Source organism: Stegodyphus dumicola, chromosome 5, assembly GCF_044657685.1.
Source record: "Stegodyphus dumicola isolate Sdum_Otavi_A_Nest chromosome 5, ASM4465768v1".
Classification (NCBI taxonomy): Eukaryota; Metazoa; Arthropoda; class Arachnida; order Araneae; family Eresidae; genus Stegodyphus; species Stegodyphus dumicola.
Window position 1 is genome coordinate 225,575,717 of NC_140772.1, and position 144,179 is coordinate 225,719,895.

Consider the following 144,179-nt stretch of genomic DNA (forward strand, 5'->3'; position numbering starts at 1 on the left):
AGTTAATTTATATTCAAAATTCAGAAATAAAGTTAACCCATTTAATAATCTTTACAGATTAAATAAATCATCTTTTTGATACATGTAAAGAATTTTTAGTTTGACTGTTGGGAAACTGTTAAACGGAAATTTTATTTTTTAAACTAAATTATTTCCTTGCCACAGAATAAATAAATATGAAAATATGAATAAGTACGTTTGTAACACGAAAATGTCGCAGACTTATTTATATATTTAATATTTAATTGTAAAAATTATGCTGTTTACATTGTTAACAAATCTCTGGATCATTAGAAAGGTAATTCAAGAAGCTCTTTTGAAATTCTTATCTTTCTGCTCCCGCATTAAAAAAAAAAAAAAAAAAAAATCTGAAAGGGCTCAAAGTTTAAGATGGTTTATCAGTGGAGATTATCAATACCGATGGCCCAGGTAAAATAGCGAAACATTTTACAGGATCCTGACCCCGGAAAATTATATACCTTTTATATGTATGAAAAGTGAAGAAATATATCATGTAATTATATAAAATTATTTAGTGTTTTTAATTAGAAATAGCGTGAATTAAATGCATTCAAAAGTAAATATATGTATTTATATATTGTTAAGAACTGTGTGTATTCGTTTTAAATCTTTCTTAATCAATAATAGATTAGATCTGAAAGATAAATATCTTACATTTTACGAAATGGCAAGAGACTTGATTATGATTAATCACTAAATAGCCATTACTGAGGAAGCTCCTGACTCGCTTTGTTCTTGCGCTTCGTTAGAAGGCTCTCTCGATATCTGCTATTTAGTTAGGCCTTCCGATTCCACCGGATGCTCTCTTCCGAAAGCCATGATTACAATCTTCCCAAGCCGCCCAACCGATATAATGATTAGCGTCGCTAAGGCCCAGGTTCGAATCCCGGAGGAGGCATGGATGTTAGTAAATGTATAGTGTCCGTGCGGCAGGGGCCCACTCTAAATATGCGGCGAGCCGAAAGTCCTCTCGAGAGGTTGGCTGTAGAGGAAAAGGGATGGGTGACCTTCCGACCCGTCCCCCCCCGGGGTGCTCTTTATCAAAATTGGGGACGGAACTGGGAAAAGTCGTACTGTCACCTGTAAGGTGCTCAAGGCTGTTGCCAACGGCAGGCGTATCTTGTGTTCCTTGCTACGAGGAATTTCGTGCGCTTGGGCTGACTATAGGTCAGACAGATGAGCATTAGTCAACAACAACAACAATCTTCCCACAGGTAGTTGTTTCAATCTATTACTCTTTTGTTGGCACATCCAGCCGTTCTTTCCCCATTCAATAGATGTTAATTAGGTATAAGTGAACCGGAATGCGCTCATAAATGTGATTTTACAGACCTCGAATTAAGTTTTTTTTAAATGCGAGCAACAAAATTCAGCAATAACAGTTAATTTATATCCTTGTTCATAAAAATAAAAAGTAGCTTTTCGAGAATTGATCGGATCAACGAAAGCATAGATGTTATGAGTATGTTGCGACATAGTGCTTATTTATAATTGGGGCTAAATCGTGCTGTTTGGCTACAGTTTCACGTTCGACGGGATAATACGTAATGAAGGAAAATAAGTATTTATATTATATTTAAAATGAATAATTCGACTTTGATGTCATAATTTAATTTTCTTTTATGTTATTTCTATAATATAAACAAACCCAAATTCATTTTGATCTGCATATATGAAGATTTATTTTGATCTACATAAAATTTTGAAGTTCTGCAAATGAAACGCTTTTAAACAACTCATTCTCGTTTATGGCTTGATACAAATAAATTAACAGCTTGATATAAACATTAAATAAAAAATTACAAAATATTAAGAAAATTAGGTGGACCACACGCTATACAGGCATCACATGTCTAAGGATAATAGAAATAGCTTAATATGCGCCGCATCAATTAAATTAGAATTTTATTTCAGTGAGTCTGTATTTTTCCAAGAAAATCTGTTAAGAGTTCTACGTAAAATACCACTTCCGGTTAATCATATTTTATAGTCAAAATCTAATATGTTATTTTCAATCATGGTTGTATATGCATATACGAATTTAAAATACTAAATTTGAGATATTTGGATTATATAATTCCTTCTGAACCACCAATGGAACCCCCAAGCCCAGATTACTTCGCTCGGTCACGTGAGTAGCTTCACCTCCTGCCATGTCTGCATGTAAATACGTAATGAACTTATAAGGTATTTCTCCCGCCTCTTAGCATGCTCTCGTGGAGGAATAGCCAGTACACTCGACGCGTATTCGAGAGATCCGTGGTTCCAGTCCCGGCGAAGGCACTGCTCATTTTTCATCTCTTCTGCTTCGAAATAACCTAATGTCTCTACAGTGGCGCCCGAACTAAAAAAAGGTGGTGGATGATGATTCTCCACCACCAGGATTTGGCAAATGGGTCCCCTAATCCCCCTTTAATAGGGGGTAGTATATAAGGTATTTCTCCCGCCTTCTTAGCATACCCTCGTGGTGTAATGGCCAGCACACTCGGCGCGTATTCGAGAGGCGATTCGAGTCCTGATGAGGGCAATGCTCATTTTTCATCCCTCCTGCTTTGAAATAGCTACAAACTTAAGAAACGTACTCCTTTCCTTGGTACTTTTGATCCCAGCGAAGATACCGCTAGAGGTCAACAATTTTTTTAGACTCAACAAAAACTAAAATAGTACTCAAGATCCATGATATTGCCACGCGCAGCACCTCGGTATCTTAAAAATCTCTGGAAAAATGGTGAGAAAAGTTTCGGAGATCACTCGTACCAACTCTTCAGGGCGAGAAAAACTTCACTTAATTTTTTCAAGACAAAAAGTATACATTTAAACCAAGCCATAATATTCACAAGTTAAAACAGCATATTAGCCGCTGGGAGTGGAATTCGGACGGAATAGCTTCGAAAGAACAAGTCTGACTGCTATACCAAAACTTATTATGAAATACCGAACAAACAAACAAGTTTTCTTTTCTCGGCACCTTCAGGATTACATCTTTGTTTTGTAGTCACGTCGGGAAGGCTAATGTTTTAAGGTCAAAGTATTAAATTATAGAGATTATTTATAATTGATTGGATGAAGAAATTCATAACAAAATATAAACAGTGATATTAGCTCGTATACAGTTTTCTAATAAATTCCGTAATATACTTATAGTAGCTCTCTCTCCTAACTTTTTTTTAAACAGTTAATCGCTACTGGTAATAGACAGGAATAAATGTGCATGTTTCTCAAAACAAATAAAACAAAATTATTTTAAAAAACCCTTTTTCCATTTATAACTGAAAATAAAATATAATGTTATCCAAATTAAAATCAAATAGCTAGTGTATACAAATTACAAATGAATCTACTTTTGATATTAACAATAGTTTATATAAGTTAAATACTTTGCTTAACAATCTGATTTGATTTCATCTCAACTTACAGCTAAAGAAAGCGTAATCTATCTCGGGAAACTGAACTATCACTATTGAGATTTGTTGTTGGTGTGTTATCACAGGAGAAAAATTTGAAATTCTCCAATAAATGCGTCGATTAAAAAGTAACAGGAAGCCAGCTTTAATGCTGAGGTTGCAGTTGATATAAGTTTCAATCAGTATTCATGCTCTCTTTTCAATACTTTTGCGTTTTGATTCTTAGTTTATTTCAGTAATTTTAGACAGAAAGGGCATAAAAGAAAATAATTAAATTCAAGAGCAATATCACAAAACAATTTAAAAAGAGCATATCCTTTAGAATTTCTGATACACAGTCTCGCGCGCTGGAGATAGAAACGGTTTTTTAATTTATTTTTTCCGTACAGTGTAGCCACTGCTCGCTTTGAAATCGTTGAGTTTGTTAATCGAAAATTCGTTAAAGTTCTACAAAATATAAAATAGAAACAAAATAAATTCCTAATTTGCGCTTCCAAATGCCCATATTCGAGGGGAGGACTACGTTATTCAAAATTTAATGTCTCTAGGTACCGTTGTTTTTCCACAGTGCGAGAAACATACGCACATTCATGCAGATGCTTCATTATTTAATTTCTTTAAATATAATGCAAGGCTCTAATATTTGGTGGCAACAATTTGAAAAGTCAAACGTTATTTATAGTGAACCAAAGCAAAATGCTAAAACGAAATTAACAGCCCTTCTGGGCTAAAAAGAGCGTGATAACGAAGAAAGCTAAAAGATTATCTAATTAGGAAAGATAAAACTAAACGGAAGAAATTGGGACATGGTAGATTATAAATATAAACTATCATAAACGTTATTTCGCTGTTTATCATTAAAAAATAACTCTTCAATAACCCTCAAAAATAACACAAATGGAGTGTTCAAGTAATAGAACTTAAGAATTTGATTACAAAGAAAACATTAGTTCTATTGAAAGTGAGCTATGTGATTTACTAAGCTAACAGCTACTTTGCTTTCCTTTGTTTAAGAAAGGAAGCATATTAAATATTTTAAGATGCCATCACAGCTCTGTTTTGAATATTTTGTTGTAAAACTTGATGACAAATTATTATCAGTCACTGAATTGTAACAAGTCTTCATATGCCTATAGGACAGTTGTCTTGAACTGATACTGCATGCAGGCTGAAAGCACGATCTGAAAGTAGCCGGACAGATTTTTTTTTTTTTTTGAAGGAATTTAAAAAAAAAAAAAAAAAAAAAAAGAGAGAGAGAGAGAGAGAGAGAATGAACATATATATCTAATTTTCCTTACCTCTGGCCAGTATTTAGTTAAAGTTTTGATTAAACTTGTAGAACTTCAGTTTTAAATAATGCAGTCTAGTAAAAAAGGTTTCTTACAATAATTCTCTATTATTTCAATTTGTGTTTTAAAAAAAAAATTCAAAATTTTCTAATTTAAATTAAAATGTTTATTTGAACTTTTAATTTTACTAAAAATTTTTTTTTTTCAAATTTTTACATCTTTAGTAGTTTGCAGCACCTACTCTCACAAACAATAGCAGTTCACAATTTTTACTTTTTTACACATTTTAACAATGCTTCAAAGTTAGTAACATTTTTGCACACAAAACAAGCATTTTACATTATTAACATTTACAGCATATGTTTTTACAATAGCTCTCACAGGTAACAGCTTAACACTCAACTTTACATTGTATTAGCGCCCTCTATTTATACAATTAGCAGTAACAAACTACTCAACTTCACCTAGTTTAGCAAATGCTAGTCCACACTCAGGAATTCAAATATGTAGTTCTAGGTAAGTTAAATTAAAACTTGCTATTTACTAGCTTTTTTATTAGTATTATCTTTATATTTTGATAGATTGTATATAGTTTATTTTAGGTTTACATGCAGAATTCGTGTAAGGGAAGTTTTCAATAGGCAAGAGTTTCTAAATTACTTTGGTTTTCTGCTCTTAATTGACATTTAATTAATATTTTAATTCCTAGATTCGTGTAAGGGAAGTTTTCAATAGGCAAGAGTTTCTAAATTACTTTGGTTTTCTGCTCTTAATTGACATTTAATTAATATTTTAATTCCTAGTCATTTTTACTTGCTAAATTTCTCAAAATTCCTACTAATTTAAATTTCTTTTTTAGTAATTCACAACATTTAGTTTTACGTTTGGATTTGAATTTTACTTTTAACCTTGCCTATATGGATGACAAAACATGAACTGAGTAATTGAACAGTTAGGTTTTAGGCAACTTCCCCTTGATAAGTCTGTCTCCTGCCTGCTTAACAATTATTCACTTATACAATTTAATTTGGTCTTAAAAATTTTTTTGAGATTAATTTTTTGGAATATTATATATGTTTTCATGGTTTTAGGATATGTGCACTTAATTTACATATGCTATGAGAATTTAAATGATATTATAAATTAGTTCACAGCAATAATTAATTTCATTTTTTTCTTTCTGCAAATAAAATTTCTTAATTCAATTTTAAATTTATAGTAGCTTTATACGAAAAAATAATCACTTACAAGATCAAAGGTAAAAGGGAAGCCCCATTAAGTTAATTAGGTTTATTATTATCAACGAAAAATTGTGGTGCAGATATTATTTGAAGGTATGTGCTTGAGGCTGTAATGGTTTAAAACAATACAGCTATCACGGTTATGATTACATCGAATAAATTTCAAATTTTCAAATGGTAAAATCCACATTTTTCCTGTGCAAATTGATCACATTGAAAAGGGGTTGGAACGATACACATATGACGGAAATTGCGGGCGTAAAATATTTGCAAAGAAGAGCTTTCTAAAGGGACCGTTGATAAAACAAAGAGAGAAGTTGCAGTGATACACTTTGCATAATTCACAGGCAGAGACAGTAGAAGCACCAGTGACGACAGAACATCAAAGTATTGTTAGTGGAAAACTTTTAAGAAGCATTGTGGAAAGACTGCACTCAGGTGTTCGAACGTGCTAACAACATGACACTGATAAGGGAAAAAAGGTCAAATCATAAAGCTGCTTTATCTGAACGGAGAAAATGTTACCAAAGAAGTACAAGTTTATCGACAAAATCATAAGACGAGGCAATTTTTCTTAAAAACTATATGTTGATTTGGTAAGAAAATTTTAAGAAACTCGATGCACATATGATAATTCGCGATCCGGACGACCATGTATTCCTATTGAAATTGTTGCGAGAGTGCATAATATGATTACTGCAGGTCCATTGCATACTGCATAAATTTTGCCCGCAGTTTGGATGCATCGAAAACCACAGTCATCATCTTCTGCACTGTGGTCTAAGGATCTTTCTTTGTGGATTCCAGTTCGTCTAGATGTTGAAACCTGGGAACGAATAACAGCATGTTGACTTTGCAAATCCTCATCGGATATGATGAAGATAGCAGGTGCCCGCTGCTAATATTATGGATGGATGAGAGCAGATTACTCCTAAAACCCAAGAACAGCGTTCACTGAGCTTTTTAAAATCCTCATGATGTAGCACCAGCGCCTTTACACGAAGCTAAAATGGTTGTTATGGTGCAGCATTGCAAGCACATTCATTCTCGGTCCGTACTTCTTAGAAGAGATTCCTTCCACAGATACGAAAACATGCTGCATCACAAGTGCTTGGTATGCAGTGCAGGATTACTTAATTTCAGAATGCGTATTTCCAAACCCTACCTATTCTTGGAATTTTTGACTTCACGAAAAAATCGACTAGTTTCACCTGTAGAATTCTTGCTCTAATGAGTTGAATGACGATCAGGGCTTACTTTCTAAAATTAGAAATGCCAACAAAAAAGCAAAACAACAGTAAAAAAAAAAAAAGAGAGAGAGAGAGAGCTTTCCGATTTTATTTTATGCCCAAAAGGGGCATTTTTATTTTTTTTTAACATTTTGTGTGTTAACTTTATATATCAAATATCATGCTCTTCGCCCTTAAACCATAAAATTCAATTTAACAGCAATATCGCAAATTATTTAAAAGAGTATACCTTAAGAATTTCCGATACACAGTCTTGCACGCTGGAGATAAAAATGATTTTTTTCCTGTACAGTGTTGCCATTGCTCGCTTTGAAATCCTTGAGTTTGTTAATCATAAATTCTTTAAAGTTTACACAGTATGAAATAGATAATGAGGCAAATCACAAATTTAGGCTTTCAGATGCCCACATTCGAGTTTAGGACTACGTTATTGAAAATTTGATGTTTCTAATTACCGTTGTTTTATTACAATGCGAGAAACATACATACATCGATGCAGATTCTTCATTATTTAATGTTTTTAAATATAACACATGGCGATCATATTTGGTGGCTATAATTAAAAAAGTGATTCGCCATTTCTAGAGAATCAACACAAAATGCCAAAATGAAATTAATAGCACTTCTGGGCAAATTGCCCCTTTGGGCTAATAACAAAAAACTAAAATAATTAAGTCATTAAATTAAAAGAAATGTAAAGAGATAAATAGAAATTTTCTAAATTATTAAATTAATTATAAATACTTAAATAAATTATCGGAATGGACTCCGACTGGAATTACAATTCCACTCAGAAGCTAAGAAGTACCTCAGCCGATCTCTGAATTGACAATTGACGTCCTGTTTATATATAATGTACTGTTTCAAGGGATGACAGATACAAAAACCTCTTTTTTTTTTTTTTTTTTTTTTTTTTTTAGCACACCAATGAAAAATGATGAAACGTTTAAAGCCTCATTAAGGAGAATTCTAGAAACAGTATCATGATAGGGAAGGAAATTTTAATAGAAAAGTTTTGCTTTAAAAATAAAGAGCGAAGAGCTTAGAAATGAATGAAGCTTGAAAATAAATTAATAGCTTTGAAAATAAAGAGAAAAATGGAATACAATGTATTTCCATTTTTTTTCTCATGCTAAATAATTTTCATACAGGGCTCTATTACAAACTGCTCTGTATTCAGCCACATGTCATGGCAAAAGCTTGTGAACAGTATGCTTTTAACTTTTTTAAATTGCAATTTTGGTTTATTATTTTATTTATTGTTATTACAGATGTTTTAAAAGACTCTGGAATTCATTTCTGAGGAGGATTTAAAAAAAAAATATGTATCTTTTTCGGGCATTCCTTTTGAAGCTTCTTTCTATGTAGGAGTGACTGATGGTTTCCCCTATCTGATTGATGTTGCTTATCTGGCATTTAGAAATTTTAATACTATGCATTGCCTTGCTTTGACTCTAATTTATTTTTAATTTTAGATGCTTTAAGTTTATTTATTTAATATGTTGGAGCTATAACTTATTTATATTAGCTCATGGTATACTTTATGGAACACAAGGAAATGGCATTAGCATTAACAACAGCAACAACAACCACAAAAAAGTTTAGTTTACATACAATAATAATTTGTATTCCCTTGCTTTCATTTACATTTTGCATGGAAGCTTTAAAAGAAAATAATTCTTTAATGGGACTGCACCCCTAAAAGGATTGTGTGCTTTGCTGCATTCACGTGCATTCTATTTTATAATATTCAAGTTCTAAGCAAATAGTGGGACACAAAGAGTAGCATGCAAGCTTCCATTTCTTACACAGACTTTACTTCCATGGTCTGACACATTATCATTCTGAGCAGTTCTATTAGCAGCAGATGAGTTTCAAAATCTTTCTATTCTGCAGTTAAGTATTTTCTTTTTACAATCCCATTAATTTCTTCTATTTGCCTGTATTACAACCTTTTAAAATATCAGTTAAGAAGCAAAGGAACAAATTTTAAGAAGAAAGGAACACTAAGGACATAAAAATTGATATATTAATAAATAATAAATTAAAACATCATAATAAAAATTTATATATTATAGCTTTGAACATCAAATGACTACCCTTAATTTACAAACTTGAATGAACTGAAATCAAAAGCTACAGTTTTATCTGTCTGCAAATAACAACGTAAACAATTGTGTTATCAGAATATAAATTATTGGATAATAAGATAATTAAAATTTATGCCAAACATAAACATAATATATGAAGTGTTTAAATTTTTTGATCAAACGGCATTTTACATTTGTATAGAATTAAAATTATAAAATATAAGATACATAGTCAATTAACAAATACAAAAAATTCACAGCAATTATACATAAATATTTTTATGTTCTTGATAACAGTTAATAATAGCAATATACAGTTTGTTAGGAAATTAACATTTATCTCTTAATAAAATAGGGTAAACTTAACAATAAAAAGCACCCAAAATCATAAACAACTCTGAAATTATTAAAAAATCAACAATCACAATAAAAGAACCAAAGGATAGTCTTTTGACATTTAACCCATTCATTCATGAAATTTGATGATGAAATGAAGATTTTATTTTAAAAAAGATGCAAGAATATATAAAATAAAAATAAAAATTATTTTATTTTATTTTTCCCATTACATGGTACTGTATATTATTAACTAGAAGAAATTGAAATAATTTTTAAGCATTTGGGGGCATAATATGCAAATAAATTCCATTTTCTTACATTTATTATTAAGATATAATATATAATTTTATTTAGGTGAGAGAATGCTAATAATCAAAAGATTAAATTTAGGTATATTAAATAAATTAGTTTTTCTTTTAAATTAAAAAAAAATCTGATTCTAATAATGAGTGCTTTAATATAAAGCAAAGCATTTGCTTTAAAATTAATAATGTATAAATGACTAGAAATTGTATTTAAAATTCATCAAAACTCATAATTTATTAGCAAAATTATTTCAAATATTAGAATTAACATAACATTTACTACAAGATTCATATACAAAATTATATATATATACACTATATATATAGAGAGAGATGAACTTTAAAGATCAACAATATATATATTACAATTTAACAATTAAACAGGGTAGATATCTAAATATATTATGAAAGATCCAAAGTTGAAATAATATGTCAAAGATCTTATAGTAGAAACTCTTTTTCTAATGACAGGAACACATATTTAATTCCAGATAATTTTGAGCTCTTCTAGTAATGTGAATCCAGAGGCATCTATAGCTATATGTGTCTAAAAAAACATTAAAAATAAAAATTATTATAATATGGAAAATAAAAGTCTTTAATAATTTATTCCTACTGAAATTTAAACATTTCACCTAATACTTTAGAAAATAGTAATACTATAAGAAAAAGATGAAACAGCATTAAAATAATTACTGCTATTGTTCATAAAAATAAAAAAAAAAAAAAGAGAGAGAGAGAGAGAGAAACAAAAAATGCATTTTGTTTTATACATAGCAATTTTAATTACAAGGGTTGGAAAAAATCAAGTATTAACAAAAGATATGCTATATTTAATAATAAAAAGTAGGACCTGTTTGCATGCAATACTGGTTAAATACAAACACAAAATGCTAACAATATTAATGTCTACTTTGGGCTATTCTTTAACTAGTCCTAATTCTCTGATAGAAACAAGTAGTGAGAATCTACTCTTATTCTTGCTGTAAAAAAGTGCTCCCCACAGGTTAAATAGTGTTACAATCTAATAACTGAGGTGACTAGTAGACTAGACTTCATTTTCATGTTCCTGAAACCAATATTGGACATACTGAACAAAATAGCTTGTTGCCGATCATCTTGGAAATTAAAACCATCAGTTGAAATCAAAGCCTTGGATAAAATTGCTTTTCATAATCTTCAAATACTTACACAAGATGCATTTTTCTACCTGACTTGGATTCTTTATATTTACAGTAATATATAAAACAATGCATCGTTCTGCTGTTTTATATTTTCTGGTCACAATGCAATGAAGTATTTTCTGTCACTTGCATCTAGTTTTAGTTTCCTGATACAATTGCTTCTATCTGCAGAAATTTGGTTGGTATTTCCATGCTGAAATGTACTTATGGATATATTAGGCCTTAATACACCATTAGTTGAATAAAGCATATAATGGCCTGCTTCAGAGTCAGGACATGGATGTAAGTGAGGCATATTATTCACCTCAGGTGAACAGCTGGAAAAAGTGCTAAATTAGCAAGGAAATATTTGAAATATGTGTATTTTAAAAAAGAAGTTATAATTTTAACATGATTTTAGAACATTACAGTTAGTTACATTAGTAAAACATTTTAATGGGCGACATTTTAAAAGGATTATGTTCTTGATATTGCTTTCAATTTCCATTTTATTATATGGCCAACTGTCTGATTCCCATTAATCATTTCTCATAGGCCTCCCAGGTGGTATAGTGGTTAGGGAAGCCTGACTGCAATACTGAAAAGCCCGGGTTCGAAGCCTGGAGAAGGTATGGATGTAAAACTGTCTGTCCCTTCATAGAAGATAACAGTGGCTGCCTGTTAGGTGCCTCCACAATAAAATGACCACCACTTCTGGCCTTAAGAGTGGCCAATGCTGTTATAGGCAAGTGCCTGCCACAGGGGGGAGGAGCATTTCTCATAGCCAAAGGATAGCAACCTCCGAATTTGTGTTTGACATAGCATAGTGTCAGCATATTAAGCAATAAAATTATTTAAACATGAATTAGCTGATTTGTTTTATTCTCTTCCTGCTATAATTTTTCATTAATATACATTTTTATTTTGTGGTTTTCATCAATTCCAAGAAAGACATTAAAACAATTTTGTACTATAAACAATCTAGGTGAATTAATGAAGAACTAATGATATTATTATTCACAGAAGTGTTGCAGTTTTACAATACGATTAAAAAACTAAAACATCAAGCTTCTTGGTCAGAACTAAGGCAATGACATTGATTTACATTTATAGAATAAGCTACAAGACTGAACTTGCCCAAGAAATGCCATGCCATTGGCAGCAGATGTTCTGCATTATCTCCCAATACTACTTATGTAGCTACTGTATGAGATACTATCTGAATAGTAGCTTATATAGTAGTTTCCATTGTAAGGAATTCAACTAAAATTCGGACTATTTCAGTTTCAGTTTCACCTTAACAAGCTTTCTAAAGTCCAAGAACTGAATCTGGAAAATGCTGTGACTGTCTAGAGTTTGTTTTAGCAGACCGTATGCACAAATTTCACGGAAATTCTATCAGCAAATAAAACAAAAATGTCTAAAAATAAAATACACTATACTAATTCGGAAGTCAAACAACAAAAATCAGCGTTATATTTTCAAATTTTCACAGGACTAGTTTCGATGGTTTTACCGAGCCACCATCCTCAGCTGCAAAAACGCAAATGAACGAGATAGGTCATAAAAATTCTGTTGTCATTCCCTTCTTTCCATCAATTAACTATAAAGTTGCACATATTTTGGAGAAATTTAACTTTTGAATCATTTATTCTCTCATCAATAAAATTCCAGAGTTCCATACTCAAGGACCCCATTCCAGATATGAATTCCTGGGGTATTTATAGGATTCCTTGACAGAGTGGTTTAATTTACATTGGCCAAACTAAGAGATCCTTAAAATTTCGCATCAAGGAACATGAGGCATATGTTAGGAAAAAGGAAACACAGAAGTCTTCTGTTGCCCAACATTGTTGGTCCGAAAATCACACTTTCAATTTTTCTGCTGCCAAAATTATTCAAAAAATATCTTCCATTCGAGAACTGGATTTTCTAGAGGCATTTCACATTCAAAAAACTCTTTCTGTTCTAGTTGACAATCCTAATTCCAATCCATCTTTGCCTTCGGCCTTTAAAGAAATTATGTTTTAGTTCTGGTTTCAGCAACAGATGGCGCCACTAGCTTATTTTCTGTCCAGGCTTTCTTATCTAGTCTAACCATTATATCCTATCTTGTTCATTTGCGTTTTTGCAGCTGAGGATGGTGGTTCGGTAAAACCATCGAAACTAGTCCTGTGAAAATTTGAGAATATAACGACGATTTTTTGGTTTGACTTCTGAATTAGTATTTGTTCGGCGTGTTATTGTGTCTTAAAATTCACCATATTAATAGTTTTTTGCTCCTTTTTCATATACACAGAGGTGTTTGTGGGACCCCAAAAAATCCCCTGAAACTTTTACGGACTTACTACCGACATTTTGGAGTTTCGAGAAGGGGGGGGAGAGAAATGAAATGATGATTTATTTTAATGGCAAGGGATTCACAGATTTTGAAAAAAATTTCTCTTTTACTGCAGTTTTTCATATCAAAATAGATGTCATCAAACAAATCTTCTAAGTATCTATCAAAACATGAAGCAAATTTTTTTGCACAGTTATTAGCTGTGTGACATGTGTCACCATCAATATCTAATAAGTGGGGTGCTTTGTTTGATCGTAGTCTGGTTTCAAAACCCTTTTTTTTTTCCACGCATGGTGTTACATGAGTCCATTAATACACTAATTAAGTTTGCCCATGGAATATTATTATCTTCAATAGTATTAACAACTGCTTTAACAACAGCTTCTGAATTGCAAGATTCCATATGATATTTTCCTTAATAGTCTTTGCGAGCCCATATTTCATCTTATAACATGCAGTAGTCCTGGACATTTCCAACGAGTTTAGTGCCGTCTGATCGCGGCTTAACTGTTTGCAGAGTTCAATTAAATTGGGAGCTACATTGAAAGAAAGAGAATTCTCGGCGATAAACGAAGTTATTAATACCTCTTGGCGTGCTTTTCTTGTCACTATATCCAATGGCCGAGCATCAGTCTCCAGTAAGTCATCAGTATTTTTTGAATTAGCATAATTACTTAAAGTCATTGAATGTCTAATGCACTTTGAATATTTTATGTGCGTCACAGTTTTAGAATGATTTGTGAAAGCCTTGAATTCTTCCCCACCATACTTCAGCAGTGAGTTACAAAAAACACAATATGCTTGTCCAGCAACATTTATTTTCTTGCACCATGTGCCGATGGTATCCCCATTACGATCTCTCCGTTCAATCCAATTCCACCTAAATGCATTCTGGACACCTTCTTCTAATTGTATAATATCACTATTTATATCGAGAAATTTCATAGTGAAATTCTCTTGCGTACATAAATAAAAAAATATTTCAATAAACGAAACGAAAAATTTACACGTGCATCAATAAATGAAACGAAAATTTTACACAGCGGAGAAAAAAATGTTGAGAAGCGATCAATGACAAATAGCTAATACGGCGAAAAATCCCCTTTCTCTACTTATTGGCGCCATGCCAGGAGAGATAAGACCTTTGAAGCCAGAGTCACGTGATCGCACATCTGGTCGAACGAAGTCTCTCCCTTTTTTTTTCTGCCGCGCCTACTTGCCGAAAAGAATCCAGAAGAGAATGTCCGAGAACCGGGGAATGAGTCATAATTCGCAATAAGGAAAGAACAAAAAAATAAGTTTTTCCCCCCTTTTCACGCATTATCACTGCCTTTGGAGAAAGAAAGGAAAAGTTTTCACCACACACACTGACCTTGCGTTTTCTGCTTTCAAAGCAAACAAAATTACCCAGATCAAAATAAATAATTCATTATTATTCCTACTTCCTTTTAAACGACGATGATCGAAGTTCAAAATCCCCGGAATTCCGGGGTTTCCCCAGAGCACAAACATCCCTGTATACGGTTTTCCTTGCTCTATTTTTTTGTCATAAAATATGCTTCTGAATGGGACATATACATCAAGTTTGTCCTGTTATATCCCACACAGGTTTCAACTTACCTCAGAACTGGTTTCATTTATAGACATGCATGGAAAAGTTACAATTATTTCAAGATGGATTAAACAAATTGGCACATTAATTTAATTTTCTGTCAAAACTGGAATGTAAAGAGATAAAATAAGACTTGTCTTCTCTTTTTCCGAGCTGTTCTTGAATTTCTTAGCAACAAAGAAATAAAAATCAAGGTTCATAACTGAGTTTTTGCTGTGTCAAAACTATGACAAACTCATCTGGCTGATTCTGAGGAAAATAATGCTAGAAATTGCAAAAATACTGACTTTTACCAGTTTTAATAATACAAGGGGGAAAAGAATCATCAAAATTGGTAAACACCAGTAATAAATAAAAATTGTTTGAAAATGGTAACTATACGAAAAAAAATTCTTTATTAATATTTTTATTAAATCAGAAATATTAAATTGGCATAATTTATTTATGATTTAAGGAATAATCATAAATAACTCAAGTCATTAGGTAATCAATATGATCAATTGGCAGTACTATATATTCAAAGGTTCTGTTTAGCAAAACTTCTGTACAAATTATTCACATTAAGTGTTCCTGTGAAATATTTTGTAAAAAACAATCACACTTTCACACACATAAAAAAGTAAAGCACTGAAGCAGTTAATGTTAATTAACCCACTGAATTTAAAAAAAAAAAAAAAAAAAAAGTTTTTTATCCAAGTAAACATATGTCATAAATAAGGTAAATTTAGCATTTGAGATTTTTTTGAAACAGTTTACAAGCCAAAGGCTGAGACCCAGCCGTAGTTAATGGTGGGATACATATGTTCCACATGTAGCAATCTCCAACATTCAGAAGATTCTAAGTACTTTTTAACCCACCGTAATTTTTCAACTTGTAATGGAACACATATGACCCGTTAGTAGTCAAAGAGTTAACATGGAAAAATTTTAATACATCCAGGTTCATCTGCCCCCGTCCCTCCCCTCCCCTCCAAAAAAACTTACCAAATAATATTAAATAAATCTTAAATCCTAAAATAGCACTTAAAGAAAGACTACAATAGAGAAATACCAAATACAATATACTTCATATTGAAAGACCTTAAAAGTGATGGCAGTGAAGATTTCATGTCATATTCAGCCATCAGAAATTTCATAGTGCGAGAGGCACAGTCAATAAGTAATGTATAAGAGGACAGGCATCATGTATTAATATCTTATCATTTTATCTTCATTTATATCAGTCAGAGCACTGCAAAACTACTCAGCATGCTTTCCCATAGTTCAAGTTATATTTCTGTACAATCACTGCATAACATAACCACTGAATATTTTTGCTTTTGTCTTACCCATCCCACATCTAGACATGAAAATAATCTTCAGACTTTTTTTTTTTTTTTCATTATGTGAGAGAAAAATATTAATTCAAGTCTCACGTAAAAATGATATGGTATAAAGCAAACACTCAAACAACAAGAATTACCAAAGTTTTAATTAACCCGTTTTTTTTTAATTCTTTTCAGTGTTTTATCTAGAATATTCAGCTTCAGTCCTGTACTTGGTTAATGTCCAGGATCTGCTAATTATTTTAATATTTTATTGCAGTAATTCTTCAAGAAATAAATATATTATTAAATATTTATGCCATAAAATGTACTTTCTAATTTACATTCACAACAAAACCAACATTCATATCAATGCTTGAAATTACTGAAGGCCCTTCAGTAAAAGTCCTTTAAAATAAAACTTACCTTCGTGACATTACATGACGTAGGCTGGTCATTAATAGTTACATTTTTGACATCATCACCTACACCATATATTCTAATTTCTTTCAAATTCATAGCATCATTATATCCTTTGTTAACCACACTAGAGATGAAAACATTCTGTAAAAGTAAATTACACCTTGAAGTTCATAACAGAATTGGAATTTCAGTATAACTATATCCATACAATCAAATATGAAAATTCATTCCTTTCATTTCCATTTTACTGAAGACTTCAGAATCAATAAATCATATTAAAAATTTTTTTGCTACTCTCTGATTATCTGCTCAACCCTTTTGCAAAGCCTCAAATCACAGGTGACAATTTTTTTCAAACATAACACGTTAAAACATTTTCTTTTTCATTAGCATGTAAATTCTACAATGGCATTATGATTCATTACAAGAAAAAGGAAAAAAAAAAAAAACTCCACACACTAATCACAATAAGTAGAGACCATAAATATGATCCTCAAATTTAAAACTGTTTAACTGCATGCACAAAAATTAGTCGATTGCCAGGTAAATACATTTATGTAAAATTCTGGTTTGCCTACTTTGACAACATTGTGTGCTTTGCCATGTTGCCAAAGTAGGTGCTTTGCTCTGTGATTCTTGTCAGGTGTGGAAGGATAATCAGAATTATATATATAAAACCCATACTCCTACCTTACAGCCTACACATTTAAAATATAAAAATGCCAGAAAATTTAAACTTTCTTTTCTGTCCCACTTATTTTTTAAACAAATTTTAACTTTTAATTATAGTAAGTAGTTACTTTTTAGTAAGTTTTATAGTAACTTTTAAGTAATAACTTATTTGCAGTTACTGCTTTATTCTATACTAATTATAGCCATTGAGCATTTATAGCTTTGCAAAGTATATAAAAAATTATGGAAACCTATATTTTTAAGATAAGAAATGAAAATCAAAGCAGTAGATAGGACCATTGAATTTAATTTTCTAAAAATCTTCCATTCAATTTTAATTTGTATACACACAATTTCTTAAAAACTACAAAACAAAATGCTTTTTTTTTGGGGGAGGGGGATAATGTAACACTTATCACTTATTTCCCAATTTTATATTTATCTGAATTTCCTTAAAAAAGCTAAATGATTTGACAGGCCCCTGAAAGATTTCTGATAATTCCATATACAAAATTATTTTTAAAAATATCAAATTAGGTCTTACTTTAAAGCTAATATGAATGTCTAGGGAAACACAATACTAAAAAATCACAATAATAAACATATCTTTTTAACTCTGATATTTTGATCATTTCTGCCAGTTTTTCATGACCCAAAACATCACAAAAATATTAAAATACATTCTGCAGTTAATGCCTTTTATAATGCTTTGATTCAATTGTTTAATGGAACTTTAGAAATGACATGATGCACCATGAAAATTTTTAAAATATGACACTATCAGTCAATTTATCCAGTTTCTTTAGCATATATAACTAGAAGTAGTTAAGGTGATTTGTGTATTGAATTTAAAAATAAAATGATGGATATACAAACGAAAATACGCTAAGCCCAAGAAGTATTTTATAGTACTAAGGCTACAATGCAGTAAAAGGTTGCCTGAACAGAAGGCCTAAAATAAAATGAAAAGTTAAAACTGAATCTAGTGTACAGTAGGGAAGAGATAGCAGAAAGATATTTACCCAAAATATACAAAATTGTTTTCTTCTTACTAAAAATTCATTGTAATGATAATTTTAATTTATAGGAATCCTAACATGCCTCAGAGAGTTTCATGACAGTACAATACGGTAGATTTTAAAAAAAGTGCTGCTGTGTAAAATTCATGTTTTCAAATAATTTAAGCTGATATGTTTTAAACTTATTTTTAACGAAAGCAGCATAGAAAAGTAACGTAAATGTTCACATCCCTCCCCCATTTTTAAGTACATCTAGAAAGTTATTTCTTTCATTTTAATAGATGCACTTTTCAAAATTTATTAGAATATTAAAAAAAATGCATAAAAGTGTACAGATGTGCATATTTAAAAGAGTAAATATAAGCCTCTGCTAATATACACATCCAACGAATGGTTATAAATGTATGCAAATCACTCAAGATATTGTGATGTAATATAATTTACTAATACTTTCAAAGTATTTGAAAGTTCTTGCCTAATACTTTCAAAGGCACTCAAGTACTAGATTCCATAAATTACTTATAATACAATCAAAAGGCGTTAATTCGGACACCCATAATCCGGAATGATCTATAATCCGGATCTCAAAGCTAAAAACTTTCTGCGCATGCGCCGCGTTGACACATGCGCATAGGCGTTTGCGCGTAAGACCTTTACAACTGCGCATAGGCGTGTGCACAAGCGCAGAATACGTTTTCGCGTGCGCATTTAATGTATAACGGAGGGTATAAGCTAAAATTATCTAATTATCTATTTCAGTTAATGTTGATGATTGCGTTGCTCCTTAATCTTCGAACTGGATGCGATTTATTATTTTTTGCAGACTGTAAGAGCAATTTCATAAAAGTAAACTTGAACGTTCAATTATGTCAAATAGAATTTCCGATGCTGGAGCTCCCAAAGGATCTACAAAACGAAAGTATGTTTCGATGTCCGTCAAACAAAAAGTGGAATTGCTGCATAAAATGGATAAAGACATGAAGAAAGTGACAGAGAGGTTAGTGAAAACGAAAAAATTTCGATTGACAAGTTAGTCGGTATTCTCGGCACAGCAATTACAGGACTTGAACTTTGTAACTGAACAAAAAATTATGTCTGTTTATAGAATTAAAGAGAAAGTATTATCATATAAAATGAAGCAACTTAAACAACTTACACTGAAAGAAATGTTTAATAAAATAAACAAATAAATATTAAGCTTTTTTTTTTGTAAATTTTGATACCCTTTAGATCATAATTGTTCTTTATTTCATAAATTACGGTTTCATATTTTTAATTTTAGAATTTCTTCATGCCATCTTACGAGATTTAAACTGATGATCTATAATCCGGAAAAATCGATAATCCGGAATCGCCGAAGTCCCGACGAGTCCGGATTAACGACTTTTAACTGTATCAGGTTAGTAAAAAATGTATGTAATTATGAATATTTTTCAAATTCTTTTTTAAAATTTTTTGTCCTAGAGAATATTATTTGCATTTTACCAAAATGATTTTCTATTTAACTTTTCTAATTGGCATTTTTTGAGTTAAAGATTTGGCATTTTTAGCATAATCATCTGTCATTATTTTGTTTTGACTAGAGTTCAGAATTAATAATTTATTTTGGAAATGGCTCTTAAAATTGATAGACAACTCAAAGATTACATAAATGCACTTCCCATAGAAATATATTTGTACCAACAAATTGTAAAGCAGCGGAAAAAAACATGTTGTTGCATTTCAAAGAAAGGTATTTTTAATATATTTAATTTGAAAGGAAAAAAACAAATCCAGCTGAAAACAGAAATAAACAAATGACTGCAAAACCATACCCTAAGTCTGTCTGAATATGTTAAATATCAACAAACTGTTTTTCCTGATGATATATTGCATAAAAACTAAAAATATCTTCTGGCACTGTAAGTAAAATCACTGATAAAGGTTGAGACATTTATATTTAAGTTATACTAATGGAATCTTATTTTAGTTTACTTCTTTCTTTTCTGCCTGTTTTTGCCATGAGTTTTGTTAATTTCAGAATTTATGCAGATTTGAGTGACAAGCATTTCTGCTATAAAATTTATAAAATTTAGAGATTTATGGATAAAAGCATAAAAGTTAAGCCTGTATTCTGCCATCCAGCCAATTGAAGAAAACTGCCTGTTGATTGATGACAACAATGCTGGTCTTACTGGGAACACTGATTAGATATTGAGGTTAGATCATGTTTTGGTAAGTGTTTGCTTGAAATTCTTTTATGGTCTAGGCAATCTTGTAAGCTTTAGTCAAATGAAGTTTAATTTGCTGCATTTTAAAACTTTTGTGAAATGAAGCTTGGAGTTTTAAACTAGGTCCAGGTTGGCTGGTAAATTTGCATTTGTATAAGTAACTGACTTTGCCCATAAAGTAGCTGGACAAATTAAAAGGCCAAATGATAAAAAAGTGTATGTTTAGAAACAGTGACACATCAGCTCTAGTTAAAGCTAGTTTAAACTGGTTATTTTGTCTTTTGCATATCACAATGTTGAAGTCAATTTCATTTATTATGAAGATGTTCTACAAAAAAATTTGCTTCGATTAGGCAAAACCAAAATGCTAGAGATGATTCTAACAGTATATGGCAATGCATTGTTATCAACAACGCAAATGTATGAGTGGTACAACCACTTGGGCACAAAAGTGTGGAACGTGAACCAAAGATAGGATATCCTTGAACTTCAAAGAATGAGGAAAATGTGAAGAAAATTAATTCTTTGGTAAAAGCTGATAGACACGTAACAACTCAATAACTTTCAGACATGCTTAGGATTAGCAAAGAAAGGTTTAGGTTACTTTTAGTTGAAAATTTGAAAATGAAGAAAAGTTTGTGCCTCGGATTTTAACAGATCAGCAAAAAGGAGACAGAAAAGCTTGCTGTGACTATTGTGCATCACGAAAACAATTTCTTAAAGTATATAGTAGCGGGAGATGAAACCTGGTGTCTACTGTATGACCCCAAAACATAAAGATAAAGTGCACAGTAAAAAAGACTTGTCCTCTCCCATATTTAAAAAAGTGTTGTTCATAAAATTCAAGACTAAGGTGATGCTGATTACATTTTTTTTTATTAGAAAGGACTTATTCCCCATGGATTTGTCCTTGAAAATCAATCAACTAATCAGTATTTTTACAAGGAGCTGCTTTTCGATTAAGAAACCGGATAAATTAGGAAGGAACTTTTTGATTTTGAGCAATGGTTACTTTTACATCATAATGCTAGGCCCCATATAGCATTGTCTGTACAATACCTTGCTAAATACTCAGCTTCAATGATAAACCATCCATATTCTCCCGACTTATCCCCGATTTTTTTCCTTTTTCTGAAGCTTAAGCTGTCCATGAATATACAGGAGTAACAGAAAGATGTCCCTAAATGACTTTCATCAGTGAATTCCCTAAATGACTTTCATTGACAATATTTTAATGTACAGCTATAGGAGGACTATTTCAGTGATTTCCAGAAAAACTGTCAGGAGGATCTGTTAATTTAACAGTGTACAGATGAATGTTGTCATATAATTATGACTCTTTATTCTCACCTTTTTACTTTTATTTATCAATCTATATTTTAGTCGTTTATGGATTCTTCAGCATATAAAAGTTTTGTTACAAGTTTCCTTTCAGTAATTTTATTAATTTACAACACCAATTTTTCCAGTTTTCTGCTGTTTGACATGAAAGCAAAACTACTTTCTGCATTTCCATTTGTTACAATTTGTAACAGCAGCACTATTATGATACAGGAATAAAAGTAAATGTGTTTTGATTTAATGCACTCACAAAATTTCTTTTATTAACATTCAATACAAAGAAAATTTATAAAAAGTACTGTGCTATGGTGATACTGTTATTTTTGTTTAAAAAAATTCAACCACAGCTACAACAAAATTATAGTTTACAGCAAGTGCAGAGGAAATTACTCTTTACTCTAATTATTCTTTACAGCCCTAAATGGAAAAGATATGTAATGATCTATATATATAATCTTATAAAATGGAATATAAAACTTATATGTTATATGCAGTGAAGTATACATTATTTTTTCGTAACAGACAGATTTACAATATAACTTAGATTACTGAGTGAGCTCTCTGTACAGCTGTAAAAACTGACAACACTTTAAAATTATTATCAATCACAGAATCCTTCCCCATGTATCACTAATAATTATTTCAAATTTGATTTCTTTTTTGGTACTTTTTTTTTTTCATTACACAGTTGAAGAATATAATTGCTACAACAAGACTTGCAAACTTTAGTACTTATTATAAATTGCTTGATAATTATTATTAAAAATTCATCTTTCATATTACATTTATTGTTCTTAATTATAGACCTTACCAATTAGTATGAAATAAAATAATAAATAAAACTTTACAACTCACATTTTGAGCAGATAGTTGAATGAGATTAAAAGCATCATTTTTATATGTATCTGAAAGCAAGAAAATAAACAACTACAGTATATAATTATTAATCAAAATTTTAATAAATCAATACATTGTAGTATGTTTAATGTATAAAAAATCCTTGGATTATTAATGAATGAACATATAGCATCCCACACTTGCAAATGGGTCTTCAAGAGTTCCCATACAGTAATTTATAATTAAATTAAAAATTCAAGCCCTAATGTCTCCCCACGTGTTAAGAAACCTACATTACTTTCACAGTCACTTTCAAATTTGATTTTGTAAATCTATATTTATCTTTATGACCATGCTTTGAAAGGAAATCAGTTTCCAACCTTCAAGCACCACAGCTATCCTTATTTTTCGATTAATGCTAACCTTCTGCCTTACCTAAAAAACCTGAAGACGATATAGGAAAATGACTCATAATTACCAGCATTTCAAAATAAAAAAAAAGCAAAGTTTTTAATTTTATGAAGTTGCCTTAATTTTTATCATTCTGTGCACATACAAATGATCATGAAAAAAACTTATTACATTTAATGTTGTCATTTATATCAACTTTTCATATTTATATTTATATCTACCTGAATTATGGTAAATTTATATAAAAGTAATCTGCTTACAGAAAGAAGGCTATAAAGCATCTACTGATTTGAAGTAGTTTAATAAATTAGCTGGCTTAAAATGAAAGTATAGGAAGTTAATAACCAACAACTATGTCTGTCTCTTTTTTAATCACTTTTATGAAATGGCGATACTTTCTGATTACCAGCATCATCACCAAAAATATTATGAAAGGTGACTTTGGAGAGCATTTCTGAACTTACTGCCAACTTATTTTTCACAAGTTAATGTGCAAAAGGGTCCATCCATTTTCAAAATAATGAAACACTAAGAATTCCTTCCTCCTAAGCTACTGTTCTCCACATGTACACAGCTATCTATTTTCGTTTAGAAAGACATCAGAAAATTGCAACTTTTAGAAACTCGGAAATGGACAACTTCAGCATTAAACACTGTCAAAACAGATATGTACTATATTCACCGTCTTTCTTCCCATGTACATGGCAATCTGTGTTTGTTAAAAAATAATAATAATAATAATAATAATAATAATATCAGAGAATTTCACAACTTAAGCATTGTGCACTGGCCAAAACACACATTTGCAGACCTGGGTTGCCACATATATATTTTTTGACAACATTGTGGGTTGCTGCATTACTATTTCAGCGACAAACTTAGCTTTCATGAACAGTTTTTGTAATGTTTTTGCAGGATGCAGATAATCAGAAGGAGGTGGAATTAGTACATTCAAAAAGTATATCACACGCTGAAAAAACTATTTTTAAACTTTTTTTAAATTTTATTTTAGAGAAGGTGAAGAATGAGAAGTAATATGCATTTACTTATAATTTAAAGTTAAAAGGAGAGTGGGATTAGAAAAAAAACAATCTGATATCAAAATGTTTGAGAAAATAAATTATGTGAGGTTAACTGGGACCATATCAATAAATTTTGAGATTGCATCATGGCTCAGATTTAAAGCAAGTCCTTACAACTGTGTTTGTCAAGAATTTAATAAATGTGTTTGCAAAGAAATAAAATTAAAATGTGCAATACAACTTTAAATTTCCTGCAACAAATCCTGATATTAGACATAAATCCTGATTTTGGATGCAGATATTAACAATAACTTTATATAGTATGTTAGCAGTTACTATAATGGAGCAAAATATTACCGTAATAGCAGTTTTGTTAATATATTTTTTATGATTTGGGAGTTAGATATATATATACGAACAAAGTTTCAATTCAGATACAAAGCATATGAAGATTTAAATGTGAATATTTAGAATTACAGTGAAACCTTTCATGGCATTTTAGATTATGGAAAAGCACACTAGGGCTACCTGCCTAACAAGAGGAATGCTTTCCTGGAGAATTTCTTAACGGAAACTAGCTCATATTCCTGTTGCACATCAGAAGAAACATGAAAACTTCTATGTAGCCAGTCTGTTTTCCAGGATTTGAACCAACATTGAACTATCAATGTTGAACAATAAATGTAAAAAATTGATCCCCAATTTTATTCAAATCAAATCTAATCAAAAACCTTCGAGTCGCGTTTCAAGAATTCTGTTAAATTGCAAACTTGCCTTACTTCGGTCCGTGATAAGGGATACACGTCAACAATTGTCCAAAATTGAACATGAACTCTATAAGCTTCATCTGGAACTCGCTAAAACATATCCAAAATTCACTGCCCTTGAACAAAAGTCTTGGTCTAGAACGGAGAATGCAGTTAACCGTCATAAAAACACCCTTGCAGTTAAATTCGAAAAACTTCTTTTACAGTCTTCCAGTCCAAGTAGTTCAAAAAATCTTCCCATTGTAAACATCAAGCCAATAGTTAATATTTCTAATGTTAGTCTTTCAGAAGAACAAGAGAGAATTCTAAAATATAATTTTAACTTCTCACAAACCTGTAAACCCTCGATTCCAATGATTTTGGCTCCTATCGAAAAAGCTTTCAAGTTCAGTAAAGTTTCAGATTCACAGAAAGAAATGATTAGGCATCTTATCGCTCATAATGTGAAATTCAATAATAAACCTTTGAAACCAAATCTAACTGCGAGAGAAAGAGCTACAATGCGCGAAATTCATTCTAACCCGGATATTGTCATTTCAAAGGCCGACAAAGGTGGCCAGATAGTCGTCATGGATAAGAACACTTACATCGATGGTGTCACTAAACTCTTAAACGAAGGACCATATAATCCGATCCCTAAAGATCCTTCACCTTCGGACTTATCCAAAATAAAAACTGCGATCAAATCTTCGCAAATCATTTCAAGCAACTTAAAACATTCGCTTATCCCATCTGTTGCGAATTGTGCCAGATTATATGCTCTTCCCAAAATTCATAAAAGTGGTATTCCTTTCCGCCCTATTGTATCAAATTTAGGTACTGCCTCGTATCCTTTAGCTAAATATTTAGTTTCTAGATTTTCCACTCTATTAGACAATAACATTTACACCATAAAAAATTCAATAGAGTTTGTAAAAAAGGTTAAAAACATTTCTCCTCGTAATTTACTCATGGTTTCTTTTGATGTAAAATCATTATTCACCAATGTCCCAGTGGAGGGTGCATTAAGATGTCTAGAAACCAGACTTCGCGAATTTCATTTCTCTTGCATCGAAATTGATGAGCTAATTTCTCTCACTCAACTCTGTTTGAAACAAACACATTTTGTTTTCCAAAATAAATATTACAAGCAAACTGAGGGATTAGCCATGGGAAGCCCCCTCAGTCCCATCCTGGCTGATATCTACATGCATTATTATGAATCAAAATTGTTTGAAACTTTAAACTTCCCGGCATGGTTCCGCTACGTAGACGATACTTTTACCCTGTTTGAAGGTAATAAAGATGATTTAAATAAAGTTCTTTCAACAATGAATTCTATTGATCCTGCTATTCAGTTCACTTTTGAACTTGAGACTTGCAATTCTCTTCCGTTTCTCGACATTCTGGTCACACGTAACACATCCAACTTCAGTACTACAGTTTACCGTAAACCTTCATCGGTTTGCCTTCCACCACACTTTAAATCATGTCATCCGACTAAACAAAAGTTAGCTTCATTTTATTCCTATGTTTTCCGTGCTCTTCAAGTTTGCTCCTCCAAACTAGCCCTTGATGAAGAACTAAATTATTTAAAAGCAATAGCTATTGACAGGGGCTTTTCACCCAACATTATTAATCAAGCAGTTAAAAAATTCTCATCTCAACACACTAAAAGCCACACTCTTATTTTAGGAGATTATAAAAATTCTGTTGTCATTCCCTTCTTTCCATCAATTAGCTATAAAGTTGCACATATTTTGCAGAAATTTAACTTTCGGGTTGTTTACTCTCCCATCAATAAAATTCCAACTTCTATACTCAAGGACCCCATTCCGGATATGAATTCCTGGGGTATTTATAGGATTCCTTGCCAGTGTGGTTTAATTTACATTGGCCAAACTAAGAGAGCCTTAAAATTTCGCGTCAAAGAACATGAGGCATATGTTAGAAAAAAGGAAACACAGAAGTCTTCTGTTGCTCAACATTGTTGGTCCGAAAATCACACTTTCAATTTTTCTGCTGCCAAAATTATTCAAAAAACATCTTCCATTGGAGAACTGGATTTTCTAGAGGCATTTCACATTCATAAAAATCTTTCTGTTCTAGTTAACGATCCTAATTCCAATCCAAATTTGCCTTCGGCTTTTAGAGAAATTATGTTTTAGTTTTGGTTTCGCCAACAGATGGCGCCACTTGCTTATTCTTGTCCAGGCTTTCTTATCTTATCTAATCATTATTTCCTATCTTGTTCATTTGCGGTTTTACAGCTGAAGATGATGGTTCGGTAAAACCATCGAAACTAGTCCTGTGAAAATTTTGTAGGTATAACGCTGATTTTTGTTGTTTGACTTCTGAATTAGTATCAATGTTCTTATCCTCTCGGCCATAGGTGGGCCCTATGAATTCATAGGCATACGCTATTAATAAATGCGGGTGCTAAATTATATTCATCTGACCTAGAAGATGACTAGTATTTCTGAGAACATAATTAAATAACTGTATTTAACATCATTAATTATCGTATCCTCTGAAATAACCATCTCCAGAAAATATTAGATTCATCTTGCATTGAGGGTATTGACCTTAAAAAGATTTTACTGTACAAAATTGTCAATACTTTACATGATACAATACATGAATTTTTACAACAAAAGAATGATTTCATTTACCTAATGAATCACCATCATCCCAGTACAGTTCTCCAAATGCTTCATTCTTTTCATCCAATGCAACAAATAAATCAAATGCATTTTTACGGCTATAAATTTATAAAAACATTTTTAAAAACCAGAATTTCAAAAATTAAATAAATGTTAAATTCAAAGTAATGAAAATCCGAAAATCCATGTATTTTTCTTAAACAAAAAATTAAGGAAATAGGTTCTTAAAATTTAATTATATCACACACACACACACACACACACACACACACACACAAAAAAAAAAAAAAAAAAAAAAAAAAAAAGATTATATCTTTAAATTTAAGAATGTTCCTAACAAAATTATCTGATGGTAAGAACTTTCAGGAACCCCCCCTTTCCATTAGAGTAATTTTTAAGGAAAAATGCAGACTGCAACATAAGGTTAGATCTCAGATAATTTCGATTAGAGTAATACACTAATTTACTATTATTTTTAATTAGAACATCATAACATTAACAATAAATACATAAATAAAAATAAAATTTAAGTTTATTTAATAGTACTTGTTTAAGGTCTCAAGGTATGCAATACATGCCTATAAATCTGTAATTGTGAAAAAGAAATTATTGTTTTTTTAATTCAGTTGTATAATAAAATCCTTATTAATTATTTCCAGCATACAGCTTTGCAGTGAATCACGAATTTTATTAGAAATAGAAATTTAAATTAACATGAATTGCATGATCAATGAATTATTCCAATGCATGAATTGCATTGAAATAATGCCTTCTCTGTTTCTGCCTCAGCATTTTGTCCAAGTATCAGCATCGTTAATAAAATAATGTTTTTCACACAGGCAAATAAAAAGAAAAAGCTTTTCCCTCCTTTCCTTCCACAACATGAAACAGTGGATGAATTGTCCTCTTTCTGCATGCAGTCTCCTTATTGCAGCAGCTGAATTTGGAATAATTTATTATTACAATTTAGGTATTATTATTATTATTATTAATATGCAAAAGTGAGTTTACTGCTTGAAAGTTTAGATTGTCTAATTTAAAATGGGTTTATCCTTATTTTTGGGCTTCTTTCAAAAAAGTTCCATATTATAAAGTATTAAACCTGTTATATTAAGTGTGGCATCCTTGTTAGAAATTTGAAGCATGACTGTGCATGAAACAGAAGGGTGTTGAAAGAGTTAAATTCAACTGATTTTTAGATTGTTTTCTGAAAAATAAAAATTAATTTAAAATGATAAAACTTAAAAGCATGTACAATAAATACAAAGATAAAAACATGAGACATATTTCAAACAACATAATGGAAGAAGAAAATAGCTAGTTAATAGTTTATGACAGTGTTTCTCAAACTATGGACTGCAAACCACAAGTGGTCTTTGAAGCCTACCCTTGTGGTCTTCTTACATTTACAAAAATGCTGCGCTATTTGTAAAAGAAAGTAACAAAATTTTACAACATACCTTGCTGATATCATGTGGGGCAGAGTATACTGGCATATCTTTACGATGTATTCTCAAAACTAAATAACTAAATGTCTGTCTACAAGGTAACTTCTTGATTGTTCTCACTTGCCATGAGAAATTAAAAGAAAGGAATTTGGTTTGCAAGTTTATTGTATACAGTTGAGTTTGCGAGTTTATTGTATACAGAGAAATTGTATACCATTTTCCGACCTTAGAATTCTTCTTTAAAGAAGAAAATTATATCATTATTGCAAAAGAATTTTGTAATGATTTATGTTCACATTTCAAAACTCTGGGGTTAGAGTTTGAAATTTATTTTTTAAGTGGCCAAATATAATGAATTTTCATGCATTCTTGATCCTTTCCATTGCAATTTTGTAAATAATAAGCTGTCATTGAATGAAAGAGAACAGTTGGTTGAACTCCATAAACGAACTTAAAATGAAATTCCAAGTAACAGGTATGGTTAATTTCTGGACCTCATTACCAGTAAAAACAGATAAATTGAAAAATTTCATTCTAAAACTTACAATTCATTTCCTTCTATGCATCTGTGGAAAAAGAGGCTTTCATTAACTCAAATAAAAACGAGGACCCAAATCGATTAAATGTATGTGCCAATCTCAGACTTACCAGCATACATTCAAAATAGAACAGCTGTGCAAGAATTGACAAGTTCATCCATGCATTAATGTGAGTACCAACATTTCTTTCATTTTTAATTAATAAGATAAAGATCACTCAAACTCCAGTAGCCTTGAATTATAAGAAACAAATATAACTTTTCTTTCATTAACTTAACCGATTAATACCGCAATAAAATTAAACGGAATTTTATTCATCATTTGAAATATTTAAGTGTACTGGTAGTAACAGATGTTAAAAAATTTATTTAGAAAGGAACATGAATAAGGTAGTCTGCAAAACATTCCAATTTATAAAAGCTGTCTTCACTTGAAAAAAATTTGGGAAACGTCAGTTTATGATGCTAAAGAAAGGTTTTCTTTTCCCATGGTCAGTTGTAAATTATGAATTTTACAATTTCAGTGTTGTTAATATCTATTTTAAGACATAAAGAAATTCATTTTGATTAAAGCTTGAATTCAGCCAAAGTGTGGTTCCAGTATTTCTCAATTTTTTTAGTGAAATCGTAATTCTAGCCAGAGTGCGTTGGCGCTTCAAATAAGACAAACTGTCGTACAACAGAATTGCAATATTAGAAGAAAATGGCATTAATGCCACATTTCATTTAGCAATTAGTAAAACAAATATTGGTAATAGATATAAAATGAATGACTCAATTTCCCTTGGAAGACCAAAATAGATGGGAAAACTTAGAGGAATTATTATCAGCTATATTAATTTGATCAGAATGTCTTTAAATAGAATGCAAACAAACAAACAAACAAAAAAAGATCAAAACATCTTTACTAAAATTTGTAAAATACAAAAAACCTAAAACATAGTGAATTTCTGGTCCCATTGGTTAGAACAACGCTGAAGTTGGTGAACCAACTAACTTAATTTACTATACTACTATGAGACATTAGGCTTAACTTTTAAAATGCAGATAATTCTACAACTATTTCATGCAGATCAACTAAAGGCATAAACACCTTAACCTCTCGAAGCCGGCTGGTACAGCAGTTGTACAAGGAGAATGACTTTCTCAGACGCCGGCATCGGTACAACTGTCGTACCATCCATGCCCTCCCCATTTTAGAGAATCGCCTATCTGTAGATCTTTGGGTGGTCCATTGTCGCTGCTCAGAGTAGCCGCTGGCTACGCATTATTTCCCTCTTCTTATCAGTTTAGCTACATTTTGGCAAAAACCGCAGGTTTCGTCTTGCACCAATATACTTGAAAATTAAATAGAGGCCATCTCTTTCTCAATCTGTCTCATAATTTTAATACTAATTTTTTTAGTACTGACTTTTGCTATGATTAAAACGTCAGCGATTTTGCAAGCTCTTTAAGCTTACCATATTTAATGTTTTTTAATCGTAACAAATAAGAATAGATTAATATTTTAGATTTAATGCCCTTCTAGAAAATAGGTAAAACCGCTTTTATTGTTTACTTCCTTTTCATACTTATGAATAATAATATTTTATTTTGACATATTTTTGTGGAGTGCATAAAACCCTTAAGAACTGTTAACTCTTTCAAAGTGCTTCTATTATGCAGGCAATTTTGTCTGATTTATCAGGAGATAAATAAGAGACAATTGTATGCATAATAGTTTTTGTAATTTTTATTCATTCAGTGATTACTTTCAATGATTTTCATTGATTGTAAATTAAATAAAATCAATTTATCTTTAGACCCTCTTTTAGGATGAGATCTGCCAAAAAGTATTTAAATATCAGTAAAGCTCACGTTACTTCTAAATTGAATCAAAACATCAGTTACATTTTATAAAATTTCGGCCAGTTTTATTTGCTGAAATTCTTATACTACTCAAGAGATAAAGGGAATTCAGACAAGTTGATAAAAAATATCTTTAAAAAAGGTTGTTATTTTGTCTGTAATAAAGTGTATGTCAACTTACTATTAAATGTATGAAAATTAGGATTGGATTACGGAAAAGCACACGAACGCTATCTGCTTAAGGGGATGGATGCTTTCGTGTAAACCTTTTTACGAGAAAATTGCTCACATTTACGTTCCTGGTGGAAAACTCCACATGTAATCAACCCGTTCTTCGGTATTGATTGGATTAATTTTGTTCGCTTACTGAATTACATCAAAGCACACAACAATTACCTGTATAAGGGGAGTTATGCCTTCGCAGAGGACTTTCTAAGAGAAGCTGGCTTGCATTTACATTACACAAAAACTGTGAATCCAACTATTTATCCGGGATTCAAACCCAGGCGAGCTACAAGTGTTCAACCACCTTTACCGCTCTACTAAAGAGCCCGTAAAAATATTGATAAAGGAAAAGTATTGAAATAACCGGTTTAATTTACTAACCTATATTTCTCAATCGGCAGTATATAAATTACGCATATGAGGGGGATTATTTGTGAATAAATAAACTGTATTGGACTTTTATCCACTATGTCATATTACAATGGAATTATTGCATTTCAAAGTTATTTCTCATGAATTAATTTTGCTCTTCATGATTTTTGATATTTTCAAAGAGAAAATTCCACACTTTAAATAAAAATATACACGAGAAGATACTTTATGCAAAATTTGGCGTAAACGGTTTTCTTAATTTTGCTTTGAAAATATTGCAGTGTAATCGTTTTCATTACTGGAAGAAATATAAAAAACAAATTTACTACATGGTATCTACACCGAATATTTCCTTATTCTTTTGAAAACGTGAAAGATTACTCTTTCTAAAATAAATTAGAAAATATATTATGTGCAAATAGAATATTCGTTGAAAATGAAATAGACTTCAACTTTTGGATATAACGATAGTTTTAGACGAAATTTCTACCTATGGAAAGAAACTGACGTATAATTAATTCTTCATGAACATTTAAAACTGTTCTCAAAATTCTTTTGATGATTGCATGTACAAGTCACGGATTTTTTTTCTCTGCTAACATAAACAAAAGCCAAATTTACAAAGAAAAATTCTCATTAAAGATATACCTTCTTTGCCTGATAGTCCGATGTAATATTTGTTTAAGTTAAATGATTAAACGCAACCAATGCATCTCGGATTTTGATTTTTATATTATAATAACAAAATTATCGAAAAAAGCAGATTTAAATCTCTGTTATTGTTATGTAAAGCTTTATTATTGCTGTAAGTTCATCTCAAAATCTAATTGTATTGAATCTCATTCTAATCCTCTAATGGTAATAAATATTATTATTATTATTTCATTAAATTAGTCATTACCATTATTTTATTAATGAAAATATGTTATTAAAAATCGCATTCCAGCCTGCAGACTTACAAATCTAGTCCGTATTTGCTATATTTTGTTAAATTTTGTTCTCGCTTTCTAATTTCTAATACGAAAATACGCGAATATAAATGAAGAGTGAAAACAAAGTTAAAAAATTTACAAATTATTTACGATATTGATTAGAAATAGTGAGTGAAATATAAACATTGCATACATTTTGTTCTAAATAAAGTGTGCACTGGATATGCATCCAGTACTGCATATTTATTTATGCACTATTTATTTAGAACTTCGTTTAAATGAAAGCAAAATAATCATCGAAAAAATTGCAAATCTAGCAACCCCTCTACTATGGGACGTAAGCGTCCGACAAACATGTAAATTTTACTTCATCCACGGAGGGGAACTAACTACTTTTCTCATTAGGAAAATGTCAAAGAGGGGGCAAAACTGTTTCGGATCGCGCCGGTCTGAAGGCTATATTATGAGAATTTCGGCCCGGTTTTAGAAGTTTAAGTGGAATATAATTCAATCACTTTTAATGGAAAATAAAAATTGCACAATTTAGCAACATATAAGAAAAAAGAAACAGAGCTTATCCAGGTAGGTAAGATGGTGTGTGAGTGTGTGTGTGTGTATATATATATATAAAACTCAAAACACAGTAGACAAAGCTTTCTTAAAAGATTTCTAAAACAAAGTTTAAAAAACTGAGAGATGATCTGCGCAATGGCTGCAGATTCGAAATAATAAAATAATTAAAAGAATAGGAAATAGTCGGAGCTTAAATGCAAGTTTACAATTTCTTTCCTACGAAGGTCCTAACCATTTTGTATCTCGAAGAAAGTCATACCCAAAGGTAGTACAAGTAAAAATTACAAATATTAATACAATACTGAAAGCATAATAAAATAAAAAATTAAAAATAAAGTGTCCTTCATAGGAAAAAAATTGTAAACTTGCATTTGAGCTCCGACTATTTCCTACTTTTTTAATAATTATATATATGTGCGTATGTAATAAAAGCTCTTAGTAACATTGGGCAGCCAAAGCAGATTAACTTTTTGTCTTTATTTTAAAAAAACATGTTGCAGCCACAAACAACTTGGCACAATATTTGTACCTATTTTGAAACGTTTACATTTTTTACAGCTTTGCAGGAAGAAGAGAGAAGCAAGCAGCAGTCAGCTAAGTTTAAATGTAGTTGTATTCAGGATGAAATTGTAATTCAGAAGTTTATTCAAAAGTTTTTAATTCATTATTTTTGGTACTTTCAGATGGTAATATACATATGCACAAACACTAATGAGCTTGTAGCAATCAAGGAGGCGCTCGCTGTATACCTGGTGTTGAAACTAAATAACGTTTGCATAATCCGAGTTCAGAAAACAAAACATTTATTTTACATATTTTAAAGAAATAACGTTCTGAAACAACATGTTTCATCTACACAATCAATCGACGCTCTCACCAGAGCATTACGCCATCAAACTTGGCACACATCCAAAAGTTCAAATTGAAGAATTACAGAAGCGTTGTTGCCACACAAGAAAAGACATATAGTTACAACTTCACACAATAATAAAACAAAAACACACTTTTGAAAAATAGACAATAATAATAAAAAATAGTAATAATAAAATTCTTAACAATATTTTCTCGATTATGCAACATCCTCCCCCCTTTTTGAGTCAGTGGCAAACGACTCAAAAACATATGTTATCCTATTAAAAAGGTCTAGTACATTAGGCTTCTTAACAAGCCGTCCTGACGACGTAAATTTCTGTTTTATATGCTGTACGTCAGTCTGATCGTTTTTCTTATCGTCGTTAACGTTAGGCTCTTCAACTAAATAATTTTCACTTAGTTGTACCTCTAGTGGATAAATACGCTGAACGGGCCTTATGAAAATCCCATTCTGAGTTTTTAGTTTAACTGTTCGAACTTTGCCATCCCGACCAGGAATTTTCTCTATAATTTTACCCAAAGGCCAATACAAGCGTTTTTTGAAATCATCGCCTATTAAGACTATCTCCCCAATTTTAGGCAACCGGGTTACTTTATTTTGTGGTTGTTTCATTATTAATTGCCCCAAATATTCTTTTCGGAAACGGTTCCTTAAATCTTTAAGAAGTTTTGTGCGGTATTTAATTCTTCTCAAAAAATGCTGAGAGTCAATTTTATCTATATCTGCTACATTCGAAGTACAATTTTCAATTAAAAACATTGACGGAGTTAAAGGGATAGCATCTTCAGAGTTCTCCGAAATATATGTTAAAGGTCGAGAATTAATTACCGACTCACAATCGCAAATTAAGGTTTCCAGTTCTTCATAAGATAAAACCGATTTTCCCAAAGAACGTCTTAAAAGTTCTTTAACCATGCGAACTAGCCGTTCCCACCAACCTCCCCACCAGGAGGCTGTTGGTGGATTGAATTTCCATACTATTCTCTTTATTTTTGCCTCATTCTCTATTATGTCCCAGTTAAGTTTAGACATTTCGTTATACGTTCCTCGGAAGTTAGTCCCATTGTCAGAATAAATGGTTCGTGGTCTGCCACGTCTGGCTATGAATCGTCTTAAAGCCAAAAGAAAAGATTCTGTTGATAACGAAGTCACCAGTTCTAGATGGATTGCTCTGTACACAGCGCATGTGAAGAGTGCCATCCAAACCTTCTTACCGTTTTTCAAAAACAATGGGCCAGCTAAATCTACTCCCAAAATTTCAAAAGCCCTATAATCTCCTACGCGATCTTCAGGAAGAGGAGTCACTTCGCAAGACATCGGTTTCGCTTTATATCGTTGACATATTACACACCCTTTTAACACATTACGCACAGTTTTACGTTGTTTTAGTATCCAGAATCTTTTTCTTAAAATAGATTGAAGCATTTGAGTTCCAGCATGACAATGTTTCTTATGAACTGACTCAATTAACAATGTAGTAAAGATACATTTACTCGGTAACAAAATTGGTGTTAAAAATTCAGAATTGTCTTTGCGTTCCAATATTCTAGTTTTAACTCTTATAATTTTTTCATTATCAATGAATACATCAAGTGGATTAAGAGCTCCGATGTCAGGGAAATTTGAGCTTTGAACCAACCGAATCAAAACTTTTTCGGAATTTATGATTTCAGCAACAGTTAGTTTAGATTCTTTACACAAATTTGACTTCTTCCTACAGTTAGAAATAAAACGTAACACCCAACCGGTTACACGAATCATTTTTTCATAATCAGAAACTCTTTCTGCATACCAAGGAGTGGTATCCTCTGAAAAGTTAACATTAATAAGTTTTACCTTCCTCTTTTCCAAGTCAGCTTCGCTCGGCTGACAAACAATATTGGTAGGCCAAAATTCAGGGCTTTCTCTTAGCCAGAAAGGTCCCTTAAACCACTCCGAGTTAATCATTTGTTTAGCAGAGCAACCTCGAGATAACACATCTGCTGGGTTCATATTACCAGGCACATGCCTCCATGATTCAGGTTTTGTCAACTTAGTAATTTCTTTAACACGATTGCTTACAAAGTTTGACCAATTACCAGGATTTCTGATCCACCATAATGCGACTGTGGAATCACACCATAAAGTTACATTTATATCAAAATCATTAAGAGCTTTACAAACAGAATATAATAATCGGGATCCAATGCAACAGGACATTAATTCCAATCTAGGAATCGTCAAATTCTTAATAGGAGCTACTCTAGATTTTGCTCTTAAGAGAGTAATTTTTACACTGCATGAATCAACACTTCTCGCGAAAATACATCCTGCATAAGCATATTTGCAGGCATCGACAAATACATGCAATTCAACTGTTGCAAAGGTTCCAATGAATCGGGGTATTGCCACATTTTTCAACAAAAGTATATCAGATAACCACACAAAAAATTTACTTACAAAATCATGAGGCAATACCTCGTCCCAAGAAAATTTCAACTTCCATGTTTCTTGTAACAAAAGTTTTGGAAGCAAAGTTATTGGTGCAAGTATTCCAATTGGATCAAAAATTGATTGTACAATAGACAGAATCAGTCTCTTAGTTACCTTAGTATCACAAGTTATCATATTTACATTTATATTACACCTTAAAGTATCATTGTCTAAATTCCACAATATTCCTAAAAGAGGTGTGTCCCCAGAATGTTTTGTAATATATTTGGAAGCAACATTGCTCTCCCATCCCCTTAAATTAAATCTGCCTCTCGACATAAGACTTTTAGCCTTTTGAATTAAATCCTCTTGTTCCTCAATATTGTAAACACCCGTAATACAATTATCTACATAGAACGAAATTTTTAATTTGTCAGCCACATCTAAAAAGTCAGATGGACAATTATTCAAGAGATATTTAATAGACGCACCTAGTAGATAAGGGCTGCAGGAAACCCCAAAAACTACTCTGCAGTGCCTATACACTATTTCTCCCTCATCACTTGGATAGAAAAATCGCAAGTAATCTCTATCCTTCGGAGAAATTCCTAACTGCAAGAATGCTTTCTCTATGTCTGCACTCAGACCAATAGGAAAAAATCTAATTCTGTCTAAAATATCAGGGACTAATTCTATTAAATTAGGTCCTTTCAATAAACACTGATTCAAAGATGGTTTTCCCTTTTCACAAGATGAAGCATCAAAAACGGGTCTTACCTTAGTGCTTTCACTATTCATCTTAATAACCGGTCTGTGTGGTAAAAAGTGGCATTTATTGTTTAATTCCTTTTCCGGAACCTTTTCTATAATATTTAAATTTTCCCACTCTCTAAACACTTCTTGATATTCCTTCAAAGAATTATTTTCTTTTGCCCTCTTTATCATTTTTTGATGACGTGTCAAAGCAATGCTTTTATTATCTGATAAATTGGTAGATTCGCATTTCCAGAGTAATTCTAATTCATATCTACCATCGGGCCGAATAGATAATTTATTCTGAAAATCAATCTCGTAGTCGCAATGAAGATTTTTCGTTTTACTATTTTCCGTCGGGTCGGAAATACCCAAAACTTCAAGCTCCCATAAAGATTTCAAAGAAGCATTATTTACATGTAAGGAAAGACTTATTAGGGCATTATCCCTGACAGTATCATTTTCTTTACCCATAACCGTCCAACCCAGTTTTGTTTTGACTGCAATTAAACCAGAGGGTAATTCTAGGTATTCGTCAGTTAACAGTTTACCAATGACATCTGCACCTATCAATAAATCAATTTCACTTTCCTCGCAAAATGTGTCACTGACCTCAATTTTCCTGCTTTTCAATTCCTCTATAATCTCAGCATTTTTGATTGTTGGAACAAATCCACATATCTTTTTTTCAGAAAAAGCTTCAAAACAACACCTAAAAGTGTTATCTAAACTGCTTATGTCAATAGCAAAAACAGAATGGGTTACAGGCGCAGTTTCCCTCCCCCCAAACAAACCATGAATTACTTTCTCCTGTCGAATAGGATCAGCCTTCATTCGCTTCATAATTTTCTCCCCAACGTATGATCGTTGGGATCCCGAATCCAAGAGAATTCTAATTTTTCTCTCTCGATCTTTAACTTTAATTAGAACACATAAAGTTTGCAAATAAACTTTCTCGCTCTTACTGTTATTAGAAAGGGAAACATCCAACTTAGAGTCATTTTGTTTTACAGAACTAACATTCTGAGGACACATAAATTTTATATGATCACAACTGCAAATGGGGCATTTAATATTGGCTTTACATTGGTTTTTTAAATGGCCAATTCTTAAACATGAAAAACAAACACCTTTCTTTTGTACAAGTTGCCTCTTTTCATTTAAGCTCATATTTTCAGCTTTAAAACACTTAGCACTCATATGAGGCTTACCACAAAATATACAAACATTTTGCTTACCTTTACTGGTTTCATTTGTACTTACCAGCGCGGCAGCTGTTGCTAAATCTGAATTACCTGAAATAACATTTTTATTAAGACGCTTAACAGAATGAGTAAATCCTGATTGTGCTAATCTAATCATTTCTTCCGATTCTACTTCATGCCTTAAAAAACACATTAGTTTTTCAAGCGTTCTTTCAGAACTCTTTTCCTGTGTCTGTTCAGAAGTTCGACTCCGCTCCCAGGCACGCAGAGTATTCTCAGGTAGGCATGACTCCACTAAAGGTCCCAAGAAATCAGCAAACTTTTCCTTGGTGCGTCCTAAGCTTTCCAGCGCTCGTAATTTACTTTCTATACTATCATAAAGTACTCCTAAGTCCGACGCCGTTCTGCCTGTTGTAGCATTCTTTGTAACAAGCCCAAGCAAATCTCTTACATAGATCTGCACCAGAAGGTCTTCTCTACCAAATCTTTCTTTCAGCTGCTCGATAGCTTTAGGATAATTCGCGGCGGTAACAGGAAAACTGTTCAAAAGTTGAGCTGCCTTTGAGCCAGGTACTGCACTTTGCACTAAGTACAAAAATTTATCTTCCGGCACAATATCCGCATCTTCATGAATTTTGGAGAATTGGCTCCAAAAGCCTAAAAATTCTCTTGCATCTCCAGAAAATTTTTTCAGTTCAAGTTTAGGAAGTTTGAACTTCCTGTTTTTATTTTCTTTAGGATCCGAAATCGAAACTGAAGCAATATCTGTAGTAACATTCATCGAATTCAATTGTCCAATTTTATTCTGAAGTTTCACCTTTAAAGCTATAAAGGAATCTCTGTATCCTTCAGCCGTATTAAATTCATTCTCGAAATCCGCTTCCTTGGTTTGTTCTAAAACACTGCTTTGAGTACTGTCCAAGCGTTCAAATTTGTCAATTAGTTGCCCCAACAACACTTGCAATCTCTCAGGATCCGTACAAGTAGGCAATTCTTCTTCCACAATCTTCGTAGTTAACGTAAACGAAGTACGTTCACTTTTACGTTTTGCCTTTAACAACTCCATTTTAACAAAACGCCTAAATCAAAACTACTCGAAATCACACAAACGTCCTGTCAAACGGACGCCAAACTTTTATGTTGAAACTAAATAACGTTTGCATAATCCGAGTTCAGAAAACAAAACATTTATTTTACATATTTTAAAGAAATAACGTTCTGAAACAACATGTTTCATCTACACAATCAATCGACGCTCTCACCAGAGCATTACGCCATCAAACTTGGCACACATCCAAAAGTTCAAATTGAAGAATTACAGAAGCGTTGTTGCCACACAAGAAAAGACATATAGTTACAACTTCACACAATAATAAAACAAAAACACACTTTTGAAAAATAGACAATAATAATAAAAAATAGTAATAATAAAATTCTTAACAATATTTTCTCGATTATGCAACACCTGGCTACTTGCAAGCCATATACTCCACAGAGGGTTTGATTATCTTTTAAGATTCCAAATCAGCCTTGAAAGCTATTAAAAATGGAAATGCTAACATCACCTCAGCTATTAATTTCCTACTAGAGTGGTTGCACAGCAGGGAAAAATCCTGTGAGCTACAAGCAATTTCTGCACATGTAAACATTGAGGAAAATAAGTGTGCTAACTCTTTGGCAAAAGAAATCAGAGACCTTGAACAATATCTCCATCACACTCAATGACACAAATCCAGTAGCCAGATATAGACTTCCAACTCATACTTTTAAGAAGACACTTACCATAGGCTTCAATTGCCCTCAAAACATAACATCCACAACAACTAGATTAAGAACAAATCACTATAAGAACATGAAAATTCATCAGGACAAATCAAGATCATAGATTAACTGTAAAAACTGCCTGAAGTCGAGCTCACATCAAGACATATTTTTGAATGCTCAGCTTTCGCCGAAAATATATTAAAACTCAGAATGTTATCGCTCATTGATCCACTGCAGAAAATCATGTACGGACCTATGACACCAGAACTAGTGGCCACAGTCATCCAGACTTTTGGGGAGGTTGGAATCGTGTTTTAAATCATATCATCTTCGCACTGTTAATCCATGGACATGAGAACAACAACAGCTAGTTTTGGTTCTCCATACATTTTATTGGACAATCAATACTGTTGTAAAATTATTATTGACTGTATGAGTTTCAATTCCGTTTACATCATCAGTGTTATGTAAAAGTCGTAGGATACAGCTTAGTCTTGAAATGATGCAACAAAGAAAAAGATTATTATTTTTAGAAAAGAGGGGGGGAATACCAAATTAAACATTAAAGAGCTATTGCTAATTTAAATTATACTTTACCTTTTACATATTCCTAAAATATAAAATATGAAATAAAATTATTAAACTTAATTGAAATCATTTGGCAAGAGATCTTCAGATTCACAAATTTTAGTAAAACACATCTCTATTTGAAAGGATATTCTTTACTGTGTCATTCTGTTGCATGTTACACAACATTTTTCCTTAAAATTTCTCTGCACTATGACATCTGTAGTCTAATCACTGCTCACAACTAACACAATGACTTTCCCATTATAAACAGGATCGAAATGAATACATATTGCTTTTTCGTGCTTGCTGTTGCCTGAGTAACCCACGTGTCTTGCTTTGCCATCTTCTTCATTATCTAAAATGCAAACAGTGCATATTGAAATTCTGGGGCGTATTTAGCCCCCCTAATGTTGTATTAGTTTTTAACCAGAAGTATATTTCTAAATTGTTATTCCTGTTAAATATAAAAATGATGTTTTAATCAAAAAGTAAATTGCAATTTTCGCACCAGTTCTAATAACAGTCTTCTTGGCCATCATTCAAGCACAATTTGGGTTTCATCTTCCTCTCCAAAACTTACATCATTACAGAGATCATCACATATATGTATATTTTGCAGTGTGGTGCTGATTCACTGGCTGGAGACAGATTAGTTTGCTTTGCTCTGAGCACAAAGGGACATGGGTAAAAAATACTTTTGATGAAATTTTAAATGTAAATGCATTCATCATTTGTAATTTTATAGTCTGATTTTTGAATTTTTTATTTCAGATTATTATTATATTCATTTTGGCTAAATACCTTGATTTAAAACTGTTCTGTACTATTCAAGTTTAGTCGCTGAAAATATACCTTTTTAATTAAATATTAAAAAATTAAAGAATGAGTAATATAATACAGGCTTTTGTTATAAAACTGTAAAAATATGAAGCAAAATAACATTCATATAAAACATTAAAAACTAACTTAAGCTTATTGTGATTTTATAAGATACCTGAAGCAGATTTGTTTTTGAAATGACTTTCAGCTTTCACATTGCAAGAATGTGAATAAGCTATTGATTTTTTTTTTAATCTAAGTAATATACATTAAGGACCAGCATGCGCAGATCAAAGGGCAGTCACGGAACGAACCCCCTGGAAATGAAATGTCGCCACTGGTCCACACGCATTTCAGAAGTCAAGCCTACTTTTACACAAAAAATTCATATAAAATCAGCATTTTAATATAACAACCTAAATTTTTGAAGTTACATACTTAATTATTAACATGTATTACTATAAAGAATATCACATTAATAGAAATAAATGAAACACATGAAATACTAAAATTATAACTATAAGCATGAGAAAAATACAATACACATAAAAACAAAATTACAAATACAAAATGTAAAAGAAAATTAGACAATAACTATCTGTAGGTAATTAAATTCCTTCTGATGTGCATGGAATAATTCAAAACGAGAATCGACACACAGGACAATGACGGCTTTTTTCTCAAGTAAGATGCATCATGCATCGGGAAAGCTGATACCTTTTTCCTTTTGTAATAATGCTTGTAAAGTTACTTTTCCCTTAACCAACAAAGTCTATGTAAAGTTTTAAAATACATACACTTGGTGCAGCTGACTTCAATAAAGAGCTAATAGTTTTTTATTTATGCGATATACATACATAGGTACAGACATCACGAAAAAATCCCTTCTGAATCCATTTTGGAAACAAGAGTCCTTTATTCTGCCCGTATGGACAGATTTTACAAAAGTCCAAATGATGATGCCAAAATGATACCCAAAATTTTTCATGATTAAAATACTTCCTTTGCTTCATACAAGGGAGTAAAAACATTACACTTGCTTTGTCATTCCTCTGGACAGTATAATAGGTGACAGACTGATTACTAATCTGAACTGCAGGGTGAGGGTTTGAATTCTGTGTAAGGCTTGGTTATATATGTGCCCTTCCACTTTCTCATAACCCTAATATCAGATGACTCCTTATGGTACAATGTTTTTTGCTGACAATGCACCTCCTGTACAATGTTTTTGGTGAAAAGACAGCTAAATGACTGATTGATTCCACTAATCCCAATAAATGCATAAGAAGTAAATATATTTTCGGTAAATATATTTATCCCCCCCATTTGGGGGGGATGAATGAGACAGAGAAAAAGAAAATATATTTTATCCTCCATATAATGTCTTATTATTGTCAATTTACTTACGCTACATTTGTTTAATTATTTCACTTAATTTTTATCTTATAATTCATTACTCAGTTATTATTAACTTTATTTATTAATAAGTTTACATAATAAGTTTATATTTCATTTAAATATCCATTCTTTATTGCTTTATTTAATATTATATTTACTTATACTTGTTCCCGTTTTGTCACTTTCTGTAGAGTTCCAACACTTCAGAATTTCAGAAATCAAGCCCTGGGTGTAATATTAAAACAAGTGTAGAGCTCTTCAAATATAAGCTAGAAACAAAAAATCTCCAGTAAAATAAGCTAATGAAACTACCTGCAAAACTGAATATAAAGATGTGATAACAAAATATTGAATTGAATGATAAATTATGTATGTGCATTCAATAAACAAGAGCTGCCTTCATAAGCATGGCTTGATCAACTGGCTGATTCCACAAAAAGATAAAATTACGTAAAACTGATAAATTTAAGTAAGAACAGAAAATGCAGGAACAATTTAGAATGGATATTTTTCATTGCTTAGAGTGATTTTATAAATTGCAGTTAAAAAATCATATCAGTACCATATAAAAAAAGTGATTTTTCAATTTATATCAATCAAAAAGTACAATCGCAAGCCACAAAAACACAACACACAAGGGAAACAAAAATAAAAGCCTTGCCCCCCCCCCACTCTAAACAGAATGTGCAGTGAAAAATGTTTAATCAGTTACTTGCTTTGTGAGACCATAATTATGTTCAAGAAAATATGCAAAAAGCTTAATTTTAATAATAATCCAAATTTAGAAGCTTTCTGAATGCAGAGAAATTTCCTTCTTATTCTTTGCAATAAGATAAATTAATAACTGATTAATATAATTTATTTACTGAATTACCCTTGGAAATATAATATAGTTTGATATGCAAATCCAAGCAAAATTGAATAACAGTTCTAGCATATAAATTGTTTGCAAACTTTAGTGGAAAAAATTTCAGCTTCAGACCTTAAGCATGATGAAATAAAAATTTTTATTACACGCATTTCATTATTTTAAATGCTATATGTAACAGTTAAAAATATATTAATGCATAAAAACTGTAGCCAACTTTTAAATACATCTAACTTCTATTCATTAATGTAATTTTTTTTTTTTTTTTAATTTTGGTGTTCAGCAGCATGCTTTTTATGAAAATTCAGGTACACCTCTGCATTTGTTTTAGAATTCTTACTTGTTTTAACCATTTTATACATATTTAATGACTGCAACAAGACATAGCATTAAAGCAAAAATATATTAATATTCTTATGCACAGACATATTATTTATTTTAGAAATTTTTATTGTATTTAAAATGTTTTTCTTGAGTTTTCTTTCCTCCATAGAACTTTACAAGCTAATCAGAAAGCACTATTTCTGCAACATTTATCTGCATATGCTAATTATGTAGCACTACAGTACATAGTGCAGAATCAGTATGACTTGTGTTTACAGAATGTTTGTAAATTTTAAAGCATATTTAGAATCAAAATTTTTATGTTGTTCTATTAACTCACTTCTATTAATTATTTCATTTAACATTTACTTGCATCAAATTCTCGAATACCTGAACACTCCTCACAGTAACAGTAATAAAATTCCTTTGTGTTAAAAAAAGAATAGGGTAACTCAACTGGCCCTGTAAAAAGAAAACACTAAGGAGAGAGGTCCTAATTTTCTATAACTAAGCATGCAAAAAAAAACTCGATGAGACACAAAAACATATTTATGTTTTTAAAACAGAAAAGCATACATTACCTTGCTGTTGTAGTTTCACTAGGCTCTTGCAAAGGTAAGATATGGCCACCTCTAACAACTAAATTTATACTTGTTATTGCGGCATCCAAAGTAAAAGTTGATCCTTTACTATCATATTTTTCCCCAGTAGAAAAATCATACCATATGCCTCTTGGAAAATAAGGTTCAATTTTGGTAACGTTCTGTAAAAATTATTTATTTCTAAATACATGGCCATAAGTAAAAGTATCAAAAACCATCATATAATATTCCACTACATAAAACAAGAAAGCATTCAAACATAAGGAAATACCGGATATAGGGCAGGCAATATAAGCAAAGCTGATCCCCAAAGAAACTGGTCATCTATAGCATATGTTTTCTTGTCATCTGGAAATCTAAAAAAAAAAAAAAAAAAAAAAAAAAAAAAAAAAAGAAAGAAAGAAAGAAAGAAAGTCATGATTTTATGAAAAAAAAAAATGTAAGGTTGAAAAGTTGCCAACACTTAAATATGAAAAACTAGGAGGTTCTCGTGCAAAAACCAGGAGTTTTCTGCATTGTGTAGTGAAGCTATTTCAAAAGAACTTCAAATTGTTTTAAATTCACTTCTAAGGATTTAGGTTAGTGGACTATTTATAATATTAATCTGACACAAAATATATTAATAGTTAGTTAGATAATCTAGATTTTATGTTCTTTAGCTTGTGAGGTTTATATATTTATTTTTAACTAATTGTTCATTTTAAGTTTTAACTTTCCTATTACTCTCTTTTCACCCACACTTTTCATGCCAGAATGTAAATGAGATAGTGAACATTTATTCAGATTAAGGTAGAAAGACGTCTCGCCAGTTTACTACAAGGTTTACCACAAACCAGAGCCTTTCCCGAACATTAAAAGTATTCTGTGAGCTGTTAGGCTAAACTACCACACCTTGAAATTGCTATTTGTTACATATTTCTGTTAAGCCAGAAATGCTTGACTTATGTAAACTCAAGTTGAGTCAAATTGTTAGGTTGTGTTCGAATAAAAGGGCCTTCTGATTTCTGTTTTGTTTCACGAGGCTTGAGGGTAACTCTTCAGTAGTCCTTTTAAACTCTATAGTTTATGTTCCCAAAGAGACATAGACTTTACAAGCTAATTTCATTAGTAATTTTTTTTGCACTTTTTTATGGGGAAAATCTGGAGTAGGAAAAATATTTATAAATTATATTTTAATATGATGAAATTAAAATTAATAATTAATGTGTATACTATTGTGTGCATAAATACAACAATACATCAAATACTGATGTTAAAGAAAATTAAATACAAATGTTAACTGATTAAACACTCACTGAATCTTCTACAAATGTCTACAGTTGAAGAAGACAGTTCAGATTAAATGAAATTTAATAAGAAAAACTATGCTGAAAATCATCACTACATGTTGGGAAATGGGATTGATACAATTTAAGTTTCATTACTTCAATAAAATTCATTTATTGCTGAAAAAAATTCCCTTAGCAAAGCCTAAAAATTAAAAACCCACAGATTTGGTGATTTAATGGAAGGATGTGATGAAAAAGTGGAGTTTCTCAGTAAAACCAGGAGTTGGCAGCTAAGATGTTATAACATAAACCGTTAATTTAGTGATTAACGAAATATCAGCCTTTAAAAGGTTAATACGGATGAATTTTTAAAACAATTTTTTTGGGGAAAAGGGATAATAAAATGTATACATCTTTTTAACTTCTTTATTTTTGTCACTGCAAACAGAATAATGCATTCATATTTAGTAAACAAGATTACATTTTTCTGTCTACATAGCATGAATAAAAAGTTTTAAGACTGATTCTTTTGTTCAGAACCAGATGACTTCATACTATTTTCTATTATTCTTTTAGATTGATTTAAATTTTTGACAGCACTTTACGAATGATTAAAAAATATTTCTATAAAGACTTATGTGACATCTTTAGAATTGTAAATGTAGCATTTTTTTCCATTCTTATCTGAAAAATTATCACACAATTCACTTTTAATTGTTGAATTTGCTATAAATAATATTTTAACAAGGACAGAAAATCTTCAAGTTGACAATAATAAACATCATGAAAATATTTCTTTTGAGGTGTTAATAAATTTATTGCAATGAAATAACATTTGAAAATTATGCTTATAAATGTGGATACAGAGATAATGGACACGTGTTAAACATTATTACATTATCAAGTTCCTAGATTTACAGTTGAAAGAGATGATTAACAAATATGTTCTTTGTTTCAAAATATTTCTTTTTACCCTTGATTGATGCATGTGGGAAATGGTATGTTGGGAATGTGATTATCAAATGATTATTGTGATAAAATGAGAGATGATGAATGTGAAAAATAATTTCATTTAATACCCAAAATTGCACACAATAAATGCAATACAATCATCACTATTAAAATGATAGATTGAGGTTCTATATATATATTTCTCTGGTAAATTTCAAAATTATTGCTGTTACAATATTAAAATTTTTTTTTTATTTCATGATTCATAAATGAGTCAAAATAGTTGATAATCAGTTCCGGAAATTGCAGTTTAAACATCTCCTTTCTCCCAGTGAACTTCAAATTATTTGCAGACTCTTTTTGTTGATTTCATTGCATACAATATTAAGTCATATATCAATCATTGACTTAGCTCTTGAAATACTTCCCTTGAGGGCTGTATTTTAACTTAACATTTAGAATATGTCTCTGAATATGACAAAGAATGAATGTGCTTTATGGGAAGGAGTAACAAAATGACCTATCCTAGAAGAAATTGTTGTGAAATCGTCCTAGAAAATCCCCAGAATTGTTGGTAGCAGCATTTAAGTAGATGTAGAAATCAAATTTTTGTATGCTCATTTTCTCCTTATTTTAAAATCATTTTTATATATGCTGTATAATGCACACCTATAACTTTTGATCTCATTTTTTTTATTAAAAGCGCATGCTCTATGCTAACATATGGTTTATATATATATGTGTGTGTGTGTAAGATATAAGAAAATACTGTAGCTGCTTTAAAAAATAATTGACAACCTCAAAATTAACATTCTAAATTTGGTGCTCTCTCCCTAAATTCACCTGTTCTCCCAAATTACATAAACACTGCTTAAAAAAAAAAAAAAAAAAAAAAAAAAAAAAAAAAAACACCACCTAAAGCTAATATTGACCAATCATAGCTTAGAATATTCTCTGCACGTATGAAGTATAAATTCTGAGCCACAAGGACTATGCTTCTCTTGTTTCCCAGCCTTCTGCCATGCAAACATAAGCACTGCTTATGCTTCCCTACCTGAAATGACATTGTAGCTTTTTATCTGCATATGTAAAAATTATTTGTATTCAACTATGTTCAAAAAGTAATTTGTCTGCCAAAGAAATAATTTTTGATGCACCTAAAAATAAAGACGATAAATCACTGAAATTAGTTTTGTCAACATCTTATTCCTACCTTATCCACCCAGCCATGTCTACAGCCAGAAGTTAAAAGTACCAGATTCATGACTGCGTACTTAGTATATTAAATAGATATGGGAAATACAGAACATCACATTTATGATGTTTGCAATTTTAGTCGGACACAAACAGTTAATCTCAACAATGTTAAATAAACTATTTATTACTTACTCAAAAAACAAAGGACGGATTACAGTATCTCCAAAAATATGACTTTGGTAGAAAAGTGTATATAAATATGGCAGTAAATAATATCGAATACGTAATGAATCTTTAGCAGTTTTTAAGACTGTTTCACCCATTGCAGCTGGATCTTGCTCCTAAAAGAACACAAAAAATTCAATATGCTTTTTAAACAGAATTTTTTTGGATTAAGATAATCTACATATCACAAACGCCAAAAGCTCTGTAAGTGAATGAATGGAATTATATTAATTAAATGGATCAGTTATAATGAAAAGCTAATACACAGCACATATGTATTTTCCTTAAATTCTCAAGTTTTCAATAGCTATTCAATAAATTTTCAAAAGTAAGGTACTAAAAACTATTTGCTTGATTTTAGGCACATTTTATCTTACAGTTGCTGATTATGCAAATTCAGTTTTAGGAGGAAAAAAATATTTAGAACATAAATTGCTTCAATGAAATATAAAATAAAATCATCAAAACCAATTGCTCAGATCACAGATTACATAATCCTCTGAAATTTGCATCAGACAATGTAAATATTGATATTAAAATTACAGCATTGAAATACAGAGCAGGACCTACAAGTTTCTGTTGAGATTTTCTTCCGAAGTAATTAAAACCAATATGGCAAAAACTATTTTCTGCTGTAACAGTTGTAGTAAGTGCCAAAAATTAATGACATAACTAAAATTGAAAAACGTTACTGCAGGTAATAGGCTGAAATGGATGATATTTATTTGAATGTTACATAACAGTAATTAATATCTTGTAGAATAGGGTATTGGTGGTTTCACAGTATTTGGTTTCCAAATGCTATGAAACCAGTGGTTTGACTGGTCCTACCAAAGAACTTTGAAATATTTCTAAACAGGTAGTTTTAATAACAGATAATTTTAATAAACATACAGTTTTTATTTAAAATATTTCTAAACAGATTTCTAAATACATTCCATGTTTACTACATATTTTTGTAGAAATATGATGAGATAAATAAAAGAAATTGAATATATTTATTCTTTTTCCATTATTAGGATTATATGCTGATTAAAATAATTATTTTTAAATATGTATAGAAATTCAAATATGTATAATGCTTTATTTAATAAATGCAATTTAATAGAATTCTGTACTATTCTATTAAAATATTTTTCATAATGAAAAATTGCATATAAATTTAATTTCGGTTAATCTTTGGATTAAGGTAACTTGGCGATTTTTTGGCGAAAATTTGGCGACCAACTCTGCTACAGCAACCTTCTACTTTTTTTTTTCGGCTCCATTTTGTCTTCACGAAGTAAAGACATGTTTCTTTTCTTTTTATTTACTCAACACTTTTTCCAACAATCTGCTAGCCGAATTACACTTATGCTAGAAATTTTATGGAACAAAACTGCTTAACCATGACAAATATTAACTGCAAAATTGGGAAAAAGTGCAGAATCGCAAACTCCTTGCCGCGTTTTTCAGAATTGCACATGCACAGTAACCATGTACAGTCAACTTATTTTTACTTAAAAAAACATCCCAGAATTGCACAAAAATGACATTGGGCACACTTTTGACTTTATCCATGTACACTGCTTTTTTCTCATAAATTAGAAAAATTTGCACGAAAATGCAGGAAAATTTTGTGAATCTTTAAACTCGGTAAAAAGCACACATATGAAATTACCTGATCGCGAAAAAGTATATACCCTTTCCAAGGATGAACATTTCCACGTATAAAATAAATAAAATATCCCAAAACTTTTCCCTCTAAATTATCTATTATAAATGTCACCACCAAATTTATAACGCAAACATTAAAAATGGTTGCAAATACTTAGTGTCAAATATTTAAATTATTTTCATGCACATTTACTTCTACTGAAACATACTCCAAATTGCTACAAACATATAATTCACAAAATAACTATCATTTAATTAAAATATAATTAAACCATGTACACATCGACTTATTTTTACTTAAAAAAAAATCCCAGAATTGCGAAAAAATGGTATTGCGCACACTCTTCACCATATCCATGTACACTCCTTTTTTCTCATAAATTAGAAAATTTTCACGAAAATGCATGACAATTTTCTGAATCTTTAAGCCCGTTAAAAAGAACATATATGAAATTACCTAATAACGAAAAACTATATACCCTTTCCAAATATGAACATTTCCACGTATAAAATAAATAAAATATCCAAAAACTTTTCCCTCTAAATTATCTATTATAAACGTCACCACCGAATTTATAACGCAAACATTAAAAATGGTTCCAAATACTTAGTGTTAAATATTTAAATTCTTTCCATGCACATTTACTTCTACTCAAAACGTATTCCAAAATACTACAAACATATAACTCACAAAATCATGATCATTAAATTAAAATATAATTAAATTAAAAACACTACTTAAAATATAAATAAGCACATACATTAAATTAATAAAAATTAGCTTACAATCCTAATTACTTCAAACTAATTCATTGCTAATAACAATTTTACAATAATACCATATTAATTTATTTATTCCTTACGTTTATTTATTCCTTACATTTATTTATTCCTTACATGCATAAAAATAATATCCTCAAATGATTAAAAATACTAACTTACATAATCTTCTTCAGAATCTTGATTGCATGGCAGATAAACTTTTCTTATAGATTCAATAATCCAGTAGTCAACTGGCAGTCTATTCACCCAGTAATAAGAAATTAATAAAATTTCACCCATACTCAAACGACTTTCAGCAAACCACATACCCTTCCTTACACTCCGTTTCACAAAATGTCCATTTTCACCAGATTTCTTGCACCGCCCTTCAGACTTATCTGTAATATCCTTCCTTTCACACAATCTCATTTCATTCCCACATGTTGGACATTCATACTTATCCGCAATTAATCCTACACCATTCAAGCAATTCTTTTGGATTATCAGATAAACGCAATAAAATTTTAAAATTCACTTTAGATAGCTCCATGGGATCCAAAAATTAATCAACACTCTTTCACACAACACACAATGAAGCTAAATACAAAATGGTACAAATTACTGCAGATATTTTTCCAAATTTTCCCCCTTTTCCGATTAAAGAACTGTAATTCGTCCATAAATGTCACATGACATATCTCATGATCTCTCATTTCCCTCACACAAAATAATGCGTAATTGGAACTGAGTACTTCTCACATTATTTCCAAAGTCCTAGGTAGTAATCTTTATCGCCTACCAAAATGTCGCCAAACTACCTGCTACCATATTCCAAAGATTAGCCTTAATTTCTGTATTTATTTGAAAAATTAAATTTTTTAATCAGCATGATTACATGCTGATTGAAGAAATATTTTTACTGTTACTAATTAATATAATATTTGATATGTTACCATTAGTTTTTGTCAGTCATTACAATTTTTCACAATTTTAAGTGGTTACAACAGTTTCTGAAACTGGCAAGAAAAAAACTATTTTATGCCATTAAAAAGGCAGCCCTTAAAGGTAAACAACCAGTTCTCAGTGTTTGCAAAGTAAAGGTGCAGCTTCAGTTTTCTCGAATTATAGATTTGAAGTAAAGTGAAACTTTATGGCATATGCAAACAAAACAGCTTTAACTCAATCATAACTAGGCTAATAGAAAATTAAGACTACTGTATTCAGCTATTCCAAGATCACTAATTTTCCCAACATTTTTTTTTTTTTTTTTTCTAAAATTTTCTGCAACAGAAAAATTATATTAAAACACTTGTACTCTTTTAATAATATTGATTAATAACTTGAGGTACGTACTTTAAATATGGGAAGGGAAAAGACTTAAGAACATTATAAAAATTTAAAGCAATAGTAGTTATAAGACTTTTTGATAACTCGTTGAAGCAGTTATTTAAATCATTGTCTCAACATTCTCACATCAAAATTATGAAACAAGTCAGATTTATAATATAATAGTTTAAATTATCTAAAAAGCAAGCTCACAAGCAGCTGAGTGGTAAAATCTCTGAACACTGGTAGCTCAATCTAAGTTTGTAACCTCGCAAACAGCCTAGCTGCATGGGTGTCTTCACGGTTTTCCTTGTGTGTATTCCCTTAGATAACCCTCCATGAAGGCATCCTTGCCTTTAGGGAGATAGCCTTTGTGTGCTCTGCGATAACAATAACCCTCCATAAAGGCATCCCTGCCCTTAGGGAGATAGCCTTTGTGTGCTCTGCAGTAATTAAACAAATTAAAACCTAACCAGTCTAAAAAGCAAATATACTTTTATTCAAAAGAGAAAATACTTCTCATTGAAAATTTTTTTCATTCTATGGGGAAATTTGAGAATCTTAAAATTCAGTAGAAATGCTCAGCTTTGGACAATTTCTGTGATTCGTAAAAGCAGATCCCATTTAACTAAAAGTGCTAATTTTCATTATGAGGGTAATGATATTTTCAAATGGGTTTTATATTCTAAAGAGTGAGTCATTCTAAATTCTTTCCCTATCGTTCTTAAACTATCTGGATTTTTATTTTGCATCATAGTTTCAAATGCATTTGATTGTTCCCCTCCATTAATGTAAAGCAAATAAACTAGTGTTATAAATAAAACCTCATTGGATCTTACTATACAATTCTGAGATCTAGAATTATTGGAACTTCAATGATTCTGAACTTTAGACCATGAGCTTAAATTTAGTAAGATGGGATTAGTAAGAACATAGTAAGACACAGCAACATTGGGCCTTTACTTATTGTTTAAGTCAGACAGAAAAATGCTATCCCCGTTCAACCACTCAAGCACTGAAGGATGTGATCCTGGTCAACACCAGTATAATGTCAATCAATGTGTATTGTCATTGGCTATTGCGAGTCTCTCTAGGCAGCAGGTGCTCAAAAATAACATACAGGAATCTCAGTTAATTGGAAGAAAAATCGAATCTATGACAGATTGTGAATAGGACTTTCTTTTTGTAGAGTTTTATATTATCCATTCCTATGTTTTGTAAAGGCTTTGGGGGTTATGTTTTTTTTGGGTGGGAGGTGCTGGTGGTCTGGATATAAGATCATTGTGGATATTTTGGACATTCAGATTTCAGACTTTGCACTGTAGTTATGTGCTTTGATAAGTTGCACAAAAAGTTTTATTACAGTACAAAATCTTTAACTAAATATAATTAAGTTTCTAAATATATAGCATACTGAACTTTTGAATCATTTTATTATATACTTATTTTATTGTTTTATATGTTTTATTTACACATTTCCCTCATTTTGCATGTCACTATACTATAATTTTGATGTCTTATATATTAAAAAAATGTCTTTAATTTACATTTAAATTCATGTAATATCTATTATATGTTAAAAGTTAGTTTCCTTTTTTCCCTGAGCATATGGCATTACTACTGTATTGATGGTTGAAAGAAAAGAGAGACATCAGTACTCTTACATGTGTTAAGCTGTTTCCATTTGGCTCTGTCATTCTCACATATGCAAACTTCATCGAGAATTTTGACTAAGAAAGGGAAACATGAAAAACTGAATAAAGAGAAGGCCCACAGCAAGTACTGATGATGTTAAACTGTGAGCAATAAAATTATCCCTCATTACTATCAAAAAGTCATTTATCAACATTAATGACCTAGAAGCCATTCTGGATGATTAATAAAAAAAGTGCAAGTTTGCCACATACATGTTTATGTTTACAAAAAGTACCTTAGAATTTCTAATTAATAGACTTTTTGATAACTCCCTCTATTTAACAGAGTTCTGTTCATACAGAGAAAGTTGTTCTGTGTGTCTGTCCCTCAATAGGAATTCACTTGGCATATTAAGATAAAAACAAAAAGCTCCATATTTTTAGATTTTTGAGTTTCATTCATTTCAGATATATTGATTAAATTAAAACTTTGCATTAAAATTTCTCTTCAGATTTTAATGCAGTTTTAATTCATTTTTGACACAAGATTCGTGTGAATCTTGTGTCAAAAACGAGAAATAAACAAATATTGTATAACCAATCATATTCAGGAACCTGATCATAAATTGGACTTTTGATCTACAAAATTATTCATAAAGCTTACTCCGTTGTTGACTCGTATTTCTTTGAAGCTTTTCATGTTCATTGGCCTTCTTGAGATAGCGAAATTAATTCCAATCTAGCCCTTCTTAATTCTTTTAGAAGTCAAATATCTTTGTTTTTCATGATGTAATACTATTTTCCTTGAAAGATGGCATGTGCATTTCATGGTTGCTTTTCTCCATACATTGCTTTGATATAAAGATGGCTGTTTAGCATATTTTACTCCAAAAGAAGAGGCATCTGTGTTTAAACATCCTCAAAACTGATAGATTTTTATTCAAATTTACACCAAAGTAAGGTTGCTATTTTACTGAGTTAGAAATTAGAGTAGTTTTTCAAGCTTGTCTATGATTTGTAAGTTTTTCAAAAGTGAAATAGCATTATACAGAAATTAATATTCTTAATATCTTTTATTAAATTTAATAGCAAAAAAAAAAAACAAACTTCATAAAACATATACAGTCAAAAGTCTTTAATCCAGATGTCCATAATCCGGAATGTTCTATAATCCGGACCTCAAAGCTACAAACTTTCTGCGCATGCGTTAACGCATACGCATAATACCTTTACGCATGTGCATAATATGTTTACGCATGCACCTTTAATGTATAACGGACGGTATAAGCTAAGCTAAAATTATCTAATTATCTATTTCAGTTAATGTTGCAGATTGCATTGTTCCTTAATCTTCTAATTGGATCCAGCTTATTATTTTTTGCAGACTGTTAGAGCAATTTTATAAAAGTAAGCTTGAACTTTCAATTATGCCAAAAAGAATTTCCGATACTGGAGCTGCCAAGGATCTACAAAGCGAAAGCATGTTCCGATGTCAATCAAACAAAAAGTGGAATTGCTGCAAAAAATGGATAAAGGCATATCCTTTGATTCTCTAATCATTCTGAAATCTGTTTATCAATTTCACGCTGCTCTACGTGGGGGGGGGGGAGGGACGACGCGGCACGCAATGAACTGGAAGTTGATCTGTCAGCACTATCCTTATCTTCAGAGCACATGTTTTTATTTTATTCGGCTTATAATTCCTTACTAAATGTAGTATTTAATTTCGATGTACTCCGTCTTTGATATGATTTAAATCAAATTCCTCGTCATTATAAATATCATGAATACACATCAAATAGTTTTCTGGTTGCAATTTTCTAATTTCAACTATGCGTAATGTATGCTTTACGCATGCGCGTGTTGAAAGAAATGTTTAATAAAGTAAACAAATAAATATAAAGGTTTTTTTTTGTTAATTTTGATACCCTTTAGTTCATAATTGCTCTTTATTTCATAAATTATGGTTTCATATTTTTAATTTTATAACTTCTGCATGCCATTCATGCCATTTTACCAGATTTAAACTGATGATCTATAATCCGGAATTGCCGAAGTCCCGACGAATCCGGATTAAAGACTTTTGACTGTATTACACACAGACAGATCAACTGCATAGGAGTAGAACCTTATTTAACAACTGAATAATTAAGGGGCAGCATTATGGAATATAAATGAATTACAATATTTTTTTAATATTTCATAAAATGCTTGTCATAAATATTGTACCAAGCACACAAAACTTCTAAACAATATCTCTCACATAGACAAAATAAATGCATTAAAAATGGCATTTTTGCATAATAATCAGCAGGAAGATAACACATTTGCAAATATTTCGATTTTCAGGTGATTACAGAATAATTTGCCAAAGAAAGAAAAAAAATGTGATAAAAAAAGCACTATATATATATAAATATATATATATATATAATTCAGTATGAGAAAACATAATGCAAAAGAATTAATTTTTGTTATATTTTATTGTTTTAATTTCAATGTGTAGAACATACACTTTTACTTTTTAAACTGTTTTATATATTAGCCATACAATAAATTATGAATTAAGAAATAAATAAAGAATTCTTAATTGTAAAAAATTTATTTCACTGCGACATTAAAAAAGTTTAAAAGTTATATTCAAGTCAAATAATTTTTTTATATTCATAAATCCAAAATTGTTGCAGCCTTCTATTTTATGAGTTTCGAAGTAAAAGATAACTATAGTATCTTGGATATATAGTGTTTTGTTATATTACTTATCATTAAAATATTAAAAATTTAATATAAACGGGCATCACATATAATCAAATAAGAAATAATACTTATGTACAATTGTATCAAAATCATTATGGTTCCTGGAAAATGGGTAAAAGGCTCCAAGTGCATGCCAACGAGCACAGAGTTCTTCTGTAGTGTTGAGACGAAACCCACAAATATCTGATCCAATCATAGACATCCCATAAAGGTTAAATATCAGCATTGCTTGGAGGGAGGAAGAAAATATTATTTACTTTATATAAGCAACAAATCACACAAATTACAGTTTTATAATGATTTTTCAGAAAAGAAATGATAATGCATAAAATAGAGGAATGATACATTTTTCACATTTTTACTATTATTATCTTTAATATTAATCATAATATAATAAAATTTAAATAAATTGCATGCATATGTTGAATAAATTCCATTTTATGCATGTTATAAATAAATCCATCTTTATAAATACGCAGTCTTTGAAAAGGTAGCCACTAGAAGGAAATTAAAAGTCATAGAAATGACTATATATATTATAATTAAGTTATATTAAATACTAAAATTATAACCTTCCAAAGTATTACAAAAATGCAATAGAAAAAGTTGAGAACCAGTAAAAACAAATTTTAGAACAAAAGCAAAAATGTCAAAGCCAAATGGGCAAATTATTAGAACAATAACACTAAAATATTTTTGCTCTCATCAGTGGTTCGACAAAAATAACTCAATTTCATGTTCTAATTAATAATCGCCAAATCAATATTTCTGACACTATGCAATTTTTAAACCACAAACACAAGTTGCAAACAATTGCTTACTGCCATTCCCCTATGCCGATCTGGACAACTAAAAAAATAAAGCACATTCTTAATGTGGAGTATAAGTAAACTCCAAAAATAATTTATTAATACTCCGTATAGTGAGAAGTTGTTTAACAGGGTTTGTACACATTTTTGAACACAGAAATTAAGTACTTTTAAGGACCATTAATGAAAAAAATTAAGGACCCATGAGCAAATGGAAACTGAATAATTTAAATTTAAAATATTATCTATGCCTGAATTTCACTTTTGTAATACTATACTATCCTAAAAATAAAATAGATCTGTAAGTAGGTTGCATTATTATTAAACATAAATGAATTAACATAACTATTAATATGTTTGAGAATAAATAAACTTTATGGAATTTATCAAATAGCATTATATATTTTACACTTTTAATATAGATATTTGAAAGAAGATAAGTGACATTTTATTTTCATTTTACTAACAGTTAGCTTTATGTTGATTTTTTTTAATGTCTCATTTTATCACATACTTTCTCAGTCTAAAGGTTTAACAAATAGCAGGTTGACTTTATGTCAAGCAGCATAGGTTAAAATGAGAAGTAAAATCAAAATTAGCATGATTCATAACAAAAGACAGGCTGCTGTCACCACTGCTGATTGCCTAGAGTGAGATCAGCTGATCAGAACAAACCTGAAAGGCCTGATGTAGGCATGGTTGGGAAGTTCTGAAAGTTAGTTGGGCTCTGTCTGACACAGTTAGTGTCATAGCTTTGTGTAGAGTTCCAGGGCTTGTAATCCAGTTAATATACTTTAAGGTTCCAATAAGCAACTAAAGCACCGGAGGTGATGAAATGATCTGTATTATTTTAAGTCTCACTTTGGTCTGAATATGCAAACCAATGTTCTCACTAGTTTCTGCGTGCTTTATCTTCTAACTTTTCAACCTCTTCACAATGTACATAGGAGGGTTTACTTGATCTGGTAAAAGTTAAAGAGTCCAAAACTCCCCGACAGACAGCAAATTATTGCATGTCTGAAAGTAACTACAAAGTCAGACAAAGGTTTAAATAAGCCTCTTACTTAAAAAGAACTTAGAACATAAAGGCATGTTGTGATGCTAACAAAATCAATTACAGTTAGCGGTAATGTAATTAAAGACTATACAATTTAATTTTAATTTAAGCTGGCTCAGTAACTCATAACAAATTCTAATTGTCATAAACAAATTCTAATGTCGGAATCGCTAATGCAAAGAATAACAATTACAAATGATCAAAACTGGCAGGAACTAACACAGTGGTTTTTAAACACACTCTGTCTTACACCCCAAAAACCTCAGTTTAAAAACTGTGATTTGCATTTTAAACTAAGTGATTTGCATTCTGGTGAGGAAATAGAAATGGGAAATTATAGTAAAGGCTGAAATTATAAACTGTGTAATTTACATAATAATAACTGTACGTATCTTTGAAGAATAATTTGCTTTCACTTCATGTATTCAGTTTGTTTCTTCAACATGTTTCCTTTTCATTTTAGAATTTTTGGATTTAATTAAAGATTTCTGTTATTCTAAAAAAAAACTAAATGCATTTAGAATGTATAGAAAAAGCTGCTAATTTCTATTTCTTTAGTAATATGAACATTCAGAAGAAATATGAAATACACTCACTTCCAAAAGATTTAAAATTTGCACCAAGATTTAAAATGCAAAAAAATCAAGAAATACTCCTTTGATTGACACAAAATTCGGCAGGAAAGTAGCATATCTATTTATGCATAAAACAAAATCAATAATTATATACAGAAATGAAAACAATATTAAAATTTTGTAAGTTATCCGATAATGGCATACTGGAGACTTAAACAGAATTATGTATAAAGTGAAAAAAGAAACAGCATAAAATGGAAAAAAAAAAGGACATTAATGGGGTTTGTGATGCCCCCTCATCTGTATACAAAGTTTACACCTTGTGACCATGCTTTCAATTAGGTGGTCAACCACTGCAGAATTAAGCAATCACTATTCTTCTTGTAGAGCAGTTTCCAGCTCAACAAGGGTGGTTGGAGGTGGGAAACGTGAAGATACAGCACGGCCGAGAGCATCCCAAAGATTTTCAATGGGATTAAGGTCGGCCCAATATGCTGGCCATGCCATACGTGCAATACCTTCACTCTCCAGATAGTCATCGACGATATCAGCTCTATGGGTACGTGCTTTATCGTCCATTAAAGCAAAAGTAGGGCCAACTGCTACAGTGTACAATCTCACAATGGGGTTCTAGGACTTTATCTCGATACCGGACAGCCGTTAAAAAGCCCCGTTTAAAGGTGTGCAGTTTGGTGTGGTATCCTAATGAAATCCCTGCCCACACCATAACGCTTCCGCCTTTGAATGCGTGATGTTTTGGGACTGATTGCATGTTCGTTCCCCCCCCATATCCTTATACGCTTGTCATCTGGCTCCAGAGCAAATCTTGACTCATCAGTAAACATGACATTGCCCCAGTCAGACACATTCCAATTGGCATGTTCCCGGCACCACTGTAATCGTGCCCCTCTTGACTGGACGGATAGAGGAACACCAACTCGAGGTACCCGGGTGTACTATCCACTCATATGTAATCTTCGGTGTACAGTAGCTGCAGATATCGCCTTATCAATGGACACTGTAACCATACATGTCACACGCGTGGAGGTAGCTCTGCGATTCCGCTCGGCTACAATAGCAATATATCGACCTTCTGCGGGGGTTGTAACCCTTGGGCAACTGGCTACAGGTCTTCGGACAACTGTCTGTGTGGTTTGGAATTATTTCCATAAACGTGAAATTACAGAATGATGAACGCCGAAAAAAAGAGCAACATCTGTGATCGACTGTCCTGCTTCAATGGGCCCCACAACACACCAGCGCTCAGAATCTCCCATTTGTCTTCTGGAAGTCATAGAAACAGGTATGTCTTGAAAACAAATTGTACAAAAGTTTTAAACACCTTCTATCAGCACTTACAATCAACTTCTGTAACACTATGTCTATGTCTTATCACTTAGTAAGAGGCAATCGACCATTAATGGCCTTTAACAATATATTATACTTGACTTTTAAATGCTTGAGGAATCGAGTAAGTTGTATCCAATAATATGGAAGTACTTGTGCACATGCTGTACTAGAACTCAGAGATTACTAGCAACGGAGGCTCCTGTGCCGCCGTCCGTAGAATAAGTAAACTTTGAACAAATGAGGCGTCGTGTGGCGCCATCTATTAGTAGGGAAGAAAAGCATTTCAGTTGGTTGCGCTATCTCTTGCAGGATGTATTGTAAGGCATTTTTAAAATTTAATTTTTAAAATTTCATAAAAATTATTCTTCTGATAAGCAATAATTGGAAAGTGAAATGATGAAAAACACAATTTGCTGTACATTGAAATGTTTCACAAACGTAAAAACCATTTACATACAAAATCTACCTGCTTTGGCAGGAACAAAGTCCATAGTGCATTGTAATTTGATAAGTAAATCTATAAGTAAAGAAAATGAAGTAAAATCTTGGCTAAATAAGAAGAAAACGAAAATATATACATTACCACCAACTATTATGGTGAATAGTGCGAGGCCTCTTGTGGCGTTGTTCAATTGTGAAATCATAATTTTCTAGTTTTTTGATGATATTCTTAGGATGACTGTCACACTTCATAAAAAAGTTATGAGAAGCTTTTAGAATTTCAGAATCCGTGGGTTTAATTTTTAAGTCATTGTGAAGAGTGCTGTTTCATACGAACCAAGGTGCATTTGTAATTATTCAGATGGCCTTGTTTTGAATTCTTTGCATTTTTTTGCAATGAGTTCTTGCAGTTGCAGCCCACGCTGGGGAAGCATACAGTAAAATCGGGCGGATAGCTTGTAGACAAATAACTCTTTTTGTAGTGAGACTAAGTTTAGAATTTCTCCCTATGAGTACATAGATACTGCCTATTGCTTGGTTGGCTTTTTTACAGATATTTTCGATATGGTTTTTGAAGGTTAGTTTTTGATCGAGATAAATGCCTAAATATTTAACACAGTTTTAATTTGGGATGGAGATATTATTAATTGTGATATTGTTAAGATGTCTTCTGGAAGGTTTTTTTTTTGGGGGGGGAATAAATTGTAGTGGATTTGTTTCCATTGATTTTAATTTTCTGAACGTTAAACCATGGGAAGATATAGTCTATTGTATTTTGGAGGTTTTGGATGGCTCTTTACAGATTGATGGATTTGCTGAGAATTGCAGTATCATCTGCATAGCATTGCATCATTACACTGATATTAGATAGCTCGTTCTTAATACGAACTTAAAAAGTTCTGTTTTCCAAAAAACTTGAAATTAGTAGGATTAATCAAGGTGGTAATTTGTTTCCGATAAGTTTGATAAGGAGGCCTGGGTGCCAAACCTTATCAAATGCTTTTTCAATATCAATGAAGATGCCAGCAACAGTTTCTTTTTTATTAAAGGCTTCAGTAATTCTTGTAACTTGTTGGGTGGTGCTAAATCCATGCCTAAAACCCAAATTGATGTTCCTTAATCATATTATTGTCTTCAGCGAATTTAGTGAGCCTACTGATGACTAATCTTTCAAACAGCTTGTCAAAAGCTGAAAGTAAACTGATGGCTCTGTAATCTGAAGTTGGAGATCCATTTTCCCCAGGTTTCTTCAAGATAATGATTATCATATGCTTGAATTGTTTAGGAAGAAATCCTATACGCAGGCAAGCATTAAAAATGTAATATAGTTGCAGGATGGCTTTTCTTGGTAAATTTTGCAGGGTTTTATTAGTAATTTCGTCATAACCGGGAGCTTTTCTTGGCTTTAATTTTCGAATTAATTCTGTAATCTCTCTGGGTGTGGTAGGTGGGTTGGTCTGATTCTTGAAACTTTCTAACTGCTGAGTCATGTGATCAATGACTGCCGAATCATTAGCATTAACAAAATGATTGACAGTGAATTGATTTTCATATGATTTGGCAAAAGCGTTTGCAATATCTTTTGGATTAATTAGAACTTAATTATTGTAATTAATAGGTTTTATTTCATCTTTATTTCTTCTAATAGCTTTAGAAATTTTCTACACGGAGTAACTGATATGTGATAGGCTGTTAACGAAGTTGTTCCAGCTGTCGCCTTTATATACTTTGATGAGTTTTTTAACTGTTCTGTTAGCTTGATTGAAATTTTGTTTATCGATGGGGTCTAAAGTTATATGATAAATTTTTCGAAGCCTGTTCTGTTCTTTAATTTTGTTAAGGATGTACGCAGGGAGAGTGAATTTTTCTGGATGAATGGCCGATTTAGATTTATTGAGTGCTTCATGCATGCTATGGGTGAATTTGTCAATTGTGTCTTCAATATCTTGGGGAAAGTTTAGCTTTCGAGTAATAACTGTGTTCTCTTGCATAATATAACTGAAGTCTTCCCAGTTGATCTTGCTATTTACAGGTGGTAATCTGTAGCTTAACCCGTAAAAGGTAAAACGCACAGAAGAGTGACCAGAGGATAAAACATTATCAGTGAAAAGATACGGTTGCTGGTTAATATAGGCGGTAATAAGAATATCCAGTGTGTCTTCGCAGCCATAAGCTGAAGAGATAAAAGTAGGATCATCAGGTGCATGAATGTTCATATCCTTAAATTGGCAATAATTATATAGAGTAATGCCGTCCGGGTTATTAGTTCTGGAGTTCCAGATGGTATTTTTGTAGTTGAAGTCTCCAGCTATTAGTGCAGGTAATCCTAAGTTAACTATTGCATCCAGGTCTTGGGTATTGAGATGTGACTGCAGAGGTTTATAAGCAGAAACTATTAAATAATTGCAGTTGCTGCAGGGTAAGATACAAGCACCAGCCTCTATGCTATTGAAAGCAGGGAGAGAGTATGCATAACTTTTTAGAGAGCTTTTTATGGCAATTGCCTTTCCACCGCCTCTGTTGTGAAGTCTGTCAGCTCTATAAATATCGTAATTAGGAATTTTTAGTTTATGTGTACAGCAAAAATGCGTTTCATTAAGCATAACTATGTCTAAATTATTATTAGAAACATAATCTCCGAGTTCTAGCAGTTGTTTTTAAATTCCGTTGCAATTGTAGAACATAAATTTTGCATAAGAAATCTGTTTTAAATTATTGGTATATTTATTTCGGTTGTAATTAATCATGTTCGTGATTAATGAAAAGCCTTACAGCCTCGAGGGAGATGTTCAATCTGCTTGAAGAACCTTTTGCTCTTTTACTTTGTAGATACATATCGTGTAAATTTATGATGAAATCTTTGAATTCGTCAAAACTTTCTTCTTTAACTTCATTATTCTTAAAATTATTATTAGTATTTTTAGTAAAAATATTTTTTTGTTGTTTAGAGAGGCTGTGGCAGAGGGTTGATTGGTTTGAGGAGTCGTACTATTTCCTGATTTGTTGTCAGTAACTATAGTGCGATTTTGGTAAATTTTTATAATTAAATCTTGTTTTTTGTTGGTATTAGAATTTTTAAATTTATTATCATCGATCCCTGGCCTCTTGGGACATTCCTCGCTGCATGCAGGGTGAGATCCATGACATAGGATACATGTAGGAACAAAATCTTTCTCAAGTCTGTTGGGCATTCTTTAGATTTGTGAGATTCAAGACATCTCATGCACCTTGGCGGGTTATGGCAGGCTCTTTGAGAGTGACCGTACCTCTGGCAGTTAAAACACTGCGTAGGTCCCGGTCTACTCTTATAATCTCTTATTCTGACAAACATATCCCTAATTTTCCTGACATGAAATATCTTTTTACTTTCATCTGTCCTGGGCGCTTCAGCGTAGAAAACGAGGAATACAGTGGTGCCATCTCTGGTTCGCTGTAGTTGTCTAACTTTAATAACTGGAATTTATTGTGATTTGAGATCTTCTTTTACTTCATCTGCTCTTATGTCATCAGATAATCCTTTTATTATGGCGCGAACACATTTATCAGAATTTAACAAATAAGTGTGGAATGGTATAGTTTCTTTTTTAAGGTAATCCTGTATTTTCCTGTAATCGTCTGACTCGTAAACTTTTAAGACTAAATTGTCCTCTTCTTTTTTGGCATCTACTTTTTCTACTTGTAAAACTTCCTTAATTAGTTTGCATAAATCTTTCCAATTTATGTTTTTTGTAATTACTAGTGCTGGGATTTTTCCAGCATATTTACTTGGTTTTACAAAAAGTGCATCATTAGTGTCAGCCTCATCCATTTTTTCATTTTCTGTGGGGTTGTCAAGATTTTGATCTATAATTAGCGCATTAAATTGATTGCTAAGCTGTGTAGGAGGGAGGTTATCACCTGAGTCAGATAGCTTTCTCGCTCTTTTATTTCGAGGTGCTGGAGCCCATTTATCTGTTTCGCCATTAATTATTGATACATTTTTAGTAATAGCATCCATTGTAACTTGTTTATTTGCGAGGAGCATAAGAACTAAGATTTCAGATTGAGTGCATTGGGATTCTAAACTTTTTAACATTTTAGTTTCCTCTTCCGAGGGGTTCTCTCATATTCTTTCTAAGATTGTAAAGCGTTTCCATTTCTTTAAAATAGTCCATGTCCATAGCCATGTCGTCAATTGTTAGATAAGCAAAGAAAAAGTCAGTAGGGGAAAAAATAAAATAAATAATACAGTTGTAAAGAAAATCAAGAGTCAATAGATCGTAAATACCCTTTCAGCTAGCGTATAACAATAAGAAGCAAAAGAATGTACTCACTCAATATTCAAGTAGAATAGCTGTTATCCAACATCTCATTCATACTCTCCTCATATTGTAACTCAGAATGCTTCCTCTGTAACCCTTCATAAAGCTGGCTTCTTATAAGATTTCCTTTTTTGCATATTTCATGACATGAAAGCACGATTGACTGTTATCTAACATATTTGCATACTTCCATTTACCTCTGCAGCGAATAGCATCCTCTTCAATTCTAAATGGCTTCCGGAAATTAGCATTTTCCTTTCCGTGCTTGACTTTTGGAAGTGAGTGTATATATGGTAAGGGCCGGTTACAGAGTTGGGGTGGCAGAATTTTTTTAATTTAGTGACACACCGAGCAACAAAATCTACAAATGGGAAAACTTTTAGAATTTAGAACAGGCACAGGAAGCAGAATTTAGAAAAGCAACTAAGGAACAGAATTTAGAATCCACAGAGATTGCCTCCGCTGGGAAAATGCCTAGCTCCAGGACTGTGTATGATGCATTAAGACATATTAGATGAATCTTTTAAATTGTCAGTTTTCAATTTCTTTATTTAAAAAAAAAATCCTTTCTATAATGCCTGCCCATGTGATAGGTTTACAAGAATTTTGACTTTTTCCATGCTTGTGTCTAGTGAAAAGTAGAGAAAATAAAGGGAAGATAAACATATAAGAAAAATATTCTAGTATCAGAAGTAAAACATTCAAATATTATGTTTTCATTGTTCTTCCAGACATTCTCCAAAAAATAAGAAATTCATCGCAAACTTTCTGTAAAATACACCTTTTATGTGTTAATATCATGGAGACATTTTTTATTTTGTTACATTTTTCTGGAATCTTCCAGAATTGTCGGTCTATAAACCTTGCCTTCAAATCCTTCTACACTTTCCAAGCTGCAATGTCTAAAATCTTAAAGAAAAATTACCCCTACAAATTCTGTAACAGAAAAAAGGCCAGAAATATTTTTTTGGGGAAAAAAAAAAAAAAAAAAAAAAACGGAGGGAAAAAGTATAAAATTAATTTTACAGAGAGAAATGATGCACATTCTCAGAATTCTAAATATTTTGAGACAATTACATGGGAAAAACTCTTACAATGAAAAAATTAAAAAGAAGACATTTTTAATTAATTACATAGCTATTTTCCTTTTGCTAAGAACTGCTTCATAAATTGTCCATAGCATTAAACCTTGGTTATTTTTCAGATTCAAAATATTATATAAGTGAGTGTCCAAAATGGAACTTTATATAACATGACAGCGAAAAATAAAAATGCTTTATTTAAATGCTATTTTTAAATATAATTTCAATATATTAATTACCATTATTTTAATGAAATTTATCAATGTTACAATATTTTAAAAAAATTCATCAAAAAATTCCCAGATCTCGGAATTAAAAATTTTCTATAGAAACTGATGGTCGGAAATTTATCATTTTCAATTTAGATTTTTAGTTATGATACAGTCCACGAAATAAAATTGTTGTTGTTGTTGTAAAATTTGTCTTTAATATAGAGTCTAACCAGCGACCTCAAAACATTGGTCCGTGGAGCCGGAGCTAATTAGAATAAAAAATGGCTAATGAAAACATAACTATGTTGAACAGAAAACGTGGTGGTATTAGATCACAAATAATGAAATTAAAGTCGTCTGTCAGTGGAAAAAGTGATGATTTTGGTTTCGAACAAATAGAAGTATTGCAAGAAAAAGTTCACAAGTTAAATAAACAAATTGATGAACTTCGCTTGGATTATTACAAAGTGTGCAAAGATGAAGAAATATCAGACATCGAAGCTACTTTTGAAGAAATCGAGATGGATATTACCAATGTTCAGGTAAGCCTGAAATGTCTTTATACTTCATTATGTAGTAAGAATGCAAATAACGAGTATGCAAATAATAGTATCCCAAAAACAAGAAGTAATTCATTGAATTATAAATTGCCTGAAATAACATTACCTAAATTTTCTGGCAATTTTGAAGACTGGAATTTATTTAAAAACCAATTTGTAGCTTTAATTGCATCTAATAGACAATTAACAGATTCTCAGAAATTGTTTTATTTACAATCTTGTTTAATTGGTGATGCAAAGCAGATACAAACAATAGATGATACATTTTCTTCCTTATTTAAGGCACTTGAAGAAAGATATGATAATAAGAGACTGGTTGTAAATTCTCATATCAATGAATTACTTTCTATTGAAAAAACAGTTCATGAAAAACCTAAAGATTTACGCTCATTAATTGATAAAGTTCAGAAACATTTAGGAGCATTAAAATTTATGGAATTAAATATGGATAAATTAAGCGAAGCTTTGCTGATTAATATTATTCTTAATAAAATAGATAAAGAATCGCGTAAGCAATTTGAAATGTCGTTAAATAATAATGATTTATGTGATGGGATTCTTTCATGACATCTCTTAAAAAGCGATGCCAGATGTTAGAAAATATGCAAAACAAAACTGTATTTGCAAAAACAAAACAAAACATTCCTCCAAATAAGGTTCCATCATTAGTGACAAAAACTAATAATAATGATAAATTTATGTGTCCGGTTTGTAAAGATAATCACGCAATTTTTAAATGTGAAACATTTTTAGCATTAAATCCAATGGAACGATACGAAATGATTAAAAGGCTTTCTTTGTGCATTAATTGTTTACGATCTAATCATAAAGTAGCTTCCTGTCAGTCTAGACATGTTTGCTCAGTTTGCAAATTAAAACATAATTCATGACGGATCCATGTCGTCTGCAACAAGTGGGGGAAAGCAAAGTGAAACTACGCCCTCCCCAGAGAACCGCAAAAATGAGGCTGTTTTGAATAGCAATAAATCAATAGAAAAAGCCTTATCGACATGTCGTTTTTCGAAAAATAAAACTGTTCTCCTTTCAACTGCGATTGTTTGGGTTAGAAATATTTATGGCCAATTCGCTAAAGCAAGGGCAATTCTTGACTCAGGCTTGATGACAAATTTTGTTACAAATGAATTCTGTGAGCATGCAAATTTAAAAAAGGAAAGAATAAATATTCCCGTTTCTAGTTTAAATGGGCAAATTTCAAACATTAAATCTCGTACTTTTGCTTCTATTTTTAATGCAAATAATTTGTTCTCTTCTTCATTAAATTTTTTAGTTGTAAATAAAATCACAGATTTAGTACCTTCTACAAAATTAAATATTGAAAATAGAGATATTCCTAATATATCAAGTTTGGCTGATCCAGAATTTGCCACTCCATCTAGTATAGACCTGCTTTTAGGAGCAAAAATATTTTATGACATTTTTATTAATGGCCAAGTTAAATCTTCTACGAAATCACTCGTTTTCAGAAAATCTGTGTTTGGTTATATAGCTACTGGTTCTTTGAAAACATCCTTTGAAAACTGTCAGAATTATTGTGGACTTATCGGTAATGTTGATAATATTGATAGATTAGTAGAAAAATTTTGGTTAGTGGAAAATATTGGTGAAGAAAAGCCAATGCTTAGTCAAGAAGAAGAATTCTGTGAACAACATTTCAAGGACACTTACAGACGAAATGAAGATGGCAGACTTATCGTAAAAATGCCTATGAAAGACGAACAATTAGGAGATTCAAAACATGTTTTGAGGTTACTAGTTAGACTCTATACTAAAGGCAACTTTACAAGAACAACAACAATTTTATTTCGTAGACTGTATCATAACTAAAAATCTAAATCGAAAATGATAAATTCCCGACCATACGGGACAAAAACATGTATGCTACGCTAGGAGTTCGAATCTTAACTAACTGAAAATTGCGCAGAAACAATGCGCTGTACATAACTTATATTGAGGAGGCAACATACTGCCCCACGTTGCAATATCTATGATATGCAAACTAAATCTAAGTATACAATTCAATATCAATACCAATTCAGCTATTCATTTTTTTTAAAGCATTAACAAAGACTTAAGTTAGTAAATCATTTACAGAATGAAATAAACAATTCAGAAAATTCGATAAAGTTGCAACATTTGCAAAATTTTTCAGTAGTTATGGTAAGTATATCAACATTTCAAACAGTAAAAAATATTGACATTTTTCATCAAATTACCAAAATACAAGTATAATAAAGAGAAATGTATATTTTATTAACAATAGAAATTAATCCATGAAATTATCAACAATAGGCAATAAAAAAATTTTGATATTGGCCTTTTAATTGGACCAAACTTTGTGTTAATGACTGCTACTCGTATCTTACCATCTTTACCAGGAATTGTCTGATCAATTCTTCCTAATAACCATTTAAATGGAGGTAATTGATCATCTTTAATAATAACCATTGTATTTTTCTTTATATTGTCCTTTGAAAAATACCATTTCTTTCATTGTTGCAAGTGATTAAGATAGTCAGTTATCCATCGTTTCCATATAATCTGTACCATTTTAGTTAATTTTTGCCATCTTGACAATCTGCTTTCTGACAAGTCTAAAATTTGAGGTTCTACAATTGTGTTTATGGGTCTACCTATTAAAAAGTGACCTGGCGTCAAGGGTTCGTAATCTGAAGGTTCAGACGATAAAGGAGAAAGAGGTCTCGAATTTAGTATTCCTTCAATTTGATCAATTACGGTTAAAAATTCTTCATAGTTTAGTTTAGCATCGGAAATAGTTCTTTTAAGATGAAATTTGAAAGATTTGATTCCAGCCTCCCAAATTCCACCAAAATTGGGGGCACGAGGAGGAATACATTTCCAAGAGATATTTTCAGATGCCAAATACTTACCCAAAACTTCATCAGGGGCAGTAACTAAAGAAGCAAGTTTCTTTAACTCTTTGTGAGCTCCTACAAAATTAGTTGCATTGTCACTAAACAGACATGAGCTTTTACTTCTACGCGAAAAAAATCGTTTTAAACATGCAGTAAAGGCTTCAGATGTTAAGTCAAATACTATTTCTAAATGAATCGCTTTTGTAACTAAGCAAACAAATATTGCTATATAAACTTTATGTAAACTACCTTTCCTTTGATTTCTATATTTGATTAGAAAAGGGCCTGCAAAATCTATCCCTGTGTTATGAAAGGTTAGATTTGGATTTACACGTTCAGGAGGTAAATCAGCAATTAATTGGCATGAGCTAAGCAACCGCCCACATGTAATATATCTTTTCCATCTAAAAATGGATTTAAAGTTTTTACCTGACTTTTGATTACTTTCTGATCTTGAAGTGATTTAATCTCCTCTGCAAATTCTATTACCTGAACCATTTTTATCAAGTGCACTTCTGCATCTTTAAATTCAGTGCTACTAATGTGGCCTGTTTTCTTCACTGGACCTTTCAGATTGGACAGAAACCTGAAAATAAGACTTAAAATTCTAATTAGCTTAACATAATTATTTGTTAATTCAAAAAAGGTATTCCAAAACAAGTTTAAATTGCAGTTCAAATTAACGTCTAAAGGTTTTTTAAGTTCATCCTGATAAGCAGGAGAATCTATGAGAGTCTTGTCAAGTTCAAATAAAGAAGCATCACTAAGTTCGTTCTGTTCAGGACCATTCCACGACAAAGAAGATGTCATAAGTTCATGAGGATAAGTATCACTAGAAATCAGATCTGCCGGATTATTTGCTGATGATACGTGCTTCCAGTGTAGCGGCTCTACTAGTCTTTGGATTTTGGAGACTCTATTTGCAACAAAGGTCTTCAAAAGATGAGGAGAAGTCTTCAACCATGACAGTGCTATAGTTGAATCAGTGCACAGAATGATGTTATCTAAATGCATCTTCAATGAGTTGCTAACTTTCAAAATCAGATGAGCCAATAACAAACATGCACAAAGTTCCAATCTTGGAATAGATAAGGTTTTCAATGGAGCCACACGAGATTTGCTGGCTAGTAGATGAGATGACGAGCTGTGATCTTCATCGACACAAATCAAGTAGACAACTGCACCATAAGCGGCTTCCGACGCATCTGCATATCCAATGATTGAAATCTTGCTTGGATGATTGGAGAGGATGCAACAATTAATTTTTATGTTTTCCACAGTCTTTAAATTTGAAACTATCTGTTGCCATTCGTGAGCAATAGTTGCAATAAGTGGTTCATCCCAACTCAGTTTTTGAACCCATAATTTCTGTAAAAATATCTTGGCTTTGGTGATTACCGGACCAATCAGTCCTAAAGGATCATAAAGTCTGGCAATTGTTGATAAAATGTCTCTTTTAGTATATGATGATTTCTTCTCGATTGAGACTTTAAAGCTGAATTCATCCTTCTGAGAATTCCATGTAATACCTAAAGCTTTAACCACATTATCACTTTTGGAGGAGAATGAAAGCTCAGAGCTTGTAGAAGGGCTATCCAACAGTTCAGGAGAATTAGAGTTCCATTTGTGTAAAGTCATTCCACAACTATGAAAAAGTTGTATAAGCTGATTTTTTAATTCCCTTGCTGAGTCTAAGTTTGATGAACCAGAGATGACATCATCAACATAACAGTCTGACAAGACAGCTTTGGCAACTTCAGGATATTTATGCATTTCGTCATGTGCAACTTGCTTTATTCATCTAATGGCTAAAAATGGAACACTCTTAGTACCATAAGTCACCGTTTTGAGTCTATATGTGACAGGTGAGTCGCTAAGGTTTCTCTTCCATAAGATTCGAAGTAAGTCTCTTTGGGATTCATCAACCAAAATTTGCCGGTACATTTTTTGTATATCCGCAATAACTGCAACTTGATGTTTTCTAAATCTCACAAGAATATAAAAAGTATCTTCTTGGACTGCTCCCGCTAAAAGTAAATCATTCAAACTTAATCCATTTGAGCTTGGGGCACTAGCATTAAACACAACTCTTAATTTTGTACTTGACTTCTCTGGTCTATATACTCTATGATGGGGAAGGTAATATTCAAGTTCTGGTTTTGAATTATCATCGACCCTTTCCATATGTTCCAAATTTTCATATTCTGTCATGAAATCTTGATATAAATGTTGCAATGTAGCGTTTTTGCTAAGACATTTAACTAATTGATTGAGTCTAATATTGGCTAAGTGCTTTGAATTTCCTAATTGTTCGTCTTTCATAGGCATTTTTATGATAAATCTGCCATCTTCATTTCGTCTGTAAGTCTCTTTGAAATGTTGTTCACAGAATTCTTCTTCTTGGCTAAGCATTCACTTTTCTTCACCAATATTTTCCACTAACCAAAATTTTTCTACTACTCTATCAATATTATCAATGTTACCGATAAGTCCACAATAATTCTGACAGTTCTCAAAGGATGTTTTCAAAGAACCAGTAGCTATATAACCAAACACAGAATTTCTAAAAACGAGTGATTTCGTAGAAGATTTAACTAGGCCATTAATAAAAATGTCATAAAATATTTCTGCTCCTAAAAGCAGATCTATACTAGATGGAATTGCAAATTCTGGATCAGCCAAACTTGATGTATTAAGAATATCTATATTTTCAATATTTAATTTTGTTGAAGGTACTAAATCTGTGATTTTATTTACAACTAAAAAATTTAATGAAGCAGAAAACGAGTTATTTGCATTAAAAATAGAAGCAAAAGTACTAGATTTAATGTTTGAAATTTGCCCATTTAAACTAGAAACGGGAATATTTATTCTTTCCTTTTTTAAATTTGCATGCTCACAGAATTCATTTGTAACAAAATTTGTCATCAAGCCTGAGTCAAGAATTGCCCTTGCTTTAACGAATTGGCCATAAATATTTATAACCCAAACAATCGCAGTTGAAAGGAGAACAGTTTTATTTTTCGAAAAAAGACATGTCGATAAGGCTTTTTCTGTTGATTTATTGCTATTCAAAACAGCCTCATTTTTGCGGTTCTCTGGGGAGGGCGTAGTTTCACTTTGCTTTCCCCCACTTGTTGCAGACGACATGGATCCGTCATGAATTATGTTTTAATTTGCAAACTGAGCAAACATGTCTAGACTGACAGGAAGCTACTTTATGATTAGATCGTAAACAATTAATGCACAAAGAAAGCCTTTTAATCATTTCGTATCGTTCCATTGGATTTAATGCTAAAAATGTTTCACATTGAAAAATCGCGTGATTATCTTTGCAAACCGGAGACATAAATTTATCATTATTATTAGTTTTTGTCACCAACGATCGAACCTTATTTGGAAGAATGTTTTGTTTTGTTTTTGCAAATACAGTTTTGTTTTGCATATTTTCTAACACCTGGCATCGCTTTTGAAGGGATGTCATGAAAGAATCCCATTCACATAAATCATTATTATTTTATGACATTTCAAATTGCTTACGCGATTCTTTATCTATTTTATTAAGAATAATATTAATCAGCAAAGCTTCACTTAATTTATCCATATTTAATTCCATAACTTTTAATGCTCTTAAATGTTTCTGAACTTTATCAATTAATGAGCGTAAATCTTTAGGATTTTCATGAACTATTTTTTCAATAGAAAGTAATTCATTGATATGAGAATTTACAACCAGTCTCTTATTATCATATCTTTTTTCAAGGGCCTTAAATAAGGAAGAAAATGTATCATCTATTGTTTGTATCTGCTTTGCATCATCAATTAAACAAGATTGTAAATAAAACAATTTCTGAGAATCTGTTAATTGTCTATTAGATGCAATTAAAGCTACAAATTGGTTTTTAAATAAATTCCAGTCTTTGAAATTGCCAGAAAATTTAGGTAATGTTATTTCAGGCAATTTATAATTCAATGAATTACTTCTTGTTTCTGGGATACTATTATTTGCATTCTTACTACATAATGAAGTATAAAGACATTTCAGGCTTACCTGAACATTGGTAATATCCATCTTGATTTCCTCAAAATAGCTTCGATGTCTGATATTTCTTCATCTTTGCACACTTTGTAATAATCCAAGCGAAGTTCATCAATTTGTTTATTTAACTTGTGAACTTTTTCTTGCAATACTTCTTTTGTTCGAAACCAAAATCATCACTGTTTCCACTGACAGACGACTTTAATTTCCTAATTTGTGATCTAATACCACCACGTTTTCTGTTCAATGTAGTTAGGTTTTCATTAGCCATTTTTTATTCTAATTAGCTCCGGCTAGACGTTGACCAATGTTTTGAGGTCGCTGGTTAGACTCTATACTAAAGACAACTTTACAACAACAACAACAATTTTATTTCATGGACTGTATCATAACTAAAAATCTAAATCAAAAATGATAAATTCCCGACCATACGGGATCAAAACATGTAGGCTACGCTAGGAGTTCAAATCTTAACTAACTAAAGTTGCGCAGAAACAATACGCTGTACATAACTTTGAATTTGCGCAGAAACAATGCGCTGTACATAACTTATACTGCCACGTAGGAGTCAACACATTTAATAAAAGAATTCACATCCCTAAAAGCGAAAGTTGTTTAAGAGCTCTTCATTAGAAAAAATTAAATGATTTTGAAATGCTTATGTTTTACTTCTTGCTCAGAAACTCGAGTATCCCACCATTTATATTAGAAAAAAGAACAAATTATAACCCACGAACCCATTCAAAAGATAACCATATTTGTCAGTGAATTAACAAAAACATTCCTCCAAAATGCTAATTCACATTCAAAATGGCAGTCGTAAAAGCAGACAGAAATTTCAGACGACTGAAATTAAGGACCTTTTGTTGATTTGGGCCAAAATTAAGCACTTTTGAGGACCAAAAATTGATTTCAAAAAACATAAGGACTTTTAAGTACACTTAAGGACCATATGAATCCTGTTTAAGGCTTTTTTCAGTTGTTTATTTGACATATTTATTTGATTTAGGTACTTATATATTTTGTCAATTTTGTATCTTTTTTGGAAATTACTTGTACTTTACATTAAGAAAGTTTATTTTTTTTTAGTTGCTCAGATGACCATAGGATATGGTTTTTAGCAATCGTTCATAACTTGTGTTTGTGGTTTAAAAATTGCATTGTAACAGAAATTTTGATCTGGCTACCATTTAATTAGAATAGAAAACTGAATTATTTTTGTCCTTCGCCCTGAGGAGAGCAAAAATATTTCAGTTTGACTGTTTTAATGATTTGTCCCAATAGCTTTGCTTTCTTCAATTTGCTTTAGTTCTAAAAATTGTTCTTACTCATTCTGAACTTTTTCTATTGCATTTTTGCAATACTTAGGAAATTATAATTTTAGTATTCAATATAATTTAAATACAACATACTTTTGCTACTTAAGGATAATTTTTCTTTTATTTAGACAATATTTATATTTTTAAGATTTGTCTTATTTCTTTTCCTATATATACATTTACGCACATAAATGACTAGGCATAAAGTAAAAAGCAGTTCAAAACCTTATCTAATCACACATTGACAGCAGCAACAAGCGGCGGTAATAATGCAAAATTAATTAAATTAAATTACCACATCTAATAAACATGTGATGAAAAGCGTAAATTACTTTACTCTTTTTTTCATTTTTGGTTTTTAACATTTTTTGCATCTTTCATGCAATTTACCATTGCACTTTTGGTTTTTTAAATTATGAATAATATGGTTTGTCCCAAACTGAATACGGGATAGATTTTAAATGCATTTTAATTTATTTTGCATTTTATGCTTATGACCATTTCAAAAAGTGTTAAAATGCATATTTTCCAGATCGGCTAGATACTAATCAGGAACATAAATGTTTTCATTCTAAACTATTTAAACAGAAAAAAAATTCTTGGTGATTAAAAATTTTTATTAATTCTGAGCATATTGACTTAGTCAATTTTATTTTTTCAGGAGAAATTCAAAACATTTTAAGTATTTTAATGATTTCACTTATTTTTATGACTGAGCTAAAAACGCTATATCTCGAACATGACTGATTTTAGAATATTATGCTTCTAGTTTTTAAGAAATCTGTCTAAAAGTAGTTATATCATTCAATAATAAAAATAACTGGTCTGGGATCCTGTTTTAAAATAAAAAATAAGCTAGTTAAAAAACTTACAAGGTATAGTATACCGCATATCTTCCCAATTAGATGTTATATCTCCACTCCAATGACCACTATGCACTTCTTGTCCAGCAAATGTTGCACGAGAAATTATGAAAGGTCTTTTTTTCCTGATATCTTTAAGAGCACTAAAACCGAAAATTTAGAAAGCAACATTAATTATAAAAAATATAGAAACTGATATATTATTTATTACACCCAAAAGGCAACACAAAAAATACACATAAGATCAAATAGTATAAATTGCTTTTCTAACAATGTGGGGGATTAGAAGTATAAAAACTCATGCTATTATTAAAAATTTGCATATAAGTTAATGATTCACAGCAGAAACTCAACTAATAACAGCTTACTGTTGACCAAAAACCTATGTAAAGACAAATAACCAATTTGGACATATTTTCTACATTAGATACTGCATTTGTACTACTAACTAATTAGGGGGAAAAAAATGTTGCTATGGAAGCCATAAGGAAGGGGAAATATACATTACCGAAATGTACACCTGATCCTCATTTTTAAAGATGAACTAGCTATTAAGCAGCATGTCCATCAATCAGTACTGCCTTTTATAACACTTAATATCAGACTGTTATACATATGATTAAACTTAAATACGAAAATTCGGAAGGATAGATTTTATATAAAAATTTTATGGAATAAATGATAAAATAGTATCTACATGCTTAATAACTTCATGAAATAACCAATTTTTTAAAAATATTTCTAAGCTTTTTTTTTTAAACTACTCCTCTGCTATAATTTCCCAATGCAGGTGTTTCCTACTATCCAGAAGTACAGCATTGTGAAACTGAAGACAAAACAGTTTTAGTTTTTGGGTTACAGTTTTAGTTGTACTGAAAGAAAATAGCTTAAGCTTTATATGTGTGCTATCAGGAAGCAAAAACGATATAAAATAAAAAAGCTTTACCAGTACTCTGTATATAAAATACAAAATTTAACAATCCTAAGGTGAAAAAAATAACCTTCTAAATAACACATGAAACCTAAAATACTACAAACATAATATTAATAAGAGGAATATTATGATAAATGCATGATTTACATGAAGTAGAAATACTTTAAACTTCCATAATTGATAAGTCCATAGTCATATCAGAAGGCTGAGAAGTAAAGATGGTTTGATTTGGTTGATTACAGCAAAGCAGCTGAGGGCTATCTGCCTAAAGGAAAGAATGCCTTCAAAGAGGACTTCTTAAAGGAAACTGGCTCTATCCACATCACACATAGGTAAAAGTACAAAAACACCCATACAGCCATCCTATCCACCAGACTTTGAACTTGGGTTGAACTACCAGTGTTCCCGAAATTAAACCAGTGAAAGGAATAGAACTTTTCAAGTTCTAGTTGTTCAAGAGATAAATTATATCTGTTAAGTGATTGTTACACATGTTACAGACTATGCATTTCTTTGAATTTAAAATCTGCTTTTCACCTAATTATTACAAACATGACAGAAAAACATTCATTCAAAAACTCAAGTATTACTTTTTTTTTTTTTTTTTTGGTATGTGTGTGTGTGTGTGTAATGCATGTAAGTAATAATTAAATGTCTCATCAAAATTTGTTAAGCTTTTTTAACTAGTTAAAAGATTAATAACTACCTTTGCATAATAATTAAGTAAATCAAAAATCTAATAAAAAAAAGCAAAGCAATAAGCTAATTATGATGATGTCAAAATGTTATGAACAAATATATTTTAACATGTATCACCCTTATGTGAAATCATAGATAATATTACATGCTGTGCTAAAACTTAAATGATAAGTTAAGCACAATAAAACAGTAACAATATTAACTATAATAATAATAATCTATGATATTTATTACACTGCAATTTCTGTCTCTCATATATATAAAAAAGTAGGAAATCTAATGCTTTAGTGTGAACTTTAAGAAATAATCTCAAAAAAGGGGGGAAGAAGAAGAAGAACCTGCATGCACAAATTAAAAAGAACACAGGACAATAAAAAAAAAATTCTTCAAAGCATTGCATAACCAATAAAACCTAAACTGAATCACCTACGCATATTAGCACTCATGGACAGGATTTCTAAAGAAAGATGCAAGCTTAGGCTCTTTTCATTCTGTGGCAGTATCCCCCCCCAATTTGTTCATTTTAGTTTTTTTCATTTTTACTGTAACTTATAAATCAGTTTTCATTTGTTTTGTTAAATTTTTAGGATTTTGAGATGAGGCATAGCATGGCTCACAAGCACTGCAAGGATACTAAATGGCATACACTATTTCAAATCCAAACTTTCAGCAGCTTTTTACACTTTTATTAATTAGGCAAATAAAAATTATGTAATAAATATATACTGCACATTATCCATTTTAAATAAATTAAGGCAGAAAGGTTTTCTAAAAATGAAAAGAAAATGAATGAATACAAAGCACAGTTGCTTTTGAATCAAGTATTACAAATTTATATAAGAATGAGAAGTTAAATACATCAATAAATATACACCGTAAAAAGTCATTTACTTGTATGTTGCAGCAGCTTCCCGAAAAGCCACCAAATTGTGCTCATTATAATGATCAGTAGAGTAATGTTTTGCTGTCATACATATAGTCAAAGTTCGTAATGGATAGGGTCTACCAGGCACATATGGTGGATCGTCTAATAAGGATTCTGGACAGCCATTAATGGTTCCATTTTTAAAGTTCAAAGGTTCATTCATATCCTAAAAATTATTTTTAAATGTTATTTAAAAGCAACATTTTAAAATGTATGACAATATTAAATAAAAAAACTAGTCATCTTTCAAAACTAACAAAATTAATTTAAAACAGAAAATTTAAAAAAAACGAATAAAAATAAATAAACTTCTAGAACAGTTATTAAAAAAAGCAACTTAGAAATATTATAATATGTTATTAAAAAATGGTAAAACCGATGAAAATAAGGCGAATCACATACAGTGAAACTTTTCATGCCATTCATCTCCCATAGATAGCCATTCCTGTAAGTGACAAGTCTTTAGAAAATGTAAATAGACATAACATTTATAGTACACAATGGAGGCAGTACTCATAATTCAGAAACATTTCACATGAAAATCAGAAAATAAATAAGTATTTTGAACAATTTCATTATTGAATAAATGAATCACAACCTGAGAGAAGCCTTTTTTCAATGTACATTTTTTGAACTCTTGGTATCAAACTGAACATAGCCCCCTTATTCTCTGTTCCACATTGATTTTCTTCATAATATTTGCTTTTTTATCACAGTAATTGCTGAAAGTTTTGTACAAACATGGTGCCACACATGGATAACTCATCTTTTTCTAACAGTCAATCAGTTTCTTACTGTCAAAATTTTGTTTTCAATGTACTATCACAAGACAGCTCTAAAATGTTTCTTTTTTCCACATCTGAATTCAGATGGAACTTAAAAAGCTCTGAAAAGGCTTTGATTACTAATACTAACCTCTTAAAATAAATTTTCAAACCAGTTGATAAGCTGATAGATGTTTTACAAAAACAGTTGTTTCTCTAGAATCCATTAGATATTCTTCTTATTATGATTTAAATACATCGATGATCTGATTCTAAAAACACATGTACTAAGCATTCTCTCAACAGTGACATACATCAAAATAATGAGAATAAATTTCTCAGTAAGCATTATCTGTTACCTCCTGATCACCACATTCACTTCTTCATTTTAAATGAAATTGGTCTCCAAACATTTTTCACTTAAGTTTGTTCTTTAGAGAGGAATTAACATACTTTGTATAAACTGTTATCAAGCATTAGGTGCAGTTTATTAACAACTTATAAAACATATTTCATAAAGATTCATAAAAATTAAACAGCACCATATTGCATTTTACAGACATAATAAAAGTTTTGATAAATTACTTACAAGCCAGATACCATCAAATTTGAGTTCATCATGAAAACTTTTCAAATGATCTTGCCAATACTGTGCTGTAGCTGGATTACTGAAATCAGGAAAAACTGTCATATTTACATTCCAAACCTAAATCAAAACAATTAAAATTTAAATACAACCATATTCAAAGGAAAAAAGGATGTAAAACATTCACACTTCTAAAAGATTAAAAACAAATTGATTTTTTTTAAAGAAATCAAGAAACAAAAAGTAACAGATATGATATAACATATTTTTCAGAAAGAAAAGAAAATATTTTGCACTCATTACTCAAACCTTAAGTAATTAAATGACATCTTATATATGTTAGGGAGTTACTTTTCCAATCTGTAACAATTATGCTTCAAATTTTATGAACAGTGAATTCCATCTTGCATTTCTTGGCTAGTCATAATATTCACATGCAAACTGAATAATTTGTGGCAAGCTGCATAGTTTAAAAGTAGAATGTTAATCTTAAACGTGAGCCTTAACAGCTTGTTCTATTATTCTGTTGCTTCCTTGTAGAAGTAGCCTGTAGTAAATGTTGAGAAACTACTAAGAGGGTTGGTCATAGTTGCTAAGAAATTTAGTTATTTGTTAAAACCCCTGGTGTCTGCATCTCGTAATGATGCTTATCGCATAGAATTGCTAAAATGTGCTCTGTTTAAACAAGTGATTTTCATGGATGTATAAATACCAATGAACAAAAACTGCACATGCTGCAAAATGTGCAATGTGCAGGAAGTATATGGTAAAAGTATTTTGAATATTTGCTGGTGCCAACAATGGTTCTGTACATTTTGGCAAAGCCAACTTACCTTAAAATATGGCAGCTGCTGTGAGCACTCCGTCTGTTTTAATAGTGATGTATTTACAGCTGTGTTTGAATAAAATCCATATGCAGCTGTTTAAGAGATGGCAGTAAAGGTTAATTCATCATCATCAACTATTGATTGCCAATTCAGGCAACTTTAAATCATATCTAAGCACGGCAGTTGAGTTTCATATAAACTTGCAGATGCTCATTGAAGAGAAAATCAGAATATCTGCTTTGCTGTTCATTCACATGCAAAAAAATCTTTTTTTAACCATATTGTGACTAGTTATGAAAAGTCATTGGTAATTTGAAGCTTGCAAAATTTCAGTGATGGAAAAGAATACGGTCCCCATGAGGCACTCGAAACAGACATTCAAGATTTTTTCTCCAATCAGACAGCTGATTTCTTTAGGAACAGCATAAAGGAGCTATTACACCATTGGAAGAATATTACTGATTCAGATGGGATATATATAATTAGTTGCCTACAGACTGAAGTTTGAAAAATTAATTTTATTTCTTTATAGCTCAGTATTTTTCATCCATAAAATTTTTGAAACTGCACTTCAATCCTGATTTAGCTATATATAGTTATAATTTGATTTAACAGAGCTGTTTAATGAAGCTACAATAACGTAAGTTGATATGATGGCCTCAAACACAGAAAAATCAATGTTAAATCCCCTCCTCCCTTTTAATAATACATTTCCTCAATTTATTAATAACTTTTCACAAAAATTAACGTGATTAACTCTCTGAAGCTTTTAAATCCTTCTAAAACACATATTTTCCTAAAATTTAACTATGTATTTTCAAACTTTTCATATAAAAAGGTATAATTTTTTTACTTCAAGAAGTTTTAAAAAGAAGCCTATAAAATAAAGATTGCAAGTGTATTGATAACAATTAGATCTTTTAAAAATCAATATTAACATTTACATCTTTTAAAGCTCTCTATCATAAATTTTTAAGACAAAATATTAAAAAAAGTAAATTTTAAGATTAAAATTGCTAGGAAAAGAGGCATGCAGATTAAAATTTAAGAAAGGATAGACACTGTTAATAAATCAATGATTAAAGACTGTTTTTATAATACAAGATTCATATTGTTACGGATTTGGTACTTAAATAGCTAATGTTGGTTGAATTATAAATTAAATTGTTTTATTCCCATTGCAGGGCAGTGCATGACGAATATTAAGAGAAAGCTAAGTCGGAAAATTGAAAATACAAGAGCGCGTGCATTGTAACATTTAATAAATATCTCTTTTTGATTTCGAGAAAGTAATAGAAAATTCTTGTGCGCGATTTTAAAATCTTATAAAAGGAGGAAAACCTCTCAGTTCGTTGTAGTTACTTAGTTTGTTGTTGTTTTCAGAGTTTGTTTAGAAAACTACTCTTGTAGCGAATTCGCGGATTAGCTTTCTCTAGCTGTTTTGAGTTAAGTTCTCTTGAACGTTTGAGTCGTTAAAAGATAACTACTGGGAGATATTGTAATACTGCACGAATATTTTAGGAAATTTAAGCATATTTGTTGTGATAATAATAAATTTTTGTTCATTTTTCATCGGACTTGTGCATTCATTTCGTAACGAACCCGTACGCACGTAACAATTTTTGGTGTCAGGAGTGGGGTTTGAATGCCAATTACAAGAGCGATGGAAGAACAGATGAGGCAGTTGATGACTACTGCATTTGCTGCATTCCAAGCAGAGATGAAATTGGGCCAAGAATCCGTTAAGGAAGAGATGAAATTGGGCCAAGAATCTGTTAAGGAAGAGATGAAATCCGTTAAAGGCGAGATGCAAGTAATTCAAGAAAAGATCGATGCAGGTCAAGAGGAAATGAAAAGAGATATTACTTGCATAATAGAAAACAAATTTGAGGCTATTGAAGGCAGAATTGACACTGTTGAAACTAAAGTTGGACAAATAGAAGAAAGAGTTTCTTTTGTCAAAGATCAAATAGAAGATAGAGTTTCTGTTGTAGAACAACAAATCGAAGGAAGGGTTTTTGCCATCCAACACCAAATCGAATGACAAATTATGACAGGGTTTCAGCAATTGCGAAAGAAGTCGATACTTTAAAGAAGTTTGTAGCGACGGCAGGGAGCAATTCTGATAGTTTCAAATTTTTACCTATGCCACCTCGTCCCTCTCTGAAGCTATCCACTTATGATGGGAAGACCTCCTGGCAAGTGTATAAAACACATTTTTCTATAGCGGCGGATGCGAATGGATGGGATTCCCAGACTAAAGCCTGCCGCTTCGCTGAGAGCAGACGCAGCGAATATCCTGCAGACGCTTCCCAAAAACCAAAGACTTGACTTCGAAGCTCTATCCGGTGCATTGGAGCTGCGCTTTGATGTGAAATGTTTAAAAGACTACAGATGGCTTCAATTAAAATCCCGTCAACAGAAGCCCACCGAATCACTCCAAGAACTCACCACGGACGTTGAAAGGCTGTCCCACCTCGCCTTTACGGAGTGCTGGAGAGAAATGAGGGAAATCCTGTCACTGCAATATTTCATCGATGGCATCCGGGACCCTGAAATACAGAAAGCTCTGCGAATGGCGGATGTTAAAGATTTGAAAAGCGCTTTAGCGTATGCCATGAAATTCGAAGCAGCCCAGCAAGCCTCGTCGAGACCGCCACCCAGTCAGAGTTGCTCAAGTCCAGGAGCCAGGGGATCAAGTCACGGCTTGTCTAGACTATTTAACTAGACAACTGAACGCTTTGAGACGGAATATTGGTGAGAAGAAACCGACTGTTAAGTGCTGTAACTGCGGTGCTGAAGGACAAATATGACAAAACTGCAGAATACCCCAGGGTACGGATGTTAAGATCGCTCCTAACAAACAGCAGGGAAACTAATTAGTGGCCATCTCGTGGGGCGGAGGTTGCCAGATAATGAAAAGCCCCAGTTTAAAGCGCTTCATATTTCTGCAGTGAGAGGCGGCAGTAATGGACTTTTCATAATAAGACATATTAATGGAGTTCCCTGAAATATGACTATAAATACAGGAGCCAACGTTACCATCATCCGAAAAGATTTGGCTCAGCAACTGGAAAGCAAACTTATCTGGACGCTGCCCTGCGTTACCCTACAGACTGTGTCCGGTGAGAAGATCGACATTGATGGAAAAGTAAACGTTAACATCACGTTTGGAAGTGCCGCTTACCATCACATGGCATATGTAGCAGAGATCACTGATTCTTGCATACTCGGATTGGACTTTCTAAGGAAATACAGTTTTTCCTTGGACTTTAAAAATAACGAATTGCATTTTACATCTGAGGACATAGCCCTATTCGGAATTAATGATGGAGTGAAATCTATCCACAAAATTATAGTTCAAGATGATATCCCAATACCCGCAAGAACCGAATTTTTACTTCCTGGATCCATAGCCGAAAATAGAAATTTCCGCTACGGCATCATAGAATATCCCGATAACTGTAATAGCCCAAAAGGAGTACTAGTAATCTCAACTCTCATCGACCTATCCAGAACGGTTATCCCGGTGAGAGTTGCCAATGTAACTGAGAAGTCGAGAGTTATTATGAAAGGTGAAGTGGTTGCAACATGTACTCCAGTAACCAGCGTTGAAAGAAAGAGTAACATCCCAGAATCCGTGTCATCAGAGAGCATTACATCGAAGCTATTGCAGAATGCATAATTAAACAATAAAGAGAGAAATGCTGCCAATCGCGTCATTAAAGATCTTCAAGTTGTTTTCTCCCGTTCGTCTTTTGACGTGGGTTGAACTAGTTTGACACAACATAGAATAGATACCGGCGATCATCCCCTGATCAAGCAACATACAAGACATCTACCGTTTGCTAAACAGGAAGAGGTGCGAACACTGTTAAAAGATATGGAAGAAGGCGATGTCATCGAGCCTTCAGAGAGTCCATGGGTATCTCCCATCGTTCTCGTCAGAAAGAAAGATGGCTCAACAAGATTTTGTGTCGACTATCGCCGGTTGAATGAGGTTACGAAGAAAGACAGTTACCCTCTTCCTAGAACTGATGACATTCTAGATACTTTTTCTGGAAGCAAGTGGTTCTCAACACTTGATTTAAAGAGTGGGTATTGGCAGGTAGAAATACATCCTGATGACCGAGAAAAGACGGCATTTACTACGGGACAAGAGCTTTGGCAATTCAAGGTGATGCCGTTTGCACTGTGTAATGCGCCGGCAACATTTGAACGCCTCATGGAGACTGTTTTGAAAGGTCTTTCCTACGAAGCCTGTCTGATATACCTGGACAACACCATCATCGTCGGAAAGAGTTGTGAAGAACATCTAGAAAATCTTAGAAAGGTGCTTCAGAAACTGAAAGAAGCTAATCTTAAGCTGAGTCCAGCTAAATGCAAATTGTTCCGAAAGGAAGTGACTTACTTGGGACATGACATCTCTGCAGAAGGTGTGTGCACGGATCCTGAAAAGGTGTCAGCCGTTAAATCATGGAAACGTCCCGAAAATGTCCATCAGCTGAGAAGCTTCCTAGGGCACCTACTATAGGAGATTCGTGAAGGACTTTTCTTCCATCGCAAGACCCCTTCACAAGCTGACAGAGAGCAAGCAAAGGTTCTTGTGGACAAAAGAATGCGAGGATGCATTTAACAACTTAAAGGAAACTTTAACATCTGTTCCCATCCTGACGTATACTCAGCTCGACAGACCATTTATTCTCGACACGAAAGCGAGCAATGAAATTGTTGGTGCTGTTTTGTCCCAAGAAATAGACGGCCAAGAACGTGTAGTAGCTTACTGGAGCAAATGCCTGTCTAAACCGGAGAGGAATTACTGTGTCACTAGGAAAGAGTTGCTCGCAATAGTTAAAGCCGTAGAGCATTTCCATCACTATCTATACGGCAGAAATTTTCTCCTCCGCACGGACCAGGCTCAAGAATCCTGAGGGTCAAATAACCAAGTGGATACCGAGACTCCAAGAATATGACATCACTATCTGTCATCGTAAAGGATCATCACACGGGAACGACGATACACTGTCTAGAAGACCTTGTCCAGAATGCTGCCGATATTGTTCCAGGGTGAAAGCGAAATATGAGCTGCTGACTTCGGTCGCAAGACAAATTATAACATCAACATCGGCTGATAGAGACCCGTGGAGTCATGATGAAGTCAGGAAAGACCAGCTGGAAGACCACGACATTATACCCATAATTGATTTAGTGGAGTCATCAAACAGAAAACCTACCTGGCAGAACATTTCTATCTGTAGTCTTACAACAAAACAATACTGGACACTCTGGGATTCACTTCACATTCAAAACAGCGTCTTATACCGGAAATTCGAATTGGATGATGGGAAGACGTTTCGATGGCAACTGATACTTCCAAGATCCCGCATTCCTGATGTCCTTAAAGGACTACATAGCAGCTCTACAGGAGGCCACTTTGGAATAATGAAGACCTTGCAGAGAGTTCGTGAGCGCTTTTACTGGAATAATGCACAGGATGACGTGCAAAAGTGGTGCCGATCATGCAATGCCTGTGCAGGTCGGAAAGGAACGAGGAAACGCAGCTGAGGCAAGCTGCAATGTTACAACATAGGTGTGCCGTTTGAACCTTTGACACCTTGGGACCTCTGCCACAAACTGCTGATGGCAACAAATACATACTCGTTGTCATTGATTACTTCACCAAGTGGCCTGAAGCGTATCCTATTCCTGATCAAGAGGCTGTTACAGTAGTTGAGGTGATGATACAGCACTGGATTTCCAGGCTCGGAGTGCCTCTTCAGTTACATTCCGATCAGGGAAGGAATTTTACGTTGGCAGTAATCATAGAACTCTGCAAACTACTCGGCATTGACAAAACCCAAACGATGCCATTACATCCCCAGTCGAACGGCATGGTAGAGAGGTTCAATCGAACCATTCTTAATAACCTCTCATTAGTGGTTTCCAGAAACCAACAGAATTGGGACAAGAAATTACCACTGTTTTTACCACAGTGCTGTCCACGAGACTACCGGCTATTCCCCATCACGGATGCTCTTCGGTCGTGACCTTTGTCTGCCTTGTGATCTCTTGTTTGGTCGCCCTCCGGATGCTCCTTCATCGCCTGAGAAATATATTCAAGATCTCCAGGCCCGGTTTGAAGTGATGCACAACTTTGCACGAGAGCGAGTCAACTTGGCGATGGAGAAGATGAAGACCCGTTACGACACAAGCTACCATGATGTCGTGGTTCAGATCCGTAAGTCTTCGAACTCTAAACCTAAAGTCTTTCACTACGACAGGTTAGCTCATTACTATGGCCATAGTACGTAATGTAAATAATTGTAAATAGTGTAAGACCATGGTCCTTTTTGTTTCTAAATATGTATTTGATTTGATTTGTATTTAGTATTTGGTAGCATTTGATTTGTATTTAGTAATTGATTGCATTTATTGTTCATGTTTTTTTTTTTTTATTATTGTAATGTAATGCTTATTATTGCATTTATGCCTTTAGTTGTAAGTTTGGCTTCCTGTCCAGGGATTGTACTGCCCGGGACGTACAGTCCTTGGGAAGGGGGCAGGGTTACGGATTTGGTATTTAAATAGCTAATGTTGGTTGAATTATAAATTAAATTGTTTTATTCCCCGTGCAGTGCAGCGCGTGACGAATATTAAAAGAAAGCTAAGCCGGAAAATTGAAAATACAAGAGTGCGTGCATTGTAACATTTAATAAATATCTCTTTTTTATTTTGAGAAAGTACTAGAAAATTCTCGTACACGATTTTAAAATCTAATAAAAGGAGGAAAACCTCTCAGTTCATTGTAGTTATTTAGTTTGCTGTTGTTTTCAGAGTTTGTTTAGAAAACTACTCTTGTAGCGAATTCGCGAATTAGCTTTCTCTAGCTGTTTTGAGTTACGTTCTCTTGAACGTTTGAGTCGTTAAAAGATAACTACTGGGAGATATTGTAATACTGCACGAATATTTTAGGAAATTTAAGCATATTTGTTGTGATAATAATAAATTTTTGTTCATTTTTCATCAGACTTGTGCATTCATTTCGTAACGAACCCGTACGCACGCGATAATATTTTTCCAAGCAAAGAATCATATTATGCAAATATAGACAATCATTACAAACGACATCACAGAAGATTAATGCATGTACACTTGATTTATTTTTATGACAGAGCAATTTAATTTCAATGGAAAATTAAAAATTTAACAAATTATGTACTGTTGCACATAAAACCGGCTTCCAAATACAATGATATCATCTGATACCACTACTATACATGTAAGATAAAAAATATGTAAATCAGCTTTATAATTTAATTTAGTAATAGCCTTTTAATCGCTCCTTTTTAATTTGGTTATTTCCCCTTTATTCTAAAAATAATAACAACAATTTTGAACTGTGCCATTTCTAGATTAACCTATGCCAGAAAGCTTGCATAACACTGATGACGTAATTAAGACACAATAACACGCCGAATAAATACTAATTCAGAAGTCAAACAACAAAAATCAGCGTTATTTGATGATTATGCTGATTTTTGTTGTTTGACTTTTGAATTAGTACTGATGACGTAGTTATCTCAGGACCTAAACTCTGAGAAATGAAACCTTTGTTAAGTAAAACCAAAACTTTCCTCTTTGGTGAGCTGCCATAATAGATAATTGCTTACTTCGCTTGTATCTCTGTTGCTGCTTGGACATTGTTTTGCTGTGCTCTGTTCCTATCGCAACAGTATTCAAAAACGTAAATGTTCCAGAAATAGGCATGATTACAGTACCAAGTGAACTGTAACTGTAACTGTAAGTGTAACTGTAAGTGAACTGTAAGTGTAAATGTGAATTTAAATAAAAATGGAATTAAAACCTCCTCAACTGGCAAGGTTCCTACTCATTACGGATTCTAACATTCTACATAATCAGAATTCCTCCTCTTCATCATGGATCTATGTTCTACGCCAAACAGCATTGCTACTACAACATAATTATAAACTTTTTTTGTTTGTTTTTTGTAAACTAACAAGCTAATCTGCCTCTTGTTAATCAAGAAATGACTCTAAGAAGTATTCAAAATATAAAAGAATGTGAAATGTCCATAACACATATTATACAATAAATACCTTAGCTTCAATATATTTGCCATTAATATCTTTCACAAAAAGGTCTAACTTAGCACCCTGATCATAAGCAGAGTAAGTATCCGGTGGTTCTGAGTTAGATACACCAGGTGACTGGAAAGAAATGTGAAAGAAACAGTTATTTTGTTTCAAAACAAATACCCAATAAATGCATATAAGTGTATAACAAAAAAATATTTCTTGTTAGTGACCAAAAGTGCTGATCTGATATCTTTATTGCAGATATAATATCAATCATGAAAAGACAATAATAATTTAACAAAGATATACAATAATCAAATTTAAGAATATAAAATGGTTGCAAAAATATAAAATAATCAAATTTAAGAATATAAATTGATCTGTGGACTCTGCCCACTACAAAATGAGCATGATCCATGAGAGGGTTCCCACTGAAATTCAGCCTTTTAATTTCCCTTTATTTCAATTAAGAAATGGAACAATTTTCTTTACAAAATATAAATTAATTATCAATTAAATATGAGTAACTAAAAATGCTATACATTAACTACAAAACACAAAGACATAACTAAGAATGTAATAAGATTTTAGCACATTATTATGAAGCAAATAGAAGAAATTTACGAAAGAAAAAAATGGATCTAAACCACTCAAAAAAGAATGTAAAGTTTTTTTTTTTTAAATAAAGATATAATTCTGGATGAAATGCTCATATTACAAAAAAAATTTATAAACAATGTATCATTCACAACAAATATTACTCTTATAATGTTTCAAAACAAAACTGAAGACAATGAGAATTACATGGATTAAAAACAATGTTTTAATTAATACTGTTAGTCAATATAGCATATAACAACAGAGTGACAATTTCTAAATTATACTATCCATTATTTAAGGGCAATATTACTTTGAAAGATAGAAGTAATTCAACAATTACATATCTAAAGAGAAAAATGAGCAACAGCTCAGTGATAGGAGAAAGAAAGATATGAATGATTAAATTGCATCAGATATGGAGGGGAGTAAAATACTTTGTGAAAATAAACAAAGATTTTATTTATTTTTACATTTTTCTAAGAGGGAATATTTTTATTGAATATTGTTATCCAGAATATGGATTCATTACTATTACCAAAAAATTGATGTGCATACTTTTTAAAAATTTTCCTAACTTTTTTTCAGAAAATGTTGATATTTTAATTCACTTTCTCAAACAACTACTGTTTCCTTAACATTTCAGCATTTAATATGTGGGTGGGAATCCTACATAAGTAAATAGTACATGGCCCTCTCCAATTTAGTTTGTTGTTAGTCCCCCTCCCCAATGTTAATTTTCTGTGCATTTGATTGAAAGTTATAATAAAAGGTAATCTTCCTATTTAAATTTTAAATCTATTGACATTATAATCACCCACTTTAAAAAAAATCAGGTTAGACTTTAAAGAAATGCCAAATATAATTGATTAAGAATTGATTATTAGACAAAAAATCTACTATTTCATTAACCTATTTATATATCTACGCCTTTATAAAACTATATATCATATTATTTTAAAATTAAAACAATATATAAGGAGCATTTTGTTAGTTTTTTTTAATCTTAGTTATATATTTCATGACTTAAGAGCAGCAAGTACAGTTTATTATCAAAAAACTTTTATGCCAGGAAACTAACCAATTTTTTAAAAAATTATTTGAAAGTAACATATTTTTAACAAAAATTACAGTTTTAAAATAGCATCATTTAAAACAGCAATAATATATTGCATGCAATGTCTGAATTATATCTAACTCACCATTCACAAATATTTTATTTCTTTTCCATATCAATAGAAAAAAATCTGCTTATGTTACGAGAATTAATGGAGGGTGTATAATTCAAAACGTTTTTGAAGCTGAGAATGCATCATTTCTAAAAGTTGTTTTGACTTCTGGATTTATCCATTGAAATATTCCTTGTAATAAAATAAATTGTTCAAAAAGTGTTAACCAGTGACTCGCATAATAATTTGGAAACTCTAAACTTCCCAAGAATAATCGTTTGCATTTGGAAATTTTTACTTGTTTGGTAATATATATTAATAGCTTTACATCTGAAGTGAATATGGTTAAGATGCTATGAATTAATGAAGAGTCGTGTTAGAAATTTAATAATTTATTTTTTTAAATGGTAGAAGTATTCCAAATATCTAAAAAATCTTTGATATAAAGTTTTTAACTATTTTTGATGTAATAAAACAAGAAATTGCATTGAACTGTTGAAAATGCATGCATTCCAAACTGAACACCAAGGAATCGCAGACTTATTCCATGAAAAATCAAACACTTAAAACTGACTACTATAAAACGTTCAGTGGATTTAAAAGAACAATTTGCAATTAAAGTTAACCTAGAATGTAGCAAATGGAATATTCTTACACTTTTAGCTTTTAGAAGAGTCATTTAGGACACATAGATATGGTGGGCAATCAGCAAGAAGGAAATTCTTTGTCAACAAGAAAACAAGGAAAATATGCCTGGCATTCACGAAATCCATAATAAAATAAATTTGATCATATTGGAACAATGTTATATTTGTAGACAACTCAAAATTTAATGTATTTGGATCCAGTAGATGAATAACTAAGTGGCAAAATCCGAATTAAGAATTGAAATTGGAAAAACCTGTGTCCTAATGTTATGCATGGGAATAAAGGCATAAAGGTTCAGCGATGTTTTACTGCCTTTTGAATAACAAATTTAGAGGTTATTTAAAATAACATGAATTGTCATAAATATACAAACATTCCCAACGAAAACCTGAAAAATTCTCTGTTAGAAAACTTGAAATGCAAAATACTTTCAAATTTTATCAGAATAACAATTCTAAACATACAGGCATAAATGCTCATTTGTGTTATTATACAACTGTCTTGAAATTATCAAAATTTCTCATATATTTTGGCCTTAAATCCTTTGAAACATGTATGAAATAGGTTGGAGGCTTTCTTACACAGGAATACAGCAAATGGAACATTCTTACATGAAAAAATTAGTTAAATCAATACTAAAGTGCATAAAACTGTAATTTTACCTACAGAAAATCCAACCAAATATAGAATGTCCCATTATCTCCATGCTTCTATTAAATATAAACTGTTTATTGAATGTGTTTGAATACTACTTGAATGTGTTCATTTTCAGAACTTTGGGAATAAATGATTTATTTTAATAAAACCACTTTGAATAACTTTTTTCAAAACAAGCAGATTTTAAAATAGATTATTAACAGTATATGTGGAATAAAAATAAAATAATTTTGCTAATACTTAGTAACTAACATTTGAAAATAAAATTGAAAAACACAAGTATATGAAAACAAATGTGAACTACTGTAATAACACCATTATAATTCTATTATTATTCCTAAGATAAAGTCAAGATTAGAGATTCCTAGGACTAAGTCAAAGATATCATACTATACAATTATTACTAAGTATTTAAATCAAAGATTGCAAATGAAAAAATTTCAAATATTGTTAAAAATGAAAAGTAAAGTAAATTTATGAGCATTTTGTACGTATAGAGATGAAGATGAATTTAAACAGCATTCATTTAAAGTACTTAATAAAGTAATGTTGACGCCTTTACGATTATGCCATTGATAAACTGACTAATGAATCCAATGACTATTTATAGCAAAAGAATCAGGATGAACAGAAATTAAGTACATAGAATTGAGAATATACAAATATGATCCTCTTTCTGAATCATCACATACTGATTGACCAGAATAATTAAGAGAAAACAAGTATTATAAATGTAAAAGATAACAATAATAAATATTTTTGTGGTCTTATCAGCTCATTATCCAATTGAAAGACTATCAAACTGTGAAACTAGAAAATGACTTAAACTTTAAAGGAACTGAATTTTTTGTATCTCTAGATAGTATTGAAAAATTTGAGAAGTCAAACAGTATGTCTATAACTGTATATATGGTTATAAAAAATCCCTATATCCATTAAAAATAACTGATAATAAATTACAAAAACATGCAAACTCGTTTCACATAAAAGATGATCCAAATGCTCATTATTGTTGGATTAAGAATATAACTAGATTAATAAGAACTCATATAACTTCAAACAAATATTTCTATGTGATAGATGCTAAGATATTTTTATTCAAAAGTTAAAACACATGAAATTGTTTGTGCACACAATAATTTTGTAAAAGAAGAAACACATGAGAAAGACACTTCATAAAATTTGAAAATTATACAGATCAATGAAAATACCATTTGACATTTATATCAATTTTGAATCCCTTTTTGAATCTATCCTTTGAAATACTAGATAGGTATTTATCAAATAAATCCAACAACATCCTATATAAGGAACTACCAAAAACATGAAGCTTACAGTTTTAATTATTATATTACATATAAACACGAGTTTAATAAACCACCCATTATTTACAGAGGAACTGATGCAGTTCATAAATCTGCACCAAAGCTAGCATATGATGTTTGAGAAATCGAATAATTTACTGATGACAAAACAAAAAATAAAACTGAAAAATTTATCACAAAATCTTTCAGCTAAACTGGAAATGCTTATAGAAAGTTAAAAAAAATTATTATGATCAAATATTAGATCTTATTACATAAAAAGGTATTTATCATTATGACCATACGGATTCTGAAGGAAGATATAAAGAAACAAAATTACCAGCTCAAGATAAATTTGACAGAACATTAAATGAAAGGAAATGTTTTGACGAAGAATACATGTGAACCAAAAAAATATGGAATGAGTCTGATATTAAAAATTTGCATGAATATACAAATTTATGTGCAAAATCAGATGTATTAATATTAGCAGATATTTTTGGGATGTAAGTTTAAAAAAACATGATTCAAATCCTGCATGATATTTTACAGCACCAAGATTAGCTTGAGAAAAATTATTGACAAAAATTGAATTAAAATTATTGAATGATTATAACACGGTTTTAATGTAAGAGGAAAGAACTAGCTGAGGTATACCTCAATGTTGTATTAGATATGGTAAAGCAAATAATAAATATATGAAAATTTATGTAAATTTTCATTTATTTATTATGTATTTTAAAAGTGAACAATCCAGTTATTTAATTTATCTAGATTCAAATAATTTATATGGATGGACTATGAGCCAATATCTAGCGTATGATGGATTGAAATGGAGTAACAATGATGACTGAATTAATAAATCTGATGATTTTATACATTGGGTATATATTCAAAGTTGATTTAAAGTCTCTAAAAGAACTACATGATAAGCATTCAGATATTCCTTTAGCTGCTGAATTCCAAATGGTTCTAGACAAGCTAAATTACTATCATTATAAGATCAAGAACAGTATGTTCTTCACTATAGAAATTTAAAACAATAATTGAAAATGGGTCTAAAACTGGAAAAGGTTCATAGAGTATTAGCATTTAAACAATCTCCTTGGTTAAAGAAATATATAGATTTGAATGAGAAAATGAAGTATTACATTAGATTGAATACAGAAATTAGAACTAAAGATGCTGATAATTTTGGAAAACTGAGGAATAATTCAGTGTTTAGAAAAATAACAGAAAACATTAGAAAGAGAAGGAGAGATTATACTGTTATTATGAAAAAGTTAAAAAATTAATTGTTAAATGAGACTTAAAACAGAGAACTATATTTGATGAAAATTTAATTTCTATTCATATGAGCAAAGTTAAAGTCATCTTTAATAAACAAATCTATGTTGGAATGATACTCATTGGATTAGATTTACCAAAACATTTAATATATGACTTCGTTATAATATTATAAAAAACATATATTCAATTATCCAAATATTTAGGTTTCATAATATTAAAATGAAAGTATGCTACTGTATATGAATACAAATAGTTTCATATAGTCTATTAAAATTAATGATTTTTATGAATACGTGTTTGATCATTTGGATACATCTGATTATCCAAAAAATGATAAATATAATATTCTACAAGTAAATAAGAAAAATAAAAGATGAAAATAAAGGAAGAATTTGTTGGATTAAAAACGAAAATGTATGCCCCCAAAACTGAAAAGGATATAATAAAGAAGTTGGTTAAAAAAAAATGCATTAAAACCAGAATTTCATAAGATGATAAAGAAAGATAAAAATGAGCATCATAGAAACATAAATTTAATTAGAAGTACAAAACGTGACTTATATTCAATTAAAGTGAATAAAAAATCATTATCACGAATAGATTATAAAAATTATATTTCAGAAGACAGATATCTCATGAGCATGAGGTCATTATAAAAATCCATGAAATATATTAAATTTTATATAAATAATGGAAGAATTCGGCAGCTTAGGATCTTAAAATGAAACTCTTAAACTGAAAGATTTAAATCCAAGAAAATATAAACAGAGATCTTTGAAACACATTCAGTCAAAATATGGAGATTTAGCAATAGCTAACTTGGTAGTAGATTATGAACAAAGATGATATTTTCTTTAAAAGTTTTCTTAAAAAGTGGTGATCTCTCTGATGAAGCCAATGAAAATTATATTTTTGTTATCAGAGGAAAAATTGATGATAAATATTACGATTACAAAGTGAAAAAGCTCTTTCTTAAAAATTATAACCTATAAATGGATATCAATTGGATCAAAGTTTCGAGAAAAGATAAATTATTTGAAAGTTTGATTAAAAATTTTGAAAATGCTATGAATCAATTATTTCAAAAGATCAGATACTATAATAATCTTTTATCTCATATAAAAACAAAGTATCCTGGCATAATATTTATGCATATCAAAGACTCAGAAAAATTTCTCATCAAGAAGGAACAATTAATTTGGATGTCATATGTAGATACCAGATATTATCTAAAAAACTTATGTTTGAAAATGCTTCTAAACTGGATTGGGAAAAACTTTCAAATTTTACATCCTATTTCATTACATAGAGCTTGAGAAAATGAAGTATTACATTAGTTCTTAGATATAAAAAGTTATCCAAAAGTACTATAGAACACTTGAACAATGTTATAAATTGGAATGAGGTTTTTAAATATCAAACAACTTCAGAATCTTTCACAATTAAACATACTGATAAAATAAAAGATTGTGACATTATATTGAAAACAGAGTTGTCTGAAGAAGTTGTAAATGTTATTTTCAAGAAAAAGGTTTTAAAGTATTTAGCTAATATTTGTTCAAAAATTTAATTTTCTTATTCTTATTTTTTAATTAAGGGCATTACATTTTGGGGCTGCCCTTTTTTTGTGTTTTTATTAGAAATTTATCATTTTCCTTATTCGATTTTTAATGCATTTTATATGAATTCTTTAACTTTTATCATTCCTCCATTTTTATATACTTTTTATTAGAAACTTATAATTTGTCTTTATTTGATCCTTAATGTTTTCATTTGAAAATTAGTCTGCATCCTTCCATATATTCCTAATAAGAAAAATTTTTAAATTTTATTGTTTATCCTTCTCATGTTTAGTTAAAAGTTTTCCTTGATTGGAAAATTGAGATGATGAATGGTTGGAAAATCATAAAATCATTAAAACTGCCAACATAAACTTATTTTTTATATTTATTCAATGTATGCTTATTAGAAAAATTTGATTTTTACTTCCTTGCATGAAGTAAAAAGGAAGTATTGTAATTGCAAAAATTTTCAGGCAACATATTTCAATGAAAATATCCATTTTGACTGTTATCGATGCAATTTAATCATGTTTTTGCATGACATCTGTATGTAAGGACAGAATAAAAAACTCTTTTCCACTCAAAAATTTATAAAATTGATTTAAAATAAATTCTGAAAAGAATTTTTCATGGCGTCAGTACGTACGCACGTATCTCGCATAATTCAAAAACGAGTATCCTCAGAACGTTCAAATTTTGTATATAGGACTGCTTTAACATGTAGATGTGCACCTCATATTTTGGTTGCAATCGGCCGCACCAAACGTATATAAATATATGCATACATATATCCACTCTGTTACCCGGCTCAGTGATTTCAGTTTCTTTACTCTTATATGTTTGTAAGCTGTGCATTTTTTGCTTTAAAAATGACTGAATTATGTTGTTTTTATCTTCTGGTTAAGGTTTTTATGCCTTTAGTAAATCTGAATGCAATATTTGTGGAGTTATCAACAATTTAAAAATTGTTTAAGTGCAGCTACGCCTAATTAATTTTGTGATGGCGGACATGTTTGTTTACATTTCAAACTTAACAAAATAGTGGACTTGTTGCCAATCTAGAAGCTAAGCTTCGCAACAACAAAGATAATGCATTCTTTTATTATTGCGAATTAAATCATGTTTAATCCATTCTGGAATTTATTCAAGGAAATAAGTGTTTAAGATTTACTTCGTAATTTTTAATACAGATATTTTGAGTTTTTATGTATTTTTGCCTTGTTGGGAAGTGAGAACTGAATTAATCGAATGAGAAATACTGAATCATCTGTGAAAAACTGTTTCTTTTTTGTTTTGTTTGCTTAATTTCTTTTATCATTGTTTTAGATTTATTATAGTATTTGAATAGAACATGTGGCAATGATTAGATAATTCTTCAAATGATATAAATTTATGTGCATTCTGAGTTATAATATGAATGAAACGTAACGCTGTTAAGTGAACCTTAACGCTGTTAAGTGCCAGAGTGTTGCTATGGTAAACAAATATAGTAAATTTTGAAGAGTGCATTTATTTTGTTGTGGTTTATGCACTATCGATGAAGTATACTTAATTCAATCTAATAAGTTTAAATGAAATGCAAGAAAAAATGCGTATAATTTAATATTCCGTGAAAGGAAGTCATGTGGTGTACATGTCACCACATGATTTTTTAGTTTCTTTGATTGTGCCCTCATTCACTCATTTAATAACTACATTCAGTAATATGAAATGGAAAAAAAAAAAAAAACACCTTTATAAAAAAAAAAAAAAAAATCAACCTTACAATCATAGCTACATAATGTCTTCCATCTTCATGAAGCTTATCCACAAATTCAGGCAGGCCTGAAAAATTCTTTGGATCATATGTGAAGTCTAAATACCTTTTCATATAATCAATATCATGCCATTGAACATCCTAAACAAAGAAAATTTCTATTTTATTTTTCATCAGTATTAAAATATACTGTGCACTTTTAAAGTTTTATTTTTTTAAAATATTATATGCATAGTTTTATATGCACTGATACTTCTAAATTGCTGATTACTTTTTAAAACAATCTTTTTGTAAATATGTTCTTTTTCAACCTCCTAGGAGAATTACCTTCATGTTTGAAAATTATTAATTATTCATTTACATACAAATTTTATTTATTAGTTTTTCATGATTAAAAGAATTCATTCAAACATACAAGGGAGAATTTTGTTCTCGATAAGTCAACACTCTTCTGAGAAATCGGCAGTAATTTTTTTTTTTTTTTTTTTAATGTATGTAATATTCTACCTTATCTTTACGTACGTTCTATTTCTTTTCCCTTTGTATGCATACCATTACAGATTTTAAACTTTTAAGTTTATTACAGGTTTTTAACAGTTTTATACAGTTGTGTTAAATATTAATATTTCTTTTACATTACGCTGATACAGCACTCTTTTTACATGTCTCTAAAGTGTTGCTATAATGTGAACAGATTGTGTTCATATGCATTAAAAATAAAAAAATCTAGGGGATATGATACTACGGAAACTTACAGATATCTGCTATGTGCTACAAAATTTACACATATCTGCTATGTGCAAATGAGCATTATCTTGCAGGAAACTGGCTCTTTACATACAATACTGACAGCTTACTAGGTCTTAAAAAAGATTTAGCGTCTTCATTACCAAAACTATACATGCATGTTAAATGCAAATACTGACATCCTAGAAAAGCCACATTCTATGCCTCTTCTTTAAAAAAGCTATACATCAATTGTTCCTTGTCATTGAGCAGCCTAATAAGTCTCTCTGGCATGTCAGAACTCCTATTCATTTGCTGCTATGGTCAAAACAAATAATACACAGAATGCAACTGCAAACCACACACAGCTTCTGACATTCACTAATGACGTAGAAACCTTTGCTTGGATATTCCTTTTGGCAATTAACTCTGCCCTCCTTACAGGGCTGCTTATCTTGTCTGGGCAACACTCTTTTATTCTGTACTAGTATCTATATCGGGCATGCAGTGCAGAAGCAACTGCGAATTTCACCACTAGGTACAGCATGCTTACAGCATTCTGCAAAGTGGCACTGCTCCATATTATGTGCATAGAATTTAATGTCAGTTTTTCTTGGAGCTTGTTAAATGTAATTATGTGTATAGAATTTAATTTTATTTTTTCTTGGAGCTTGCTAAATGTAATTATGTGTATATAATTTAATGTCAGTTTTTCTTGGAGCTTGTTAAATGTAATGCATGATGTCACAGAACAGCTAGTCTGAACTAAATTTTGTCGTTTCTTAGAAAAAATGGATTTTGAAATTACAGTGATACTCCACTCCCCACTGCTTTTAAAGATGTTGGTTTAAAATAAAACAGAAGTCTTACAAGTAGTTTTAGTATATCGAATGAAAAGAAATAACGTTTAAAGACCACTTAAAATCTGGTCAGCCTTTCTCAGTTAAGAACAAAGAAAATCTTGAAAAAGTTTAGAGTGGTGCAATTTATAAAAGTCAATAGTAGGCTATGATGAGATTTCTGGATCCACTGATGTGCTTTGGAGTTATAACCAAATAAAAATACGTGCTCTGAGAGAGAGTGGTGAATAGTTTCAGCACTATGACAATGGCTTAGCCCATACCATTTTCATTGTCAAAAAACAACATGGTTATCCTTTTTTTTCCTATTCATCTGATCTCCCTTTGAATATTGAATATTTTATTGTTCCCACAAATGAAAAGGAACTAAAATGGAAGCATTTTAATACTCATAGATAAAATTAAGGAAATCTCCATGATCCTTGAATAAGATTCCCCATTAGCAACTCTAAAAAAACTCTAAAACTGCTCAACACTGGTAGTTTAAAGCAGCTTGAAATTCGGGCAAATGGAGTAGTAGGATGGATGTTTCTATTGTTTTCTCCAAATACATGAATAAATGTTATTTTCTCTTAAATCTTACTTAAAAGTATTCTGCACATTGGGCAGATAGCTTTAGTATGCTGTAACATAATTTAATGAACTTCAGTCAATTCATCTGATACATTAATAACACCATATATGAGCCAAATAATTAATTGCCTCTCAGTGCATCGGCTGCGCTGAGATTATGGTACCACTTTAAGATAAATTAATTATGGTACCACTTTAAAACACAAAAATTTGCCAACTGCATATGACTTATTATATATAGAATTCTGAAAGCATTACTATTATAGCTATAATAGGAGTTGTTTTCTCCACTGAAGATTGAGATTAGAATTTGCCCAATCTGGATTAAAAAATGAGTTTTTTTTTGCAGATATTTTGCAGCTAAACGAAAGAAAGAAATCTATTTAACGATGTTTTAAAATAAATTCAGGTATTTTGGTACTTTTCCGTTTCGCCGACGCAAATCTCGCCGAGCAGACATTATTGGTGACAGCATGCAGTATACACATAAAATATTTTACCAAATGTTAGTTCTAAGAATTTTTATTTTGAAGGCGTAAACATTTTAATATGGTTTAAAATTTTGTAAAAGCCAATAAATAAAGACAATTTGTAAAAAGACATTAATTTAAGAATTTACTACGCTTTCATGGTTCAACAGCCTGATTTGATGGTTCATATCTCGTGACCCCAAGTGATCTCATCTCGCATAAACTACGCTACAAAAGTATAATTCTCTCAGTAATTATCTACATTAATTTCAAGTTAAATCTTAATTTGGAATATAAGTTTAAATGCAAGAATTATTTCAACTCGTACGAATAGCTTACTCAGAAATTATGTAAAACCGCAGTGCTTTACTTTGCTAGTGTATTCTCATTAGAATTGATGATTTTAACCCTTGACTTTGCCTTTTCTATATTTAGACCTTCCGGTGAGAGGTGCGATTGCATCCTAATTGACTTAATTACCGCAAATGGTCTTAGGGCATAAAATTTAACTATCTTGTAAAAATTCTATGTAATTGTATGCCAGTATTGAAAGAAACAATCAATCTGATAAGAAATGGCTGCGACTTGTTTTGAAAATGAAGCGTAAAAGGTTACCAGTGAAGATTGTACCATTATTGGCAACTTTATTGTTTGCGCCATCAAAACGGAAAAGTAGCGGTATTTTATATTTAATTAGCAGCATACATAAACAAAAATATGTGCATTAAATTTCATGATAGTATGTCATCATACTGCTAGATTTAGCTTCAGAATTATGCCAGAGAAATTTGCCTGAAATTTGAAAGCATTATTAATTAATAATAAATAAATTTAGAGCAAAGCAGAACATTAAATGATATAAATAACATTAAAATGAAGTTAATTACTTAAAAATTGAATTACAATAATCAATGCTATTTTGGCAAATATTAAACATTAGCCTAGATGACTGACTTTTTTTTAATATATATATACTACAAAATAAAAAATAAGGCATTTATTAAAATGAAAAAAAAAAAGTTTAAAAGATTTTGCAGTAAAATCCTAGTCTTCGCTACAGCCTTTGTACAATTTTGAAAACTGCTGCCAACACCTTCTTAAACAGAGACTAAGAGACAGAAAGAGGTAACTGTTGTTACTGCTCATCATAATGTCACCAAATCCCATGTATACCGTACATGGAGGTTAGAATTAAAAAAAAAAAAAAAAAAAAAAAAAAAAAAAATGTATTGTTAAGATAAAAAAACTTCTCTGCAACAGGAATGGCTCCATCCCAACGTAGAGGGAAACAGCTGCGTATGCGCAAAATATCTGTCGCCGAAGCTCGCGAAGTTCAAAGGTGAAGTTTATCAAGAGTACATAAAATGAATATCGTTTTAAATTTTCTTAAATTTTAAAGGAAAAGAAAATATTTTTTTGCATAAGTAAATTAATTAATAGATTAGCTATTTTGAGCAAAAAAAAGTACAAAAGTGCTCTTGTAAATTATCATGAAAGTCAAAGAACGTTTCTTCTTAACACATGCTCCACAATTTCCTGTACACATCGTGGAGGGAGAAATTCCCGCCGTCAGGTTCCGTCGCCAAATCCCTTGGCGAGTTTTTTTCTCTGCTTTCTAGCAGCACTCTAGCAAACTGATTTACATTACATCTATGGAACCTTTCTTTCTTTACATAGACATTCTTATATTAGAACAGAGTACGGGGGGGGGCTATTCTAGCCTCCATGGTACCACATATTAGGATTAAACCGATTTTGTTGTATACGAGAATGGGAAGGTATTTTCTTTGTTCAACATAACCTGCACATGCGAGTCTTAGGATTCTTGAGGTTACTGGAAACCAAACTTGCCGGAAAATTGCTTTACTTTTCTAAAAGACAATCTGATTGGAGCTGCGAAAATTGGGTCTACACCAGCTGCCCGAATGACGCTCATCCGATACATAATTTGCCAACAAAGCCATCGCTTCCAACATTGGTGCAAAACTCGCTTTTGGGGGGATCGCCGTATGACATTCCCTGACTTTTGCAAATTTTGACTAAAATATTTAAATTCCCTGACTTTTTCGGTCAATTTTCGAATTCCCTGACTTTTTCCGGTTTTCCAGGTAGCGTGGCAACCCTGTCTTAGCATGAACGAGAACAATTCATTTCAAATGTGTTTCAGTATCCATATTTTTAACTTGCTCACCTTATCAACATTAAATACTATAAATAAAACTACATTTTCTACCTAATTAAAAATACAATATGAAATTTATTAAATACAAATACTGACTATTGGAACCCCTTCATCCAAATTGTGTTCCAATGTTTCTCGAGTTTTGTTCAAAGAAAAATATCCATATTTGCATATATGAAAACCAAGGCTCCAGTATGGTGGCATAAAAGACCGTCCAACAATACCAGTATATTGCCTTATGACTTCTGATGGTGTTGGCCCAAGCAGTATGAAAAAGTCAAAAATCCCGCCAATGGCCCGAAATGTTACAGCTGGTGCTGGCTGAAGCACAACATCTAAAAATGACCAAAAATGAAAATCCATAAACTCTGATATCCCTAAAAGACACAGTAATATGAAAAAGATGTCTACTTATTTTTTTAATTTTCATTTTTGGGACAAAATGCTAATTTATTAATGAATATTTTTTTCTCAAACATAAAACTACAGTTACAAGAAAAATTTTATTTCATATAACTTGGAAAATTATGCTAATATCAATAACTTTACTTATTTCCTAAAATGGAATATATTACATAAATAACACGACATTACCTATAGCATTACTGTTTAGAAGAAAAACGCCATTAGCATCCCCTTCAGGCTCCATAAGCAAATAAAAAGGATGACTTCCATACAGATTTCTGTGTGGCTGTGAAGGAAAATGAATATCTTAAATTTACCAAATATGAATAATTTTTTTGCTGAAGATATTTAATCAATTAAATGTCTAATTAGTATTTACATATACAAGTTTGTAATACTGGTTAATACAGTGTACTTTCAGATATTACTTGGGTGTTACTTAAAACTGCAGGAGACTAATGCAATCCCAGAATAATACCTCAAATAATAATAATTTAAAAAAATCAGATCAGCAGTAGAAATATTTTACTATTTAACAAAAGCAAAGAAAAGGATGAAGAAATACAAGACAATGTAGAGAGAAGGGATAGTATCTTTCAGCCAACAGATATTAGACACTGTAAATATTTATCATGTTTTTTTAGGGGGGTCCTTCTTTTCCTCCTTCCCTAATCTAATCTTATTCTGCATTTAATTTCTACTTCCTCAACTTATAGAGACTTCACTGTCACAGTCTTCATGGAATTCCGCCCTTAAATATGCTACAACCTGCACTACAGCTGCGCTGTCAGGCATGTATAACCAAACATATCAACACGTCAAGCCCATGAATTAGTCAGGTGTTTAATAAACGTGTTTGCAGTTTGAGATGATACTGAGCTTACTAAATTATTTTAGATTTGCTTCTGGAAGGATTTAAGAAGTCTATTCTATAACCATGATTTTGAAGTTAATTTGTTTTTACCTAATGATCACCGTTTTTTAGATCCAAATCAATGTTATTGTTCTTGTTGAAGAAAACTGCACTATTATTTTCACTTAAACTATTTTAGTTATTTTTATCATATTCAAATAGTGGAGCAGCAATAAAGGTTCCAGTTGTTTTGCTCTTCATCTGGACTGCTTATTTAGGAGGAGTCATTAACACACATACTAACCTGAATAACAGACACCAAATTTTATATTTATACTTCATTAAACCTGCTGCTAATTATATTGAGAATAATAAAAAACTGGTTAATACACTCAAACTAATTACAAGCATCTTAATTTTAATTAAAAAATTACTTTTCCCACACATGGCATCCAACTGTGAAATTCTTACATTAAATTTATTTTATAGACTTATTTCAAAATATTTTAAAAGACTTATTTTTCAGGCATATGCTTCAGCAAATATAAATCTTAACCTTACCACAGGTAGATCTCCTTGATTGAAAATAGTCAAACGAGTCCAATTAAATGACTTTAATATTCCTTCTTTGTGTTCCCCTAATCCATATAAATAAGATGAAGAAACATATGACGATAATTGCAGAAACTGATTGCTGAAGATTAACTGGGACAGCTGGGTTTTAAATCTAAAAAGAATAAATATAATTACAATATATAGAACTCATAGACAGAATACAGAATTCGTAGATTAAGAAAAAAATTCACAAAATCAATCTATGGTGCGATTTATATATTTCATTTATAGCATGCTATGGATTACATTGCATAAGAAAATTGAAACATGCAAAAAATTCAAAAGCAGTTCAATCACTTTTATCAAGATCATTTATCATCTCATTTACAAAAGAAATGAAGTTACTGGTTGCACTGAGTAGCTTATAAGTATGATTTACATTTGTCAAGAAGCCCTGAGCTCACAAATTCTTTTGTGGATCATTGATCAAAGTAAACATGCCTATTCACAAATGAGCCACCATCATCTTTGTCTCAAAATTATCTGGAAATGGCCTTTGAGTTTTAAAATTGTATAGAAATTTAGTATGATATTACATTAAAAAAATTTTCAGAGAGAAAATAATAAAAGTTTTGTCACTTTGACATAGTACAACAAGCATAAAAGAAAGTACCTAGAGAAATTTAGAAAATTTTGAACAAATGACATTTCACTTCACAATATATAAACCTCTGCACTACAATCATATAAACTTGTGACCTTACAAGAAAAAGGTTGATAACAGAATTATTATGACATTCATACATGTTAAGAACTTACTAAAGGGGTAGAAAATTTTCTTGTCTTGAGAAAAAAAGAAAAATTTTGAGCCATTATGGTTTAAAATTACATGGTTAAATAAGGTACTAAGCTAATACAGTCAAAAGTCATTAATCCGGAATGATCTATAATCTGGACCTCAAAGTTACAAACTTTCTGTGCATGCGTATATGTACGGACAGTATAAGCTAAGCTAAAATTATCTAATTACCTATTTCAGTTAATGTTGCAGATTGCGTTGTTCCTTAATCTTCGAATTGGATCTGGCTTATTATTTTTTGCAGACTGTTAGAGCAATTTTATAAAATTAAGCTTGAACTTGCGGTTATGTCAAATAGAATTTCCAATGCTGGATACTGCCAAAGGATCTACAAAACCATTATAATAATCTAAAAAGCGAAAGCATGTTTCGATGTCCATCAAACAAAAAGTGGAATTGCTGCAAAAAATGGATAAAGGCATATCCTTTGTTTCTCTAACCATTCCGAAATATATTTATCAATTTCACGCTGCTCTGCGTGGGAGGGGGGGAGATGACGCGGCGCGCAATGAACTGGAAGTTGATCTGTCAGCACTATCCTTATCTTCAGGGCAGATTTTTTATTTTATTCGGCTTATAATTCCTTACTAAATGCAGTATTTCCTCTCGATGTACTCTGTCTTTGATAAGATTTAAATCAAATTCTTTATAAATATCAAGAATACACATCAAATAGTTTTCTGGTTGCATTTTTCTAATTTCGACTATGCGTAATGTATGCTTTACGCATGCGTGTGTTGAAAGAAATGTTTAATAAAGTAAACAAATAAATATAAAGCTTTTTTTTATAAATTTTGATACTTTTTAAATCATAATTGTTCTTTATTTCATAAATTACAGTTTCACATTTTTAATTTTATAATTTCTGCATGCCATCTTACCAGATTTAAACTGATGATCTATAATCCGGAAAAACTGATAATCTGGAATCGCCGAAGTCCCGACGAGTCCGGATTAAAGACTTTTGACTGTAATATTGCAGGGTTAGCTTTTAAACTCTTTACAACTTAGTTAATGAAGTGGATAAAACATCAAAGAGCTATTTGTGGAAAAAAAATGTGAATTCTGATTTCCAATGAGTAAAGAATGGTAAAGAATTTGAAAAATAAAATATCACAGTAGTAATGATGATTTCAATAATAAAATTTTCGGAACATTTAATCAAAACTGAAGAAGTATCAAATAAAGGAAGTGATTATATGATTTATCATTATCACCATACCAAAACTCTGAATCTGTCTTTTTTACTGCTTTCATCAAAGTTTACTTTCTAGGATTAGTTTTATATATTTTACACTATACCAGAAAAGACACATTTTCTGAGTTCCAAAATAAAAAGAATTGTTATTTAAATCCTAATTTGTGATTTTCCCTAACCCCTAAACTTTACATAAATTTTTCTCGGAGGAGCAAAGCGATTTTTCAAATTTTTTTTTTTTTTTTTTTTTTGCTAGGATGTCAAAATGCAAAACTGACTAAAATACCAAAGAATAAAAAAATATATGCTGGTTAATTATGATTAATTCCACCCCCCCCAAATGAAGGCTACATATTCAGTCCCATCACTATCCAATGCAAACATATGGAAATGTACACTGCATAAACTTCTACAATAAATAAGTATATAAATATCAAGCTTGAACACAAACCCGCTAAGTAAAATTGAAATTCAGCAAAACAGCAATTTTATTTTAAAATCTATATATTTAGAATCTATGCCAAAATAAAGTGGCTGTTCTGCCTAATTTTAGATAAACTAGCTGTGCAATTCCCAGCAGGTATGTGTGCGTTAAATTTACTGTACCATGTGTGTAACTTAAAGATTTAATTGTTATTCATGTTGCTGATTACATACACATAGAAAAATTACTGTACACTGTACTAATTCTTCTCCTACAATAATACTTAATTATGAACATATTTTTTGGGGGGTGTGAAAAAATGAAAATAAATGATTAAAGCTCAACTTGCAGTTCAGCTAATAGTTTTGAATGAGTAATAAAGAATGATTGTGATAGTAAAGTTTGGCTTCACACAGCATCGGTGTTTTGTGAAGAGAACCATGGCTCTCAGCGATGCTTGGACAGATTCTACTTGCCTTAAGTATTACCTAAAAATAACTACACTAGGTATTAAAAAAAAAAAAAAAAAAAAAAAAAAAAAAAAAAAAAAGGTTAATGTGATAATAATAATAATAATATTTTGATGAACAAATTTAGTTTACTAAAATATAAAGCACATCTTATTCATCAAACTTTTTTTTGTTCAAAATATTATGTAGCTTTTATCAGATTGAGAAAACAATGGCACAGTAATAAAACTGAATGTAAGAAAACACACTGTTGACTGAATGACACAGATTTTATTGAGTACTGTGTTTTCTTACTTTCTCTCCTATAAGTTTTTTATGTTCATTAAGTATTTTTACATCAATTTCACCTGCTTATCGTTCTAGAGAGAAGGGTCTCTCTTAAGTCCTGCTAGAGAGGAGGAAAAGAACTTTTTTCCATACTAACACTAAAACTCTATTTTTCTTTCTTTCAATGGATAAAAGCCCATCAGAATCTAACTTTACATTGTAAGTCGTCCCATTCTCAGTTTTCTTTCCTTTGATACTCAGGGGTACTGGTGGCTCAAAACGCTGAGAAGTTTTATCCTTAATCTGTAATAATAATAATTATTATTATTAAATAATTAATTACTGGCTTTGCATGATTTATGCAATGTTTATTAAAATATGCTTAATGAAAGACAATTGTAACCTTATGGCTTTCAAGTGCATAGTCATGGTAAAACAGATTTTTTGAAATGGTAAATGGCAACAAAAAGATAAAGTTTTAAAAATATTTTTAGGAAAAACAGCAACTGACAAAACACAATAGAAAGTTAACATGCTTAAATGTATGGTCCAATGCTTATAAATTTGTAGCCCAATGCGGGACTTGAATCATTTATCCGGTTAAAGAATAATCAGTGTTTAAGAATTCAAGAGTTTCTTTGAACTAGGGGATCCCATACAGGGAACTTTTCAAGAATCAGGATGATTCTTGAAAAGTTTCAGGATGATTCTCTACTGTCTAGAGCTGCCTGCGATAAGATTAATCTGAAGTTTCTGGAAAAAAAAAAAAAAATTTAATGTATTTTATTTTATTTTATTTATTTTGTATTTTTAAAATTTTTCTTTGTTGACCTAAGTAGGAATTTAAAAAAAATTATATTACTTGTTATTCTTATTTTTTGAATTTATGTTGCGACAGCAATACACAGATTCTAAATCAGATAATTTTAGACAGTTTTCGGATGCTGTTAAGGAATTAATTGTCACACACCGAAATTTCTGTATTTCCATTCTTATGTTATTTCCTTGATTTAAAGTACAGTTTATTGAGTTTGTATATTTTTGTTTTAATTATGTTTTGGACGCCATTTTACTGAGGGCATTGCATGTAAACAGGAATGGCACCAAAAAATCTCCAATTTGCACCAAGGGGTACGCTGAAATATATTTTTTCTGACTGAACTACACAGGTGGGAAAGGTGAAAGCATTGTCTCAATTTCAAGGGAAACACCCCAAGATGGTTCTAGATCCAGAAAATACGGCTACCGATAGTGAAGAATGTGACAGAGAGGTTACTGAAAACGAGTAAATTTCAATTATTGACAAGTTAGTTAACTAAACAAGAGATTATGTCTGTCTACATAATTAAAGAGAAAGTATTAGCCCAAACAATGAAGCAGTGAAAGAAATGTTTAATAAAGTAAACAAATAAATATTAAGCTTTTTTTGTAAATTTTGATACCCTTTAGATCATAAATACTTCATTTTTCATAAATCATGATTTCATATTTTTAATTCTATAATTTCTACATTACTACTTTCTTTACTAGATTAAACTGATGATTTAATATCAGGAAAAATCCCAAATCCGGAATCACCGAAGTCCCGACAAATCCGGATTTCGGACTTTCGGTAAAAGTATAGTTTAGGGTACCCCTTGGCGAAACTTGGCGATTTTTGGCGGTACATGGATACCAATTTTGTGCAATTCTTTGACTCATTATTTTGACTTGCGAAGTGGCGATTTTTAAGCCAAAAATCGCCAACTACACAAAGCCAAAATAACAAGACAAACAATTGCACAAACTCGGTATCCATGTAACATCGACTTATTTTCACTTAAAATTTCCGAATTGCACAAAAATGGCATTGCGCACTCCTTTGACTTTATCTATGTAAACGTCAACCTATTTTCACTTAAAAAAAAATCTCCAAATTGCACAAAAATGGCATTGCGCACTCTTTTAACTTTATCCATGTACGTCGACTTATTTTCACTTAAAAAAAATCCCAGAATTGCACAAACTTGCATTCCGCACTCCCTTCACTTTGTCCATGTACACATCGATATACTTTTACTTAAAAAGTCAAAGGAGCACCAAATTCTACAATATAGCAAACAAAAATGCATAATCTCAATAAAATACATTTTAAACCAAACAATAAAATAACATAAAAAAGGAAAAACATGTTATAGATTTAAGCACTACCAAAAGCAAATATTCACTTACCATGATTTTCAAGTTCACTTCATACACCCAGAGCCACGTAAAAATCAAAATATCAATCATACTCAAATGACTTTTTTCAAACCAGGTACTCTTTCTGATTGAACGCTTTGCATAATGACCATCTGAACCTTTCTTCCTACAAACCCATTCAAATCCATCTAAACGGTTTTTACGTTCGACTAAACGCATATCCTTCCTACATACAGGACACTTATAATGGCTACTAAGTAAACCTTCATTTACACACCAGTCAATTAAAGCTCTTTTCCCCTTTCGCTCCAAATCATACAGAAACTTCAAATTAATCTTACTACATCCGGCCATTTACCGTCTAAAGAATCAAACCAACACACACCACAAAAACGCTTACAAAATATCCCATGATTCAAAATTTCCCAGAATCATGCACCCGATTACGTCACAATAGGGTTTCCATAACATTCAACTACTCAGGCTACCATAAATGATACAACAACTTGGCGATAAATCAAACAACAATTTCGCCATAATACAAGGGGTACTTTAAAGTCTACTCTACCCCGGACTTTGTACTGTATTATGAACAAAACATTCAACAGGTGTGAAATATTCACTGTGTATTAAGAATGACAGGACATGCAAATGGTTAATATTCCAGCATATGTGAAAAACATGTATGCCAGTAATACCACCTTGAATTCCTGTGAAAAGGAAGAAGAGTAAGCTGTATGAAGTATTGGAGTTGAGTACTTTTCAACTATTACTTTCTATGGAAAACTTTAGTATGCCTTCATTGGAGGGATAGTACTTTACACCCATGAAAAATTGCCAATTCACTGGCTGTTTTATGAATTGGTAATAATGTTTTGACTATCTTCACAACTTACAGGTAATTTTCTGTTCATAAATAATAATAGAGAAAAGTTCTTCACAAACAAGTAATTTTATGAGAAAAACAAATGTATAGCCGATATTTACATTTTTTAACCAATAAATTTTATTCAGTTTTTACACCCGTTTGTTTATTTGGTACTTTTTTGTTATCAGGACTGGATTCAGAAATTTATGCACATATGTATATGTACATACATATGTAAGTGTGTGCATACACATGCACACATACATACATATTTCTGAATCTGATCCTTATTACAGAAAAGTTCAATTTGTTTTTACATCTCTGAAGTTCTGCAGCCTATTATTCTCCTGTCTTTACATGCAACCACTTTCGGCAGGATGATGTGCAACTTTGTATGCAGCATTCAAGAATTCTTTATTGACCACAAATACACCGACTTGGCCTGTTCTTTCTATTGATGACTGACAAATGATTGACTAAACATGAATCTTGATAATGAAAGGAACACATCCCAAACCCCTTTTCTTTCAAAGTTGCGTCACAGCAGTTATTGACAGTCATGGCAATTCCACGAAATACCGATTTCTTTTGTGCTCTGCAAGTTGAACACAGCTGTAAGTTTAATCAATTTACCCTCATACCTTTATATTATTTATCTAGCAAATATGGCTTTGTATCTTGCGCCCCCACCTTTTTTTTCACATGGCATTTTTTATGACCAGCAGTGTGTGTATGTGTTATGGTGAAAACCGAAATCTGGAGAATATCGACTTTTACCGGTGAATGTCAACATTCACATAATCGCTTGGTGTATGTCCGAAATATTTTAAAAATACTCTTATTTCTGACTTACATTGGTGAATGTCGACATTCACCATGTACTAATGGTGAATGTTGAACATATAAGAGTATTATATTTCCTTCCCCATAATTCATTTGCGAAAAAACACACTTCAGACTCAGAATAAGAACTTAAAACACACAGTACATTCAAAATGAGAAAGGAAAATAATAGAAGTTATAAACTTACCAAATTATGTGATTCAAATCTTATTTATTGCAACAACTTAAACTATTATGACACTTTGAATTGCACAAGAGACCCTTGCTTTTACAACTGCATTTATTTGTGGAACACTTCCTTTTGGAATGGCAGCGTGTACATATACTCCTCTCTTTTTGGCCTATACCAGAGCATATCTGTGATTATCGACATACACCGGTGAGGGTTCGAATGTACAAGAATGTAAAGAAATATTCGATCTTTCACCGATGTATTTTGTGAATGTTGACATTCTCCGGTGAAAGTCGACATTCTCCAATTTCGGTCTTTCACGGTAACATATGCATATATGTAAAATCAAGATATACCATATATATTGTGTATATTTTATTTAAAAAAATGTATATATATATATATATATATATATAGATTAAACACACATAATTTGTTACTTAATAAAATAATATTAATTTAATACAAAACATTTAAATCAATATATCAATTAGTATCACAATCCTTTTCTGTAACCATAATGTCAACCCTGAATATACAAATTAATTAAGATGCTCGTATCTTGAATTAGAAAGCTATTAATTAAAAATTAAGTATTTAATGGATCATAATAATAAGTTATGCACACTTCAACCAACTGTAATTTAACACTTTTTCATAATTCAAAATGTACATAAAATTTTAAAAAAATAAATGAAAAGCTTTAGCATTTTTATATATTCAGAAATATGTGCCTTTTTTAAAGTTTATTATGAAGTTTCACTTACTTTTATTCTCAAACTGTAATCATCAATAAAATCAATCATCAAATGCACTTTATTAATATCATCTGGGAAACCAGATGGAATATTCCGATTTAAATCTGCTTCAAAGCCATCATCTTTTTCTACAATGTTACTAATTTTATAACCTTTATAATTTTCTGGAAAAAAGCAAGATGGTATCCCGAGATAAGAAGAATTAATTAAATCCCAATCAGAAACGTTTTGATCTGTAGCAGGGATGTAGCAGCATCCCCGTTTGATACATTCATTTTCACTGATCGGACGATTAGGGTGACAATCGAATCGCTCAACATCCGATATCTTAGGACATGTGGAGGTTGGTTCTGGTTTGTTTTTTCCTTTAGCTAGCCACACTATAAGCGCTATTGCACATGCAGCTATTATCAAAATGATAAAAGCGTATAAAATTCTTCTATTCCGACAACAGTTTCGGATATCCATTGCTCTGTTCGCAAAGCAAAAAGAACAAGAATTTCTATCAGGAAAGGGAAGAAAAGATCAGGTGACTTCAGCGTATGCTTGAAACAGCTGGCCCGCTGCTTTATACTTTTGCAGCATTTTTCGCGTCATTTATTGGGATTACTATCAGATAAATCACGCGCGATATTGTTTTGTTGACAATTTTAAGCCACGGTTACAGTTAAACCCACACTTTCATTTTCCATCTCGAAAATTCAACAGAAGATTTCACACTGGAAAACTTCGATTTTATAACATACGGCAGAATAAAACATTACATTATATAAATATATTTTTTCTCTCATAAATGTGAAGAAATTACATTCAGAAAAATCTACGTTCCATTAAAGTTCATGGGCAGCCCCGAACTGAAGCGCTTTCCAGTACATTAGCATAAAAAACATTCAGAGCGATTTTAATAATGCAAAACTGTGTGGGGAAAAAAAAGAGAAAGACAGACAAAACAATTTCGGTTTCTCTCAATGGTCGATTGATGAAATTCAATTTGCATTTTAAACATGCTTTAAAAGTATCACCTAGCTTATGCACTGGTTATCATTAACTTAAAAAAATTCACAAAATAACCATTACTCAAAAAGTCACATATAAAATTTAATGAAAGTAAACCAGTATACAACACACAGTAAGATTTACCAGACAATTATGATGTTATAAATATTAGCATATGCATAAAATGAATAAATCGGATGTGTCAGTTTGGTATATGAAAATTACCTTCAGTATAGAGCTTGATCTGTCCTAAAAGCAATACAGCACATACATGTGTGATGTCAATTATGCATCTTATCAGCTCCGTAGGAAGTGACAGCCATTGCTCTTGCTAACCAACTTCAAGTTTAGCAAGGGTCTGAAGAAGGGGATTGAGAGCAGTTATACGTTTTCCTAAAGCATCACAAATATGCTCGATAGAATTCACTTCGGTGATCAAGCTGGCTATTCCATGCGCTGAATTGTTTGCTGCTTGTGGCGACACCACTCGCATTACTGAAGCGCCATCTGTTAATCTATTCGCTTCTAATTTTCTTTCTCTAGAGTGGCAACATTAAGCCACCGAGAATCAAAAGAATAATAACTGGAGTTTATGTCTGTGTGATTCGATATGAGAAAATGTAAATAAATATTAATCTTATCAGAGTCAGAATAGTATTTAACATTTTCCTACGTTCCAGACTTCCACACTGGTTTACTCGGATGTGATCCAATTCTATTTATGAAGTTTATGATGGAAAAAGAACGTGCAATATTTTTGTAAGATAACGATATGTCTCGGACATTATACGCACGTTATAAACTGTTCTCCTGTTATCGAATATATCTTATGGACAGCGTCGTAAGCAGTTACTTACCCCATTGCAATTACCTGTATTTTTTTCCTGAGTTCGAGGGTGGACTGAGTGACAGTTTCGATTTCGTCGTGCCTCTGTGTGTGCACGGATTACATTAAAAATTCATGTTTCGAATATTTTTATGCGTCTGAGAAGTATAAATCCCGAGTGTACGTGAGGCTGAAATATTTCTGAAATGGTAAGTAAACGTTAAAAAATTAAATTATGTTCTATATTGCAATATGTCTTCGGCGGTGATGTATACAATTAGGCTGTAAATTTATTGGAAATTTTCAGAACGCATCAAATGTGTTAAGAGTAAACGAACTAGTTTTGCTATGCAAAACTGGAGAAACTTAAGCTATAAAAAAATAAACAGGGGTAGCTATGCATCCGTTAAGCCTAATTCTGCTATGGCTGACGGAGATAAAATCAAACAAACCGAAACTAATGCAGCAACTGTGATTGTCGCCAGGATCAGTATCAAAATTCCTCTTTTTTTGGAAATCTAGCCCTCAAATATGGTTTCTTCATATCAAAGCCAAATTCCGCAATGCTGGAACACGGCTGATCAAACAAAATACGATTATGTAGTCAGTTCTACTGAAGCAGGGACATTGTTCCAAATCTCTAATATTCTCACCAAATCACGGTAAATATTCGGGGATTAAAAACGGTAAATATTCGGGGATTAAACAACCAGACAACGGTAAATATTCGGGGATTAAAAAGAGGCTTATTGAAATTTTGCCTGATCTTGAAACACAGAAAACTCAGAAACTTCTGACCGAATTAGAACAGGGTGATAAGAAACTATCTCAACTTCTCAGCGAAATGCGTAACTTGATGGCTGAGCAAGTTCCGGATGAATTTTGAAAACATTGTGGTTGCAACGACTACCACTTAATATGCGGAGTATTTTATCTGTAATCAGAGATGATTTGTTCAAATTATTTACAATGGCAGACAAAATATGGGAATTAATTCCCAATCCACCCCAGGTAGCTCGCATTGTTTCTCTACCATTTGATAACATTATAGCAGAAGATCTACAGAAACAGATATCAAACTTGACACTGCAGATAGCAGAAATGAATAGGCGTAGAAATTACAGTCCACAAAGACGAAGATACAAGTCAAATTTACGAAATCGTTCCAAAAATAACAGTGACCTAAATAACTGCTTTTTTCATGAGCGAACACGTGCACCCCACCATGTAAATACCTAGCTTCAAAACAGGAAAACTGAATCCCCGGCCTTCGATGACTACCGAAATTCATCATCATCACATCACAGATCGTATTTTATTCTCGAGTGTCAAGATGTAGAAACATCCTTTTACTCGACTTCTGATAAGGATTGGGTAGGAGGAGAAAGAATAGGGTGGAAGGAAGTGTGGGAGGCGGAAAAAAGAGAGTGAGGTCCGCACTAGCTGCGGCGAAAAAAAGGGGGGTTGGCAAGTAAAGTGTCGTTATAAGATGTAGCCGCCGGTGGTAAACCGCAGAGTCAGTTTAGCGTGAATGAGTCAATTAAGGTTGTAATTCTTATGTGGGTAGGATGTCACAAGGGTAGCCATGTTTTTCTCTGGGATGCGGGGAGTGTCTGAGAGGGCTAATAAGGCTATTACTGTGGGTTTGTACTGAATAAAAGAAGTTGACCGCTAATCGTTTAATATACTCTTGAAAAAGTTCGATTCGAAGGTCTCTGTGAATATAGATGTTTGGAATATACCAAGGAGCATTGATAACTTCTCGTAGAATTTTATTTTGTAGAATTTGTAATTGTTTAATATTGGTTTTAGCTGCATGTCCCCAGATCGGTGCTGCATAAAGGAGGGCTGGGCGAAGTATGGAGCGATATAGAATTAATTTGTTTGTAGTAGATAAGTTGCTTTTTCTACCAAGAAGAGGTCGCATAGTAGCTGTGATGATTTTAAATTTTTGTACTACGGACCGGAAGTGGGTTCTAAAGGTAAATTTTTGGTCAAGGGTGACTCCAAGTTATTTTGTTTCATTAATCCAGTCTATTTCTTCGTCAAGTATTTTAGGGGGTGGAGGATAGTATTTCATGTTTCCTTTACGTAAAATTATTACCTTAGTTTTATCAGTTTTAATTTTAGTCCTCCAAAGGGTGAGCCATATTTCCAGTTTTATGAGATAGTTTTTTAGTTGGTTTCTTACGGCGATAATGTGCAGGCATTAGTAAGTATGGCGGTGTCATCGGCAAAGAGTGCAAGATGAACAGAAGGGTCTTTAGAGATGTCTTGTGTATAAATATTAAAAAGATACGGTGAAAGTGCCGACCCCTGTGGAACACCAGCATTGATTACTCTGGTGGTAGAGTAAGCAGTACCGATTTGGATTTTGAATGTTCTGTTGCTGAGAAAAGAGGCTATTAAGCGAATAAAATGATCTGAAAAAATTGAGAGTGATTAGTTTATAAATAAGGCCTCGATGCCATACCCTGCCAAAAGCTTTCGCGATATCGTGGAATATAGCACCGGTCGGAAACTTGCAGTTTTAGCCTTCAGTGATAATGTTGATAACTCTAAGAAATGGGTGGCAAGTGCTATGATGATTACGAAAACCTAATTGTTCTTCTGGGAGAAAATTCATGGAAGGGTGAATTTTTTGGATGTGGAAACGAATCTGAGAATTTTCTCAGTAACTTTAGACAGATGGTTAAGTAAACTGATAGGGCGATAGTTCTGTGGGAAGGTTGGATTTTGTTGCGGTTTAGCAAAAACAATTATTATAGCTTGCTTCCATGAGTTAGGAAAATGAGCGAATTTGATAATGTTGTTGATTATCTCAGTTAGGCAGGTAAGAGCGTTGATCGGAAGATGCTTCAGTGCTTTGATCGAGATGGCATAGTGCCCTAGTGCTTTCTTCGTTTGTAAGGCACTGATGGTGTTAGCAACGATGGTCAGGAAAGTGAAAGTGTACGGAGCAGGGGTATCAAGGAAGTTATTGACCACCTTGTTGACCCGTTCAATATGGTTATTGTCGTACGGAGTGGGATTAAGAGTGAATGTATCTTCCATATAGTCCGCAAAAGATTTAGCTTTATCTTCTGTATATGAAATTCCACTAGGTCCATGGATAGGTGGAATAGGTTTATAAGGTTTCTTGAATTTGCGGGAAAAATAGGGAACTGTCCTCTATAGCTAGGTTATTAAATTAGGAAATTGGTCCATTTTTGGTTTTTGAAGTTCTTGATTCTTCTGTTGATTTCTTTTTGCATAGAGTTTAGTTCGTGTTTGAGTTGTGGATCCCTGGTGGTTTGCCATCTTTTACGGATCCGGTTTTTCTCTTTAATACTATTTCTTATATCGGCAGGCAGAGGGAGGAAACGCTTGTTCACATAAAAAGTATTGGTGGCTTCCTTTAAAGCAGAATTGATGCAGTTGGTAAATTTTGAGACTTCGTGTTCTAAATCTTCTTTGTTGTTGATGCATGTGTTACCTTGTATGGAGTTATTCAGAATTTCAGAGTATTTGATCCAATTTGTAACTCCTATACTTCTGTTAAGTGAGGGGAGGTATTTATTAATGGGGATTTAAAATACAATGGGGTTGTGGTCGGAAGACAGGGCTGAAATTACAGAGATATTGCAACTGTTATTAATGTTATTTGAGATGAAGAGGTCAATTGTTGTGACGCTACTGTACCCGTAATGGGTGGGCTCGTCTGGAGCATGAATGTTATAATTATTTGATTGAATGAGTTTAAATATGTCATTTCCTTTTTTGTTAGCAGGTCCTCGGTTTCAGTAGGAGTGTTTGGCGATGAAGTCCCCTCCGACAATGGTAGAAGTCTTAGAATTGAGGAGGTGAATCAATTCTTGTACGCTGGGATTATTATTTGGTGGGATGTATATATTAGAAATTTTGAATTTTTTATGTTCTATTACAATTTCTATTATGTTTCTTTCGGAAGTGGTGCTGGGATTAGGAATTTGAGAGTGTTTTATGCTCCTTTTAACAAATGTGATGATGCCCCCACCTCTTCCTGTCTCACGATCCGTACGGTAGGTGTTATAATTAGCATAAAGTACTTTGAGTGCTGGTTTAAGGTGAGTCTCTTGTATGAGTATTACGTCAAGTTCAGTTTCAATAATGAGGTTGGATAATTCATCTTTTTTATGGTAAAGACCGTTTGCGTTCCAAGAGAGGATTTTTATGTTGCACCTATTCTTGAATTTATTAGAATTAAAGATAATTTCCTATTTTTCAATGATTTCGACTATTGCGATTATTTTATCAATAGGTGATTTCTTGGTTTTAATGTTTTTGAGTCCTTGTATCACTATTGTCCAGATTGTTTTTAGCGAAGAGAAATCAAAGAGGTCTGACAGGGAGGATTCTGCGGTGCTGGTAGTTTCTTCTGTTGGATTTTCGTTTTGAATGGAGGTTTGAGCAAGATTTTCGTTACTGTTTGATGTCAGCGGAGGAAAGTCTTGTCTTCTGTTAGTCCAGGGATTGATTGCTGGTGGAGGACTGGGTTGGAACTGAACTTGTTTGTTTTTTGGTTTGGCCGGACAATTTGAGAAGTTGGCTGGGTGAGGATCTATGCAGTGATAACATATGGCTGGCTGGTCGCGACTATGGGTATATTCTATACTTTATGATTGCCTCCGCAACGGTCGCACACCCAGTCTCTGGTGCAGAGCAGGGAACTGTGAAAAAATCCCTGGCATCTATAGCATTGTGGAGAGCCAGGTTTCTTGCGTAATGATTCTATTGATACGTTCATATAACCTATGCGTTTGATTTTGAATACTGCCTTATTTTCTTCTGATTTTGGTATGTGTACTAAGAAAAGCGGCATTGGTTTATTTTCTTTTCTGTTTCTTAATAATGTAATAAAGTTAACCTTGAATCCTTTGTCAAGTAGTTCTTGAGTGATGGTTTCGGGATCTGTGGTGATGGGTAAGCAAGCCTCTTATTATGACTTTTAAAACTTTATCTTCGGGCAATAAGTAGGTGTGAGCTTTAAGCTTTGTTTCTTCAACTATTTTGCGAATGAATCGATGTGAGTCAGAGTCTGCAGGCTGTATTTCAAGGCGGCGTCCTTTTAAGGTGCCAGTTATCTCTTTTCCGGTTTGCTTGTTTAAGTTTTTTAAGAATTCATCCGCTTTTGGTACGTCATTTGAGACAATAATGGGCACTTTATCAATTTTGCTTGTTTTGGGGCTGGAGTTTGGTTTTCTATTTGCGGGAATGGTGTCACTTTTGTTTGGTTTGTTTTTTGGGTTGGTAGTGAGCTGAGTGGCTGATTCATCTTCGTTGTCCAAATGCATGTCGTCTATTTGGTTCTCTAATTGTTTATATCGATTGCTGGTTTTGAGAGAAGGCTCCTCATCGGAGTCAGAATCCGTTTGTCTATGGCGCAATTTTCTTTTTCTTTGTTCTTTGAAACCACTAGTGGATTGAAGTATGTCGCAGAAGTTTTTAATCTCTTCAAATTGTTTAGCGAGCTTTTCGTTAGAGGTTTGTAATTCGTTTATTTTTGAATTGGCCATCTCGTTTTCCTGCATACGCAGTTGATTAATGGCTTTTACAAGGAGAAAGTTTAGTTCTTTTTTATCACTAGCGGACATAATCACATTTGGGTCGTTACGGATATCTTGGATATCTTCTATCAAGGATGTGGTAGTTTCGACGGCATTGGATAAAGTAATTTTGTGACTTAATATTTGGAGAACGTTGGGTTCATCATCGAGATGTCTCATGTGAGGATTTTCTGAGTTTGGAGGTGAATTTTCCATGTTTGTGCTATTATTAGTTACATTTATGTTTGATGTGTCATATTGATTAATCATGTGAGGCAAATAGGTAGGAAAAAAGGCCTAATTAGAGGCCGTACCCGAAAGTACAGTCGGTCACAAAAGTATTCGAACACCGGTACCCTATCAGAAAATGACAAGATGGCGTTTTTTTTTCTCTTTCTCTCTGTGTGTCGTGTTATTCCATCCTAGGTTTTCTTCTCCCCCCACCCATCTTGGAAAAAACTGGAAAAAATTGGTTACGATCTCTTTTTGAATGGGGAGATGCCATTTTGAGAAAAAGCTGACGACCCTATCTTGGAGAATGAACATGACCGCTCTACACACCCTTTTACTCTCTCTCTCTCTTTTTGAATTGGGAAGCCATTTTGGGAAAAAGCAGATGACCCTATCTTGGAGAATGGAAATGAACGCCTCTCCCTCTCTCTTTGAAATGGGAAGCCATTTTGGGACCCTCTATTCTTGGGGAGGGAGAAAACTGAAGTCTGCATTTCGCTGTCTCTGAATGCGGAAAGCCCTTTTGGGAAAAGCGGACCCTCTTCTTCTGATCTTGGAGAACTGGAAATGAACGCTCTACACGATCTCTCTTTGAATTCAGAAGGTATTTTGGGACCTTCTAATGTTGGAAAACTGAAATGAACGCTCCACACCTTCTCTCTCTCTCTCTCTCTTTCTCTGAAATGGGTAGCCATTTGAAAACTCCCTAACTTTGGAAAAAAACAGAAATGAACGCTCTACACCATCTCTCTTTGAAAATGGGGGATGTCATTTTGAGACCTCCCTCCCCTAAACTTGAAAAAAAAACTGAAATGAATGCTCTACACTTGCTCTCTTTGGACATGGGTAACCCTTTGGGGACCCTCTCCTCTTGGTATATAAAAAAAAAAGAACTGAAGTGAAGGCTCTACACAATCTCTCTTGGAATGGGATCCATATTTCGGGAAACGTGGATCACCTTATGCTGGAAAACTGAAGTGAACCACCAAGATTGGACTCTATATAATATTTTTTTTTAAATTGACATCATGACCCTCCTCCCATTTGTTATTAAAAAATTGTTTTTTTTTGTTTTGGTTTTTATCCCATTTCCGATGTGATTTCAGAAATGCAATTCCATAACAGTTCAATTTCATTCGAGGTTAAATGATCTAAACAGTCTTTGACCCACCCATCCGTATGATTATTTTCTTCTCCTTCCTGTTGCACCAAATTTTGTAAGTCCATATAATCATTCCATACGGGAAGGGCTGTATCCTCACAAGGCTGTCTTGAAACACTTGGAGTCTCTTTGGGATGAGTGGAGGGATCTAGGATGTCTGGACCCGGCTGCGATTCTACCTCCATGATTTCTGGACCCGTTGGAACTTGTTTACCCGGCTGAAATTCTACCTCCATGATTTCTGGACCCGTTGGAACTTGTGAACCCGGCTGTGATTCTGCCTCCATGATTTCTGGACCTGTTGGAACTTGTGGACCCGGCTGACATTCTACCTCTACGATGTCGGGACTTTTTGAAGCTTGTGGACCCGTCTGACATTCTACCTCTACGATGTCGGGACAGGTTGGAGGAGGAGAAGAAGAAGAAGAAGAAGAAGAGGATACTGGAAGAGGTTCTGTCTGTGAGGAGTTCAAAAGAGGTTGCCTGTTTGAACAAGTCGGAGAAGAAGAAGAAGAAGAAGCTTCTGGATTCTGAAGCGGATCTTGCACGCCAGGTAGGTTCCGGTAAGTCGACCGTTTTTTAAGAGGTAATTTTTTTTCTTCCTCCTCATCTTCAATTGTGATGACTTCAATTTCATTCCGTTGCCGGGTCGATTTTGTTTCGGGAAATAACGGTTTGGTCCAGCTCCTCTTATCATCTAAGGAAGGGATGGGTAAAGGTGGCGGAGGGTTTTCTTCTTTTTCTTGAAACATCATCGGCGATTGGAAAGAAATCTCCTCTTTCAATTGTTTCCAAAGCGAGTACGAGCACCGATCGACGAGAAAGAGACTCTTCTGGGTTGTGACGATGAGATATTGCGTTTTCGGGGGAACGACATAGTTTTGAAAAGGTCTTAGAATATATTTCTTATATTTCATCCTGTCGCTAACTTTAAAACTTCTTTCCTTCAGATTGGGGGACGATGATTCGTAATAGGCGAGAGGAGCGGCTGTGGTCTGAACAATATGAACTTCGTCCTCAGCCGTCGTTCTCACTCCAAACGTAAAATATGGTTTCGTGAGAAAAATATTCTTCCACCGAAAACTCGTGAGCGGATCTGTATATCGCCAGTCTGTTTGAATGGGCCGTCTCAAAGCTCGATCCATCCGATTCCAAGAGAAGGGAGATTCCTCTTTCGTTTGTTGCGATTCGAATAAATTTCTGTATATATTCTGAACGAGCAGGTTGGAGGATTCGACATCTTGGTTGAAAGAAACGATCGCTTGATGAGGTGGTAAATGCGGAATAAATGTCGCACAATGACACGCCAAAAAAATTTTCAAGTTGGAGATTTGCTTTAGCGTCTTCAAATCCTCCCCGTTCGAAATCCGTTGAGTTGCAAAAACGTCTAATAGCGACATGGCTCCCAATGGAAAAGAAATGATCTCGCCCAGTACTCTCGTCTTTTTATATATCTATATAGACACACACAGACACACATAGAGGCTCTATGACGTCCGTTTTATTTGTTTTTTTTTGTTTCTCTCTCTCTTCTTTCCAAGAAATCTTATCTCCATGACCTCTTTTTCTTTTCTTAAAAAGATGAATGTGTGTGGGAATGAGGAAGTGAAAGTAATAATTTAATAAACAAAAAATTATCCAACCATGACCTTCTTTTTTTTTCAAAGTCAACCTTTCCAGTCCAAGGACGTCCAGAGATAGAGGAAGCAGGGAGAGAGGAGGAGGAGGGAAGGGAAGGTCACACTCTCTTTCTCTCTATAAATAAAAGGGGAGAGCCCCAAAGTCGTATTTTTGTCCAAGTGGATCATGAGGAGGCATCCCCAGCTCACTACGTGTATTCCTTTCAAATATAAATATGTTGATCTTTCCTTTTATATCATCCAAGGAGTCGTTTACATGAAAGCCTCCGATTTTTCAAAATGTGCGGGTTATTATACCGTGGGGAGTTATCAAAAGATGCGGGACGAATTTTTGTCCGACGAAAACGTGTTGATGGCTCGTGAAATTCCACCTTTGGATGCACAAATTTTGTTAATGAAACGAGCCAAATATTTTTACACGTCCCACTTTCTAACCGTCTCCCAAATGAATAGGATTATGGATCGTCTTGAGAAGAGAAAAGGGATTCTCGTTCATTTTAGTGAATGGTTGCATAAATGTTTGCACGAACCTCTCTCGATCGAGAGGACTGGGAAGAATACCTATTATATTCTTCTCGAGGACTCTCCTCCTTCGTCTCATCATAGAGAGGCCACGACTTTTGAAAAAATCCTCGAGCAAGAAAAAATAGAATGGTGGAACAACTACCCCATCCCTCTCCCCGAGCATCAAGAGGAGCGTGTTCAGAAGAAAAAGAAAAAACCTTTCCAAAAGCCTATCCTCATCCTCCTCGATAATGATGGGGATAAGGAGAAGCCTGTTCAGATTCCTCTCAGTTTGTCAAAACCCGTCGAGGATGAAAAACCTCTCCCTTCCTCAAAACCCCTTGAGGAAGAGAGACCCCTCGAGAAGGAGAAATCTCTCCCATTGTCAAACCTCCTCGAAGATGAAAAACCTCTCCATTTATCAAGACCCCTCGAGAAGGAGGGACCTCTCGATTTGTCAAAACCCCTCGAGGATAAGGGAACCAAAACTTCTCTCTCTTTCGAAGAGGAGGGACCTCTCAATTTGTCAAGACCCCTCAAGAATAAGGGAACCGAAAATCCTCTCCCTTTCTCAAGACTTCTCGAGGAGGAGGAGGAGGAGAGACCGCTCCATGTCTCAAGACAGGACCCCCCTCTATCTCTTGAGGATCCGAGGGAAACGATTCCTATTGAAAAACCATCTATCGACGATCCCCAGAAAAGGTCTTTGGAGGAGATTAGACTTCCATGTTGAAAACGAATCTGCCACAATCATCATCATCATCATAATAATAATAATAATAATATACCCCCTTCTCAACAACAGAATCCTACAACATTTGCAGATAAATGCATTCAAACCAATCCCTTTATAGTAATTCTTTTGATTGGAGAACCCGTGCATTAGCCTCGAAAAATAAAATGAGATTCTAGACTGTTTCTATGACCAGAATGTTAAGCCAATAGATAGGTCTAGCTCAGAATTTTTCTTTTTAAAAGAAAATAAATAAATAATCCAAAGACTATTCGTAAATATAAATGGTAAAGTCTTGAGTCGGCTGGAAAAAAATTTTCAGAGCTAAGAAAAATTCTAAAACTCAAAAAAAAAAAAAAAAAAAAAAAAAAAAACTTTTTGTTAATTTTTATCATGTCTTAGACATGATAAAAATTAACGACCCCCCTTCCCTTTTCGTCTGGGAATGTTGTCTCACTCTTTTGAAAAACAAATCGTGATTCATTCATGGAATGATTGCCATTAGAGGAAGGATGAGTCATGATCTATTTTTAGAAAGGGTGAGACATCCTTCCCAGACAAAAAGGGAGGGTCATTAATTTTTATCATGTCTAAAGACATGATAAAAATTAACCAAAAGTTTTTTTTTTTTTTTTCAGCTCTGAGAAATTTTTTTTCTCCCAGCCGATTCGAGACTTTACCATTTTTTTAAGAATGATTTCTCTCTGATCTATTATTTCAAAATTCCAAGTTTCACTTCAGAACCATCTATGCTGTTGAAGACGTAACGTGATATATGTATTTTTTTTAATGAGTTCTGTCAAGATTGAATTGTGCAGGATCGACCTTGCGAATTTCTTCTCTGAGTCTTTAAATAATAATGATACCGAACTGCTTTTTGTAGAGCGCAATGGAAAAAACCTTTTGTATGGTTAGGACAATTCATGTGTTCGATCCCATTGTATTTGAGAATCTCTTGCGTCGATCCCGAAATGCAATAAATGGATCTTTGCAACCATTTCTCTAAAAACCGCCGTTTCATTTCTCCTCGCACCCAAATCATGGAAAAAGGTTCCGTCAACATCGTTAACACCAAGGAAAATAACTGTACGGAATTTCTCCTTCGTACCACGACAAGCCGTGATAATAATCACTCGCCCACACAGCGGTTCGTTTTTCTTTCTCGGTGAGCATTTGCCATGGAAACGGGGGTTTAAAAACAAATACCCCTCGAGAAGTACCGTCCAATGTGACGTAAGCCAATTCTTTCACAATAAAGGCTCCTTTAGAATCGTAGAAACCTTCAAAGTCGAGCACGAGTTCCATGTTTTTTATTTCTTTTTCTTTCCAAGGTGACCTTTATTATTATTATTATGATGGATGTGTATTGAGATACGCACGATATTATTCAAAAAAGAAATATATATACGAATGTGACCTTTCCCAGAATTCATACGACCTGTCACGTGCAACCTTCTCTCTATATATATATAAAAGAGGAGACGGCGAGAGAACGCTATCCATTTTTTCCTTCAGGACACACAGCGAGAGAGAGAGAGAATTTTGTTTTCTTTTTTTCCTCAATTGAAGAAGATGGACATTTTGAGTGCCAAACCTCTCAAAGATTCCTACATTGTTCTGGACATGGAATACTTTCACTGTTATGATCCAAAGACGGGAGATATATGTTTCATCTTGAAAGAACTGGGCTACATCACTTGGGATTTAACCTTATGCGGATCCATGATTTTTCTCCCTCCTGTCCATTACGATGACTTATAGTCCCGCAATCAAGCTGTGGTCAACCAGACTACAAATAACCGACACGGCCTTCAATGGACCGAGGGTCGTCTTTCCTACGAGCATCTTCCTACGATCCTGAAAATACTGACCGAAAATGTGGAGGTGATCTACGTCAATGGATACGATAAAGCTGAATTTTTCAGCAAGCTCTGCCAGCGATCCGTTTATGAGTTTTACATCCCAGGGAAAACCGAGTGGCGGAACAAGTCGAAATGCACGCGACACCAATATTTCCAAAAGATGATTCATTGTACCGAGAACAAGGTGAGAAATTTTCGATACCATTTGATGGAGGGTAGTTATGTTTTCCGGAAATTACATTGTTACCCCTCCGAGAGCAAAGCTGTCGAAGACGAAGAGGAGGCGGAAGAATCTCCCCAGGAGAACTCGTGCGACGATGAGGAGGAGGAGGAGGATGAACTTTCTAATAATAATAATAAATGTCTAAGTTGGGATGCTTTAGAGACCCAAGAATATTGGTCTCAACCCTTATCTCACCTAGACCTGAAAGAGGATCCTCAAGTGTACTCTTTGTGGTCCTCTTCTAAAATTTGGTCTTGGAGAGAACCCTTGAATGTTCATGAATGAAATGGTATGTAAATCCTTAGAGAAAAAAAATAGAAAAAAAAAGTTCCTTTTTTTGTAATATGTTGATTTCTTTCCAATCCCATTTCTTTTCTATAACTCCACCCCAATCGACGAGAAGAAGACGAATTTTCCAAGTTACACAAGACGTAGAAATATTTCACAAGGATTTATAAATTACACGCTCCCACATGATATATGTATAGAGAGAAAAAAACCCTCTGTTCTCTAGCCAATACGTCAAGACTTCCCTAAACTAAGAGAGATCATGAGTACCGAGGAAACCTTAGCAGAGCAAGTGGAAAGACTTTCAAAGAGATTAGAAGAGTTAAGACGGGATAGATTTACAGTTCCGCCGACTAAAGAGGAAACTATCATCGATTTCAACAAACCGCTGTACTTTCATCCCCTACCCCAAAGAATGAGACGAATGGACTCGCCGTTGAACAGTTCCAATGAGAAACAAAATGTCACTTATTTGAATAGCCAATTTCAACACATGAATATTTCATAAGTATTTTTTTCCCTAAAGCGTAGGGAGATCGGATAAGTAGTTTTTCCCTTTTCATCGTCGAAAGAGATTAGGAGGAAAAATCTTTCTCAGCTCTCTCAGAAAAATTTTTCAGCCTTAAAAAAAAAAAAAAAAAAAAAAAAAAAAACTTTTTGTTAATTTTTATCATGTCTAAGACATGATAAAAATTAACTCTACCCCCCTTTTGTCTGGGAATGTTGTCTCACACTTTCTAAAAATAGACCATCACTCCTCCTTTCCTAAAGAATAGAATTCCAAGAATGGGATCTGGTCTATTTTTAGAAACGGTGAGACCCTATTCCCAGACAAAAGGCGGGTAGAGTTAATTTTTATCATGTCTAAAGTTCAGGGTCCATCCATCTTCTTATGTGAAACGGTGACCCTGACAAGATCGAGATAAACAAGTCCTGTGAGTTGTTTTGTAATCTTGACGCGATCCAAGAAAGACTTTTTATTATCTTTTTTTGAAATAGGCGGGGGGTGGGGAGAGAAAATATTCTCACGACCCTCAGATATCTTTTCATAAATATATTTTTTATCAAAGTGTTTCTTTCATTCCGATCCTTTTAAGAGGTTGGAATGACCCTGACATTTAGATGGGGTCGCGATCCCGACAGATGTCGCGCGAGTACAAAAGTGTGTATCCTCCGCGAGATTTCTTCAGAGAACAGAAGAAGACGTGAACTGAGCTGGTAAGTCCCTTTGGTCCTATGAATATGGTTTAATCATAACTTCATTTAAAAAGACCTTTGAAACTTTGAAACTTCTTAACCCTTTGAAAAGAAAAATGTCTCTTTCAAGACGACGACTCTAAAACGTTTTATTGTTTTTTTTCCCTTTCTAGATCTTCCCTGTTATACATATATACCTTTTCGATTCTTTTTTTTGCTCCTGTTTGTGGAAGACATCACCGTATTCATCGCCATGGGGTGTTCAGAAAACTTTATCGTGCTCGATCTAGAGGGTTTCCAGTCCTACAACCACAAGAAGGGTGAATTTACCTACGTTTTAAAAGAATTGGGCTATGCGACAAAAGATTTTTTGACCGTGGGATCGTTGACGTTTGCTCCTCCTCACCCCTTCCACCAACTGAATGAAAAAAACCAAAAGACGAATGCCTGGCTGACGAGAAACCGGCACGGACTTCGTTGGAACGAGGGTCATATTCCCTACAACCATTTAGGACGCATTCTCCAATCGCTCACTCACAGCTTCTCCACGATTTATGTGGTGGGATGTCAGAAAGCTAAATTCTTTGCTAAAGCCTTGGATTATCAAAAACCCGTGACGGAAATTTATGTGCCAGATGGAATCATTTGGAAGTATCGGGAAAAATGTGCCCGACATCATCAAAGGATGAAATATTTCCATTGTGCCGAAAACAAAGTGCGCAACTATCGATGGCATATTATGGAAGGAGATTTTCATATCAATCACGTCTATCCAGACGGAACGGAGAAAGAGGATAGGATTCAGGAGGAAGCAGACAATCCTCTGCAAGCTTTTGATAAGGCCTACGATCAATTAGAGAAGGATCCGTCCCCAAAAGCGTACGATAACCTCATCCAGAAATGGGATAATCTGTCCTGTTTCCAAGTGATGGAACATCCGGATGAGCATACGCCTTTAAACTTGATGGGCTCTTCTTCTTTGTCGTCAACTTCCTCCAATAACTCGAGGAAGACGGAGGGTTGGGGAGACATACCTGAAAATATTCCCCATTACGATCCAGCAGCCTGTTGGGACGAACCTTCCAAAGAATCTCATGAGACCCCCAAAATATCTTCAGAGGATCCAAAGACAAAATCCACTGAGTGTTGGGACAATGAACGGACGACTCATGCTCTAAAATCCACTAAGACTATGTCCACTGAGTGTTGGGACAATGAACAGACGACTCATGCTCCAAAATCTATTGAGACTATGTCCACTGAATGTTGGGACAATGAACGGACGACCCATGCTCCAAAATCGACTGAGACTATGTCCACTGAGTGTTGGGACGATGAAACCGAAAAGACGACAGAGAATTGGGATGACCGTTCTCAAAAGTATTTGAATTGATATATACATAAACTCAGGAGGAACAAAAATAAAGAAAAGATTTTTAGAAATAAGTAGAGAAAGGTTCTCCGCTTTCCCTATATTTATGGAAATGGACTGAGAAGAGAGAGAGAGAGACGAATCAGGAGACCAAAAAAATGGGTCTTGGAAGGAATGAGTGCAAATGCATTCGATTCCTTCCAAGACCCATTTTTTTGGGTCCCTCTCTCATCCAATCTTGGAAAAGAACTTTGTCCTATTTTTCTAGGTCCATTCAAAAAGAAATGAATCTATCCATAAATTTTCTTAAAAGAAAAAAAACAAAAAGATCCTTTACCTCTTGACGGTCCAAAGTCGAGAATCTTGGAAAAAGTTATCCACTGTCTCCATCCAGTCAAGCTTCTCTGTAGAAAATCTAGTAGGTGCATCTGCATTCTTGAACACCCGGCAGTTATTATTGGACGCGAAACGTCGAATGCTGAAATAGTTAACAGTGAGCCCATTCTTAAAGAAACGGGGATGTTTTATTCATCCAGTCGAGTGCGGAAAAATTTCTGAGAGCCGGAGAAAAATTTCTTTAACTGAAAAAAAAAAAAAAAAAAAAAAAAAAAAAAAAAAACCCTTTTAGTCTGAAAATTTTCAGACTAAAAAGGGGGGTAATTTATTTTTCAGAAAATTTTCCCAGCCGACTCGATGTGAATAAAACTTTACTGTTTGTTAAGAATGTTATTTAATGGATCGATTTCAACCTATCGAGTTTCGCTTGAGTTCCGGCCGTGCTGTGGGCCCACCTGGATACAAGTTTTCCCCTTTTGGAATAGAATAAAACTTTACTGTTTTTTAAGAATGTTATTTAATGGATCGATTTCAACCTATCGAGTTTCGCTTGAGTTCCGTTAGTGCTGTGAGCAAACCTGGATACAAGTTTTCCCCTTTTGGAATAGAATTTCCGTCAAGGTAGGCTACTTTTCCTCTTTTTGCATTTTTCATGTCATTTCATTTGTATTACAATATACTGAAAACGAGCGTTCGAACTGATTTCTAGGCTATTTCTATACAAATGGAGCTCGATCCAAGAAAGAAATGATGTCTTTTTTTATTTTGTGGACTGCCAATTTGTATTGGAATATACTGAAAACGGGTGTTTGAGTCGATTTTCAGTATATTTCAATACAAATAGAGCTCGGTCCAAGAAAGAAATGATGTCTTTTTTTTTATTTTGTGAACTGCCAATTTGTATTGGAATATACTGAAAACGGGTGTTTGAGTCGGTTTTCAGTATATTTCAATACAAATAGAGCTCGATCCAAGAAAAAAATGATGTCTTTTTTTTATTTTGTGGACAACCAATTTTGTATTGGAATATACTGAAAACGGGCGTTCACGTCGGTTTTCAGTATATTTCAATACAAATGGAGCTGGATCCAAGAAAAAAATGATGTCTTTTTTTTATTTTGTGGACAGCCAATTTTGTATTGCAATATACTGAAAACGGGCATTCTCGTCGGTTTTCAGTATATTTCAATACAAATGGAGCTGGATCCAAGAAAAAAATCATGTCTCTTTTTTATGTTGTGGACCGCCAATTTTGTATTGGAATATACTGAAAACGGGCGTTCACGTCGGTTTTCAGTATATTTCAATACAAATGGAGCTGGATCCAAGAAAAAAATGATGTCTTTTTTTTATTTTGTGGACAGCCAATTTTGTATTGGAATATACTGAAAACGGGCATTCACGTCGGTTTTCAGTATATTTCAATACAAATGGAGCTGGATCCAAGAAAAAAATGATGTCTTTTTTTTATTTTGTGGACAGCCAATTTTGTATTGGAATATACTGAAAACGGGCGTTCACGTTGGTTTTCAGTATATTCCAATACATGTGGAGCTCGATCCAAGAAAAAAATGATGTCTTTTTTTTTATTTTGTGGACAGCCAATTTTGTATTGGAATATACTGAAAACGGGCGTTCACGTCGGTTTTCAGTATATTTCAATACAAATGGAGCTGGATCCAAGAAAAAAATGATGTCTTTTTTTTATTTTGTGGATAGCCAATTTTGTATTGGAATATACTGAAAACGGGCGTTCACGTTGGTTTTCAGTATATTCCAATACATGTGGAGCTCGATCCAAGAAAAAAATGATGTCTTTTTTTTTATTTTGTGGACAGCCAATTTTGTATTGGAATATACTGAAAACGGGCGTTCACGTTGGTTTTCAGTATATTTCAATACAAATGGAGCTCCATCCAAGAAAAAAATGATGTCTTTTTTTTATTTTTTGTGGACAGCCAATTTTGTATTGGAATATACTGAAAACGGGCATTCACGTTGTTTTCAGTATATTTCAATACAAGTGGAGCTCGATCCAAGAAAAAAATGATGTCTTTTTTTTTATTTTGTGGACAGCCAATTTTGTATTGGAATATACTGAAAACGGGCGTTCACGTTGGTTTTCAGTATATTTCAATACAAATGGAGCTCCATCCAAGAAAAAAATGATGTCTTTTTTTTTATTTTGTGGACAGCCAATTTTGTATTGGAATATACTGAAAACGGGCGTTCACGTTGGTTTTCAGTATATTCCAATACAAATGGAGCTCCATCCAAGAAAAAAAATGATGTCTTTTTTTTATGTTGTGGACAGCCAATTTTGTATTGGAATATACTGAAAACGAAGTTCGAGTCGGTTTTCAGTATATTCTAATACAAATGGAGCTCTATCCAAGAAAAAATTGATGTCTTTTTTTATGTTGTGGACAATCAATTTTGTATTGGAATATACTGAAAACGGGCGTTCGAGTCCTTTTTCCGACTATTTCTATACACATTCCACTATATTAAAATGACGTCATGGTTGAGTCCAAACAGAGTCGTCCCCGGATAGAGTCGTCTCCGGACAAAGTCGTCCCCGGACAATTTTATACCGAATTTGTATAGAAATATACTTAAAATGGGCTTGGAGGGGGGGCGGAGTCCAAACAAAGTCGTACCCGGACCATCTTGATGACCAGACATATTGCCTTTTCAACAGCCCGTATTATTCTGAACAAAAACGTGGAATACTTTTATAGAAAAGAGGAGAATTGAAAGTGAAAGTCAAAAAGCAAAATGGGATCGGCTGGGAAAAATTTCTGAGAGCCGAGAAAAAATTCTGAGTCAGAAAAAAAAAAGAAAAAATATATAATATATATATTATATAATATATATATTATATAATATATATTATATAATATATATATTATAAATACTTTTTGTTAATTTTTATCATGTCTTCTAGACATGATAAAAATTAACTCATCCCCCTTTTGTCTGGGTATGTTGTCTCACCGTTTCTAAAAATAGACCAGAACCCAGTCTTTTCTTGGAATTTAAAAGGATGAGTCATGGTCTATTTTTAGAAAGTTGGAGACAACATTCCCAGACAAAAGAGGGGTGAGTTAATTTTTATCATGTCTAGAAGACATGATAAAAATTAACAAAAAGTTTTTTTTTTTTTTTTTTTTTTTTTTTTTTTTTTTTTTACATCTCAGAATTTTTTTCTGAGCTCTGAGAAATTTTTCCTAGCCGATCCCATTTCGTTTTTCGACTTTCACTTTCAACTCTTCACTTTTCCTATCCACTGTCGTTGGAATTGTGTTCACTGGAGGCTATTTCTTTTTTTTCAATCTCGCTTTTAGTTTTCTCTGAGATTCTTTAGAAATGGCTATACAAATTTCACCATCTATATAGAGATGATGTCCAAACAAAGTCGTCCCCGGACCATCTTGATGACCGAATATGTATAGAAATAGTCTGAAAATGGGCTTGAGGGCCGGTTTCTGGACGATTCCTCTACAAATTCGGCCGCATCCAGAAAAACAAAAATACATAGTTTCTTTTTGTGTGGACAGGAGATGATAAATTTCTTTTCTCTCTCTCTCTCTCCCAATATCGGAGGAGAGAGTGGCCCAAAAAAAAGGGTCTCGGAAGGAATCGAATGCATTTTGAAATGCAATCATTCCTTCCAAGACCCATTTTTTTTGGTCTCCTGATTCAACTCTCCAGTCTATGGAATAGGGAAAGCGGAGAACGTTTCCCCTTCTTTAAGCGACTGGAGACCATATCGCATCATCATCATCATCATCATCACCATCACCATCGTCCTCTTTCTGATACTTTTCAACGAAGGCTTGATGTCTCTGGATGATTTTGGGGAGATGATGGATCCCGAATTGAGTGATGAAAAAGAGAGGACTCTTTTTCCTTTCTTGTTCGTCTTGCACAGTCTCTCGGAGGGTGATATACGTTTCCCCGTCCTCCTCAATTTTCGTCAGAGGTCTCATGAATATTTTACACATCCAAGGGAAGAGCGACTTGTTATGCAGGGATTTCGAAGCGACGAAGGCCGCTTCATTCGAAGTGAGGACAATCTGGTTCGGTTGACCCCATTCTTTGGAGTAGTTGTCCAAATCGCCTAGTCGAAGAAAATGGTGTCGATTAGGAAAAAAGACTTGGAGAACACTCGTCGTATGCGAGACGTTCGTAGGCAAGAGAGTCAAGATATCTTTGGCATTCCAGTACAGGAATCCTAGATCCACATACGCGTGCACGTGATAGTCATCGTTATATTCCAGTTTGAGCAGCATGGCTTTTGTATTTTTTTTCCGTTCTCAAGGCGAAACACTCGTCTGATATGAACAAGAGCTCGCTGGCGATCCGTTTATATAGACTCCTCAGAGAGAGAGAGGGAGAGGGGAGGAGGAGGAACAAGGTTGATGAATTCTAAAATAAAAAAATGATAACGAAATGAGTGTTTGTGAAGGTCATAGAGAGATGATTATAGAGTTGTTTTATTTTTTATTTTCTCAAAAGAAAAAAACCAAAAGGGTCCCATTCCATACGACATGGCCTTTGAGAAGGTGACGGGGTCGAAATGGGTGAAGATGGGTAGTGTGAAGCGGGGGACACCTGGATCAGGATTCCCGATTAGGGTAGAGAGGGAGGCGTGTTGCCTTTTATAGAAAAGAGAAGAGTTGAAAGTGAAAGTCGAAAAACGAAATAAGATCGGCTGGCAAAATATTTTCAGAGCTCAGAAAAAAATTCTGAGATGTAAAAAAAAAAAAAACCTTTTTGTTTATTTTTATCATGTCTTCTAGACATGATAAAAATTAACTCATCCCCCTTTTGTCTGGGTATGTTGTCTCCCCATTTCTAAAAATAGACCAGAACCCAGGCTTTTCTTGGAATTCTATTCTTTAAAAGGATGAGTCATGGTCTATTTTTAGAAAGTGGGAGACAACATTCCCAGACAAAAAGGGGGTTAGTTAATTTTTATCATGTCTAGAAGACATGATAAAAATTAACAAAAATTTTTTTTTTTTTTTTTTTTTTTTTTTACATCTCAGAATTTTTTTCTGAGCTCTGAAAATATTTTGACAGCCGATTTTATTTCGTTTTTCGACTTTCACTTTCAACTCTTCACTTTTCTATAAAAGCATTCCACGTTTCTGTTCAGAACAGTGTCTCTCTCTACCCAAATCTGAAAACCTAGTCACGAGAGAATATGAGACTAGAAAAATAGTTTAGCTTATTGATCTAAAAAATGTTCCATGCTAGAACTCAGAATTATAATCAGAGCGGGGCTTTCCAGTATCCACTTCCAAGATTTTAGATTTGCCATGGGTGACATGTTCCCAAATTCATAAATTCTTCAATTATAGTCCCCTTCTTTGACAAATGGCTAAGAAATTCTTAAAGAATATCATGATAAAGATTTAGCTATCTATATATAACATTATGTTTTCTTTTCAAAAAAAAATCCAGTCTTGATCGAAATGGACTTTACACACAATTTATTGTATCCCCACCTTTCCAAGATTGGTTTGAAGAAGTGATCAAAAAAATGGGTCTGGAAGGAAAAGGGTGCATTTCGAGAAAAGAAAAGAGGACCCTCTTTTTCTTGCAATGCACCCGTTTCCTTCCAGACCCATTTCTTTTGCCTCCTCAGAACTCTCTTTCTTTTCTCCTCTCTCTCTCTTAAGAGGGATTGAAAGAAAGAGGCTAGATGGAAAAGTTTCTTTTTTTTTTCTTTCGAGAAGATAAAAAAAAATTTGGAGGAGGAGCAAATTTTTTTGGGGTGGTGGTGGTTGTTTTTTTTAGAAGGTGATGACTTTAGTGACATTTAAAGAGACCACCAGAGGATCCGTTTGAGTCTCGACGACCTTTTCTTGACGGGGGTCTGTCTGGCAATAAGCGCTGGCATATTGTTTAGGGTAAGTAGAAGAATCCGTCATGCCTGGATGAGGCGGTATGTAGCGCACTCCCAGATTAAAGAGGGTGATGAAGGGAAATTTCTCCCCCGGATAGAGCAGTCGGTAAACGGGTTGATTGGGTACAACTCGAACCAGCGGCTGAGTTAAAATGCTATACACCCAGGCCAGAAGCTGATTATTTTTAGGATTATTTTCGGCCAGATGTAACATTTCTTCGCTGGAGAGGACATATCCCTCTTGAGAACTGCCGAGACTCTCAAGATCTTTTATTTTCCTGAAGACGTGGTGTTCGTCGAAAAACACGGAGAGAATGTCCCAGGTTCTTTTACTGGAAGTATGAATCAGAGGCAAAATGTCCGTAGCGTTCCAAAACAATCTTCCGTCATCCACATAACAGCGAATGCTCACAAACTCATTATATAAGATGCGGATCATCATCTTGAGTAGAAATATGGATACGCACAGCAGTCTCTCTCTCTCTCTGGGAAATAGAGTCTGTCTTCCACTCGCCTCTCTATATATACGAGAAGACCACGTGATGGGCGACGTGACGGTTGACTTCTAGAAAAAAAAATCAACTTTGTCTATCTCTCTCTCTCTCTCTATATATATATATATATGACCTTCTATTTTTTTCCTAAAGGACACCCCGTCACCTTCTCAAAGGTCATGGGATTGAGAGGAACGAAAGAAAAAAAAACAACCATCCTTTGTATACTACCTATGACCTTCTCCTAGAGACCCCTGTCATTTCTTCTCGAGAGCTACGTGATGAAAGCTTTTTTTTATTCTAGATTTTATCAACTTTGTAGACACATGACCCCGTCACCTTCTCAAAGGTTATGTCGTATGGAATGGGACCCTTTTGGTTTTTTCCTTTGAGGAAATAAAAAATAAAACAACTTTATAATCATCTCTCTATGACCTTCACAAACACTCATTTCGTTATCATTTTTTTTTATTTTAGAATTCATCAACCTTGTTCCTCCTCCCCTCTCTCTCTCTCTCTCTCTCTCTGAGGAGTCTATATAAACGGATCGCCAGCGAGCTCTTGTTCATATCAGACGAGTATTTCGCCTTGAGAACGGAAAAAAAAACACAAAAGCCATGCTGCTCAAACTGGAATATAACGATGACTATTACGTGCACGCGTATGTGGATCTAGGATTCCTGTACTGGAATGCCAAAGATAACTTGACTCTCTTGCCTACGAACGTCTCGCATACGACGAGTGTTCTCCAAGTCTTTTTTCCTAATCGACACCATTTTCTTCGACTAGGCGATTTGGACAACTACTCCAAAGAATGGGGTCAACCGAACCAGATTGTCCTCACTTCGAATGAAGCGGCCTTCGTCGCTTCGAAATCCCTGCATAACAAGTCGCTCTTCCCTTGGATGTGTAAAATATTCATGAGACCTCTGACGAAAATTGAGGAGGACGGGGAAACGTATATCACCCTCCGAGAGACTGTGCAAGACGAACAAGAAATGAAAAAGAGTCCTCTCTTTTTCATCACTCAATTCGGGATCCATCATCTCCCCAAAATCATCCAGAGACATCAAGCCTTCGTTGAAAAGTATCAGAAAGAGGACGATGGTGATGGTGATGATGATAATGATGATGCGATATGGTCTCCAGTCGCTTAAAGAAGGGGAAACGTTCTCCGCTTTCCCTATTCCATAGACTGGAGAGTTGAATAAGGAGACCAAAAAAATGGGTCTTGGAAGGAATGAGTGCATTTCAAAATGCATTCGATTCCTTCCGAGACCCATTTTTTTGGGCCACTCTCTCCTCCAATATTGGGAGAGAGAGAGAGAGAAAAGAAATTTATCATCTCCTGTCCACCCAAAAAGAAACTATGTATTTTTGTTTTTCTGGATGCGGCCGAATTTGTAGAGGAATCGTCCAGAAACCGGCCCTCAAGCCCATTTTCAGACTATTTCTATACATATTCGGTCATCAAGATGGTCCGGGGACGACTTTGTTTGGACATCATCTCTATATAGATGGTGAAATTTGTATAGCCATTTCTAAAGAATCTCAGAGAAAACTAAAAGCGAGATTGCAAAAAAAGAAATAGCCTCCAGTGAACACAATTCCAACGACAGTGGATAGGAAAAGTGAAGAGTTGAAAGTGAAAGTCGAAAAACGAAATGGGATCGGCTAGGAAAAATTTCTCAGAGCTCAGAAAAAAATGTAAAAAAGGAAAAAAAAGATGATTCTGAGATGTAAAAAAGGAAAAAAAAAAAAAAAAAAAAAAAAAACCTTTTTGTTAATTTTTATCATGTCTTCTAGACATGATAAAAATTAACTCACCCCCCTTTTGTTTGGGAATGTTGTCTCCAACTTTCTAAAAATAGACCATGACTCATCCTTTTAAATTCCAAGAAAAGACTGGGTTCTGGTCTATTTTTAGAAACGGTGAGACAACATACCCAGACAAAAGGGGGATGAGTTAATTTTTATCATGTTTAGAAGACATGATAAAAATTAACAAAAAATATTTATAATATATATATTATATAATATATATTATATAATATATATATTATATAATATATATATTATATATTTTTTCTTTTTTTTTTCTGACTCAGAATTTTTTCTCGGCTCTCAGAAATTTTTCCCAGCCGATCCCATTTTGCTTTTTGACTTTCACTTTCAATTCTTCTCTTTTCTATAAAAGTATTCCACGTTTTTGTTCAGAATAATACGGGCTGTTGAAAAGGCAATATGTCTGGTCATCAAGATGGTCCGGGGACGACTTTGTTTGGACTCCGCCCCCCTCCAAGCCCATTTTAAGTATATTTCTATACAAATTCGGTATAAAATTGTCCGGGGACGACTTTGTCCGGAGACGACTCTATCCGGGGACGACTCTGTTTGGACTCAACCATGACGTCATTTTAATATAGTGGAATGTGTATAGAAATAGTCGGAAAAAGGACTCGAACGCCCGTTTTCAGTATATTCCAATACAAAATTGATTGTCCACAACAAAAAAAAAGACATCATTTTTTCCTTGGATGAAGCTCCATTTGTATTAGAATATACTGAAAACCGACTCGAACGCCCGTTTTCAGTATATTCCAATACAAAATTGGCTGTCCACAACATAAAAAAGAGACATCATTTTTTTTCTTGGATGGAGCTCCATTTGTATAGGAATATACTGAAAACCAACGTGAACGCCCGTTTTCAGTATATTCCAATACAAAATTGGCTGTCCACAAAATAAAAAAAAAGACATCATTTTTTTCTTGGATGGAGCTCCATTTGTATTGAAATATACTGAAAACCAACGTGAACGCCCGTTTTCAGTATATTCCAATACAAAATTGGCTGTCCACAAAATAAAAAAAAAGGCATCATTTTTTTCTTGGATCGAGCTACACTTGTATTGAAATATACTGAAAACAACGTGAATGCCCGTTTACAGTATATTCCAATACAAAATTGGCTATCCACAAAAAATAAAAAAAAAGACATCATTTTTTTCTTGGATCCAGCTCCATTTGTATTGGAATATACTGAAAACCAACGTGAACAATACAAAATTGGCTGTCCACAAAATAAAAAAAAGACATCATTTTTTTCTTGGATCCAGCTCCACTTGTATTGTAATATACTGAAAACCAACGTGAACGCCCGTTTTCAGTATATTCCAATACAAAATTGGCTGTCCACAACATAAAAAAAAGACATCATTTTTTTCTTGGATCCAGCTCCACCTGTATTGTAATATACTGAAAACCAACGTGAACGCCCGTTTTCAGTATATTCCAATACAAAATTGGCTGTCCACAACATAAAAAAAGACATCATTTTTTTCTTGGATCCAGCTCCATTTGTATTGTAATATACTGAAAACCAACGTGAACGCCCGTTTTCAGTATATTCCAATACAATATTGGCTGTCCACAACATAAAAAAAAGACATGATTTTTTTCTTGGATCCAGCTCCATTTGTATTGAAATATACTGAAAACCGACGAGAATGCCCGTTTTCAGTATATTCCAATACAAAATTGGCTGTCCACAAAATAAAAAAAAGACATCATTTTTTTCTTGGATCCAGCTCCATTTGTTTTGAAATATACTGAAAACCGACGTGAACGCCCGTTTTCAGTATACTCCAATACAAAATTGGTTGTCCACAAAATAAAAAAAAGACATCATTTTTTTCTTGGATCGAGCTACACTTGTATTGAAATATACTGAAAACAACGTGAATGCCCGTTTACAGTATATTCCAATACAAAATTGGCTATCCACAAAAAATAAAAAAAAGACATCATTTCTTTCTTGGATCGAGCTCTATTTGTATTGAAATATACTGAAAACCGACTCAAACACCCGTTTTCAGTATATTCCAATACAAATTGGCAGTCCACAAAATAAAAAAAAAAGACATCATTTCTTTCTTGGATCGAGCTCTATTTGTATTGAAATATACTGAAAACCGACTCAAACACCCGTTTTCAGTATATTCCAATACAAATTGGCAGTCCACAAAATAAAAAAAAAAGACATCATTTCTTTCTTGGATCGAGCTCTATTTGTATTGAAATATACTGAAAACCGACTCAAACACCCGTTTTCAGTATATTCCAATACAAATTGGCAGTTCACAAAATAAAAAAAAGACATCATTTCTTTCTTGGATCGAGCTCCATTTGTATAGAAATAGCCTAGAAATCAGTTCGAACGCCCGTTTTCCGTATATTGTAATACAAATGAAATGACATGAAAAATGCAAAAAGAGGAAAAGTAGCCTACCTTGACGGAAATTCTATTCCAAAAGGGGAAACCTTGTATCCAGGTTTGCCCACAGCACGGCCGGAACTCAAGCGAAACTCGATAGGTTGAAATCGATCCATTAAATAACATTCTTAAAAAACAGTAAAGTTTTATTCCATTCCAAAAGGGGAAAACTTGTATCCAGGTGGGCCCACACGGCCGGAACTCAAGCGAAACTCGATAGGTTGAAATCGATCCATTAAATAACATTCTTAACAAACAGTAAAGTTTTATTCACATCGAGTCGGCTGGGAAAAGTTTCTGAAAAATAAATTACCCCCCTTTTTAGTCTGAAAATTTGAAAATTGATGTCTTCAATTTTTCAAAACGGTGAGACAACATACCCAGACAAAAGGGGGATGAGTTAATTTTTATCATGTTTAGAAGACATGATAAAAATTAACAAAAAATATTTATAATATATATATTATATAATATATATTATATAATATATATATTATATAATATATATATTATATATTTTTTCTTTTTTTTTTCTGACTCAGAATTTTTTCTCGGCTCTCAGAAATTTTTCCCAGCCGATCCCATTTTGCTTTTTGACTTTCACTTTCAATTCTTCTCTTTTCTATAAAAGTATTCCACGTTTTTGTTCAGAATAATACGGGCTGTTGAAAAGGCAATATGTCTGGTCATCAAGATGGTCCGGGGACGACTTTGTTTGGACTCCGCCCCCCTCCAAGCCCATTTTAAGTATATTTCTATACAAATTCGGTATAAAATTGTCCGGGGACGACTTTGTCCGGAGACGACTCTATCCGGGGACGACTCTGTTTGGACTCAACCATGACGTCATTTTAATATAGTGGAATGTGTATAGAAATAGTCGGAAAAAGGACTCGAACGCCCGTTTTCAGTATATTCCAATACAAAATTGATTGTCCACAACAAAAAAAAAGACATCATTTTTTCCTTGGATGAAGCTCCATTTGTATTAGAATATACTGAAAACCGACTCGAACGCCCGTTTTCAGTATATTCCAATACAAAATTGGCTGTCCACAACATAAAAAAGAGACATCATTTTTTTTCTTGGATGGAGCTCCATTTGTATAGGAATATACTGAAAACCAACGTGAACGCCCGTTTTCAGTATATTCCAATACAAAATTGGCTGTCCACAAAATAAAAAAAAAGACATCATTTTTTTCTTGGATGGAGCTCCATTTGTATTGAAATATACTGAAAACCGACGTGAACGCCCGTTTTCAGTATATTCCAATACAAAATTGGCTGTCCACAAAATAAAAAAAAAGGCATCATTTTTTTCTTGGATCGAGCTACACTTGTATTGAAATATACTGAAAACAACGTGAATGCCCGTTTACAGTATATTCCAATACAAAATTGGCTATCCACAAAAAATAAAAAAAAGACATCATTTCTTTCTTGGATCGAGCTCTATTTGTATTGGAATATACTGAAAACCAACGTGAACAATACAAAATTGGCTGTCCACAAAATAAAAAAAAGACATCATTTTTTTCTTGGATCCAGCTCCACTTGTATTGTAATATACTGAAAACCAACGTGAACGCCCGTTTTCAGTATATTCCAATACAAAATTGGCTGTCCACAACATAAAAAAAAGACATCATTTTTTTCTTGGATCCAGCTCCACCTGTATTGTAATATACTGAAAACCAACGTGAACGCCCGTTTTCAGTATATTCCAATACAAAATTGGCTGTCCACAACATAAAAAAAGACATCATTTTTTTCTTGGATCCAGCTCCATTTGTATTGTAATATACTGAAAACCAACGTGAACGCCCGTTTTCAGTATATTCCAATACAATATTGGCTGTCCACAACATAAAAAAAAGACATGATTTTTTTCTTGGATCCAGCTCCATTTGTATTGAAATATACTGAAAACCGACGAGAATGCCCGTTTTCAGTATATTCCAATACAAAATTGGCTGTCCACAAAATAAAAAAAAGACATCATTTTTTTCTTGGATCCAGCTCCATTTGTTTTGAAATATACTGAAAACCGACGTGAACGCCCGTTTTCAGTATACTCCAATACAAAATTGGTTGTCCACAAAATAAAAAAAAGACATCATTTTTTTCTTGGATCGAGCTCCACTTGTATTGAAATATACTGAAAACCGACGTGAACGCCCGTTTTCAGTATATTCCAATACAAAATTGGCTGTCCACAAAATAAAAAAAAAGGCATCATTTTTTTCTTGGATCGAGCTACACTTGTATTGAAATATACTGAAAACAACGTGAATGCCCGTTTACAGTATATTCCAATACAAAATTGGCTATCCACAAAAAATAAAAAAAAAGACATCATTTTTTTCTTGGATCCAGCTCCATTTGTATTGGAATATACTGAAAACCAACGTGAACAATACAAAATTGGCTGTCCACAAAATAAAAAAAAGACATCATTTTTTTCTTGGATCCAGCTCCACTTGTATTGTAATATACTGAAAACCAACGTGAACGCCCGTTTTCAGTATATTCCAATACAAAATTGGCTGTCCGCAACATAAAAAAAAGACATCATTTTTTTCTTGGATCCAGCTCCAACTGTATTGTAATATACTGAAAACCAACGTGAACGCCCGTTTTCAGTATATTCCAATACTAAATTGGCTGTCCACAACATAAAAAAAGACATCATTTTTTTCTTGGATCCAGCTCCATTTGTATTGTAATATAGTGAAAACCAACGTGAACGCCCGTTTTCAGTATATTCCAATACAATATTGGCTGTCGACAACATAAAAAAAAGACATGATTTTTTTCTTGGATCCAGCTCCATTTGTATTGAAATATACTGAAAACCGACGAGAATGCCCGTTTTCAGTATATTCCAATACAAAATTGGCTGTCCACAAAATAAAAAAAAGACATCATTTTTTTCTTGGATCCAGCTCCATTTGTTTTGAAATATACTGAAAACCGACGTGAACGCCCGTTTTCAGTATACTCCAATACAAAATTGGTTGTCCACAAAATAAAAAAAAGACATCATTTTTTTCTTGGATCGAGCTCCACTTGTATTGAAATATACTGAAAACCGACGTGAACGCCCGTTTTCAGTATATTCCAATACAAAATTGGCAGTCCACAAAATAAAAAAAAGACATCATTTCTTTCTTGGATCGAGCTCTATTTGTATTGAAATATACTGAAAACCGACTCAAACACCCGTTTTCAGTATATTCCAATACAAATTGGCAGTCCACAAAATAAAAAAAAAGACATCATTTCTTTCTTGGATCGAGCTCTATTTGTATTGAAATATACTGAAAACCGACTCAAACACCCGTTTTCAGTATATTCCAATACAAATTGGCAGTCCACAAAATAAAAAAAAAACATCATTTTTTTCTTGGATCCAGCTCCACCTGTATTGTAATATACTGAAAACCAACGTGAACGCCCGTTTTCAGTATATTCCAATACAAAATTGGCTGTCCACAACATAAAAAAAAGACATCATTTTTTTCTTGGATCCAGCTCCATTTGTATTGTAATATACTGAAAACCAACGTGAA

The 144,179-nt window shown here is 32.6% G+C and overlaps 1 protein-coding gene and 1 long non-coding RNA gene across 4 annotated transcripts; one reads left to right on the plus strand and one right to left on the minus strand.

Annotated features, from left to right (window-relative positions):
• The first annotated feature begins 297 nt into the window (after positions 1 to 297).
• Positions 298 to 11,967, plus strand: LOC146997421 (uncharacterized). The gene is made up of 2 exons (XR_015041421.1): positions 298 to 514; positions 11,658 to 11,967. It is a non-coding gene; the product is annotated as an uncharacterized LOC146997421 (long non-coding RNA).
• LOC118205799 (lysosomal alpha-glucosidase-like) lies at positions 4,858 to 113,603 on the minus strand. Of its 3 annotated transcripts, XM_085817740.1 has the most exons (18): positions 112,994 to 113,600; positions 108,320 to 108,465; positions 104,951 to 105,116; positions 103,726 to 103,822; positions 103,228 to 103,466; positions 98,330 to 98,461; positions 89,359 to 89,469; positions 80,418 to 80,534; positions 79,031 to 79,230; positions 76,516 to 76,649; positions 57,081 to 57,232; positions 48,837 to 48,985; positions 45,500 to 45,584; positions 45,208 to 45,389; positions 27,713 to 27,801; positions 22,880 to 22,929; positions 16,786 to 16,923; positions 4,858 to 10,486 (listed from the first exon to the last, which is right to left on the minus strand). In XM_085817740.1, the coding sequence occupies exons 1-18, from the start codon at positions 113,450 to 113,452 to the stop codon at positions 10,421 to 10,423; spliced, it is 2,712 nt and encodes a 903-aa protein (XP_085673866.1). In that variant the 5' UTR covers positions 113,453 to 113,600; the 3' UTR covers positions 4,858 to 10,420. The 3 variants fall into 3 exon arrangements, with proteins under 3 accessions (XP_085673866.1, XP_035233973.1, XP_035233972.1); XM_035378082.2 differs by lacking the exons at positions 4,858 to 10,486; positions 16,786 to 16,923; positions 22,880 to 22,929; positions 27,713 to 27,801 and adding an exon at positions 41,448 to 41,572 and having other exon boundaries at positions 112,994 to 113,603; XM_035378081.2 differs by lacking the exons at positions 4,858 to 10,486; positions 16,786 to 16,923; positions 22,880 to 22,929; positions 27,713 to 27,801 and adding an exon at positions 43,556 to 43,703 and having other exon boundaries at positions 112,994 to 113,603.
• Positions 113,604 to 144,179: the final 30,576 nt, after the last annotated feature.

Coding starts and splice junctions, on each gene's coding strand:
- LOC118205799 (XM_085817740.1), bottom strand. CDS start 113,452: ATGGATATCCGAAACTGTTGTCGGAATAGAAGAATTTTATACGCTTTT. Junction 57,233..76,515: donor TATGCGGTATACTATACCTT/GTAAGTTTTTTA, acceptor CCTCCCTCCAAG/CAATGCTGATATTTAACCTT. Junction 48,986..57,080: donor ATAATGATTTTGATACAATT/GTACATAAGTAT, acceptor GTGTTCTTTTAG/GAGCAAGATCCAGCTGCAAT.